A 144,179-nucleotide genomic window follows, 5' to 3' on the forward strand; every position below is an offset into this window, starting at 1 on the left:
ACACCTTTCAAGGATGATATCACATTGGCAATCACTTCTGCCAGCTCTATCAGCACATGTTGGTGTATCCCATCATGGCCCATGGATTTGTGTGCATTGAGTTTGCCAAGATGATCGCTGACCAGACCTTCCTTAAACAAGGGGAAGTCTTCCACTCTCCCAGATTCTCTCTCTTATCTGCTGGGCCTGGGATTCCCAAGGGGCAATCTTAATAGTAAATACTGTAGCAAAGAAAGTGTTCTGTTCTTCCTCTACAACACTAGACATTGACTGACTAGAAATCAGATGCTGTAGAGAGAAACAATATCTTCAAGTGACGGAGCATCCCTTCCCCTCAGTTCTGCAGTGTTATGTCAGCTCAGAAACTCTGCATCAGACCAAGAGCCAAGGGCTACGAAGGTGAATTCTGCTAGGACACCCTAACAATGATCTTTAGCGCTATATCTTCAGCACTGTGGTGTGGATCCTGCATTGGGATCAGACATTCATCATATCTATTATGCTTTCTGTTGTTGTTTGCCCTATGCTGTCTCCTGCTTTCGCAAAACTGTGATCTCCCACAATACAGTCTTAAGGACTAACTAAAGATTTTCATCCTCTCTTGGTCTCCTTACATGGAAAAATGTTCTGGGAAGCCTAGCTTCAATCAAAGTTTTGCCATTGTGTAGGTACCCGTAAGGGGATATAGAGGGCAAATAAGAGAGATTTCAGTTCTAGGCAACTTCACTATTAGAAAGGAGTACTTTAGCATTATTCTACCTGTTTGGCTTATGATTAATGTACGTTCTTCCTGAGAAATTTCCTGTGTATCTTGCTTATGACATCCAAGATCAGATGTCTGATGAAATAGACAGATGACTGACTATTTAAAGAAGACCAGGCAAATCTAAGACTGTTTCCTCTCAGAAGCAGATTTCTAGCCACTGGACCTGCACACCTTTCTCCCTCTTTTATTCAGCAGCTGGTGTACTTATTTTTGTGAATCTTCTGCTAATTTTCTGCAGCGCAACTGTGATTTGCTTGGTAGAAAATGCTGTTTATGACATCTCTGACAGCAGCTTAGGACCAATCTGTTGCTATGAGGTGTGAAATACATCATAGTCTATTACGATTAAATGATTTGGGCATTTTCTTGCAGGGGCAATGTGTGCAGCCAAAAGTGGTTTGGTTTTTTGTTTTTTGTTTTTTTTAGAACCCTCTAGTTGAATTCCTAACCTTTAAATAAGCCACCCCTTGGGAAATCATTGATAACACAGCCACTTGTGTCAAAATTCAGCTGCTTGATCTTTACTGAACTTGATGAGCAAACATTTAAATGATAATTGAATTACTAATTAAATGTTGTGCCTGGACTCCTGGTTCAGAATTGCAAGGGAAAACCAAATTATATAATGGTTCCAGGTCCAGATCTTCATCAGGCTCTGCTGCTACCTACTTCTCTGGTTGTCTTGGTCAATCTTCTTTGATTTGGCTTTACCAGGGCATCACTAGGATTGCACTCACCAGTTTTAATGGGGGCAGGGAATTCTGTTTGTTCTGAGAAAAAAGAAAAAACAAATCTGGGACCTTGTCTTTATTCTGTGCTTTCTTATCATTCTTACCATGCAGTCTTGACACTATTAAACCATGTCTGCATTTATAAGTTCACCTAGTTCTGAAAAACATGTTCTAGCTCCTGGCTATGATCACTATGTTTAGTTTATTATTTGAAGTTCATCTCTATTCCCTTCATTTTTGTTCCTTAAAAATGATTTGCTTCTTCCCACATTTTCCACTCTGTCCTTCTTTATCACTGTTCATGTTCATCTCTGAATTTCCACTCCTTTTCCCTACAGACACACTTATGACATCTGCTAAGGTAGTTATGTCATTAGACCTTATCAAAATGTCTCAAGCTCTTTAGTGAGACACATATAACTCTATTCTCAAATGACAATAAATGACTTTCTCTCAGCTTAGTAGTGTATTGTTGCTACTCTGCACAGGAATCAGAGAAGTAAGAGTCATGCTTGGCACTTCCACAGAGATCTTGGAGAAAGGGAAAAATTTCATCATTATCAGTGATTTGTGTCATGTGCAAAGCAGACTTGATCAATGGGGCCTAAGCAACGTTTATGTGCTTAATGTAGCTTCAATTTTGCTTCCTCTCTTCCTATCCTTTTAGAAACAACAGCGTGCAGCAGATCAATTTCCTTCACTAGGGGAAGTCAGGAAATGCTCCGGGAACAGATCCTAGGGAAGCAGATGGGGTAAGAGTTGATTTGGAGCAATGTCAACTCCATAATGTTTTGGTGCAAGCCTGAAATTGCAACTTCCCTGAGTAATCCCTAGCAGAAGGCAAGTCCAGGCCCCCACAAAAGTATGGACTTAGCACTGCGTTCGGACAGTGGTAGCTGGGCTTCTCCAGCACTGTATGTTGGCCCTGAAGATGCACTTGCTGATGGAATGAGGCTTCCATCTTAATGTCACACAGCAGCTGTTACTGTAGCAAGCGTCTCAGGACATTCAAAGAGTTCAGTCTGGCAAAGCTTGTCAGCCAGGCAGTGACATGAACTCTATATCATACACCCTGAAACGCAGACTCCTTTGAGAGCTAAATAAATATCACTTCTCTGGTAAGGGACATTAACTTCTACTCTGCTTTGAAAAATGTGAATGAGAGGGGTGTGCCTGAGGCCAACAAAAAAGGCTGGGGCAAAGCCAGCAGCGGAATAGAGATGGATGGCCTCCATTGTGGTGTGGAATGCTACTGGGTTCTCCTCCACTTCCAAAGGGGCAAAATAAGAGTTTCTTTGCTATGGGGCAGAAGGATGTTTAAAGGATATTTAGTGGGTTTTGTTGAGAAATAATAATAGTAAAAAATACTGACTCTCCACAGTGGTTTGTCTGGATGGTTCATAAAATGGCAGAGAACTCATACTCAAACTGCCTGACAAAAAATTTCTCTCCAATGAAGCACTGCATCCTTTTAGTTGTGCTTTCGAAACCTCCATTGCCACAACTTGCAAATGTATACAATACATGGTATAGATGGTATAGAGGAGTCATGAAACCAGTCCAAGCAAGAAAGTCCTCGGCAGCCAATTTAAACTTATTCAATTGAGTAAAATCCCATTTTAATTTACTCAGTGAAAATGGATTTTAAAAACATTTAATAATGTTAAAGGGAATTTCTTTTTCAAAGTATGTATCCCAAATTTCCTGCATGAATTCTTCAGGATGCTTTAAAAAAGCTTGATTATGGCAAACTACAGGGTTAGGGCTGAATAAGTGCTTTTTGGATCATGTATTTATTATTTCTGATGATAGATTTAAAAAAAAAATTGTGAAGACTGTGAAGTCTCTTTATTTCAAAATGTACTATAGAACAAGGCCGAAATCATTTATATTTTTCAACCAGAGCTTTACCTTGAAATATGTTTTAGATAATGGAATTTCCTGTTCTGAACTTGACTGATTGTTAACATGGAATGTGACTCAAAAACTGCTTTCCTATGCATGATTTATTTAGGAGAGAGACAGTGTTAACATTAGAACATGCCTGAAGATGCTTGGTCCCATTATAATGAGAAGGCTTGAACACAATGCCGTGAGTGGGGTGGGACTGGAAATAAAATTATGCGTAATTGTATATTTAGTGAACTTGTTCACAGAGATCCCAGAGATCTCCTTTATCGACTGTCATTTTAGCAACAGTAGACGAATAAAAATAGACAACTTTGTACAGCAGATCTTGGTTTGCTGCATTACTTTTCAATGTAAGATTTTAGCTTGCACTTAGAGCCATATAAATGGCACCCAAAGGAAGCTGATAGCTATTTCTCTCACGCTAGTTTCCTCATGCTCTTTTTATGTGTGCTTGTCTGCCCCCTCCTTCCCTCAATTCTTGCTAAAAACAAAGCTAAAGTAAACAAGAATCCGATCAGATACTTGGCTGAAATGTTTTCCTGTACTAAGTATTTAGACATAAATCTAAGACTTTTATAGGGTACTGTGTGTTGGAATAAAAATGCTGCCCAGCTATTGCTTCTGCTGGCAGTATTTGTAGTCTGTACCAAACCTCAGTTTTTGCATGGTGCGAAGTGGAAAATAAATGCTAAGTGTGTCAGCATGTTACCAGCTGTCAAACTGAACTGGAATGTGTTGTTAAGGCAGTTCACTGTAAGAAGCTGCCCTGTCAGCTGGGCCACTGACAGGGCAGGGTGAGTGCTGCGTTTTGCTGTGAAGGACAGCAGACCAGGCTCCTCTGAGCTGATGTGAGCAGAGCAGAGTGGTCACTGAAAGCTTTGCAGCTCACTGCAGTGGTCACAGTCCCTAACGTGACTCTTAGTCACCAGCCACCTCAGAGCCTGCGAGATGGGAGATCAGTTTTGGAAATGCATGTGAGGAGAAGTATTACAATGTTATCACAACACCTAATGCTATCGTGTCATGTCTTGTTGATTCCTCTCACTCCAAGAAAGACATGGAAGCCCTGGAAGATGTCCAGAGAAGGGCAGCAGAGCTGTGGCAGGTCTGGAGCACAAGTCTTCTCGGAAGCAGCTGAGAAAACTGGGATTGTTTAGTCTGGAGAAGAGGAGGCTCAGGGGAGACCTCATTGCCTGCTACAGCTGCCTGAAAGGAGGTGGTGGTGAGGTGAGGGTCAGCCTCTTCTCCCAGGTAACAGCAATAGGATGAGAGTGAGTGGCCTCAAGTTGCACCAGGGGAGGTTCAGGTTGGATGTTAGGAAAACTTTCTTCTCAGAAGGAGTGGTGATGCACTGGCACAGGCTGCCCAGGGAGGTGGTGAAGTCACCATCCCTGGAGGTGTTCAAGAACTGTGTAGATGTGGCACTGAGGGAGATGGTTAGTGGGCATGGTGGGGATGGATGGACTAGATGATCTTAGCAGCCTTTTCCAAACAATGATTCTATGATTCACTGCTTAATACAAAACATCTTAATCTATTGCTCGGGGGGAAGGCTGATATCAGCTGACAGAGCTGGTCTGTGCTATTCTGAGAAGACTATTGTCATCCTAGAAGGTTGCAAAGGGGCAAGGTTGAATCAGCAGTTGGTTCTTTGGAAAAAAAAAATGATGATTTGTGAATGTTTTCTTACATTAGGAGTGCTAGGAGACTGAGATGGCAGCAAGAGAAGAGGCAAGTAAAATGGAAAGGTCTTGAACACCTTTAAGTCCATGCTCTCTTGTTCATGCTCTTTTTAATGAGCAGCAACTAAAATTCCAGCACTTCCTCTGTAAATCCTTTTGATTTCGAAATGAATCACTCTCCACAGGTTTGCTGGGAACTTAGTCTTCTGTGCTTGCTTCACTCCTTTGCTGGTAGCAGTGCTGGTAGACTGGAGCAGCCAGACGTACTCCTACGAGAGCCACCTGCTCTGCTGCGATCCTTGCTTTGCTAAAGCCACCAGCATCTTCATCTGTAGGGTAACTCCCTCATGTCGGACTTGGCTCCTCTCTTAGAAGTGTAACAGTTTGCTGAGCCATTTGGTTAAGCAGCTCTTAGTAGCATTAGGGAAGCTGACACATGCAGCTGGGGAGCAGACAGATGTGTGTTCAAGTGGCATGGCTGTGTGCCCTTTTGTGCAGTTATTTTCTACCTTGCATGGGCTTCTGGGGCATGCACTGTGCAGCTGACAAAGCCCTTGAACATTTAGCATTGCCACAGAAGGTTTAGCAAGGAAAATGTACTAGCCCAAGTCACAGGCTGAAATGAGATACTGTGGGAGAGGTGACTATTATGGTCCAGCACTTATTAAAAACCATTCTGAGACCTGCAAGGTATTGTGCTGTGCTTGTTGGATTTAAGACTGCCAGGCAGCAGCGAAGGTCACTTTGTGCCTTCCTCTTTAAAGCAAATTGCTGCTGTTTCTATTAACAAGGGAGCAGCAGTGCTGGCAAACTCGAGGCAAGTTAACCCCTGCCTCTCATGAGGAGCCGGTCTGATGGATTCCCCTAGGATGTGTGTGCGTGTTGAGAGCTGTATACCATGTAGGTGTCAAGCCCAATCTGAGCTCCCTTGTCATGATGTGTTAGGGCAGCTGTCTGCTATTTGTGTGACAGTGCACATCTTTGCCAATAAACTGCTTTTGCTCTGGGTTGTGCTGTGTCTGCGGGGCTACCGGGAAAGCTGCCAGGGAGAGAGTGACTGCTTGCACTGAGGTGTCTGGGCAGCACCTCTTGTAATCCGTGTTCTGTGTGGCGTATTGATTGGGATTGTGGATGGGCCCTGAGGGATGAACACCAACACCAAGTTCCAGAGCCTGACTTTTTAATCAGCAACAGATTTAGCAGCTGGGAGCAGCTGGGTAATGTCTGCTTAGGAAAAAGCAATTGCACCAGATGAAGCCAAAAACAGTAAGGTGATTATTGCTTTAGCAGCTATACGTAACTAAATGTAGGATAGAAATGCCTATGGCAGAACGGAGAGCACTTTGAAGTAAAGGTGTAGGGTTGGAAAAAGACCAACCCAGAAACAACAGGGAAGGTTATCCTGTAACAAGCTGTGTAGCACTGAGGATTACCCTTCCCTTGGTGAAACCAGGGATCCCAATACAGCTCTGTTCACCTTGACAGTGGTCGTGGTAGGTGACTTTCTACCTGCAAAATAGAAAGCACCACTTACAGGTGTGAAGGATGCTGAGCCGGGTCCAGAGGAAGACTTGAAAGAGTATTCATCTGCCATATTTAAGAAGACAGAAAACTGCAGAAGTTATTCCCAAAGTGCTGTCTGTCTTCTAACTGCTGGCCAGCTCCTTTTGTGAAAAGAGGTAAGAGAATCAGCTCATGTAAATGCGAGTGCTTGCAGATTTCTCTTCTGGGGAAAATGATCTTCTTTCCTCTCTCTCTTTCAGATGTTTAAAATGAGAAAAGCACTACATCAGAGTTGAGAAAAAGGAAAACCGGTCAATGTCACCTTGGTATCTGATGATCAAAGGTATGCTTCCCCTCCCTGGTGCCCTGAGAAGGGCAGCAAATGTTTTCCATGAACAGCACTGAGTTCAGAACTGGGAAGGCCCCTTTGCTCATCGCCTTGCACAGCCTGGGTCCTGCTCCTGGGGACCCTGCTCTTGTGGTCCTGTGTGAGCAGGGGGTGGACCAGATGGCCCAGACTTCCCTTCCAAACCCAACTGTGCCGTGGGTCTGTGCCTGCCTTTGTGGAGCCTGTGAGTGAGCTTTCCACCATAGAAAGCTGGCAGCTTAGCTGATTTTCCTCTGCCGATAAAGAAGTAAGATGTGTCTCTGATTATTCCCTGGGTAGTGACCTGACTGACATATATTCTCTTGTGAAGAACCACAGTGGGCTGCAGCTATTAAGTAGTGGTAATTTACAGAATTCATAGCCAAATTTACAATTCAATTTCTTTCCTTGATTTTAAAGTCTGTGATTTTGTTCTGACTACTGTATTTTAAATGCAGAAAATAATGGAAGCTAAGAGAAAACCTGTTTGTTCTTTACATTCATTTACCATTTTACTGTTTCCACTTTAATGTTCAAAATGTACTGTCTGCTGGCTGGCATTTCCATCATATTGGAGTGCCTGTATTCCTCTCAGGTTTCTAATGAGCCACAAAGTATAGAGAACATAAATGACAAAAAAAGGCTACAGTTTTTAAGGACCAAAATCATATATATTTTAAAGCACTTGCCTAAGGTTATAGCACAACAAAGCAGGGAATGTCTCTTTCTTCTGCAGTTTACTTGGAAACAAGGACAGAATTACCTCTTCTCCCTGGGTGAAATGTACTCTTTGGTACAAAAGCAAAGACCCAGCCACGCACTGTCCTGCACTGCAGAGTCCTTGTGAGTTGTTTTGCAAGAATCCAGCTTTCCTCACTCTTTGCAGGAGTAAACCAAGTAAGGCCAGGACTGTCAGAGAACCAACGAGACAGTAGAAAATGAAGGAACAACCATATTGCGCTCTACAGCTCCCTGAAAAGAGGTTATAGCGAGGTGGGTTTGGCCTCTTCTCCCAGGTAACAGCAATAGAACAAGAGGGAATGGCCTCATGCCCTCCCAGGGGAGGCTCAGGTTGGATATTAGGAAAACTTTCTTCTGAGAAGGAATGGTGAGGCACTGGAGCAGGCTGCCCAGGGAGGTGGTGGAGTCACCTCCCTGGAGGTGTTCAAAAACTGTATGGTCGTGGAACTGAGGGATATGGTTAGTGTGCAGTATTCGTGGTGATGGGTTGGCAGTTGGACTAGATGATCTTAGTGGTCTTTCCAGCCTTAATATGATTCTATGAAATGATGCAACACTGAAAAGCTATTGGAAGTGACTGTTAGGATATTCAGCATGAGGGAACATAATAATAGCATTTTTCTCCCACCTCAGCAGACAGATGGCTGCACTGATGTTGCGATCAGAAATGATGAACAGCATCAGTACTTCTAAGTTCTTAATATACATCACACCTTTTTTATGAATTTTGCCACAACTCTAGGGTGATTTTCTGAGATGAGAATTATTTTCTCCACCTGCGAATTGTACTTTTGTGAGATATTGTATTTAGGAGAAGTTAGGCAAGATGCTGATGGGGTGAGCTGGCACGTTGAGACTGCACAGGTGACAAAAGTGATTTCTGACAAGGAGAGGTGTAAAGGAAAAATAAAAAAGAACAAAGTTCACTTCCTGGTGATTTGAACAGACTGGTGAAACTGCAGCTGTCATCAGGAAAATGCTGCTTCTCAGATACAAATGTACAGGGAACAGAGAACACTGACATGAAAATACCGATGAGAGTCAGTCTCTGAATTAAATTGTTAGGTGTAAATAGGCTTTGCCTGAGTCTTGGCAAAGTGCTGGGAACAGTGTTTTCAGCATGCTTGCATTAAGGTGGCATTTAAAGCCATGTCAAGGACCCATTAAAGAAACTTCTGATTTCACAGGCAGTATACATAGCAGGTGTTGTGTATGTATGTGTACACTTGTATATCTGTATGTATAGATGCATATATATGTGTGTGTGTATGTAGATATTTGGCAAGACCTCTCTGAGAACTATAAAATCAGTTTGTAGAGATGAATGACAAGAAAGGAAATGAAAAGAAATGGCTCTTTTTCTGTTTGGGGAGCTGAGACTGAGAAAAGTGAAACTTAGAATCCCAGAATGCCTTGGGTTGAAAGGGACTTTAAAGATTATCTAGTTCCAACACTTTGCTGTGGGCACATTGCCACCACCCAGCCTGGCCTTGAACACCTCCGGGGATGGAGTATCAAACACTCTGTAAAGGTCCAGAGTAAGCATGATAGAAACTAGGAAATGTATCTTGTCCATTGCCATTGCCTCCTTGTCATGTGTTTTACCAGAAGACGTTATTGGGAAGTTTCAGTGGCATAAGGTTTGTGCAGTTTTCAGGATTTCTTTAAGGCACAGCAGAGTTTCAGTATGATGATGGAACCAAGGCAGCCTGAAGGCTCTTCATATTGTCTGGGCAATACAGACAGAGTTAGTGCATAGATTTGCTCCTTGGGCTCGAACCTCCATTAAGTCAACTCACGTTGAAGTACTAAAAACGTAGAAAAATTGAAACTGGAGGAGGTGAAAATGGTAGAAGATCTGCTGCTACTGGAGCATGAATTAGACCTTTTCCAAAGTAAAGTTGCAAATATTATCAAATGCTAAGTACATCAAAAGTGTTGATCACAGAGATAGTGAACCTCTCTGCTTTGTTGCAGCTCAGATCTGATATTGGGGAATTCCTGATTGTTTCTGTACTTCAGTAGTTGTCTGCAAACTAGTAACAAAGTGATCTAGCTGAGGTGCTTTTGCTGATTTTCAGGCAGGACAGTGCAATGGTAGCAGCTATAGATGTATGTTTTGATATCAAGTAGTGCCATTTGACACAGCCTGGTGGGTTTAGCTTATATTTAAGTAATGTCTCGGGCTGTCATTTCTTAGATGGTTTGATGTCTACATTTAATGTGAAATGTGTTAATCTAATGAGTGGGTAGAGGAAATGAGTTACTATGGGAACAACATCCTTCTGTGACTTGCTGCCCCAGTTGGCTGCTCCATAATCGAAGCATGCAGCAAAATGGAGCAAGGCCACCAGAGAAGATCTTGCATTTCAATCTGAGACAGATCTATTGAGGTCAGGGTTGGGGTATAGATCTCTGAGAGCTGCACTGTGTTTAAGCAAAACGAGAAGAAGATGAGGAGACAGTTGCTATCCAAACAGAACAAGGAAAAGACCCAATAAGTAACAGTTGTCTTGTGGACCTGGGTTTCTTCTCCTGAAGGGCAGAAATGCCTACATGGGCTGCTTGTGACCTCTGGGAATGAACTGTAGGCTGAAAAGCAGCATGTCTTACTGGTATTATGTTTTCTGTCTGTACTTTCCTAAAAAAACACTGCACAAAATAGCACCTGTGGAGTGGTAAGAGATAAATTCTTAATTATTGCTCATCTGATTAAGGGGATCATTTCTATCTGAGTAGAAATGTTTTAATCCTTTCTTGTTTGAATCCTGGCTGGCTTATTGCCTCGGCTAAGCAAAAGGAAAAACATATGGTCATCCTCCCTCCTCTTGTGTTACCAGCTCTCAGCAGCACATGAACATCAGGTGGTTGCTCACCTCAGCTTCAGTACCTACAGCTGAGCAGGAAATTGTTCGTTTTTTCTCACACTTTAATTCCTCACTATGTACTGTGTGCCACCTGGTTTGTCTACTGTCTCAGGAAAAAAGCTGAACAATTTAAGTGTTTATATCAAGCCTTCTAGTATTTGAAGGGAGCTTATAAGCAGGAGACCCAGTAGTGACAGGACAAGGGGGAATGGCTTTAAACTAAAAGAAGGGACATTTACATTAAATGTTAGGAAGAAGTTCTCTACTCAGAGGGGTAGTGAGGCACTGGCACAGGCTGCCCAGAGAAGCTGTGGATGCCCCATCCCTGGAGACACTCAAGGCCAGGTTGGATGGGGCTCTGGGCAGCCTGAGCTGGTAGGTGGCTGCCCTGCCCACTGCAGGGGGTTGGAACTGAGTGGGCTTTAAGGTCCCTTCCAACCCAAATCATTCTATGATCAAATAAGGATCAACATCACTTTTTGATTTTGAAAATTAAAAAAAACATTTTAATTAAAAGTAATAAAAAAAATCAGTGAAATACACACTCAAGATCAATACCCATAATATGAACGACAATCTTAGGTTTGAACAAAACCCTAACATATGCCTACGGATTTCTGAGTTTTTCATTGAAATTGAGAGACCACCTGTTACCACTCTTCCACTTCAACAGTCACAAATTTTTAAAACCTTATTTCTTTTAAAACTGATTCTTGCACTCATTTGTCTCTTGGGAGTCCCTTGATCCCTGTGTAATCCAGTTGATGATCTACTTAAAGAAGCTTCATCACTGATAACCTCCTCCCAGCACTGCCAACTCAGACAGCTGCAGGTCTTCGCTGACCCCCTCTCTTCTCAGCTGCAGTTACCTGGGTAGCATCCCCCATGCTTGCACTCAGGCTGCTGCCCACTCTAACTTTTGTCGCTGGCATCGCACTGCTCAGACTGCTGCTTCTGACCACAGTGCTCTGGTTTAAAACAATTCCAATTTGAGCCTTTCTGATGAAAAAAGTAGCAGGAATTAAAGCCCCCTGTTTTCCCAGTCTGAACATGTGTAACATCATCCCCCTGCCTGCCTTCGGCAACGTTCCTCACCACTTTTGGCGTATTCCCAAGCTCTTCTCCAGAGAGCTTTTCACAGTGCAAAGATGTCAATAGTACAAATAATTAATGTCAAGTGGCTGTCAATAACTTCTAGGTCTAAAAACATAACAAATGTAAACCCCTGTTAATTAATTGCATCCCACCCTGAAAAGTAAACAGTGAGCAAATGGGGATGGGTGTTATGGTGGTAATGACCAGTGATTATTTTTCCCAAGGAAGTGTTGAGAGGCACAGCAACTTCAGCACAGGTAAGTCCTTATGGAGATTCTTTGTCTCCCATCATCTTCTGGAAATGATTTTCTTTTTTTACTACTGAAAATAGAAGCATACAATCATGACATTAAAAAAGAAAAAAAGTATTTATTTTCAATATGAACTACATAGAAAACTACATAGAAATGCAGCAAATGTGAAATTCTGTATTTCAACATTTTTTTGCAAATGGGAGGCTGGAGAAGACAGCTACAAGTTTATATGCAAAAGCTTTAGAAACACTTTGGTTTTGGTATATAAAAAGATAATCTCACAAGAATGAGCAAGGAAGAAGCAAAGACGAGATCTGACTAATATATTACCTTTGGAATAATACCAGTCTGTCTATTCTTCTTTTCTCCCACTTACACAATCTGACCCAAAGCCAGTCATGGCTTCTCTTTCCCCCCAGTTTTCTGTCCGCTACATCAAGAATTCGGTGAGAGTGCAGTGAAAACAAGATCCTTCTTGAGGGCTGATTTTCAGAGCACAGGTGACCATGACCATCAGTGTCCTGCTGTAACAAATAGGGCTCTGTGAGAGAAGGGACAAGCAGCCACCTCTGGTTTTCCCACACACGTTCCCAGTGTTCTACCCTTGAACTTTCTGTCTTCTGCGGCAAAGGGGGATGTAGCAGACTTCCAAGGATGACATTTTCATGGCTAGTGCCACTGTGGGAGGCTGATATCTACAGTTCTTTTTATAGGAAAAAAGGAAAGGAAGAGGAAAAAATATCTGTGAGTGGTTGAGAGTTATTGAGTCTGTTAGGTACCTCTGAGCTGAAGTGAAATTAGCTTTGTTGCAATAAAAATAAGCAAAGTTCTCTAAAGCAAGCTTCTTTATGCTGATAGTGCTGGATATTCTTCTGGCCGGACAGGACAATTTGTGGGACACGACAATTTCTCTCGGATTACTCTGTGGCATCTCTTTGGCTGCTTAGAAATTGAATGGGTCTCCCATCTCTGGTGGAGTAGCAGGGTTATCAAAACATGGTGAGCTGCACTGATTTCTGCAATTATTCATGACTGATTTATCACTTGATTGTAGGAATGCAGTTTAAATAGATTTTTTTCCATCTCCCTTGCTCCCTAATTGATTTTCTTTTTTTTTTTTTTTGGAATGCTGAAGCTTTGACTTCCTCTCATAAAATAGATTAGAGTCATTAAGGCTGTGAGCTGTTTAATCATTCTGCTGCATAATTACTGTTGCTACTGTTGTCTTCTGGTTTACAATGTTTCTTTATTAGCAGCTCTTACTGCCAGAAGGTTTAAACATTTAATAATCTGTCAAGGTGGTCTTTTGCTTGTTTTTTTTTTTTTCTCTTTTTAACTTGAAGACCTTTTTGGCAATATCTTTAAACACCTGGCCAGGTCAGGTGCTTTAATACTCACTTATCTCTGTCTAGTTGGCCTCACATTGCTTTTTTAATTAGCCTTCTTCTGGATAGCCACAGTTACCCATTTATCATATATAAAATGTAAGCAGGTCACATGCAACTATAACAAGCTCTAGGAAATCAGAACCTCCAGACATATTATTGAGATTGATGGCCATAGAGGACACATCAAGCAAGCTTTTATCAATTAGCATAAGCAAAAGTGCCTGACCTAGCATTCATAGTAAATGCAGGCTGTAGTGGTTTCCACCACACAGGGGAATTGAGGTGTCCTGCCAGGCCTTGTCCCAGTCCTGATGTGTCCATTGGCCTCTGGCCATCCTGGAAGGGTAGGGCTGCTGATTGATGGCGTTTTGCAGCAGTGGTGGACAGTGGTCTATTCTGGGGTCCAAGCTGTGAGACGCAGCACTGCCCAGCATGAGAGGAGCACTGAGCCAGCTAGCCCTGTCTCCCACAAGAGACAAGGCTCACCTTGCCAAAGCAGCTACTCCTCACCCAAAGCACCTGCTCAAGCCAGAGCTGTGAGTTAGCTTTTTTGATGTCTGCTAGAGGATCAGAGCCTGGAGAGCATTGGGAAGCACTGGGATAGACGAGTAGTTCACAGCAGATTACTGAAACTGGAGATGTGGCAGTCCATCAGTAGGTACAGGGTTGAGGCAGTGAGTAAACAATCAATTTTCCCTGTCCTTGAGAGAGAGGACAAAATGTAGTGGGATTCCCTAGATTACAAGTAAGAAGTTGTTTCTCAGTGCTAAAAAGATAGGGAAGCCTGGGAACAGATGGCCTAGGGATCTGGTGGCATTTCAGCTGTTGGCAGTCACTGAAGAGTGAGAGAGAAAGACAAGTCTGTCAAAAATGACATAGATACTATGGAGCCTCCCTCCTGGCAAGGCAGCGGGTCAGGCCGCCTCTTAATTCTCTGTCCTGGCTGGCTCTCTCTCTGTGTGGAACTGCAAGCCAGAGGGAACAGAAATGCTGTGATTTGCATGCACTAGTCTCCCCAGAAGCTGAAAACAAAAATGCAGAGCCATTTTTGATGTACACGAGAAGAATGAAATCCTAATGAGGGTAGCAAAGAATTATAACTGAAAAGAATGAAGAGACAAGGATTAGAAGTGGAAAAGAATATACATAATTTTAACTAAAATCTTCTGGACTGGTATCATCTTTGTAATTATGTGTTGGGACAGTGTTTCCTATTATTTTAGAATTCCTTCAGCCATTTGGGGGTAAGCTTTTACATAAATGGAAGTGACTGTCTGCATTTCTTACAGCACTTTGCAAATGCCTTAGTTTATCTTGCCAAAGGAAACTTGCAGATATTAATTCTTGGGTTTTGTCTTGTCTATATGATAATCCAGGCAAGATTTGAACAATTTCAGTACAATAGCCTCCTCTTAGGAAAGCTTTGATTGCACTAAAACATACTCTGATGTGCTAATCTCTTAACCTTCTAGAGTTCATTATTTCGACAGATAAAAATTGAGTTTAAAGTGACCCATAAGGTCTTCTTGCCAAGATATAATCTAGTTAAAATTTTCTCAAATTGAATTACGTGGACTGCATACCATGTATTGATTAAAAAATCTTCTTAATGGAGTCATATAGTAAGACTATTGACATGGGTTTTTTTTTCTCTTTTGATGGACTCAGTTTTTAACAGACACTTCAGCATTTTGTTTTTTAGTGCTGTCACCAGCTTGATAGCTTCTCAGTCGTATAAAGCTTTGACCTCTCTGCCACTTTATTGATTGAAGAAAAACAACTGCAAAGTTAACTAGTCCTGTGCCATTTATGAATATGTTTCTCGTATGACATCGCTGTGAAGAAGCTGAAGGCTACTTTGAATTATGCCCTGAAGGACTGGTGCTATGGCCTTGATTTTAAGACACGTACTTTATGATTTTGAAATAGAAGTTTTGTGTTGATTTCGAATTTCCTTTTTACCATGATTTATAATTCTTAATCTGGTTCTATTTTTCAGACAAGAGCAAAGCCAAACAAGGGAGCAGCTAAGTACATAGAACATATACTTTCAGCTGTTACCCATCGTTTCTGGATTTAGGCAAGTTAAAGTCAAGAACTGTTCTGTGGTGTTGGATAAGAAGAAGGGTCCCAACTCTATTAATGTCTTCTCTGGTCCCATCTATGGCTTTACTCTGCAAAACTCTTTCTGTTCTGGATTTGGGACTTCGACAACTACAGAATCCTGTTGGTCTTTTCATCCCTGTGCTGTTCAGTGGCCTCTACTGGAGGCAGCAGGAAGAACTCTGATGCCTCTTCAATTAATTGCCAAAATATGTGGGAAAAGCAACAAAGAAGATGTGAAGTCTGAAGATCACTGCAGGGAGGATGTGTTGAATCTTACTATAGACCTTGAAGGGAAATCTGAACCTGCTCAGGAATTATGAGCTCTTGAACTCTGACTGATCTCCTCCAGTAGATTTGCTTTTAGAGAATATTGTTTGAGTTGTGATATTGGGTTTTGAATGCTCTGTAGCTCATCTAAAAAAACTGCTCATCTGAGCGGACTGACAAGTAAGGGAATAGATTGCTCTGTGTAAAAGAAAAAAAACAAAACTACACAAAAAAAACCTTTATAATAATATTAATAATCCCAAGATGATTTTCTGAGTGTTGAAAATCCCATACAAAAATCTTTTCTTGTAGGCAAATCCTATTCACTTAAGTGAAACAATAACTTGGTTTCAGAGGAAAAAAAAAGTATTTATATTAAAAAAACATTTGTTCTTTTTTTCAAGATAGTCTTGCAGAGAGCCTGAGGTTAACAGTATTTGTTCAATTCATCGTAATTACTAGAAATGCTTCATCCATTCAGAAGCCTTCGCAATACCCCCAGGACTGCTAAGCTTTAATATAAGCTGTTTTTCTCTTTTATCTCTGTTTTTTCTCTCACATGATTTCCCCTTTTCTTTACTCTAGGTGTCTAGTTTTTGTTGATTTTTTGACTTGGAAAGGTAACAGTAAAGTGATGGTGTTTCAAATCTTTTACCTGAATTTCTAGGGTCCAGTTCTTACACAGAAGTAAGCTATTTATTGATAAAATTATTTTGCAGGTTTTCTAGTGAATCAGCTTAATAAATCAGTAGTTCCTGTTTGATAGAGCATATAAATGATGTTGTGGTATGTGATAATCTTTGGATTTTCCCACTACCCAGCAGAATGCTGGTACCGAGGTGGGAGTGTGGAAATAGAAAAACTGACAGGCCCAGACAAATGAACAATTAAGTTTGTGTACCGAGGTCTGTGGCAAAGTAATAGAATGAGGTGGAATACGTGCCTGGAATATCAAAATTTTACACGCCAGTTTAAAGTGTCCCAGGAGAGGTGTGGGATAGATACCACACGGAAAGTGAGCAATGTTCTCATTACAGCAGATTAGGTTACTTATCAGTAGCCTGAATACAGGAAAATAAGACCAGAACTGTTTGAAAATAAGTGAATATGCATATTTTTCTAAACCAAAATACTGCTTATTTTCGTAGTGTATATTTTGAAATAATGACTGGTCAAAGAGGAGTATCAATGCATTTGAAGGAGCAAAGTGTGAAAGATTTCAGCAGGAAGAAGCTTGATCTCAGGTAAGAGCCTGGCTGGTTGTGCGATAAATCATGTCATACAAGTCACAGGTTCCAAAAGCCACCATTCTCCAGCCACATCTGGAGGATTACAAATGGTGAAATGGCAATGAGAAGTGAAAACATTTGCTTCAATCAGTTATTTAAGTTTCTCCTTTCAGGAAATTGATGTATTCCACGTTGGATACTGCACTGCACCTCCAGTTTAGACAGAAGAGGAGTTGTGTTAGCAAATGCTCAACCAAATGTAAAAACATTGCTAAAGTAATGGACTCCAACAAAGATCCGATTTTACTTTGGGGGTAAGTTAACATGTTTTCTTGTGGATTATTATTATTATTTTTTATTTTTGCTTCTGGATTTTTTTTCAAGCCAATAAACTGCAAACTGGATGATGGAAAGGAAACTGGAATGTAAGTCGTAAATAGCGTTATTGACTAAATACCAGTTGTAGGACCTATACTGCTTATGCATGAGCCAGAAAGCACATCTTGGCTGAACAATTTTATTTCTATTTTCATAGAAGCAGCAGTTTAAAAAAAAAAAATCATTATCACTTGTGTTTGAGCTGATCATGTTTGATTTGGAAGTCACTGGGATGCAATAAACAGGAAACTCCAGGGTGCCATTTTACTAAGACAGTTTTCAGAAAGGAACCACAGTTTCTGCTGCAAAGCACTGTTGATTTACATGGATTTTCTTGACACATGTTTTGGCAAAAAGTATCAGCTTGTGCTTCTTAGCATCAACAAATAATACTTGACTTGCAAACGAGCTCCTTGGCAAGTACCCAGCCACAGGAGGCTTGAAGATTTGACTGAATAAAAAAGACTTCCATTTCACCAATTTGTGAGCTGGCATTGTCCCTGCTGTAGTCATCTGCAGCCACTCTGTGCTCTTTGCTTCTCAGGCTCTTTTTTCTTGGATATTGCAGCTATTCAGCCTGTTATTTTTTACCAAATTCCATGCAATGAAAATTAAACATTTATATTTTCAATTTCCATGTAAATGTCTTAAAAGACTCTCAGACTCATCTGTGCTCTCATGTTTGAGAGTGATCTTTTCTCTGGTGGGATGGTGGCATTTGACCCTCCCTTGATAAGCCCTAGATAATGTTCAGTTTAAAAAAAAAAATAATAGCAACCACCTTTCTTTGTATTTTCCCAGTGCAGCTTTCTTCCTCTTAAATATAATGAACATAAACCCATCTGGAAATAAAATTGTGCACTCGGTTCACTAAAAAAAGTAATTACATTATAATCAAACTGTCACTTTATGAGATAGTGGGAGATGAAATACACCATAAACTGACAAAAGACGAGGATGGCTTTCTCTTTTGAATATCATTCACGGCACAAAGCAGTGTAGAAACTCTGAATGACAAACAGCGTAACCAGGGAAGCTCTTGGAGCTGAGGAAAGGGCCACAGCACAAGGTCCAGAGAGGCAGTTTGACTTTCATGTAATGGAATAAAGGAGCTTTAAAACATATGCAGAGCAATTCATATGTAGGCTACTACTGCCCATAGACTGACAGCCCACCAGTACTGGAACAAAGGATGAGAAACACTCATCTTGATTAGGAAATAAATTGAATGTATGCATCATGCTTCGCATGGATGTCCCATCTCTGTAGCTGTGGTGATTTTTGTTGCAGAGTTATCAGCCTTGGTTTCTTCACCTGAAGCCCTTCTGCCCTACCAAGCTGTCAGCATGTATTCAGCAGCAAAATGGGAAAGTGAATCGAGACAATGTGGACGTGTGGGGGATTGCTTTGTTCTTTGTTCTTGTCCTGCTCATTCTTGGTGCTCTTGCACTGCACATTGCCTTAGTATGAATGGCAACACCTTGGTGTGGAGGGGCATTCCCAGTCCTGCACAGTGAGAAGTTTGAGTAGCCCCTGGTAAGGTGAGAGCATCCAGATGGGAGAGGTTTTTCTCACTTCTCCTGGTCCTTGACATGTGAGCTGCTTTCCTGTTGTGGAGTAAAGTCTTTTGTCCCCACCTGATGCAATTTCTTTGAGATGTGAGTCTGTTCCCCGCTATTCTTTCTCTGCAGCACCTTTATACAGGTGTTCCTGTTAGTGACTCTTGATCTGAAGTTTGAGAGCAAGCTGTTGGTAAACTGGGGGCACAAATGTGTGGGGAGAGGGAAAGAAGCTGGGAATGTGGTTTTGGATGCCATCCTTGCCTTTCCAGAAGGAGTCAGGGAGTCTGCTCTTGTGGATGGTCAGAAGATGGCGTCAGGATAGCCTCTCTTCTGCCAGTAACACGTCAAATAAAGGAGAATTTGTTCTCACAGGGACTTTCATCTGGTAACTGACAAAAGCTTCAGTAATATGATCAGGGCTGAACTTCTTGTTTTTGTCATCTGATTTTGTTTCTGTTCCAGAGATAAATGGTGACATACTGGGAAGACCGTGCTGTGGAAGCGGTGAAGCTGATACCTTTGTTCAGCGTCTTGCTTTTCTCTTTTCATGCTAAGCATACAGCTACAGAGCAGCACGACATGCTGTGCTGTCCGTGCACAGCGTTATCCGCCGTGCAGTGGGTAAGGCACAATGTGTATTCATGCTGCATCTCTGGCAGGGCACTGAGAGCTTCAGAAAAACAGGAGCTGAAGGAGCTCACTGGAGACATTTCAATAGGACAGCTTGCTTTTTCAGATTTTAAGCTGTACTTTAAGTGTAATTAATTTTGTTTTTCTGAGCAAAGCAGAAAGATTTCAGTTCCAAGAAAATGAACATGAAGTGCCATAAAAATAAATAAATAAATAGATGCTTTTCCAAATGCCTATGTAACCATATAGTCTCTGTTTTGACAGAAATAACATCTTTTGTCAGAAACAGCTTTTGACAGTAGCTTCCTCCCCAGATAAACATAACAGTTTTAAAGCTACTGTTTTTTCTGTCACCAAACCTAAGCATAAGCAGCCCCACTTGTGGACTGCCAACAGTGGACTGCTGATATACTGTAAATTGAAGACCTCTCAGCCTTAAAGAATCTCCCTAATTTCATGTTATGCAGCCGTTGCTGGCAATAGGTTTCATCAAAATGACATCACATTCTTTAATTCATGCTCCTGTAGAATGAATTGGACAGTCTCAAATAATGTATTTTACCCTTTTCAGTCAAGATGCATAAGATGTCTTCAGCTTAAAACAAACAAAATATAAAAAATCCAAAAACAACTCATAACCTTCCGTTCTCACAACAGGAGATGTAAGGAGACTCTTCTTGGCTTTGATTGTGCAAACACTGTAGCCAACTGAGCATAACAAGGCCCAGTTGAATTGAAACTGAAGATGTACCTGTCCTAGTACTTCAGATAGATAGTCTGCTTTCCACATCATTGTTCTGCAAAGATGATGGTAGGGAATCTGGTTCTTCTCCATGCCCATCTCTCTGCACACAGACAGAAATATTGTCAAGAGTCCCCACATTGCAGCAGAACCTTGGGTGCTTGGCATTGCCTGAAATTTGTGCTCCTTAATGGATTTGAATCCTTAAGAATGGTGAAGGATTAGTGAGTACTGCTTCTATTCGCTCACTTTGGGTCCCACTGCCTTTCTGGCTTTTTCTGGCCATTCTCAGATTGACCTCAGGTTATAACAGATTCTGGAAAAAAAAAAAAAAAAAAAGCCTTTTAAAAAAATCAAAGCGAGCTCCTCTCCTTTTCTTTTTTTTTTTTTTTTTTTTTTAAAAAGAGAGCACTATCTGATGTGTTTAAAAGCCTTTTTTTAAACTGTTGATACAGCTGGGACTGGAGTTAATTTGTAAAGGCCTGTTTGTGGTGTAGGTTCCACAGGGAAAGCTGAATTGAAGAAGGGATATAATAACCTTCTTTTAGAAAATAAACAAAACCCTTGAAGCTAGTATTGCTTAACCCTAGCATAGAAAGATGCAGGACTTTTTCTTCTCTTTTTGCTAAGCAAAATGAATACAGAGATTATATATTTTTTTAAAGGTAGCAAGCATCTTTGGAAATAGTGCCAAAAAACTGGTAAACTGCCTAAACTAAACATTATTAGAGTCCCACAATCAGCTACATCTTTCTGCTACTGAGTCCTCTTTGCACTCTGAAGATCATAGCGATGATATAATTTAACTCAGCTACATGACACTGTGAGGCTAAATAACACTTCCTACCTGCCTGCAGCAGCTGTTGCCTAGAGAAAATATTGTCTTTCCTTAAAAGTGTTTGGTTTTTTTTTTGCAAGTGGAGTTATGGATGTGTATGAAGGCACAATGCCCCATCTGAACCAGGAGAAATGTTCTATCGCAGTTATGGACAGTTGTAAGTGATGTAGCTGATTCATCTTAGCCACAAAATCAGGCTGCAAGATGGTCCCAGTAGGTTCATGACATTGTCTGTATCTAGGGAGTCTGCACACAAGTTACAAATTCTGGCTTGACTCTGTGAACCTGGTTTTAATTCTTGACAATTATCTAGGTTTCTCTTACATCTTTTCTCTCTCCTGTGATGTTTCCTTTGGTTCCTGTGTTGAGTAAAAGACAGACATTTATTTATGAGCTGATTTGTTGAGATCTATCCAGGATCTGATGATTTTGCCTGGTCCTGAAAGAGTCCTACTACAGGTAAAATGAGCTTTTTATTGTGTCACTGCAAGGGCCAGGACACAAACTATCTGGTGTAGTTTGAGACTGGAGTGTAAGGACTAGACTTGTCCAAAAAGTATGTTTATTTTCTAGTTAGTGGATGCCTCTGCTCAATGAGGCCCACCTTTTGCTGAAGCTGCCATAGGTCCCTGAGCAAAGAAGGTCTAAGCTTTTCTTAGTAACCAGGTCCGAATGCACTAGCTGTTTTGTGTTTTCTTTTGTTTGAAAGCTGAAACTTGCATCCTCATTTCTGAAATGGCTGAGCATTTCTGGCCCTGTGGATCTCCCTTTCCCTCTCAACCTCAATGTCAAGCTGCATGGTATTGGCAGTGTGACCCTAAAACAGTTTCAGTATCTGTTCTCCATACAGGAACCCACATGAGGAGTGATGACGCTGATAACATGCCTTTTTTTTTTTCCTTCTTCATGTATGCTAAGATTGAGGATAATTATTGTCACACTTCTTATAAACCTGTTCTTGTAGCTGATGCGAAACCTTCTAAAAGCAGGTCACGATAACTTGCTTAAGTATGGTAACTTGCTAAAAAGTAATGATGCTGGAAAACAGAACAAACTCATTTAAGGACTCATAGGAAAAGAGAGCTGGCTATTCATATTCTCAGTGTTTTAAATAGAATGGCAGCTCAAACGTGTGCAGTGAATTTTGATTGTGAAGAAAGCAGAGATGGAGGCTTGAGGAATCAGTTTCTGATGTATTAAAAATAAAAATTTGTGAACTGTCTTTTCTCTGCTTGGAAGAAAGAAGCCTTCCATGTGATCCCTGATCTTCAACCAGAGGCGGAAAGACTTGGTTGACCTGAATGAAATAAATCACTGTTCTTAATACTATATTAGCTTGAAACAAGCTCTGAAATCTGAACTCTGTAGGCCTGAGACAGTCAGTAGTTTGCACATGTACAGCTGAGAAGCTGTTGATCTTCTTGCTTATTTTTTCTGCGTTAATTATCCTAATCTTTGTAAAACATGTTATTCCATCATATACTCCATAGATTAAAGCCAGAATTACTAATAAACAGGATTTTTGCTGCCTCATTGTAAAATGCTTGTGGCATCATTAGAAGCAATCTGAGCTCTTTACATTCCTGACCTGTGACTCAAAATGGATGTGTAATTCAGAATAAGCTCAATGGTAAGGACTCTCCTATTTCCACTTAGTGTCTTTGATGAAGAAAGCAAACATCTTCTTTATAATACTTAATAATAAGTTCAGCTGAGAAATAGGCTTAAAAATACAAATTCTTTTGTATAGTTATAAGCTTGTTAGCTTTGTTGGCCAGTACTGGCAATATTTGATTTCTGTATAATATAAATCCTTCGTCACATCACTAGAGCTCTAGCCTCAGAATTAAGTGGAGAGATGATGACAACAACATCTGAGATCTAATTCCTTAATTTTTTAGTACTAAGTCTACTTTTCCAGGCACGTTGGCATATCAGCATTGGACCCTAATTTCCTAGCTAGAAAGTGGCACTTCCCTGAAGTTCATCATGTGCCTTCAGCCCTATTCAGAAGCCTACTCTTTCCCTGTCCTTTCTACAACTGTGATGAAAACTGCCTAGCATAAATTTTCTGTTTCCACAACTGTACCCGATCAAGGTGTGGACATTTGCATTTACAGTCATCTGTTTCAATGCAAAAGCAAGAAATACGCTCAAAATCTGAGACTTATATTTAATTGCTATGTGTTTTGTTTAGATTTCCCCTCCCTTCAGTGCTATTAATTTCTTTGGTATGTCACAGCCTACAGTCTTTCCAAACTGTCTGGTTATTTCAGTGTGTGACATCCATTTGTCACAAGTACAAGTTGTCCCTAAGTAACCTAACAGGTCATTTCAAGCACAGCCTTTCTAAAAGGGTAAATGTGATAAATAGGAAGTTAGAGACAATTTGGGAATCAAAAATAAAACACAGCTTACTCACAGAGACAGAAAATCCTAAGGGAGCTCCTTATGTACAGGATATAAATCTAGCCAGCTGTAGTCATTAAGACACATGGATATCAAGGCTCAGGAGGAGAGATCTGCTAGACCATTAATAACATAGGCAAATTACACCCAGATATGAAACTGCAAGTAGAATCAGAGCTGTGACACTATTTGCACATCATTACCATAACCTTGAAATTGATCTTTCATCCTTTAGCATTCTCAAATCTACTGCAAGTAACATTGCTATGATAACAGTTGAACCATATTTCATGCCAATGCTCTTTGGCAGCCATACTGTGAAGATATCGATGAAAAAAGAGAGATAATTTGATATGGAGCTTTTGTGCACAATAAGTGTTGCTCCAATTGCGTCCAAATGAGAAGTGTATGGCTTGATTTTATAGAATTTGCCAACTCACCTGATGAAAAAAATACAGTATTCTGAAAGAGAGCTTCTTTCCCATGGTCTGCCTAATTAAAAAACTAATTGAAAATCAGTTCTGAATGAGCTTTCTCCCTGCAGACATGATCTTTCCCCACACCTTCTTGAAGAAGTTCTTTTGAAGTATCAGAAATGTAAGCAGAGGTCATGGACTGAGGCTGAGAGCAGTCAGGACTCATTTAAAAGTGTCTCCAGGATACATTTGATAATGAAAACCTGGTCTGAATCAGCATTTATTTGTCCTACCATCAAAAGGGAAACTTACAGAAGCTCATGGACTTCCCATCACTAAGACAGATTTGAGAGTCATTGGAATAGATATGAAGTTTCAGATTACAGAATCACAGAATTGCAGGGGTTGGAAGGGACCTCAAGAGATAATTGAGTTCAACCCCCTGCTAAAGCAGTTCTCTACAGTAGGTCACACAGGTAGGTGTCCAAAGGGGTCTTGAATATCTCCACAGAAGGAGACTCCACAACCTCTCTTTGCAGCCTGTGCCAGAGCTCTATCACCCTTACTGGGAAGAAGTTCTTCCGCATGTTTGTATGGAATTTCCTGTGTTCAAATTTTAGGCTATTGCTCCTTGTCGTGTGGCTATGTGCCACTGAGAAGAGCCTAGCCTCGTCCATTTGCCTCCCACCTCCCTTTATAAACATTAATCAGAACCCCTCTCAGTCTTCTTTTCCCCAGGCAGAACAGTTCCAGGTTACTCAGCCTTTCCTCATACAGGAGATGCCCCAGGCCCTTTTTCATCTTATATCTTCTCATCCACAATAATAAGGATATATCACAAGGACACAACAAATGGATAACTGTGGTGAAAAGCAAGCTGAGGTCATGACAGGTCACTTCCTTAAATCCTCTCCAAGTTAGCAGTCTATTTCTGTTAAGTAATGTACCTCATCATTCCCATTTGCACCTACTTGCAGGTGAACGCCTGTTTCACAGCTGAAAAAGAGATCGACTGGATAGTGGGGCTGGACAAAATATCCTTCTGTGCTAAAATCTATTTTTATTGCCTCTTCTCTATTTCTCATCTGCCAGTTTCACAGGTAGCATTCATACCAGCTCCAGAATGATGCTCACATTATTATTAATTCCCACTTCCACTAAAGCCAGGCAATGGCTTCAAACAGTTCAAAACTACTGTTGGTTTTTTGGTTTGTTTGTTTTCAAACCCAGAGTACCTGTGTTTGAACATGAAATCATGATTTGCAGGTTAACTTGAGCTTGCTATTTGTTAGTTCCCTTATTTAACATCGTTAGACGTACCGTCGTGATGTCTACAGAGAGGACAGATTCGTAACTGTCAATCTGACTTATGCAAATTAGAGGTGGAAAAATGATCTTAGATAATGGGAATGTCATAAATATCTCTGCCTTCTGAAGTGACACATCATCAAAAAGGTCGGGAGTAAGACACAAGGACTGCTCACAGCACCACATTCATCATGAATCTCTTCCCTAATTCCTTTGTGTTGGTCCTGTTGTAGCTTTATAAAAAAACACAGGCAAGAAGAGAGCTGAAAATAGAGATTGGAACAAACCATTAGTTAAATTAATGCTACCACAGGTGCGTAGCAGCAATGGTAATTCTTTTCTGTGCAGTGGTGCTACATTTTCGGATGTGATGTATATTCAGATGCACTTCTCAGTGGAGAAATGAGGCCAATGAGTAATTGTCATGTCAAATAATCAAATAATTGTTTTTCAGCCTGCTGTAGATTACTATTGATGGCAAGAACTGCCAGGAGGCATTCGTACATTGAAAGGATCAGAGCAGTGTGCAAGGACTGCCACAGCAAAGCTGAGATCTGACCCCAGAACAGGGCATAAATGAAGCACCAGAGGGCAAGAGAAAGCAGGGGGCTATGCAAGAGGCCAGCACTGGCTCCAGTCTGTCAGTGTTGTGGATTTCTTTACTTGACTTTTGAGTTAGTTTACTCAGGCTGATGTTTTGAGATCACAATCTGTCCCTCAGGAAAGCCTATGCTGAAAGTTGTGCTGCTCCAACTAATAGGCTATGTGTTCAGGTTTGTTCTCCCAAACATGGTAAAGGTGAAGGCCTCAAGGGCTTGCTTTTTAAAGGAATAATTCTCCCTTAAGGCTACCCTTTAAGAAGGATACAGTTCAGAGGTAAAGAGCCAAGATTCTGGCTACAATTCACAAAAAAAAGAAATAGGAGTCAAAAAAGAACACGTTGATTACGTGCATTTGTAACTTGGAAATGCATCCAGCAAGCAAGTACATTAGCTTTGGATGCCCACAATGCCTACTACAGTCATGCAGTGCTGTAGGGTTATCAGACAGGTATCTTACAGTAAAGATGCATTTCTAATGTTTATGGCACTGACATCGGGTTCTGGACTGAGGAAAAAATATGTGATGATTAAACACAGAAATAGACAAGGTAGATGGGGGTTAATGAGCAAGTTTGTTGCACCTTTGCTTTTGTAGTGAGGTAATTTATTGAACCTTTGTAAACCATTGGAAATCCTAAGATACAGGATGATTGTCTATTATTTTATTCTGATTTTTACTTCATTGGCTTTTTCCCAATCATTAAGCAGCAAGGAGTACTAAGAAAGCATCAAGTAAATTAAAAAATTAAAGCAGTATATGGATGGCAAACAAACCAACAAAAAAAACAGTATTTGAGAAATTATTTTTTTGGGAAAAAATATTGAATGTATTTAACCATAATTGCCAAAAAGCTTTGTTGCATTCATGTTTTTTATTGTATCTTGCCCAGTTAAATTTCATCGTAATCAATAAGTCAGCTCTCATAGTTCTCATCAAGAGATATAACACTGGTAGTTATTAACTTATCTCCATGTCGACAAAATCATTTTAGGAATTTTGAAGTTCACTTTAAGGCTAAAAAAGGTAACTGTGTTTAGCTATACAGGCATCATGGTTTTGTTCCATATCAGTTATTAAATAGGAAAGCAAGGACTGTCTTTGAAAGGAGCTTTTCTGCGGGTGTATAGACAAGGAGCTGATTATGAAGATCTGATGCTTAACATTTAGCAACTGGTTCAATGTCAGTGATGAATGTTAGGTGATGGAGATATTATCTATTAGTAGAAAAAAATAGGAAAGGGTGACGTTCCAGGAAGATTTCCATTTGTGGTTTTGTCATGACATTGTTGATGGTGCCTTGCTATTGAGTATGATTTATTATGTCAAAGATTTATAGATGTCGAAGGTATAGAGGATGTGAAATAGAGTCGCCTTCTTTGAAGTTCTGGTTCAACGAACCTGTTAATTTACATTTCTCAATTCTGTTTTATTATCAAACTGTGATGCTGCTTTCACAATTAGCTCAACTTGTCTGACAGATGAAATATTCTTTTTAGGACAAGACTTGCAGCACATGCATAATCTTTATCTGAGCTAATGAATACACCCAGATCAGCACAGTATGAACAATCCTGCTGTATTCAGTAGTTCCAGACAAGGAGAGGTTGTTTCCTTAACAACAACAAAAAAAGCCCCAAAAAATCTCCTGCAAAATTTCTCATGTGTTTTGCTGTAGCAGTCCAATAATTCTTCTACATCGAGACGGAGCCAGGGTACACCAAAATCCTGGCACCCAAGGAATGAAGGGCATAAGTGCACTGGATGCAGGCACAGCCATGATGCCCAACTACTCCAAAATTATAATTATAGAACAAATTTGAACTTCTTCATCATATCTCACAAATAAATAAGATGCAATAGCTCTTGCCACATGTAACCGTCATTTACAAGCTATATATTTCCATTCTCACTGGTGCCCCAAGAAGGGGTAGATTCTTGCCTCTGAACTTACACATCAGATTCTCCTTTATTTCTGTCATCATTAGCAAAATTAAGCTATTTACATTACCAAACTGAAGCTCAGTATATCCACCCAGAAAATGTTGTTGCTCGCTCAAAATACTATTCTGGTACTATCTGTAAATGATGCAGGCGTTTCCTTCTTAAACTGTGGGTTGAATTTCAATAGGTACTAAATAAAAGCAGCAATATTTTCCAAGATATTAGCTTGTAAACTTAGCATTAACTGCTTTACCTTTCATTTTCTGTTACTTGTCACACTTATACTTCTGTATATTAGGATTTATTTAAAATGGTTGAGTTGGTGAATAAAAACAAATGAAATAGAACTTTTTCTGGCACCAAAAAAAAAAAAAAAAAAAAAAGGAAGAAATTATTGAAACTGTCTTGACAGCTAAAGCATCCAAACTGAAGATGCTTCTTAAAATGTTAATAATCAGTCTGTATCTTTGATCTACAACTTCATGAGGCTGAGGAATAAAAAGCCAAACTAAGGTTAAGGCAGCCTTTGGCAAACGTAAATGAATGTGTAGAAGCCACACAATTCAAATTGACATTTTCTACAAACAAAGGCAACTCTACACTGTTCAATAATTGAAAAATCCCTGTGGCATGAACATACATAATGATGGGCAGCAAAAATACTTCATCTTCCTTGCAGAGCTTGTTGTGTGTTTCATGACCGGAGGTTGCTGAATTATTCATTGCAAGCAGTTCTTATTGTGGATTTGTCTCCTTTTTGCATTCAGAATTCAAGAGATGCTGTAACTCAGTCAGAAGAGGCTGGGATATGAAACTCACCAGGTCATCTTCAGAGTCCAGATATGAAGCACTGAGATGAGAGAATTAGAAGGTCCCTTTGTGGAATCACAAGTGAAGCTTTTAAAATTCTGTTTTTTCCTCTAATTGTTCTTAGTCAGTAGTTAATCATGCACATAGATGTCATACAACTTATTCTTCATCCGATGTGCTACTCAGCTTACTGTTTGAACTTGTTGGTCCCTAGTCTCACACCATATCTGGACACGCACCTCTATTCATGCATCTTCGCATGTTTCGTGATGTGAATCCGCAAAGAGAACTGAACACAAGAAGCTTCACAGTCATAGCTTTTTCCAGCACACCTGTTAATCAGCTTTGGTAATATGAAAGACAAACAGCTATTTCTACCAAGTGCAAATTTGGTTTCATATAACCATTCACTGCCATGGCTGCTCAATTAAGTCACTGAGCTTAGGCAGGCCACAAACAATTTTGCTCAGGACACCAGCCTAGGAGCACAAGTTCCTTGTGGTAAGGAGAAAGTCACAAGAACTCAACTGTAAAAATTTGGACAGTCTTTTGTGTCAATCAAGTTTAATGGGTATCCTGTTCAACTGCTATACAGTCAGTCTATAAAGTGATGAATCATCCACAAACCTGGTTTCTCATGACATTCATCATCTTTGATGAGATACAATTAGATTGTGAACATTTCATGTGTGGATAAGACATTCAGACAGTCAGAGTGTTAGATGGGGAATGGGGGAAGATTCATACTTCTGGTCACGGTGCCAGTAAAGGGCTCAAATATACTCAGCTCTTGCATCTTAATTTCTAAACAAGTGGGCTACAAGGGCTAGATTATTGTTTTATAAAGTGCTGCAAAATTGTAAGCAAAGCACCTGAACTGACTTGAAAGACAGCCCACTCACTGCGTTTTAATTCTTACTAATTCTTTTGCATAATTAATGTTATTTTATTTTTGTTTTCCTAGTAAAAGATTTTTAAAGGGAGTAAAAGCTTTCACCATTAAGCATTACCAATCTCTCTGCAGCATGACTCTTTTAAATTAAAAATGCTCATTTACTTTGACATACTATAGAAAGCAGAATTTTTTGAATACTTTCTAGTTTGTTTTGGGAACTGTATGCTAAATTACATCAATCTGCAATGTACTTCACAGTCCAGATGACTTTTCATGTTATTCTCACTAAAGTTATATAAAGGAATTAAATTTGTTTAAAATCTTTGGTAGTTAAGAAAGAAAACTCTCCATTTTTCCTAATGTTTTTTTTAGAATTTGGTAAGCCTTTTGAGAATTGTTTTGTATTATAAGCAATAAAATCTGGTAATTAAGCAGGGCAAAGGAGGGTAAGCACTAATAAGTCTACCTTCTATAAATTTGAATTACAACGCAAAAAAGATGATTTTCACTAAGAGTTGAGAAGAATGTGTGGCAGAAAGAAGTCTCCAATCTCAGGTACTTTTTTAAGTTGTAAATGTCAAAAATAAGTTCCTTTCAGCTTGTTTACTCCCTGCTGTTCTGCCTAAAATGTTCTGTGCTTGATATTACAGTGCACTAAATATGATGAGTCATGCTATTTTTCCTTGAGACAAAAATCACAGGTAGCTGCACAAGTACATTTATCAGTGATGCGGACAGGTGCAAGATGTAAGGATTCAAGAGAGAAAATCAAATCAGGTATAGGAAAGGGAAAGAGATTTCCACACTTGGGAAGCCAAAGAAGAAAGACTATTTTTTGTCATTAAAAGTTAGAAGGAAATACAGAAGAAGTTTCAAATGAATGTTTGAATAGTCCAAGTAATTTAAAGATGACCAAAGTAATTGAGAAATTCAGCTTTTATTTTAATCTGGAGAAGGAAAATATTGGTACTAGTGTTACTGAAATGTAATATTACATTTCAGAAGTGAATGGTGATTTTCCATTTCATATACTGAAATGTATTTTCATTTGAAACACATTTCAAATGTGTTTCAGTATATGAAAAGGAAAATCACTGTTCACTTCCTTAAGCTCCAGCTTCTCCTAATTTTAAAACCATTCTAGAGGTAGAGTTTTCTTAACAAGAACCAAAATTATTGTTTCCCTCCCCATTTATTAGTGAAGTGGGTAAACAGGAGAGTTTTTCCTTGCTAGGCAGGAAAAAATGGACTTTCCTCAGAGACCAAATCCATCTGGAGTATGAATCCAGTCATAGTGGAGCAAACCTATACCTCTTGCTTGGGCTGGTTATGCCTTTGTGCTGTGAGGAAAACCACCAGAGCACAGCTATGCTCCCGAAATACCTCTCCCCAGCATATTTTTTGTTTTCTCTTCTCACAACCTATGCTACTCCCTGAGTCACAAATGCACACCTTGATCAAGGCACGTGAGGTGGCTTCGTGCAAGTGCTGGAGCAGTACTTCTCTCAGAACAACTTATTCTTGAGGTTTTCTTGACTCAGAACTTTCTCTTCTCATCCATCTCTCATATGCTTGGGGGCTTTCACTGTCCTCAGGGCATCACTGCAGCCACGGACCAGGGTGGACAGAAGGCCCTGGGCCAGCTTCCTGAAGTCAAACAACATGAAAAAACAAACAGGAACCACCCCATCAGAAGAGACAATCTAAGAAAGGGACCTGAAAACAGTGGTGCTCTACATCAATCAGTCCCCCATGTACCGCCTAAATCTTTCACTCAATAGCAAGAAATCAAAGATAAATAAGCAAGGAGCGTAGTCTGTGTACACTAGTGAGCTTAGCAGTTGAAACCACTTCGTAGGGGACCATAAATCCAATAGCCAGCTATGTTTAAAAGAGTAAAAATAGTAAGGTCCATTTGAAATGGCACTGTGTGCCAATACCAGTGACTCTGTATCAGTCAGGAATAGCTTTTGAACACCATAAATCAATCCTTGCTAGAAGGAGAGGAGGTTTGGTCAGAGGATATGAAGCTGCAATAACTCATAAAGGTGCCTGCATTGCATGCACAGGTAGAACATTTCCAGAGAGAAATATCAATATAGTGGAGTCATTATCTAGGCTTTTGTGGTGAAGAAGGGATCTTAAAGAACTCTTTTTGGTCTCCGGGAAGCAGTAAAAGAGAGATCTTGCAGCTTGTGCTGCTAAAGACATATGCTGGTTTTCAGTGCTGCAGTTGATGCTTTCAAGAGAGTTTAATTGCTATAGAGTGGGAAGTTAGCTCTCCCCTCACCGCCATCACTGCTCCACCTAAGAAATGTGAATGAACAGCAAAGAATGTCACTTTCACCACGCTACTCTTGCAGTGTGTGCCAGTACTGTTGCTTGGCACCAAAGGCATTAAACACCATATAATTCATCTTTGTCATTTGATGAGAAGCAGAATGCATTGGAAGCTGCGGTTGCAAATCCCAATGTGAGGACACCCTGCAGGAGACTGTCAGGTCTAGAAGCTGGATTGAAACATTTCCAAAAAGAGCACCACTTGAAGCCATGCAACAAAATGCAATACATCAGTTGGCTTTTCCACCATGTAGTAAAAACTGAAACCTTCACCAAGTAAATCCAGGTTGTAGTGCAGTAGAATGGTACCTCTCTGAAAACAGCTCTTATTCTGATTCAGAGATGAATTAAAGTGATCACCTTTAGGTGACTTACANCAGTAGAATGGTACCTCTCTGAAAACAGCTCTTATTCTGATTCAGAGATGAATTAAAGTGATCACCTTTAGGTGACTTACATTTGGCCAGTATGAAATCAGTTTTTTGGAGATAGATGCATCTCTTATAGAAAGAGGCAAGTTATTGAATTCTCATTGTACAGGAAATACTATTGATCCTTGTGAGAACTCTGAGAGAAATGTCATGAACTGAGAGAGCCCTTGAGACGATATTTACTCTGACCAATCTGCAGGAGTCGTTCATTGAGGGATAGGGTAAAAGAACATTATTGCTTTTCTGTTGTTTATACTGTGCTTTCTTGTGGTGTAAATGAAAAATTCTTGACTTCAAAGCTGTCAGTCTAACGACCCTCACTAGAATGAATGCAGTTTTGATGGAAAATAAGATTTTGTTAAATTGTGCCACAAGGAAAAGGGGAAAATGGGATTTTAAAATGACGCCTTCACAGACATAAGTAAAGCATGTAGCATTTATGAAGTAGAGGGAAATGCAAAAAAAAAAAGTATGCGATTTTTCCTGACAGAAGGATTAAGACACCTGATTAAATTTGTGCAAGAGAGACCTCAGTGTTTTGTTTAAGCAAATGTTAGAAAAAATCCTTACGGGAAATGACTCAGAAAGTGACATTTTGATTGTTGTTTTTTTCTGTGATTAGGAGAAAATTGATCTTCAGAAAAGTGAATTGGAGCTGCAGCTTTCCTGCTGTGGGAGAACCCAGGCTATGTGGGACGTGTTCAGGTCAGCTGCTGAATTTACTCATTACTGAGATTTTTTACATATAGATGAGTACTATTTCAAGTCTTAAAATTCTGACTTTTTGCCACAGCCTGCTTTTATTAACTTTGTAAGGAGCTATGATTCTACTTTAAGGCTTTGAAGTAGAAGCTGATAGTAACAAGCAAGTTTTACGTAGCTCTACATTTTAACTTTCATATATATAAAGCATATACAGAATAAGAAAATGAAGGCAACACCTTTCCTTTTCCAGTACTATTGCATATAAAATGATTGTTTATCAATAAATACACAAAGTACTTTAAAATTATATTATGACCAGTGGGAGCTGAATGAATTTCAATTATGCAGACCAGTAATATTGTGCCATCCATTATATAAATCAAACCTAGGCACAGGCCTGTAAGCTTTTGCTGCCTCACTGATTTTTATTGCCATACAAAATGATAACTCAAAACCATATAGAACAAGGCAAATTAAGAGTCTATTGGGGGGAAAATGCAATTGGAAATGAACATTCTCCTGGAAGCTGCATTCGCAAGTCAAATGTCTTGTGTGATTTTATCTTCCATGCACAATGTGATGGTATTCTTGTGTATATATGGTTAAATTAATTTTCCCTTATCAGCATAAAAATGTAGCTGGCCAAAATAGATTAGAACTGCATAATACGTTGGATCACATTTTATTTAGGTGGAGAAGAGGAATATATTTAATTTCAGACTGCGGTAGTATTGAGTAGAATAAATGATTGAGTTCAAACAAAGCGATCGTGCTTCTCGGGTTTTTTTCTTTTGTTGCATGAATGAAACAATCTCTAAATTCATGACAAGATGATGATTTTCTCAGCTGCAGAACACTGAAAAGAATATAAAGACTTTTCTTTGTGGTCAAACAGAAACTTCTGATCCCACTGGAGCCCAGTCTTTGAAGAATTATTATCTCTTTGCAGAGACATTCAGTTTCTTGGGTGTCAACGGTTTACGGGCGTTTGGCCCGGTTCCATGACTAAGGGGACGGGGGATCCACGGGCCCACACTCCGGGAAAAAGGGAAAAGGGGAAAAGGGTAAGGAGATGGTCCTGAGAGCAAAGAACAGCGGCAACAATCTGAGGAGAAACAAACTAATTTACTAAATAAAATATCGGAATGCAAAACAACACACTATAATACAATATAATTACAATTTAAGCTGATAAATTCAATACAGAGAGAGAGAATGTCCCAAAATCAAGGTAGGCCTTACTTTACTACCGACAATAAGACGGCTAGAGAGCGAGGTGCTGCCAAGACGAGAGACAGCGGAAAAAGGGACGAGGTCTCGTGATCTGCAAGTTTTTATACTGCGAGCTTTTATCTTTTCCCTCCGGCTGGAAAAATGGTAACAGAGGAGAAAAGTACCGTGGGGACTGTAGTAGTCTTTCTCTTCTGAGAACTAGGTACATCCACTGCATGATGTTATGATGTGGAATACCAATAACCGAAAATCACAAAACCATGACATTGGGGTTCAGCCATTTTCTGTGCAGATAGAGGCTAACGTGGGATGATGTAGTCCGTGTCCTGAAGGATTGTTCTGTAAAATAACACATCTTCTAAATGGCTCCAAAATACCCATGACTGCTAATAAAACCCACCGTAAGATAAGCAGTCATACAATCTTAGAATCACAGAATGGTTTGGGTTGGAAGGGACCTTTAAGATCATCTAGTTCCAGCCCCACTGCTATAGGCAGGGACACCTCCCACTAGACCAGGTTGTTCACCCAACCTGTATCTGTGCTTGGGATTGCCCCGACCCAGGTCAATTTCAAATGTCAAGTCAGCTTCAAGGTGAAGTTTTACCATCGCTTTACTATTTACTGCTAAGAGTATATTTCCTTTTTTAGCAGTAGCTTCAGCTCACGCAGTAACTGCTCTGAGCAATCAGTGGCACCAGGCACGTCCCTCTGCTAAGCATGTAAGCAGCCCCTTGGAACACATGAAATGTGAGGCCATTTCCTTGTGAGTTAGAAACAGCAGTAAGAGGAGGCCTCTTTGTTTGGTTGTGCTTTGCTGGTTCTTTGAGATTTTCAAGGGTTTTGTTTGTTGTTTTCCTAATACAATGTTACTTCTCCTTGTCATACAAGTGTTTCTTGAGGTTGGTTAGGGGTTTTTTTGCTGTTTTTTTTTTTTATTATTCTAACCACAATGCTGGGAAGAATCATTCAGCCTTCAGCTATTTTTTATGAAAACTTTTGAAGAAGATACCTAGTGTGTGTGCCTTAATGGCTCTTGTTCATCGCTAGTGATAATAGCATAGCTAATGGTGGTGATTATATTGAAAAATAGTGCTTAGTAAATGAGAATTTGCTGTATGAAATAGTGTTATTGCACTCTTTGTATCTGTTGTAGTTTCCATGGAAATAATAGGAGGCGTTACTTTCAGGGCAACCTGCATATGTGAATGGAGAATAGATTCATTTTTGCTAAATGTTCCAAAGCCGTCTCTGTACGAAACCCCTAATGTCTGTGCTGTCTTGAAAAGGTTGACCTTGTTGATATTCAGGAAGATGAATGTTAAGTGGCTTCAGTGAGAGATTCTGTTGAAATGATAGAGAGAGTAGGTACCACTTCTCCAGAAATTATTAGACTGCATGTATTAAACAACAGAAGAATGTGGCAAAATAAAGCACATAAGCTGAGAATAAGGGAACTTAGGTTTGTCAGCTGTAATTATGTTTATGGAAGTTTTTTGTACTGTATGTTCATAGCTTCTTACACTCAATACCAGAATTCTTTGGTACCCAATTGCGTGTCTGGCTCTTGCTGGCTTCTTCCAAGAATATCAGCTGGTCTTGTGAAAGACATTCCCTTTTTGTGGAGACCTATAGGCCCCCTTTTTCCTAAGGAACAGTTGCACCTCCTATTTGGGCAACCACATGAAATGAGAGGTGCTGAAATAAAGCATAATTAGTAATGTTTCTCCAGTATCACCTGATTACAACAGTAATAGCAATGTATATTGGTAAACTTAGTAAATTAATTCAGATTGAAATAATTTGCAGTAGAAATTATTCAGTTTGAGCTTTGCTATACAAATTGTGTGTTTAAACAGACAAACACTTATGGTTTAGAGCAATAAGGATTTTAAAAGTCATTTTCAATGCATAGTCTCTATATATCAGGGAGAAAAAGTAAGGGAAAAGACTCTTAAAGGCACCAAATATTTTGTTTATAAAAGCAGATTTCATCTCACAAAATAATTCTTGAAGAGAAAAACACTCTTCCCTCTCCCCCTGACCTCAGATGCAAAGGAGAAGAGGCACCTATTGTGGTAAAACATTTCTTGGGAAAAAATTGTGGCTGTCTGTGTTGAAGGAAATGAAAAACCATTAAAAGGATAATAGAATAAAAGCGCAATGAGATGTTCGAAGGATCCATCAATAAAAGGATGGCAAGCAATTGCTAAAGACAGCCCTTTCTAAATGTAGTTTTATTGCCAGAGGATGGAAAATTGAGAGAGAATTTGCAAACAATTGAATTTATGGTAATGGCATATAAGCATATTGTGCCACCAAAGCAAAGCACAGAGAAAATATAAAACACAAAATACACCCATGTCCCATGGAAACGCTTGTGTTCTGTCTATTATTTCCTGGTATTGCAAAATGTAATATCCAGATATTAAAATCAAATATATTGTGAAATGCATTAGCAGCCGTTGACACAGATGACATTCTGCTCTGTGCCTGCTTTAAGGTGAATTGCTGGACCAAAAGTAATGCCAGAGGTGAGTGCCAAGGAGCTTGCTCCTGTGTGCTCAGGGCAGTGTCGTTTAGTTGGCTTCGGTGACATCTGGGCAGCCCTGTGCTGGCTTATGGGTAAATTACCTGGGGATAATTTGAGGCAATTCGGATTTTAAGCCTTTTTAAAATGCACTGTTGCTTGGTCTGTACAGCCAGCAGAGGTGGCTGCTAAACGACAGGCAGGAAGAAAATAATTAACTGATGGGATGGGAGATGGAGCCTGCCAGTAACCAGATAAACCAGAAAGGAGAAGAACAACTACTGCTGCAGGACAGGCACAAATATCTGCTCTGTACGAAGCCCCAGACAAAGGCTGAAAGTATGAAAAACCTGTGGTGAAAAACCACAGGCGTCAGGGAACTAACTGTATGCTTACAGTCAGCCTGCACTCGGCCAGAAGGGCAGCCTTCAGGGAGGGATGGGGAAGGCTTTCCTGTAAGACGTTTCAGTTTTTTTGCATCTGTGGAGAAACTGCTGGCCTGTATTCAAAGAGGATATCTGTGGATGGTTTGGGTTTAGTTTTTACCCCATCTCCCTGCTTCACGGTACCAGCAGCCTGCTGAAGCAGCGTGCCTCCCCTGGGGAGTGTGGGGTCGTGAGGTGCTCCATCTGCTGTCCCATCCCCACTGCTGCCCCCTGTCACTGCCCTCACTGCAGTGCTGCTGCCCGCAACGGGGACAACGCAGCTGCAAAAGCAGTTGGGGATTACTTTTCAGTGTTGTTTAGTTTTTTTGAAGAGTAGTCCCTCCTACTGCCAAGCAGAGCCTGCGAGCAGGTGCTGGTGGGATTGGAGAATGTTGGGTTCAAGTGTTGGCAGAGCTCAGAAAGTACCACTAACACACAGAACTGGCAGAGCTAGGTTATGACCCTGCTAAGTCTGTGGGCCAAACCACTGCCAGTTAAAATACCTCTAAGCCAAGCCTCTGTTATAAAGACTTCAGCGTTAACCTCTTGGTCAGCAGCACAGCATTGTGTCTCTTTCCCTGAAAATGTTTGCTAAACATCTAATTAGCATGTATTACAGTGTTTTTATTATTAATGACTCTACCCATCCTGAAGTATAACATTTCTGATCTATGATGTTTTGTTTGTTTCGCATTGTTTTACCTGAAATACAGTGATTGCTAAATCTCTGGAAAGTCCTTTAGTGAAGGAGGAACAGCAAAATGAGCTCTGCTGAAAGATTTTAACCTATCATTCCAAGAAGTGTAGTTATCTTGGAAGTAAACAAGGATTTAAGCACCTTTGAGACATTTGCCTTTAATTGTGGAGGAATGGCATCACCAGCTGCAAAAAAAGTTAAACCCTCAGAAACACTTTACTTGTTCATTAGCATCTGTTTAGGTGATAATTAGCAGGAGGAGGACTGGAAGGGTGTCAAGGGGCATACAGGATCACCTGGCCTTGGGAGGGCCACAGGGCCTTTCAGAGAGTTCATTTCTTTGAGTTACTGGAGGTCTACAGCACAGTAGCATGATGTTATGGGCAGCATCTGTAGCTTAGCTGAGAGGAGAAAAGTTAAAACCTGGATTTGAAGATAAAGCTGGGAAGCAGTTTGTGAGTGTATTGAGAACTAGAATGGAAGTTGGTCATGTCCTTTCACAGGGCATGATTCTTGGAGTTATGTTCTTTCCCCCATTGTCAGTGTAGGCATCCTGGGAGCTTAATGTGTGTGGTGATGTTGTCTCAGGAGCATAAGTATAACATACAGCGTGGTGAGTTGGAGGAGGTATTTTGATTTTAGTTCAAGATCTGCATTCTCTTTTCCTGCACCACCAGAGCTCTTGTGATAAAAGATGTATACCTACAGAAACAACAATTCTTTTCTAGATAATTTCTTATAATAGGAAAAAACATGGATAGTACTGACTACATTTTCTGGAAAGAGCTATGGTATGGTATATGGATAAAATGTTCACAGCTGTGGCACCTAGCTACTTGTAAATGTTTCAAACATTTTTTGTTAGGAAGCTGGACTTTCCAAGCACTGATTTGCATCCATGGGTGCTGCTTTCTCCCCAGGAGCTGCCTCTCCCACTGCTCACTGCAGCATGGTGGTTGTTCGATGAGTCCTGCCAATGCTGGCCACTGTAAATCACCAACTTTGTGATAATGAGTGCTCAGCAGGCTGTCCTTCCAACTCCTCCCATTCTCCAGTCAGAAATCCTGATCTACTAAGCTGTCTTTAAGCATAAATCTGATTCAGTACTGTATTTGTTGATCCCAGCTCCCTTCATTCAAGTGAAATGGCTGAAAAATAGCAAGCACAACTCTGTACCTGGTAGCGTCCAGCACTGTAGAAATCAGTCTCTGAAGACTGGAGTCAGGCTCTCCTTTTATATAATTTAAATAAGTTCTTTACAGAGGGAACTATGCATTTCCTTGTCAATCACTGCCTTCTGCCAAGTACTCAGCTTTCATTCTCTTCACCATTAGCCCTGTCTTCAATTTATTCTGTATAAATTGAGATGCTGTAATTGGGCTTCTCTGGGTCTGCACAGCCTGTCTTCAAGTACCCCAAGTGTCTTTTCCAGTCTTCAATTACTTCTCTGACAGACTACAGGCATCCTGCCTTTTAGTTTATTAGGCGGTTTCTTATCTCAATTGTAGTCTTAAGAAACTCCATCATTTCAGTTGCACAGCTCTAATAATTAGTTTCTGCTTTTCTGGTCTGGATAGTGCTACCTTAGCTCATATAAAGAAAGTGGAAGAAAGAGCTGTACGGAAGAAACCATTACCTCTGGTAGCACTCACCTGTGTAAGGTGGGCACTCCAGTCATACGCATCAGATGCTGAATCCTGTAAAGCAGGGGTGTTGAGCAAACCAAAAAAAGGTGCTAATTGAGGCTGAGAAGATGAATGAGGTGAGATAGATTACCTTTTCACAAAAAATGCTTATTGTATCTTTCCATTCTCAATCTCTAACAATTATATTTTCATTGGGAAGCTTGATTTGGGATTAGAGATGTACATATGAATCTTAATCGTACGGCAACATGTACAGAACGGACTGCCAGAGTACAAATATTCTGATTTTCATCAGCAATAATAGCTGAAGTTAGAATAAGATTCAGGACTTCTAGATGTTATTTAACCCCTGGAAAAGGAAGCCTGACTTGAATGCACTGAAGCACTATGAACTAGAGATGTCTTAATCAGATATTCCCACTGGTGGGCATTCATAGCTGCAACAAATGTTTATCCAGAATGAATGCAAGGATCACTTTTGGCCTTCAGCTGTCACTACTCCTGGCCAGCCACGTATCACACTGCCGGATCTTGCTGACAAGCCATCTTCTGTGCCTAGAGAGAACATCGGGCTATCATCCATTAGGCTGCACCAAGCTCATCACCACCAGAGCTGGTCCATCTTCTGACCATTCACAGGCAAGCATTTTGGAGCTCTTTTTCTGGAGGCCACCAATCATGTGATAGCTCATATGATGTGATACTCTATGGGCTCTACAGGAACCTGACAAAAGGTTAAATAAGACCCCGTCTGGCATCATTTTAATTACTCACCAATACAGTGCAGGGTGCAGCCTGCCAAGGCTACTGCTCATTTGGCCATGCTTCAATGTTGTTCAGGCAGGAAGAATTTTTAATAAATTATCATCAAGCAGGGAACATGGCTATAATGCTGTGCCATAGCATGGAGAGTTTTACGGCTATTTTCAGTCTTTCTGGGTCACATCTCAGCTTCCTTCCTTTGAACTCTTGTAAGGGAATTCAGTCTATGTACAACGTTAAGGTTTTTTTTTCCCCTTTGACGGAGCCCTGAATACCTTCATTTTTCAAAAAGAGAGGCTGATCCCATAACTCAGATGAGTTAGCTGCCTTATGGGCATGACACATAATAGCAGGAGAAACTGGCCTTTATGTGCTGGGTCTGCGACCCAAAAAGCGTGACTCGCATACTTAGTTTCCATCCTCTTGACAAGTAGCCAGTTTCTGCAGTAAGATGAAATACATTTCCTCTATGTATAGATGCTACCATTTTAAGGTTAAATCTTGAAAAACTCTGGAAGGCATCAGGGAAAGTTCAGATGTTAAAAATGCAGTGGGGTTTTATGGAAGGGGTTTATAAGGATGATGAGCATATTGGCAGAAAAGCTATCAGAGCAATTTCAGCCCAAGTTTTTGGTGCCTGTATTTCAGCTGTAAAAAGTACATGTGTGCCTGAAAGCTTTTTTCAGGACCAGAAAGCTGTGAGCATGAAACTAGCTGAGAGTTACGTGGTTGTGACTTGAAAGGCACAAAATGCTTCCTTTGAACAGTTCTCCATGCAAAGGGCAGGGGTCGTGAGTGCTTGTGGAACCTCCTTGTTTGAGAGAGAGTTTGGGAAATACAGTACGAGAGATGCCATACGCTGTGTTTTATCCTACTCCAAAGCAGGAGCATTAGTGGAGAAATGCAAACTAGGACCTGTATCTAACATGTTTGTGTGGTTGCAGCTTGTCCCTGGTGCTCAGCAAGCAGGGCAGCAGCCACAGTCCATTACCTATATCTGGGTTTACTGCGTTGTACATGAAGTTAATGAGATTTGTCATTTTAAAAAAAAAAAGCAACACATTGACCATCTTTGTTAATAATTGACTTAATGAGGCTCTGACCACCTTATCCCATCCTGGAGAAGTTAATTGAGGGGACTGTGTTTTTAATCTGCTTTGAGAGCCCTAATCTTATGTTCTAGCACTGCCAAGCCACAGATTGATTGATTGATTTTGGTCTCTTGGAGCAAAATAACAACCTCCTGAGACAGACGTTGGCATTTTCCCAAAGACTAACTACTGGCATAAGGAACCAGGAAAAAATACAGGCTCTTTGATGGTGTTCAAATGTGGGTTGCTACACCCCGTTTCTAGAAAATGCAACCTAATAGATGTCAGGCTCATAGGCATGCTGGAGTGCTCCTTGCTAGAGGGTCCACTCAGCTGCATGAGGCAGTGCCTGAGGAGCTGGTCAGGGTGGCATAACAAAATTCTGGTGAGAGAAGGAAAATCCACCCCTACACAGAGAAATTTCCTGGGGAATCACAGGAGAAAAATCTGGAGACATTGTCAAGAGATCTAATCCCACATTTTGTGCCAAAGCAAGATCAATTACACCTAAGCTATTCTTTGGTTAATGTTCTTTTAGATAATGATTTTAAGTGTAAGATAGCTAATGTATTTGTCTGTACAGCACTACCCACAGTTCATTTCAAAACAACTGATTACTTCCCTGCAAAACACTACTTATTTCCAGGGGTATATGATATAGGTACTTTTCTAATCAGGAAAAATGAGAAATGGAACACATTTGTTGCACCCAGTGTTTTTAGACACATGTAGCATCCACATTGGTATCACTGAACATTTATTCTGGCTAAACTGATCTTATCCATAGAGTGTTTCTTTCCCTTTTGGTTTCATACAAAGATTGTTAAGTCCCTCTGCTATTCAAACCACTGAACTATATATGAATTTTCTTTGAACTTACATTTCTTTTATCATACACCTTAGCCTCTTCTGCTTCCTGGGAATTAGTCAGTGCAAAGCAGGAAGGCTGCCAGGGAAGTCCAATATCTGAGGGTGATATGAGATTACAGCCCAAATCTAATAAGGATAGATTAGTTTTATTTCCCATTTAGCCACGAGCATCACTGGTAGAACAACATATTAAATCAGACTTCTAAAATTGTACCTGTGCTCTGAGCAGCTGGCTAGCTGCACTACTCCCTGGCCCCAATACTTTCTCTTGCATCCTGAAAGACCACAGCCAGTGCTTTCCGGAAGCACAGCAAGCCAAATGCATCTCTGAAGTATTCAGTGAAATCATTTAAATAAGCCCAAAATGATTTTGAGCCAACACTCTTGCAAATCTACTATAATCTTTGGGGGCTTCTTTTGCTGGTTTTCTTTTTTGGTATAACTTTGTGGTGGGCTTTTTTTCCTCCTTGTCAAGCTCTTTTCCATAGCACAACATCTGTTAGTGAAATATGCTGCATGAGTCAGTGCAATTTTGAAGGGAGAAAGGATGACTGGTTGCGGCTGGCTTCGTTTGTATGATGCTTGCTGCTCTGGCTGCTGTGCAGCTGAGCGGGGGGGCAGGGAAGTGTCCTCTGGAGAGTCTGATTCACAAGCCAACTTGTTCACTTCTGTAATGAGAGATTTTATTCTTATTTGCAATTAAAATGTCAAATACCGTTAGAGGTATTTGATTTGTCACAGCGCAACTCTCTAGCTTACTGACTTGAAGGAGAGTCGAGCGAGATGCTGATTTTTATAATCCAATTACAGCAGCAAACTGAAATTAATTTATTGAACTCTTTATTTTCTGAGGGGCAGAAGGTGTCTTCAGCCATTTGGAAGACGAGATTTGAGGAACACAAGCAGCTTCCCTTGCCTTCGTGGTGGCTCTGTTTTAGGGATGTATACGCTAAAAGTGTCCAGGTGCTACCCGTTGTCTTGGGCAGTGTCCTTCAGCCCTCTGAGCCACCTCATACTCACTTTAAAAATGGAGGCAATCATGCAGAATAGAGTTTAACTGCTCTGGTAGAGGTCTCAGATGATTTCTTGCCCATTAGCAATGTTGTTCAGCCCAATTGTCAGTGCAGCAGCTAGGCCCAACCTGCTGTCAGAGGTGGAGGAGCAGTGCTTGGGCCCAGCAGTGGGTCAGGAGCTCAGTGCAGGGAGGAGGCACCTCGCACATTGAGGTGAAAGTGTCGCCTGGGGTGGGGGTCCAAGTGACAGGCAAGGTAGAGCTGGTGATTATCAACCTGCTTGCGGCTCATAACCCCAGCTCCAGACAAGGGGACACTTGGGAATGATTTTCAGGATGTAATTCTCCTGTCTTCTTTCCAACTTTAGACAATGAAAGTGCTTTATTAATTGGGATATAGTGTTTTATTGGAACCAGGGGAAGCAGTACAGGCCCCTCCTAGTATTGTATCTAGACGTGACAAATGCAGCTAGAAAACGATTGTTTATTTAACATGGGCCATTACCCTTGCAAACTAACCAACCAAACAGAAACTAGAAATCTCTGTGAATTCACTGCTGGTAGAAACTTTAGGAACTTATATTGAGACAAGTGTTATCTGTTGAAAACGAATATTTTCTCATCTTTTCTTCAGCTGTTTGGCCAAGGAGTGCTCTCAGAGGAGGCTCTTGCGCAGTGCACTTTGTTGTACTGACGAGTCCTCGTAGGCTCCCTAGAGCAGGTTCACATTACGCCTTTGAGCATGGAGTAAACAAAAAAAGGATCCACATCTGAAGGAGCTAAATGTTGCTCTGATTACTGTCTGAAAAACATCATTATGCAAAAATATCCAAGAAGTTTCATGTTCTTTTTTTTCAGCATGTAGCTATTCCTGTGCTGGATTTATCCTATCTAACAGCTGTTAATTCTGTTGAAATGCTCAAAGTGAGAAGCATGCCTGCCCCACGCTGCCCTTGTGAGCTGCACTCACCTCTGAATTGCCTTCTTTCCCTTTTCCAGGTTTCAGCTGAGGCCTCCTGCTTTGTGAGGCTCCAAGCACCCCAGGACTCTAAGGTCAGGCTTCACTGAGATGCAGTCTCTTCTCTGCAGACACAGAATCAACAAGAAAAATAATCTCTGCTTTGCTTTTCTCATTTGTACCATTTCTGAAGGGACATGAAATGAGGATGTTGTTGGCAAATTAACTGGTGATGGATGTAATGGGCGAGAGATGTCACTTCCCTGTGATTGCTTCTGACACGCTGATAACTTGAGAGGTGCTTATAGGGCTACAAAGATATTGCGTGCAAACAAACACACTAACATCTCAAGCTTTCGTAGTATTCTATCAAAAAAGATCCAGGTTATGGTTCTCAATGTCACTGTAACTTGGTCTTTTATTGCTGCAAATTATTTGATTTTTTTGTACATATATATCATGAAAAGGCTGTTTCTCCCCTCAGATTTTCACTGCTACTGTATCTGATGTTCACTTTCACACCTTTAATCTTTTCTGTTTGATGTATTTCTTCAGTGGTGAATTCTATCCAGGCTGCTGTGTTTAGCTCTGGCCAGACGGCTGTGTGTCTGGGAGATGGTATTTGCATACAATAGCACAGAGGAATTTAAATTAATCTGGGAACAAAACCCAGCAGAAGCAGTCTGCACAGGATAATGAGCTATGCAACTCATCTAGGCTCACAGCACTTCTCCTTTCTGAGTGAGTGGTCTGTTGTTTGTCTAAACAACTCCCTCTTTCACATGCATCTCAAGGTAAGGCTCCACAGCAGTGTTTGTGAAAAGCCCTTTCTCAAGAGTTTCAGAGTCCTGTCCTCTCTTGCTGGCATGATTCACAAAAGCTTCTCCAAACATTGTCTCTGAGGACCCTGCCAGAGTGACTAGGAGATGACAGTCCCTCTAGTCTAATACAAGCGGATGTTTCCCAGCACTGACATTGGGGTACTGTTTTCTAACAAATGCCTTTCTAAAGCCATGAGTGCTGTTGCATTTTGTTACACAACCACTTACCCAGTTAGCTTAATTTTATTACAAAATTTGGAGGATAAGATGTACAAGTGAAAAGCCTTTAGTGGTGCTGTGCAAAACTGAGGAAAAGTATGATTTGTCCTGTAGCTGAAAAAGAGAAAGCAACTGGGAAATAAAAGAAAAACAGGGCTGGTCTCATATGTGCCTTCCATATTATTCTGAGAATAATAACTCCATACAGTCTTTAAGTTTTTGGACATGTCTAGCTGGCTCTCACATATTAATTTTCACTGATGTGTAGTTTTAGGGACAATGTGATTTGTGTTTGTTTTGTTGGTTGGTTGTGGGGGTTTTTGTATACGTTTTTACCAGTAACTTGTGCTTTGCACAGTGCGATTTTTAAGTTTACAGTGACTGACCATCATTGATTAGAAATGGCATTAAAGGTCGAGGACCACAGGGAACTGTGGCTGGAATGGCAGAGAAAGTGATGGAACTTGTTTTCTTCCATTTATCCCTAAACTTATGCTCTCTTTCTCTGAAACATAAACTGTAAGTTAGGCCTTCTAGTTAAAAACATTAGTGCCAATTTTTGCAATCCCTTTCAAATATCCAGGCAGTTGTCACAGAAATAGCCAGAGATGAGCACCCGCAGGAACTCAGCCCAAGACTTCCCTGTGATCCTCTTATTTTCACAAAGGGCACCCTATTGCCTTATCTGAAAGGCTCAGTTAAACACCAAACAGTCATGAAGATATTTTCCCACAGACAGCAAGAAGTGAGGGTTTTCTCTATTCCTTGCCTACCCATTCGTTTTGACTCACAGCCTTGGGCAAGGCCATTCAAAAGCAAGTTCCCAGCAGACACAGGGAAGAAAGCAATAATTACCAGCAGAATGAGCAAAAGGCATAATTAAAGAGCTATTGCCTGGTTGGATTTGCCCAAAAATCTGTAGGATGTCACAGCAAATGAAATGTTCATTTCATGCCTGCAGTTCTGCTGGAAGGAGCATCCCCCGAGCCAGTGTAGATCGTGCTGGAGCAGGCAGGTGGCCAGGGCTGGGATCTCCTTGTTTGCCTTCCTCTATCTGAGCTGTCAGGTAGGGAGAAGGGATGAACAGTCTGATCAAGTCTTCAAACATCTTTTGGCCAGAAAAATCACTACTAAGAAGGAGGTGTATACGAGTCTTTGCCATGCTGTTTAAACAACCCAACTGAAACCAGGGCTGTGTTATGTCAAACACAGTGTGCAGAAGTGTGCGTCTAGCCAGGAGAGAGGAGGAGAGGAAGAAGAGGAAACAGAGAAACCACCTCTCCACTGGCTCCTCTCAGTGCCGCATGGAGAATGCCTGCTAGATGCAAAAACAAAACACAATGACAAAGAGGGAGCTTTTGCGCTAAGCGTCAGATGAACCTGGAAGGTTAGCTTGCTCTTTAATGAAATTCTGCTTCAAAGTCTCAGCTTCTTTTTCACAGGGGAGCAGCACTTTCTTTAAGTGATGTTTAGAGGACGCTAGTCTGCAAGGGTAATCATCCTCGCCTCTGGCAGGAAAAGCTCACGCACTCACATTTCTGAGAAGGCTCTCTTTGTGAATAATTGAATTTGTCTCTAGAGCATGAGATTTCTTTTTCCATGGGACTAACTGCAGCTCTGCTTCTTCCTTACGTGCAGCTTACTTTAATTGAGGTAGGAGAAAGGTATTGCGGTCGAGGTTTTTGTGAACGTGACGCATAATTGAGGTGACTGCCACAAAAACAGACATTTATAGTGTTCCAAATGCCTCCTCCAGCAGTGAACGGATCTGCAGAAAATAGTTAGAGGACCCCCCACTGTCACCCTCCTGCCACCCAAAGGAAAAAATTAGTGCCTTATGAGGCAGCAGAAATGCCTGTGAGCAGCACACAGGGCAGCTCTGCACTGCACACAGGGGCACTCAGAGCCCAGTGATTCCCCCAGGCTGACAACTCCTCAGCATCTGCCTGGGATGCTGGTTCCCGCAAGGAGCAGCCAAGTCCAGCCCAAAAGAAAGCACTGTGGTTCATAAATTCCCTAACGGTGTATGCCTCCTACCTGGGCAGAGCTTCTCTCACCATAATTTGTGTTGCTGTGAGCGGAACGCTGGGACCAATTGAGAAAAAAATCCATCAAAATAGGAGGTTCCTTTTTTTTCTTTCTTTCATGTTAAGCTCAGCAATGATGTTGGGTGGCTGGATTCAGACAACTCAATTTGCCAAGGCAGCAGTGTATTTTTAGGATATCATTTGAGGGACAAGGGAACAAATTCTAAGGGGAAGACATAGACATTAAGAAGCTGCTCAGAGATTTATTTGGCTATTGAATACACCCCATGGCACTTGGGCTATCTTGTCAAATCGTGATGCATGTTTCAGATCAGTAAGAAGGCTTATCTGAGATTTTTTTGTCCTGAATGTTACACAAAATGGTACAAATCAGCATGAACTGATCAGCAGGAGAAGCTGAGGTAACTCCACCCATGACTGAAAGTCCATATTCTAGATTCAAGCCCAGTTTTCTTGGACTCTAGTCTCTGAAAATAATATTTGGGTTGTGATCTCCTATCTGAACCAGAAACAAGAGCATATGCCTTTAACATTTTTACTTATTTCTGTGGCTTCCAAATACAATGCTTTGGATATTCTATCCGTCTTCAGCTTCAGGACTTCCTGGTTCTCATGAACACACCTTTCTATGTCAAGTTTCTGTATGACAAGTAGAGATTTTGTCACCTGATCACATTCCCTTTGCAGCAACCCAGACATCCATGACTGCTTTTAGTGCATATCCTTAGGTAGCTGAGTAAAGCAAACAAAAAAGGAAGAGTGCAGCAGCATCTGTCCTCCCAGACACCTGCCAGGAGGCCTCTCGGTACCTGGCCAGCAGTATCAGTAGCAGCTGGTCCAGCTGCAGCACATTAGCTTGATTAAGCACGCTACCAAAAGATCACATATGCAAAAATTAGAGAAGTGGTATTAATGTTGTCAGCATCCGATAGTGTGTAAAATAGGGAAGTGACCAGGGAATGTGCTCTTTCATTTATTTTTTTCCTGAGCTCTGTGTCCTGCATGCTAGAACTACAGAGAGATCCATGGCCAGCACAAGTCAATAAGGAAGCAGAAAACTGCTGGGAAGAAAATTACATGTGATGGCTGGCAGCTTTCAGCAGCATTGCTTGAGTACCAGGAAGGGGTGTCATAAAAAAAGGGGCTGACAAAGGCCCTCAGCACCCTATAAATTCTTTCAGGAAAGAAAAGTCAGGACCTAGCTACTGAGTATCCCAAACCACCAGCCAAACTAAACGAGGTATGGTCAACCATACCACGTGACAGCATCACCTATGGTGTTGGGATCCTCCATTTTGCAGAAATCAATTAGTGCTCTCCTGCACCACGGGAAAATATGGATGTGGAAAACTCTCAGTTCACTTAGATTTGATTTTTTTCAAAGGCAGTGGGAATTAAGTCTGTAAATTGCATATCTGAGCTATTTTGAAATAACCTGAAGGAAATGAGGTGAAGGAAAGAAAAAACAACGTTTTTAAGCTGTGTACCTTATATTCAACCCTAGACCCCTGCCAGGTTTTCAAGGGAGAACTTTACCCAATAAACTGTTTACTCTGATTTCATCTGAAAAGACAGAGGAAAAAATAGTCTTGAACACAGGTTTACAGTATATGTAGTGTTACAGCATTAACGTTTCACAACACACACTAATTCTGTCACTGCAACAGAAAACTGAGGCTTTCACATTTAATGAAGCATTTCTCTGAAGTCAAGCTAACGTGATGAGCGTGACTGCTCTGCCCATCTGCCTGTGTGTATGGCGCTGGCCATTCTGACTTCCTCTTCTGAGAAACTACCAGGAACAGCCCAAGAGAAACTGAGGTATTTAACTGAGCTTCAGAAAGAGAAGTCGGAATGATGGCTCTTCCCCATCTCTTGCTTGCTGTCCGCACCCCGTGTTGCAGGTAAGAGTGGTGGTGGGACACCTGCACTCAGCTCAGAGAGCAGGGGCTGGGGAAGGGTGGTATTTTTGGGCTGAGGGAGAAAACCTTACTAGTGTGTATTTCTCGGGCAAATCCTAACTACTGGCAGTGATCTTCTGTTCTGTGACAACTTTCTAATAACCTTGGTATGTAGCTGATAAGGAGCGAATGGTTTGTGCTGATGAGCAGATTAGTTTATTCAAAATGTCTAGCCTTTTTTCACTAGAATAATCTTTGAGTTGATCTCACTCGTGTTTAGGACAACACGTACTCATCTCCAATTGGAAAAGTCGACCTGTGCTTTCAAAGAGCAAAGAAAAATCTCTTTCTCTCACATATACCTTTATGTGCAGGAAGGAGAAAGTGCTGAAACACTTCAAGGCAAGGATGAGTTGCACAGCTGTAACCCCTCTAGCAGACTCTTCCTCTTCCCCTCCAGCCCTATGGGCCACTTTAAAGCCTTGAGAAACAAGTTTGTCATTGCGAGTAAAACTTTCAGCAAATTAGAGTAAGGAGAACTGCATCACTGTTAGGAGGAGTTTAAACCAAAAGCGGTCTGAGGGAAAAGGGAAAAGCTCACAAGCCCCTCCACCCCAACATGCTGACAATCCTGCAATGCAGGAGCACTTACTGCCATCTAGGAAGCAGAATTTTGCAGGATGAGCTTTTTTTCAAGTAGCAAAGGAGAGAGTGAAGGTTCCTGCATTTGACTGGTATAGTAAAATGAATCTTGGTGTCTGGCATAGGCAGTTTTTATCTTCAAAGTCGGTGAGATAGATTGCATTTAAACTCAGGAAAATATTTCATATGTGTATTCGTAGAAAATAATAAGTTCCCAGATGCAAACTAAATAGAAGTCTCAAGACATACAAATGGGAGAAAGCTCAATGCAATACCATTCATAGAGAAGTAGGACTGCTGTTTTTTCCTGAGAATGAAACCCTTGCTGAAGTCACTCAAAGGTGAAAGTGACCACCATCATCCCCTTAGTGGAGACTAGATGCAAGATGAAATTTAGTAATTTCGTATGGATCCTAAATATTGGCTGATGGACAGTATTTGAGTTGGCAAACTGAAGTTAACATAACTTTGTTATGCACAGAATGAATGGACAGTATTTGAGTTGGCAAACTGAAGTTAACATAAGTTAGAAACCCTTTTGTGTGAGAGAGTTCTACTCTGAATAACTTAAAGTATTAGGCTACTAATAAACAATAAGAAATAAAATATTGATTCCGCAAATTGAACTTTTTCATTTTAATACAAAATATTAAAGTAATTCTTGGTGAGCCTTGTTTACACAGTCCTTTGACCTTATATTACGCCAGTATGAATGTGACAGGTGACACAATGGGTGTCTCTTGCCTGCTAGTCTGATCCCAACATTGCTAATTGGGATTTGCTAATGCAAAACTTTCAGTGAAACCAGTGAGCATTTGTTATACTAAGCTCCTTAGTCCAATGAAGACAGTTTTTTGTGGGTTTTCTCACAGCACTTATCCATTCAGTCTTTAACTTTCTACCTCTTCCCCTCTCTTGGTGGTGAATTGAAAGATAAACAGTTCATGCACAGAGATAAAAAAGAGATGAAAGTTTGCCCTGTCCATCAAGTAGCTTTGTTTTCCACACACTTGTTCCCTTTGAGCTTATTCACACTTCAGCAGCTACATCCCAAACCTCAGCCAGCTCTGCAGGGACGTGCTCTTATTTGTTTCCCTGCCAAAAGGGAGCTGCAGGTGCTCCAAGTGGCTCCCAGCCAAGCTGGGGCAGCATGGGGACATATCAGGACAGCAGCAAACAAGGAGAGGAGGTTTCTTTTGAAAGCCCCTTCATGTCACTGACCCATTACTCCTTTACATGGGACACTGAGGTCTACCAACATGCTTTGTGAAATTAATTCAGGAAGAAGCCATTCGTACTGGGTCTGCTCACACTGACAGTGAAGTGGGCACTGCTGCAGGCCATGCAGGAGCCATTTAACAACACAGAGGTAAAAAAACAGCTTTCTGCTTAAGCAGCACGGGAGTGGGAATGAGTAGTGGGAACTACACAAGGAAGCAGGGACACCGTATTTTTTCTTGCAAAAAGAGCTGGGGATGAGTGGTCCTGGCTTCTGCTTCTTTTGTGTTATTTGAAAGGTTTCTATTTTCACAGAGCTCCCCAGAGTTACGCTGCTCTTCACTGAGCATGACAGCGGCTCCCCACGCCTTCAGCGAGAGCTGATTTGCTCTCCAGGTCCCTCTGCAACCCACACCAGCAGGGATTTGTAGCATCTCTCAGCTCTAAATCTTCTCACTGAAAGCAGGTTTTTGCAGCTGTAGGCATGAGCACACCGCCTTTGGAGTTATCTGGGGCTAAGGCACCAAATCATGACAAAGGCAGTTTAGGAGAAAGTTTGCTTAAACTTTTATTTTGCTGAAAACTCTTACATTTGTTTTTAAGGGCAACTCGGAAACATCATTATACTCACAGAAGTGGTCCACACTTTTCCAGGCACCGATGTGACCCCACTGTGCAACTTCTCCAAACTACAGTACACTTATGTAGTTCAGGCACAGTGGTCCAAGACCAATGGCAACGAGCTGTCCAGGAAAGCTGTCTATCTCCTAAATTTTGGCATCCATTACTTCAAATTTCTTGAGACTTGTTACAACTTTTCTGTGTTTTTCAACACCAAGAAGTGCTACAATAGGGACATTAAAGAGACTTTGTGTTCCCCTGACCCAGACTCCTTGTCTGAATGCAACCAGTGGGTGCTGCACTTGAAAAATATTACCACCTCCCTTAGCAGGTAGTATGAGTGCAGTTTTGCTACTAACCCATATGGGACAAAGGCTGCAAAAATTCAACTTGTCATCAAGGCAGAAGGTAGTGGTTGCAAAATATATGTTTCTTTTTCATAAAAGGGGAAAGAGGAAGGAGTACTGGGATATGAAATCTTTTATTAGTCAGTGGCTTGTTTCAGGTTTGTAAGGCTGCCACTGAATGCTGCTGCTTCTTATGTCTCAGGCTCTCATTAGCTGTTAACCAGTTTGTGATTAGTAAATCTTATTTGTTTGGAGGAATATGAAGTTAGGTTGGAATGCACAAAAGGTGGTCAGATGGACAGTGTCTGCATTTTCATTTTGGAGAAACACGATGAGGAGAAGTCTGGGCAAATGGTTTAAGGTATGGTGGAACCAAAACCATCAGCTTTCCAAAACTTGTGGTGCTGCTGCTATACATGTGCGGCACTGAGAACCAGGAAGAGAAAACACTCTTGTCTGGTTGAGGCTGAGAACTGGACTTTGTGAACAGAACATCATCTAGGACACTCACAGGACCAGAGACTTGGCTTCTTTTGTCAGACAAAAGGAAGCTGGAAAGCAGCATTAAGAAAGCCCTGGGGGAGAATATGAACAGGGGTGAAATTTAAACATCCTTGCAAAGGAGCAAATGGTTTTAAATAGGACATGAATGGATTTGGCTACAAATTAAACAACAGTTGTGTCCAGCTGTGAGGCCAAAGAGTACAAATTGATGAGAAGGTGCAGCTGGGCAGGGATGTTGGCTGAACTGTTGTGTCTGTGCTCAAGAGGGTCTAGATTTGATGACCTCAGAAACTTCTTTCAGGCCCAGGTTTCTGTTAGCAAGTCGAGAAGGATTAAATCGATGCAACAAACCTGGCAAGGTTTCAGTACAGGCATGCAAAGAGAGCATGCTCACCTGCTGCTGCCTGGGGCTGTATCCAGCATACTTTCAAGGGCTGAGAGCATGGCAGGTGCAGGGGATGTTAGAGGTAGCAGAGGGGAGCAGTGCTCATGGGTGCAGTTCTGTTCTTTGTGCAATTTTTCTCCAACTCCTCCCTAATGTAGTAATAGTGATAATCAAGCGTTGATCGTCTTTCCTTGCCCTTGTTTGATACTAGCATGCTTGATGCTGTAACTGTGGTCTACATTTATTAAATATGGGCAGCTGCTGTTCATATCTGCATCACTGTGGATTTTTCAGCCACTGCATTATGTGTTACTGATAACATTTGCTAGAGACAGCTAAAAAAAATCAGTTTGCGATTCACCTCTTGCAGCTTTTCATTTTAAAGTAATCGGAGCTTTTGCAATGAACCTTGTCCACTCAAAAGAAGGCAAAAGACCTTAATGCAGCCTATGAGTGGAATGGAGATGGGCAGTCATTATCAGTGAAGCACAGCTCCCAGCTGTGTCAGAGGAAAGTGAATCCAGGACTTCATCTATTCCATCTCAGTCCATAAGCCGGAACTATCAGGGGAGCAAAGTTCAGGAGCGTCTGTGCAGGCTGCAGCACAGGGCCTGGCCAGAGATGTTAACGTCTGCCAAGGCACTCGCACCACTACATGACCGTACCGCTGCTCTTCCTGCTTAAACGTGGGGGTGCAGACAGATCTGACTTCTGGATCACAGCTGCTCTCTGTTCATGCATCACTTCTGACCTCCCACAAGTGGATTTGAGCCCTGAAGGAATGAGGAGGGTAGGAGGTGCTGAGATACTTTTTATAATATACAACATGGGAAAGAATGAGAGGCTCTACTCCTGGGGGAAGGCAGGTTTGAGAATAAAAAAAGACCACTTAGACTGAAAAATGGAGTTGATCTTAACCTGTCTGACATGCTGAACACCTTACCTGATGCAAAGAAGGTCTGCAGAGAAAAGGAAATAGAGGAGCACAAGACTGATGTGAAGATTTATTGCAGAGGAAAAATTCCTATGAGAAAAATAGAAGCTCAGCTTCAAAAGGAAATGTCTTGGTCTGGCAGTTAAGCAAAGGTTTTTGTGAATTTTGGTAAGGTCATGAATTAGAGTAATGAAATTGCATCTGGAATTGGATGCATGGCTTTCATTTAACAAATATATCTATGGATAGCGGTGGAAAATTACCCTTCTAATTAAAAAAAAAGTCCTGTTCCTTAATCAGAAGACTAGTCAGCATTAGTTCCTGAATCATAATGAGCGCCATGTTTCTGATTTTCCTTCTTAGGCTTTTGTTGTTTTTGTTGTTGCCATGATAAAAGAAGAGCAGCATTACATGAAGGAAGTGCAGTTAAACCAGACTTGAGAAATTCCATGCTTTAAGAACATGACATCAAGAAACTTTTCCAATTATGCTTTGAAATGGATAGTGGTAAGTATAACTATTATTTCATATCAGGTACAAATTACAGAAGAAAATACAGGGTATTTTTGCAGAGAGAAATAGAAATGTTAGATATTACTGTGTCGTGCAGAATCTGTTAAACAAAAGCAATCAGTTGTGTTAGAGAGTGATAATATAGGAAAAGGTTTAGATGTGGTTTTGCAACATAGATACCACAAACAATATCTGTTAACAAAAAACAAAAAGGGAAAATCCTTTCTTAATTGTTTTTAATTTTTCATGAGCACATGTAGAGCAGGTCTGTGGAAAGTACCAAAGAATTTAGCAAACATAACAACTGAAATATTCTTTGCATCAGATTTCTTGGGGATTTTTGCTGTAGTGAAGCTCTAATCTTTTTGAAAAAAAAATACAGTTTCTGTATAGGTTAGTGAGAGATCAGGCTTTTTTGAAATATTAAAAAAAAAAAAAAAGCTGTGAGATTTTTGTGCTCTGTTGATCTCCATGTCACAGGCACACACTGAAGACATGCAAACCCAGTTATCTACCTAGGTTGCTCTGAAAGTAATGCTTCCTATTTATTTCAATGGAGACTACGACAGATACAAAGACCACAGCAATGCTATTTGATAGAGCAAATTCTCAGCTACAAAACACTGTTTTTCAACATAGGCACCACCATTAGCTATTCATTTTTGCCAGCTATATAAAAAAGAGCCTGTGTTACTGTGCTCATAAAAGTCTGCATGACCATCCAGAACGTAGCTTGTCTTTCGTGTCACTGTCACCACTGCTGATACACACCACCCACTGCCCCACTTTGCTCATATCCACTGTTTGATCTCCATAAACATTCAGCAAGCATCAGTGAATGTCAGTGGGTGTAATTTTTTTCAGTGACACACCTTTGATTCATAAGCACTTCCATGTCAGATGCCATTCTGTCAGACTGCCCCTCTGCTGCCATCTGTCACACAGCAACAAAATGTAAGGGAATATTGGTGGGAAGGTTCAGCCTCTGTTGCCATACCACCAACATCTGCCTCTGATGTCATGGGCCAACATAACAATATAGCAGGCATTACTTTTGGAGCAGCCCTTGTAGTTAACCACTTACATAAAAACTATGTTTGAGCACTTTACTGTGAGTCTTAACCTTCTAGCATTAACTTCAGTATAAATATCAGCAAGCAGCATGCTTGAGCTTTGCCCTTAAGTTTCTATCTGTCATCACTGACAAGTTTTAACTGTTGAGGTTTTTCTAAAAGGTGACTTTCAAACACAACAGGTTTCTCAGTCTTCTATGTGAAGTGAATTCTGAATTTTAAAACTCCTAACATATTTGTAGGTAACATTAACACCATTTAGTGCAGCTAGGTCACTCTACAAAATCAAGCAGCTGAGTAAGGAAAAAAACAAACAAACAACAGCACAAAAGGTCAGCACAATAACACACATGGGTCACCAGGAGTCATTCAGAGGACAGTTTGCAAATATGCACCAAGGCATAGCTGTCCAGGATGTGCTACTTACCCCTTTGTCAGGGTGACTGGCACACAGGCAGTTAGAGGACATGACTTGGCTAATTACCACTACTTAAAACTACAAAAGCAAGGACTGTCTTGCAGTTTCTGCTATGTTTCATGAGTAGGAGATGTTCAGCATGACTTTCATAATGCTGCAGTGAGAAAGCTCTTTGTTGCAAGAGCCAGGACTTACAAGACACAGCTATTTACCCTATTGTTTATTGGTAAGTTGATGAACACTATAAGTTTTGAAGTTCTGAGGGATTTCATCATAAAAAGGCAATGCATTTGGGAAAAAAAAGTAGGTGTTGGAAATGTTCATGCACATCCCCTCACTGTTATTCCTCACTATTTTCATGGTGGGAATAGTGTTGATCTACAAAAATAGGAGGGAGTGTTTGGTCTTCACATGTTAGGTGAGATGTTTTATTCACAGGAGGAAAATGGAAAGAGGAACTTAGAACCAAGTAGTCCTCCTGTCCTGAAGTGTATGGGAATGGCAGTGCACTGTATGGATGGAGAGTCTACATAGGTCTGAATAACACTGAAGTTTTTCCCCACCAAAATCATCGATGATGGCAAGAGGTTTTCTCGCCTCATGGTCTACCACCCAGAGAGAATCTGGAAGAGCAGCACCACCATGGGAGTGTTCAGTGAAAGCATTTTGCCAGCTATCCTCTTATTCTTCTAAAAATAATAGTTCTAAATGGTTTTCAAAGAGTATCTTTTGAAATACACTTATATACATATGATTTTTTTAATATGTATTTATTTATACATATAAATACATTCGTACTTTATTTTTTTTCAGCTGCAGCAAGTTAAAATGTTTGTAAATAACTCTGTAGTTCTTTGGAAGAATTTGAGGCCATTCTTGAAATTTCTGGGGTCAAAAATATTCACTCTACTCCATCAAGGGCATATCAACACCACTGGCGTGCAAATTGCCACCAACTCAGCCATATGTATAAGCTTGTGTTGGCACAGTGCAGTTTACAGGTAAGTGCATTGGTCATGAAGATCCTTGTGCTCCAGCTACAAAATAACCATGCTGCCTATAGTTATGAAAGGGCCAACATTTGCTATGCACAGAAAGTGATTTTGGAACTGTTATTGCTGCAAAGTCACATCATTTAGAGGCATGTGATTTATAAATGTTGCCGTAGGCTCTGGCTCTGAAAATGAGTCCCTGCCTAGGACATCTCAAACTGCTCAGGAGTAGCAGGGCCCATGTACTGCAAACATATGGACTGGCATTTCATGCTGGAAGCCTTCCTCAACTTCTTTTTTTTCCTTGTTCCCTTTTTTATGGCTTAGGAATCACTCTGCAACTGCTGAGGCACAACTTGGTAGAAGTAATGCTGCATATGGAAAACAAGGCTGTAATTTCTGCTTATACAGCAGTGGGTCTGAAAAACAAATTTCCAACCCTCCTAAAGTGAAGTGGGTGTCAAACAATGGGACTGTCAACAATACTTTGACTGTAGTTGCTTACTTGAGGAAGCCCATGGCTCAGAGATGGCACAGTAATGCAAGGCTGGCGCTCAGGATGCAAAGGAAGATTCAACAGGGAAAAGCAGAAAAAAATAAAAAATAAGCCTCTGTCTGGGGGCTGTCAGTCATAGATGCAAGAGAAATAAAAATAGAAGTTAATGATCTGAGATTTCGTCTTGGGTTTGCATGATTCAAACATGAGTCTTATAAAAAATCAACAGTTGTCAAACAGCTACAAATGTTACCTGGGTAATCATTCAAGTATACTAAGATATTTGAACTCTCCCTGTCCTCTGCCTCTGCTGATGCTCTTTGCCTTGGTTTGTATATCAGTTAACCAAACTGGTTGCTTTATTTGGCTTATTCTCTGAATTACTGTGTCATGTGTGACTCTCTGTGCATGCACCCCCACCAGCTGATTAGTACAAGAGGGGAGAGATACAAACAGGAGAAAGAAACCACAGCCTTTGCTGTTGGGTTTCTCTAAGCATCCCATGATGCTCCTGGAAACTGCTGGCTGGCCTCTGATAGTGGTGCTGGGCCATCAGCCTCTAGCAGTGCTCTGAGTGCAGGGTTTGGTGGAGCAGCTCTCTGAGAAGTGCTGAGGCAGCCTTCTCAGACCTTGGGCCAACAGAACCCAGATCCTGGAGGAAATGTAGTTGTATGCTCCAAGCCCCTTCATTGAATCTCAGCCCATTCATTAGCAAGGCAGGAGGTGAGGAACAACAAGTGTAGGGACCCCACAGGCTGGGCAGCATGAACATAGCAGAGACAAACCAGGTCTGAGGGACAGCAGTGACACTTCCTCACAGATGGCCTGGATATGACCGAGTGCGCAGTAGAAGGGTGGGGAGTGCAAGTGAGAGTCTCTCAATGAAGTTGAGAGTCTTGATAGGTTGAGTAGAAGATGGTGTTCATCAAATCAAGAGAGCTTTTCTGAAGAGGGTACTTTTGGGCTGAAATGCTTAAAAATATGTCTTTCCTAGAATGGAGCCCTTTTAGGTACAAATTTCTGAGAAAATGTGTGGTCTTTTCAAATCTAACTTTGCCAGACATTGATTTCTTCTTTTTGTAAAGGCTCAGCAACAGAAACTGCTATACTAAATATCAAATTTCCGCTAGACCCAAACCATTGGTAAAGGCAAATGAATGTCAAACAGTTAACAGAGTCTGAGCTGTTAAATGAAAAGGAACTACTTGGTAATTCAGAGCTGTGCTTGAGAGCTGCCTTGCAGAATAGTTACGCAGCAAACATATCTTCTGAAAAAGCAAAGGCTAGCATCCAACACAGAAGTGGAGATACATACCTATTCTCATCAAAACCCCAAAGGAAGAACCGAATTCAATATTATTTAGTCTACCAGCCAACTTTCAGTTCATCTTAGAAAACCCACTTTCACAATATGTTTTCTTACATCTGAAAATATATATCTGTCCTCTGACAGCCTCACTAGCACTTGTACTGTCTTGGAAAGGCAGAAATCTTAAGATGTTCATTTTCTGATAAGGAGAATCCTTCAAACAAAAAGCAGAAAGGAAAGAAAGGAAAAAAAAAAAGTAAATTCCACCCAAAATGTACCCTAAGTCCAGAAAGACACAGGGCCATGATTATTAAATATAGGTGTCCTGGTTTCGGCTGGGACAGAGTTTATATTCTCCACAGCATCTGGTATGATGCTATGTTTTGGCTTTAGGAGAAAAACACTGTTGATAACACACCAGTGTTTTACTTGTTGCTGAGCAGTGCTGTACAGAACCAAGGACGTTCTGGTTTCTCAGCTCTTTATGCTGTCTTGTCAGATAGAGGGGGGGCACAGGGAGCTGGGAGGGGACAGAACCAGGAGAGCTGACGTAAACTGGCTAAAGGGATATTCCATGCCACATGACATCATGTAGAAAAACTATAAAACTGAGGGGTTTGGTCAAGAAGGGCAGCCACTGCATGGAGTCTTGCTGATCTGTGGGTGGTGAGCTACTGCATCATACATAATTTGTTTTGTAAATAGATACACGTAATTATCATTACTATTATTTCTCTCTCCCTTTTCTGTCTTAGTAAATAGTTTTTATCTAAACCCACATGTTCTACTTCTTTTTTTCCCTGATTCTCTCCCCCATTCCACTGGGAGGGGAGGGAGTGGTCAATAGGCTGTGTAGTGTTTAGTTGCCTGCTGGGTTAAACCACACCAATAGGTCAATCCAGGCATAACCAGTCAGTAACACTAGGCAGAAAAGTGGAAATTAGAAGAAGAGGGAGAGAGAATCCTAGGTGGATTGGCTATAAAAATGCCAGTGACGCCTGAATTCATTAATTCAGGGAGGAAAGTAAAAAACTGAGGTGACCCTGTGTGGTTTAACAGGGTTAGAAAAAAAAAATAAAAGCAAATTATATAAATGGTGGAGATTTATGTGAGATTTATGTTGGAAAGAGAAAGAATTGCAGATCTAAGTAATCCGGGGTCTTCACTTGTTTCCAGTCCAGTTTTAAGGCTCAGAAGGGGCCAGAAACATGACTTATTCAAGGCTTTTGAGACATGTAGTTACCACAGTTTCATCAGTTCTTACTTAACACTCAACATAGCTGCAAACCAATGGCTAAAACAGAAATGCCAGCAAAAAAAAAAAAGGCTTATGGTGCCTGATAGCTTGTATCAACACAGTCAGCTGTGCCTGGAACTGAAATGCTGTGCAAACAAAATAAAATAATAAAACACATTTTCCATTTCTTGTGGTCATCAGAAACGTACTGCTTTGATGCAAAGGTGAGGTTTGGGCTCCTTGGCCACACAGGAAATGTCTGTGGTGTGACATTGTCACACAGCTGTCCAGATAACAGAATATGAGAAGTTGGTTACTCACCATCAACAGACATTTAGGGGGACAGCAGGCAATGGCTAAAGCTTTTGCAGATAGTTTTGACTGGCAGACACCTGGAGGAACCAACAGGTGAAACTGATGCCCTGCTGTCAGCTGTGATAGCAGGATGGTTTTAGCTAGCTTTAATAAAGCCACCCAGGCATACTTTGAAAGGTAGAGAGATGCATCACAGATCTTGCGGTAGTAGCTACTGATACATGCTTCCAAACTACTTCCTTGACCTCAAATTGGAGTGCGCAAGGTTTTTATCTTGCCAGGTATGTGGGTGTATGTAGGATTTAATTTGCACTCTTTTTACAAAACAAGGCCATTAAGTCTCATTAGAAGCTGTTACTGTGACCTTCAGTACCCATTTTGTTAATACATTTTTGTTTGCTTTCCAGCTTACCCTGCAATTTCTGCTAGCCTTCAGGAGGGATCAGCTGGCACCTTGCAAATGTTGAGCTTGCACACCAGCTGCAAGTCACTCGGCTACTCTCAGTGACTCACATCCCTTCTGAGCAATTCCAGTCCCTCTAGCAGTACTCTGCTTCTGTGAGCACAAATGAGAGCTAGCTGAGGGATTCTCCATGAGGTGGTCATGTCTGACCTTGCCTTAGACTTGAAGACAGGATGGAGAGGCTGTGAGTGGTCAGTGGTCATGCAGGGGGCTGCAGGTATCTTAAGAGACATTATGGAAATTTTAGAGCTTTAGCAACATGTTCAATTATTATTTTTAGGTTTGGAAGTAGTTATTTACTCAAAGTATATGTGACTTTTGAAACAAAAATGAAATCGTGGAAATCATGATAATTTTGCAAGGGAGTAATATTGCATAGGAAAGGTAAGGAACCAAATACACTGTAGCTAGTCAGCTCCTGAGGAATAAGCAAGAAAGCAAATACAAATCATTTGTGGGTGGTCTATTCCTTGGGCTTGAATTAAACATGGTTTACAGCCAGGTAGTTAGAAAACATCACTTTTTTTTTTCTAAAAGGCAACCATTCCTCTTTTGCAATATCCTTCACATTAGACATGGAAACTACTATGAAATTGTCATGAAATTTATGTTTTATTTTGAGTTTCAAGTAAAAACTTACAACGTTTTAATGGCTATGTTCCAACTGTAGAAAATTTCCAAGGAAATGTTCTCATTACCATTTTGGATTGTAGATAGTGTGAAGAAACAGACAAGCTCAGATAGGTTCACAGGAAACCTCTTGGACCACATTAACCATTTTCGCTGATTATGAAAAATGAGGGTTCTAAACAAAATCTGGGGAAAGAATTAAAATTGATCTCCTTTGGACTTCTCAGACTTTTCTTTTTTGGGCTATGATTATTCACCTCTGTGAAAGATTGCAGCAAAAGGTGAATGGAATGGCCTTTTTGATGCACGCATATCAGCTCCAAAAGCAGAAGACTTAGACTGTGCAAGAAAGATTTAGGTCAGACATTGGGAAAGCCGCCTTCATAGTGAGAACCTGAAAGCACCAGGAGAGACTGAGCAGATCATTTGCCACCATGACTGGGGCTGCAAGGAATAGCATGAATATCACCAATTCTGGTTTTGGGCACGGAGGTGTACTTTGGTGGTCACTGCCAACTGCATTTTCTACTAAAACTTGGCAGTGTTTCATCTCTGACTCTGAGACAAGCATTCAGCATCACAGAAATGAGAATTAACTGAGAGATTCCCCCTGGGACATTCATTTTGGGCAGAAGTTCCTTTGAGTTCTTGCCATGTAGTTCAAGTGGGTGGTGTGCTACTCTGATACAGGCTGGAGCTTTGGGTTGTTCCCAAGTTACCTACAGTGTCAATGAGAAAGTAATGGTCTTGCCAGGCATAAAGTATCATGCTACAAGCACAACACAGCTGGAGTAACCAAATGTCAATGGAGTGACTGGATCTAAGATTAAGGATCCTTATTTAGAGCTGAACACTTATACGTGTGCTTTGGAGACTCTCTTTTATCATCTGCTTCATAACAGCAAAACCTAAATGGGAAGTCTGTTGTACAGTGCTGGCTGTACTTAGCACAAAACATATTTGTAGACCTTAAGACTGACTAGCAAGCTGCTCTTGTTATGATGTTTTGCTTCCCATTGCTTCCATCCAGGCTGAAGCTTTTGATCTATGAACATCCCAAATTAAGAAATTTCTCCTCAGAAAGAGTGTCTGTGGGCAGGCAGAGCCTTGTATTGTCCATATCCATGCATTTTCATACAAGGCATGCTCAGGCAGTTCTGCAAAACCACTGTAATTTTCCTGGTGACCTATTTTCACTTGTGGTGTTGGACATTACAAGCACTTGTCTTCACTGCCCTGTTGAGCACAGCAAGGGGTATTGCTATCATGGGACCAGGTGATAGAAAGTCTTTCAAGAGCGTTTGTCCATTCTTCGCCTCCAAACAAATGTTCATTCCTTTCCTTCTCTTTTCTACACTTTATTTTCAGGCTAAAATCTATTTCAGATGGCAGATTTATATTTTTTCATAGTAAATATCTATAAAAATATCATAAACTAAAAATAGTTGAGCAACAAGAAATTAATGAAGAGAGAAGATGAGAAAGCAATTATGCTATGAGTTCAGTGACTATTTACCAATACGGAGTTTCAGTTGGATAGTTCCAGTCTTCGTACTGAATGATTGACTTCTGCTGCCTGGAATATATCAAACTTGCTTTCAGCTAAAATGTATACCACTTTCTTCAATTGTGGGTGCAAAGGTCTGTACTGCATGAGTAATAGTATGAATGTCTTTGTTTAGAGGGAAAAAGCAATTTCTCTTAGTACCATAAGCTGCTAAGTAAATGTAACTGGGAACATCCAGGCAGCATGAAGATCTCCCACCCTGATAGTGCGTATCTCTTCATCCAGCCTTGGTTTTTAATCTCTCCAGCCCTTTCCTTTTGTTGCTTAAGGAGAAAGCAAAGTGAGTACAAACAGATTTTTGGAGCAATTGATGTGCAACCAAGACTGCTGCATCTAAAGCGTGCAATTTCTTGTGACTTCCAGAAACCCCTTATACATGATGCCCTCTAGAAAGGTATCCAATTTTGTGTATTCAGTGTATCAGTGTGCTAGGTAGCCTTTTTCATGGGATTTGTCTCCTTATCCAACTAATAAAGGTAGGACTTGCATGGTATTCGGGTCTCATTCTTGGCCGAGCACTGTACCCATTACTAGTGCTAGTGTTTATCCATGTGGATGTTTGTCCCTGAGGTACTGAACTGAAGGATGTGGAAGCCCATTATTCAGCCTGTCCCAAAGCAGTGATGGGGATGTCCCTTGGCTTTCCTTCAACGATGTCTCCAATCAGAAATATGGGGAAGAAATGCAATAAAGAGGAAGGAAGCGCTTCCTTGCCAAGCAGAATGGTAAGTAACTAAGTTTGTAGGAGAGGCTCTGTCTATTATGGATGTTGGAGGTCAGCTGTGGCAGACAAGTGAGAAATGCTGGAGGCTAACAATTGGCTTTTACTGCCCCAGAGCCTAACATGAGCTGCATTGTGAGAAAGCATTTCCTGAGCCAAGTATTGTGTGGTACGTGGACCAAGAAAAACTTGACAAAGCAGTCTGGAGGTAATAAAACCCATGAATAGGTCAATGACGTAACCATAGAAATGATTAACAGCAGAAGCATTGGTTGCTAAACCATTCCTGCCAATGGGACCATGTAGGTGTCTGACTGGGTTACCACTTTAGATAGCACCTCAGCCAAGAAACTTTCAGCCATATGAGCTTGCTTTTCAGTAACAGCATTTAGCACCATTCTGATTTATAATTTGAAGTGCAACAAAAGGGGTTTGCAGCTTTGCTTTGTGTGTTTGTTTGTTTCTTTTTTCTTCTCCAGAAATGTCTGTTGAAGAAGATGCACAAGACAGTGAAGGTTTCTATCATCAGATCTGTACTTGATGTTACAAGGGACCCACAAGGCACATATGACATTGTCGTGTGCATGTCTGTTTTCCTTCCTTGGGAACGAAATATAGAGTATTTCATGAGAAGAAACAATTTTTTCCTTTGGTGAGGTTTTTCATAGATAAGACACATCTGAAATGTCAAGAACACTAAACGCATGCATACTCTGTTATTTAAAATACTGAATAAATGGTAGATGTATGGAAGTATTGTACACATTGATCACACAGCTTGAACTTTCTTTCTAGCAGATTTCTTAGTTCAAGTCTCTAAATGAGCCAAGAAACCTGCCAAAAATACCTGAGTAAACTCAACTAGTTAAGAAACTTCTACACAAACAAAAGATGCTTGCTATTGTTAGGCAGTATCTTGCTTCAATTACTATATCCAGAAGTACGCTCACTTAGCTATACAGCACTGGTGAGCTGTTACAACTATGCATTTCTCAGCGAGTAATCCCGCAGTGTGGCTGGCAAGAAGTGCAGAATGACTTCCTTTAGCACCCTCTTGTGCATGCCTCATATTCAGGTGTAAATGCACAGTTAAACCTTTTTTTCTTCTAATGTGTATACTCCTTGTGCATTAACAATATAATTGAACTGCTGGACTCTGAGCAGCCTTTATTGGTACACCAGGTGAAGTGGTAACTACTTGCACCTGTATTCCCTTTTTGGCTGTGGATACACCTATCAGTATGTTTTTCAGCAAAGACTGCATTGAAAGCCAAAGCTCAGTCCTCTTGAAATATAGCTTCAGAGGGAGGGAAGATAAATGATCATTTTTCTCCAAAATGACTCATTTCACACAATTTGCGGTTTAGTAGAAATGTATTCAAATGAGAGAGCCATCAATTAAAGAAGTCTACATTCTTGCCTGTGGGCTATACTAAGATAGCTCCACTCTGTATAAAAATGTTAATGTATTTAGATGTGACAGAAAGGAGGGAAATTACATTAATTTTTGGCTGTGTTCTGTGAAGGTGCTATACTAATGCACAGTAAGACACAAACCCCAAACTAAACTTTCAGCCTTTGTTTAAAAAAAGAAAAAAGCCTCACTTCTTAAAAGAACTACTTTCATCTTTTTCCACCCCTCACAGACAATATATCTAATGAAGCCTCAGCCCGAGCTTTTACCATGATGGCTTCAGAAGGTAGAACAAATTAGAAAACAAAATAACTTGTGTAATGTTAGGGGTGCATCTACAATTTTTTAAAGCTATTAGAGAAATGATCTTGCAATAGTAAGGTATCCTTCTGTTTGCATAGTAAGGTATTCTTCTCTGCTGCCACGACTTCAGAGCAAATACAATGAAGAGATAATCTAGTGATGTAATCCATCATAGCTAAACCCAAACATAACTAAACTGTAGCCTTGAGGAGCACTTTATGTTATTCCTTACACTTTAGCTGGCATTTGAATATAGCTCTTTCAGCACTGAGCTGGTAATTAAAAATAACATCCCTACTAATGGTTCAACATTTTGCTTAAGGAAACAACCAACATCCTCAACATTTCCACCTAATTGAGGAACTGATGGAATGTTTCTTAATTTGGGTAAATTTGGAAAATCTATGCTCTGTCTCCACAAGTTCTTCTTATTCTCAGCTTACTGCAGCTAAATAAAGAGTTTTCCCTACACCTCGGGGGAAGTCCTTTGGAGATGACTCTCCTTGGGTGTCTGGCTTTGCTCTGTACAGGATACAGCTGTGTTCCAGCAGCGTGTTATGTGAGCACATCAGAGAAATGCTGTAGATAAATGGCAAGGAAGGACGTGTGTCTTTCTACATAAGCCTCCTCTTACTTGGGATGTAAATGCTGCTTGGGAAGTACAATATCTCTGCTGTGTTTGGCTGACTGGTGAACAGATCTTGGATTGTAAGGAACCAAATCACTTCTCTCAACTTCCTTGAGGACTCAATGAGCACTTTTCAATGCAGTGTCCTGACATTTCCTGCCAGAGTTGCAGCCTCTGGAATGCCCCAGGGATGGAGCCAGGCAGGTGCCACCACCAGGTCATATATGCTACTTCAACCTGCATGCTGATAAGCCACATCTGTTTGTATGGGTTAAAACCATGTAGCTCACTGCTTCTCTTTGGGTGAGGTACATACTGGAGGTGTCAGGAGCTTCAGACCCTTTAGCCCAAAAACCTTCCCTACAGATTACACAGTCCTGTTACTTCAGCTGCTTCTTGTTTCTTGCCAGACCACCTGGCTGGGTTGTGCACTGAAAGATTACTTGGAAATTAAGTGTGATGCACTCTCTCTCACCTTTAAGCCCTTGAATGATCCTCTTTTTTAAAGAGGAATAAATACACTTTTCACCCTTAGCAAAGGTGTTTGCTTAGATTTGTTATAGACCTTGGAAATTCAGTACTTCTATCAGCTGTCATGACTACCTCAAGTAAGAAAAAATTTTAAAAGCCTTTCTTATTACTCAGTCAATAGGGATATGATCTCTGCTTGACCTGTACTTAAATGCCGTGTACACAGAGCCAGAGGCATACCAGTGAGAGGTCAGCATGCCCTGCACTGGCAGTACCTGTAGTGCTCTTGGATGGGAATTTGTGAGCTGTGAAATCATTTAGGAAGAGAGCTAACACAAATCTTGCTAAAGCTCTGTCACACTAGGACAGCACGTAAAATAGCTTGCTGAATATCAAATGTTGTTCTTATGCTTTTTATAAAATAGAATAGAAACCCTATAAATCTATAAATAAATGTATCCTATTATGATGGAGAGGTGCTTGTGACAGAAAAGAATTTTAAATCCCCATTTTTTTCTTTGACCTGACAGTGGCAAATAATTCCCATTAAATAATTATGGGGTAAGCGCCACTGCTTTACTAGAGGAAACATATGGAAAACCGCATTAAACTATTTTCTGCAGTTGAGAGGAAAAGCCGCAAGAGTCTGCAAGCACCCAAACCTACACAGCTGTGGTGTGCTCCCAGGCCCACTTCTGGATAAGGCCCTGACTAGGCTGAGGAACACCATCAGCATGTACATAATCCACCACACAGCTGTTAAACTGAACTCTGTGCTTAAAAACAGAAACAAAAAATGCCCAGCCAACCCATGTGAAAGGCTCTGCTGTAATAACCTTAACTGCCACTGACCGCCCGCTGAATTTATGGGATGTGTTTTGAGCATTTAACCTGCAACCCTGACAGTGGGCTCCTGCCACAAAGTTCTTGTTTACCCAGTGCTTGCTGCAAGCTCTTTGATCTATACCCATCTAAGGTTTTTTATGATTTATTCATAATATTTTTAAAACACTCCACCAACTAAAATGGATACTGTTTAATCTGTGTTTCTTCAGAGGAGCAGCCTACATCTTCAACCTCTCTAAATTTTACAAGTTGAGCAAGCTTGGCTCCCTCGTCCACTACACAAGGTAACGAATTCAGCCAAAATGATTTCCCTGTTGCTTCATTGTGAACCAAAGGATGAGAATCTCTCAGTCTGGAGACAAACGGCACATGCAAAATGGCAGCACGGGCAGCACAAGGAAGAGGCAATTCAGTATGACAGTTCTGTGCACTGCCTTCGCATCCGTAGCAGTGCAGTGGCCATGGCAAGAGTGAATATAGTCTGCAGTGTCTGTGGCAGCCTTATTCTCTAAACAAAATGGATTGCAACAGGCTGACTTTAGTGAGCCTGTGAGGTATTGAGCATCCTCCTTCACCCACGCAATTCAACCCTGTAAACTTCACTTAAAGAAATACCAATTTTGCTACAGTAATATTTAGCCAGATATGGGTGAGCAATGCAATTGGCATTGTGAGTCACAGTACTGGAGGAAGAAGCCGAGTGAAAGACTTGATTCTGACCCAGCAGAGTGCTGTTTGGGAGCTGAATCCCTTCTTATAAAGCCTGGAGAATGAAGTGGTTATATTTGTGTGCATGTATACATACATAAATACATACAAATATGTGTGTGTGTGTATATATATATGTGTGTATATACATACACATACCACGACATGAACGCAGAATGCAGTGGCACTGAAATTAAATCCAGGTTCTTCTCGGTCTGCCCTCCTCAATTCCTAAAGCAGAGACCTGGCTCCCAGTGAGTCGCTAAGGGGGAAGAATTTTGCCTGTAAATTGCCTAAGACTATAAATATACAATGCGAATAGAGAGGCTCTCTCTCAGTGGGTTGTATATCATCACTGGTTGAGGAGATACAATGTCAAAGTCATAGTGCAAGGCAGAGCTGAGCCATTTCTCTGATATAAATAGCTTAAAGGACAGCTGCCTTTTAAATGCAGAAGCACTTTGCTGACCATGGGTTAGTGCTGCACATCCCTAGCTCATTCTTGGTTCCCATACCAGTGTCACTATGGCCCTCTTGGTCAGACCCTTCGGGCTGCAAATGAGCTTGCGAAGTCCATGCCTGTAAGGAAGGGGCTAGCTTCAGCTCCTGTTATTTTGCAAGATTTTAAATGAAAACCATGAGACAGCTGGGAATTAATACAAGGGAACGATGCACAGAAATAGGTGGGAGGAGAAGGGGAGACAAAACAAAAGATCTTAAATTTGCAGCTTGGTCTCTGAGTCCAGAGATACCCAGGCTAAGTTAATGGTCTATTTCACTTTCTCAGGTTTGTTCAGATAGCAAAATGGTACTTTTCTAAAAATGAGACAGGTGTTAGGAAAGATGGTCTCTTTTTAGTAAATGTGAGATAATCCTCATGGGCAAATAGAAGCCTACTTGCTAACCACCATCTGTCTGTGTTTGATTATCAGATAAATATTCAGCTCTAGAATACTTACTGCTTCAAAGGAAGATTAAAGGAAAATGTTAAATAAGTTGATAGCACCAGACATCGCAGGTGTGAATCCTCTGTACTGACTTCCTCAAAACTTCTCTGTTGGTTGGGAAAACAGTTCCATCCCATTGGAGGGGGTAAAACCCTGTCTAAATTCAGATTATTTATGTATGTTTGTTTATTGCAGTCAATTGATATCACCTTGAAAAGAGACAAAATGCTCACAGTTTTGAGTTTCAGCTGAAAGTCAGCTGAAACCCCAAAAATCCAGGCTCAGTGCTCCAAAGTTAATTCATCCATTTCACTATGCTCCTCTTGCATTTCAAGCTTGTGACAGACCTTTAAAAGCAGACGCAGATTTCTGTGGTGGTGTCTGAGGGAAGCCAAAATTTCAGACAGAAGTTTATTACACATTTGACATCTCTAGGGAAGAAAGAGGCAAAAATGAAGAGCAAGTGATGGGATCCTTAACAGTTATTATTGCAAGTACGTGCGTTTTTCAACAGGAGAGATGATTTCCACCCCAGAGACAAAAAGCTGTACCAGCACCACAGCGTTCAGAGAGGAGACAACAGCATGTGAGTAGATGATGCATCTTCTTTGTCTTATCAGAATGTAGCAGGGGAGTTATGAAGATAATTACAGGCGCTACAAAGTGCAAGTGTGATACAAACTTGGTGTTGGTTTGCACATCTGTGTTAATCAGGAGTCTCTTGCAAAAAGGGCGGTAGCAGGTACATGACTCTATATGGCCCTCAGCTTGTAATGCCTTTGCTAAGCACATGACATCTGCTGTGCTTATGTTCAGTTGCTGCCTGATAGTCATCACATTGCCATCCAAAAATAATTACTAAACATGGAAAAGTTGTGTCCAAGCAGAGACCAAACACTGGGTGGTGTAATCTGTATTAGCATTTTAATGCTCCACAGAAGCATTCCCCTGATGAACTGCACGGAGTTAGCAGACAAAGACTTGAGTCTTCCAATCCATTAAGGATTTGCAGCAGTGAGAGAGAAATGAAAAACATTTGAGTATCATGCTTTTATTAAACGTATTTAATTTAATAATATTAAAACAAGGAGAGTTGCTAGGCAAATGCAGTGAGTATTGAGGGTAGTTTATAGATGAAATAAATTACAGGAGAAGCTAAATAAAATCATGGAGCAGCAATGAAATCATGAGCTAATGTGGGGCTATAAAGGCTGGCTAATAGAGCACTGGAAAACAGCCTCATTAAAGTCTAATGAATGAAAAAAGGTGGGGGTGGACATTTTTTCACAGATCTTTCCCTTCAGAAAACCTCTGTTCAGCAGCAGAATGCCAGAAATTAGCTTCTTTCTTAGCATCTTGGTTTGTGCTTTCAGGACAGGCAGAACCTGTCTGTGTGCTATTGCAATTGTATGGCAGACCTCTTCTGGCTGGAGCACAAATAAAACAGCCACTCTCCTTTTCCTGAATATATTGTTGGCAGCACACTGGTGCTTCTTTACCAGCATATAACCCACAGCCACGCATTTCAGCCAAAACCTTGTGACAGCACCTCATGCTTTATGAGCCTGCTCTTTCAAAGCTTGTTCATTGCAATCTCATTAAAAGAGGGAGGTTCCACTTGCTGCTCCGTTCTCCCTCTTCCCCACAGCCACATCTGCCTGGCAGGCAGCAGAGCCATAGCCCTGGAAGGTCCTCAGCAAGGCGGCTACAACTGAGAACAGTTACAGGGCACGTAAGGCACTGGAGCACTTGCTGAGGCACAGCAATGAGTTTCAGTGTGTCCCCCTGGGGCAACTGAGCTCTTAGAGCAAGGATTACTGCTATTAGTTAAATCCTCTGAGGCTGTAACACAAACCATTATGTAAATAATCATATGTAGCATCCGTTGCCGTGCTGTATAGAGCACTGTGTTATGAGATTTCCATGTCCTTTCTTTTTTTTCTTTTATTCCTTTCCTAAATGACAGGTCTGCCATGCTTATCCCTGTAGAATTTCATACCTGATAAGCAAGGCAAAAAGGAAATTTAAATTGAATTAACATAAAGAACTCTCAGTGAATTTTTAGAGTGCCCTAGAAGTGAATTGATTTTTTTCTGATTGTAATTGAGCATTCATACATGCTTGAGTGCATATATACATATACATATAGTTGGTAGGGGGGGTTTAATGCGTATGTATGAAAATATACACAGATATAGTACATGTATATATGCACATATACACGTGTATTAAAAAATAACCTACTCTCTCTCTATATATATATGTATGTATGTATGTATCAGTGCTTAATCTCAGTCAGAGCCAGCACCTCATGAGAGAGCTAGAGATTTTCCTGGCTCTGTCTACTAACTGTTTTACATCATTTAAACAGTGGGATATATTTTCTTTGATCTATAAACCAGCAATTATACTAAAGATTTTCAGGTATCTCTGTTACCCCATTTGTTGTTTGCATCAGGAAAAAGTGAATGACATAAAATAGCCCCAGCTAAGCCTAATGAAGCAGCCGCATAGTGGCTGTTACAATAATTTAATGGTGTTTCTCCTTTTGTAGAGATTTGAATACTCCACCACCGAATCCCTGCAGAGCCTCAACAACACAGTGCACACCTCTGAGGGTACAACCCCTGAGCACCGTAAGTGCTGTGGCAGTTCTGCAAATACCACATAGTCATCTAGCCACATACTGAAGCTATTGTTTTGGAGGACATGAACACAGGGGTAGCTTGAGAAAGCAGGAACACATCCTTTGGCAGCATTGATCTTAAATGCAGGCAGCTTAGCTGTATTAGGAAAGGGAAAAAATGTCTGTCTATAAAAAGATTAAAGATGATTTTTGTGGTACAGAGATAGTTCTTGATACAGAAGACTGAGGCCTCACTCGTCACAGCAGAAGCAGACTGGGCTGCTGCTAAGCCACTTAGTATCGTCAGCTTTTTCATGAGCATCAAAGAGGCAAAAGGCTTATCGCTATCCCAGACTGCTGTGCAGACTGGTTTGCTGGAACATCTTAATAGATATTTTCTAATATACTTTCTTTCTTCTAATGTTCTTTAATTTGATAGAAGCATATTTCTTTCCATAGCAGTCGGTTGTAGGCCAAAAATGTAAGTGTCCCACCAACTGCACTTTGATACACGGTCTCTGGAATATGATTTCCAGTCCTCAGCAAAGTGAATGATGGTGGCTTCTAAACATAAAATCATAGAATGGCTTGGACATATTATTTGTTCACAAAAGTGAAATAAAATAAATAGAAAAACATATTTTTTTAAAAAGTAAGCTACTAAAAATTCTCTGTGCCAATATCTTTGCAGGTAATGTGTCCTTAAGCATCACAGACCAGTCTGTTTCAGCCACCACATGGAAAAGTTTCTTTACCACCAGTCCACTGGTCAATAGTACTGCTGAGACATGATACAAATCCAAAGCAGTGGGAATGAGGGCTGGGGCTGTGCTGAGACAATGGCAGAATGTGGAGAAACTCAATGGGGAAGAGAGAACATGGCTGGTTTTCTGACAAACCGCTTGTCAGGCTGTGACTAAATCACCTTCTGCTACTGTTGGGTGGCTGAATTCAGCCCACAAACCCAATCAGAACACAAGCTCATGAACTAGGGCAGCGATGTTCAGCATTTATCATGCTAAGCCTGAAAACCTGGCCTTCCTGTATGGGGCTGGGTCTTCTTTGTCCATGGGACTGGGGAGGATCAGCAATCCAAAAGAAGCAGGTCCAAACAACTTCACCTCCAACCAGGTTTGGCTCATCACTGTTTCCTGTGTTCTTTGCAGGTGATGTGAGGAATACAAAAGGCAGTCACTTCCCCTGGCCAATGGTGGTCCTGCTCCTCTTCTGTGGCTTTCTGATATTGTTAGGCATAAGGAAATAGTGTCAGTACCGAAAAGAGATGTAAGAATCAACTTGGGGAACAAAAAGGGTGGAAGGTGTAGTACAGCACAAACTCCAGTCCAGGTGTTTACACTTAAGTATTTTCCTACACACCAGAAAGCTGTGCTACCATTCAACAAGACCTGGACAGACTGGAGAGCTGGGCAGGGAGGAACCTGACAAGGTTTAAGAAGAGCAAGTGCAGAGAGTCTTCCACTTGGGGAAGAATAACTGCATGCATCAGTACAGGTTAGGGGATGACCTGCTGGAGAGGAGCTCTGCAGAGAAGGACATGGGTGTTCTGGTGAACAACAGATTGGCCATGAGCCAGCAGTGTGCCTTCTGGCCAAGAAGGCCAATGGTATCCTGGGGTGCATTAAAAAGAACATGGCCTGTAGGTCAAGGGAGGTGATCCTCCCTCTCTACTCTGCCCTGGTGCGGCCGCGTTTAGAATACTGTGTCCGGTTTGGGGCTCCCCAGTTCAAAGACAGAGATCTTCTAGCAGGGGTCCAGAGGACGGCAACAAACATGATAAAGGACCTGGAGCTTCTCCCGTACGAGGAAAGGCTGAGTAACATGAATCTGTTCAGCCTGAGGAAAAGAAGACTGAGAGGGGATCTGATTAATGTTTATAAATATCTAAAGGGAGGTGGGAGGCAAATGGATGAGGTGAGGCTCTTCTCAGTGGTGCATAGCCATAGGACAAGGAGTAACAGCCTAAAACTTGAACATAGGAGATTCCATACAAACATGTGGAAGAACTTCTTTTGAGTAAGTGTGATGGAGCACTGGCACAGGCTGCACGGAGGGTTTGTGGAGTCTCCTTCTGTAGAGATATTCAAGATCCGTCTGGACGCCTACCTGTGTGACCTATTGTAGGGATCTGCTTTAGCAGGGTGTTGGATTCGATGATCTCTTGAGGTCCCTTCCAACCCCTGCAATTCTGTGATTCTGTGACTGTAATATGAGGATATGCACAGCATGCAAAGCCTTTAAGTACATGGATCACTACTGCCATTTTTTCATGCAGAGGCATGAAGTGAAGAGTGGTCTCAGACATTTCATCCATTCTGTCTCTAAAATAAACCTCAAAAAAAGAGCTGTGGTGCAGCCTCAGTGCATGCTATAGGGTTTGAGGGAAGAATGCAAGTAATTTTTTCCCCTGAGCCTCCCAGTTCTCTCTAATTTTGGATAGTTACTGGAGGACATACTTTAATGAAATTGTACTTCCAGGGTAACAGACTATTTGAGCTGTGGGTAATATATGTGAAAGTAGGCTACCTGATTCTTAATCCCAGTCAGAGAAGCACTGAGTTTGTAATTATTAACAAAGTTTAATTCCCTAGTAAAGCATTCAGAGATCTACTGATGAAAGCAGTATCTAAGAGCCAATTATTTTTAATCTTAATACCATTACTGAAGAGCTTGAAAAATCATGGAGATCACAAATAATTTTCTGTCCCAGAAAATCCTTTAGAAACAGAACATCAAACCCTAAATATCAAAGGTAAAAATTGAATTTATTTTTTTTCACTGATTTGAGACAGGTTCTTACTTTATCTTGGCCTATAAATTGGCAAAAGAAAAAAGTTATGAGTTTTTAAATATGCTTTCAAAGAGCAGTGGGAGCAGAAGACTGCTGAGAGGGTTTTGAATGGTTCACCAGGGCAATGATATTTTTTAAAGCATGGATGAAGTAAAGCTTTGAGGTGGGACCTGAGAAACCCAAATGGACACCAAGAGGTGCACTGGGGCTATAAAACAGAAACAGGGAATTTACAATGTGTGAGGGCTAATGTCAGGTGCTGTTAAACCATTCTATCTGCTTACTGTCCCCTCTATCCTCCTGTGGACACTTTACTACAATCTTTCATATGGCTTTTGTGTTATACTATGTTTTGTCTCTTACATTTCAGTCTGAACAGACCTCCATCTTTCAAGCCACGACCACAGCCCATAAAGTACACCTCCACGGTGGACTCTGATCGGACTGCCCCCTCCTGCCATGAACTGGAAAACCTGTGACATGGCCTGTGCTGCTTGTGTAGCACGCAGAAGACTGACGGTTAAAGACCTCTGTCTTTAAAGCAGTGATTACAGGAGCTGGGTGTTAATGACTCATATTAAAATTCAGAGTGCCTAAATAACATTAACGTTGGAAGCTGAGCACTCCTGAGCACACTGACTTCATCCCGCCTCTCTCTCTATGCATTACACTAACACCATTGTGAGTGTCACAGGGAGATTACATGTGCTTAATTTAAATTGGGTAATCAACTGGGAATTTGCTGTCTTGTTAATGGGAGTAGATTAACACATCATTCCATAAGCCTGCCTTAAGAGTGCTGAAGCTTTCTGTTTTACTAAGTGTATAGAGATGACAGCTGTGCCACATGGACACCGTGATTACATGGAAAACCTTGGCTTAATACAAGCTTTTTGATACCTATATGAGCAACTCTTACAATTAATTTTTTTGTTCTGCAAATATTGACTAATATGAATGAACAGTTTCCTATCTCTGTGAAACCAGCTGAACAACAAAAACTAAAAAAGACACCAATGCACAAATCAGTAGCTTACACCAGAAGGAAATACCTGTCAGCAGGGGGTTGCAGCACAGGATAGCTGAGAGAAGCAGGTGAGCCCAAACAACACCACGCAGGCCCAATGTATGTGCTCAGAAGTAAGACTGAGATGCCTTCGGTGAAGTCACAAGAGTCAGCTTTGGGCTTATTTACAAGTCATTGGTGGACCAGAGACATAAGGGCTGAAACGAACAAGGACCCCGAGAATAACAGAATGTGCCAGTCTTTTTGGAAGAGCCATGCATTTGAAACGATAATTTCTCTTGAGTCTGCTTTATGGAGTACTACATTTATGATATACATGAAAAGGGAAAGGAATATAATCATTTTATTTTTCTTTGTTCTTCATTATCTTTTGTCATTTGCTATCTATCTTTAGCTCCTTCAAGACCTCGTGGGAAGTTTCCCAGGTAGCTCATCCTCGTGGAGGGGACAGACAAGACTGACCCCATTCCTTGCACTGACACTAAAGATCAAATGACTGCTCTGTGGGTTGAGCCAGATCAGCACACTGAATAATCTCAGCTGGGTCAGTGGTTGTGCGATAAACAATGCAGGGTGCAAGAGATACAGCAGGAGCACAGCTTCTGGCAGCAGTGTGTTCTCACATTGACTTCAGCAAGCCAAGAAACTGTCCCTGCAAGCTGGTTTGAAAAATTATTGTTACCACAGTGGTCTTTCTATAATTAAGGCAAATCAACTAAAATTAAATCATGTCAAATTTAAAATTGGTACTCTAATCTAGAAATGGGATTTGCATTACTTACTGCTAAGCACTGGGCACTGAGTACCAGGGCTCAGAGCCTGGAATGTCTTGTGATTTTACATGAATGAATGACTTTACTGGAAAGAACAATCTGTCAGACAATTCTTAAAGTGCTTTGGAGAGTTATTTACCTTATAGTACAAGGAGTTTCATGATCATTGTTAAGGTAATATCTGTGCTCTATAGAAAACACTTTATTTCCTGCAAATTATCCAGAATTTGCGTGCACGCCAGACTACTAATTTGAGCATTTATTGTCTGTATGGGTTTATAGAAGCAAAGCAATTTAACTTTTGTTATACTGTCACTGCAAAAGAAGGATGCTTATGGTTCTTTAAAAAATACATATCTATCTGAGAAAAAGATGGATAGCCATATTCCAAGGGATGTAGAGAGTCTGGACTTCCTTCCTGCCATTTGTTGAGATGACTGTCTGTAGCACACCTGTCAGAGAGAGCTTATTTTATCATCGTAGATATTTTAATCATCTTAATTGCCTGACGGCAGCACTGTCCCTCTGGTATGAGGGTTTGTGGGGTGCCCTTAGGGTTGATCTCCACAGGTATCATAGCCAGATTGAAGCGCCAACAAATCCACCATCAAGGGACGCTGCTACCTGCACACACCTGCTGCCAGCACGTCAATGCAAAGTCGCTCAGGCACCCCAGAGGGTCTGCCCAGAGCCAGCCCAGCCCCACTGTCAGCCCCCCACACACAGAGGGGAGAGAGGGACCCCGAAGCCCCCAGCCAGCCGCAGCCGCACCCCGCCGTGCGGCGCTGCGCCCCCGGCGCCCAGCAGGTGGCGCCCTAGCACCGCAGCCGGCTGCGGGCACGGCCCCGCTGGGCGCCCTGGCCCCGCTCTTAGTGCCTGCACTGAATATAGAACAGTTTTTCTCTCTCTTCGACTTCATATTTTCCTAAGCAGGATAAGCATGTATGCAAAGAGTTGCTCAGGGGCTGGGATTGTGTTCTCAATTCATCCTTTTCAAGGAAAAAGAAACAAAAAAAAAATCCAAAAAAAACCCCTGTCACCAGCTGTCCCAATATGTGAGCCGAAATTGTTCAGCTGGGACATGGGTTCTGTTAGCCCTGGAGGCCTGCAAACTGCCCACCATTGCCGTTTAGGTTATCAGATGGTTGCAGATGGCCATGGGAGTGTGAGATAAAAGCTTTTATGTGAAAGCCAGGTGTTAAAGCAAGGTGTTCAGGTTGGGGTTAGGAACAGGTTCTTCACCAGAGGGAAGCAGCCCACCTTCATATGGACCCAAAGGGTTTTCCCTTGTTCTAGCTGTGCAGAAAGCCTTGTCAAGTGCTCCAGCTTCATTTTAATGTATGTGTTTGTTTTAATAAGCTGTTTATAGGAATTACACTTGCTAACTAGAATAGGGTATTAATTACATTCCATGGTCTTTGATGGATTTCAAGCCATCACTTATCAGAGCAAGCAAACATCAGCAAGATGTGTGTACACAAACTCCACAATAAGCAGCGTATGAAGGAGAAGTTTAGTTTTATTTATTGTTTATGTTAGCGGGTAATGCTTCCTGACTCTGCAATTAACTTCCAGCAATAAGCCAAAGAAAGCTTCTAAAAAGCTCTGCAGGGGAATAATGATTAGTTAATCCCATCTAAGAAGATTTTAATGGAAATAATACAAAATCATATTGTACTTAAAATGATTCCTCAAGGACAAGACAAAGCTCGGGGAAGGCACCACAAATATTATTTGATTTCAGGGAACATCGGATTATGCCTTAGAAACGCCTCTTCCATCTGTTTTCTGGTGTGTGATGTTTCATCCCATGCTTTGAAAAGTACCGGGTTGCCCCAGCACGATTTTCATCAATGGGAAAAACGTAGCTGTTTGCCTGTTGGTTCGGTTCCAAGCAGGAGGACTTCCAAATTAACTCTGGCATTTGACACAGCTTGAAACACCCTCACGCGGTGTACACGAAGCAGTCAATAGCTCGCTGTTGTCAAACAGATGACTCACAGATGCCAGGGCAGGGAGACGAGAGAGAGGCGGATACTGCATCGGTACTGACTGACACCCAGAGTGCCAATGGCAGACAGATAAGTGGAGGAAGACAGTGTTAAAAAAATATGCATTATGTGATAGACATCTAATTCTTTGCAGTGGCCCGAGGAAATACGAAGAGTGCGATCGTAGTCACGGCACTTTTCTGACTCGATATAAAATGGGGAATGAACACCTTTATTTGGTCCACCGCACTTGAAGAAGAGGTATTTTCAGTGCGGCGATGTCTGCAGAGCTGTGTGATTGAGTGTGTCTGATGGTTTTAAATGTTAAATAATTCCATTAGAGTCAGGGTAGAAATGGTAATGAACAGCTTGGAAGAGTCTGAGCGTACTGACATGAAATGTTGAGCAATTAGCTTCTCCCTGTGCGAGTGAGTCCTGCAGTTCTCATCAGTAGCAAAGTGACCTTTAAAACACACGGATGACACAGAAGCTGTTTCAGTAACTATTTTGATCTATTGTCTGCTGATAAATTGCATGAAAGGATTTGGGATTTACATGGCACGGTAGATTTTGGACTAAAATGGAATATTTTGAAAAGCTTTTACTGAAAGCTTTGTAACAGCAGCAGTGCATCTTGTTGAGTTTGGGGACGTGATATTTAGATATTCTTTGTGGGAAGGTCACCGCAGCACTTGATGTTATCAACTTGTTTCCATTTGCTTTAAAGCACCTTGAAAATTCACTGTTCTGGCTTTGAATTCTATGTATGGCACCCCTAAGCCACATGACAAAATGAAAATACATTTGGAATTAGCAAACAGCGAAAAGCATACGCGTATTAGTGCTTAAGTGGCATCAGTTCAATCGGCACATCTAATCTTTTCACTGGGAGGGTTAGGGTGTGGGAGGGTGATTCGAGCTGCTCGACTGCCGTCCGTGACATTGGATTGTGCTCTGAGCCAAGGCACAAGGGAACAGCTGAGCTCTTTCGGTAAATCTATATAAGGCGTGAGGCTGTATAATGAGTGGGGGAATGGAGAGTACAGCTTGAGCCAGGCCATCCTCTCTGCTGTATGTGATGCAGATGTGAGCACTCCAGAAGCATGGAAAAATACAACTTCATACTGACCTCAATACAGAATTTTAAAATGTGGACAGAATGATATTTTTCCTGCCTGCTTAGGCATTCATCTCTGCAGCCACATGCTTGAAATGGAGCTTTTGGACAGTCTTAAGCGATGAGGCCATAGATAATTTGTGGGCTGAGTTTGAGGGGGGAAAAAAAGTACCATTAATGCACTTTAGTTCCCTCCCTGTATTATTAATGTACATTATTGCAGGGTTTGGTACTGGTTACAGAACAAAATTACGGAGTTCTGTGGAGATGGAGAGGTTGGGGTTTTGGAGAAAGGAATGGATATGATATGTTCAGGGTGGATATGAGGAAACATTTCTTCTTAAAAAGCATGGTGAGGCATTGGAATGGGCTGCCTGGGGAAGTGGTGGAATCACCTTCCTTGGAAGCATTCAAGAAAAGGGTCGGTGTGGCACTGAGGGACATGATTTAGTGGTGTGGTGGTGATGGATCGACAGTTGGACTTAGATGATCTTAGTGGTCTTTTCCAACCTTTTCTATGATTCTACGATTCTAACTTGCTCCTCTACAGACTCCCATCTGTCATACACACCCCATCCTCTCCATGTCATTTGAGGAGTGGGAAATGCAGGATGGTTCTGTCAAGAACACCAAGGGTGCTGCATCAGCAGTCAGCCCTCACCCTTCCAGCTTTAGACTACAACTTCAGTTTTTATGGGTTTCCTAACCACTGTGAAGCACTGGCCCTAACACCTAGGTGGGGGAAGATGCACAGCATCTGAGCTGCTCGGCACAGCACAGTGGTGCTGAATACAGGCTCACAGCCTTCTGCTGGTGCACACAGGGCCATTGCGTGTGTGCACAGGCACACACTGAGCAGGCGCACAGCAGCACATTCCCGCACAGTGTGGTGACAGAAGGCCTTGGTGCCTGCAGGAATACACAGCTGGTGCCATCAGCAAGGACAGGCGAGCCAGCTGGCACAGAGAGGTGACATTTCATGTGGCTGCCAACATGGAACCCCCATGTGGTACCACCTGCAGTGAGATGACATTCAGACCTCAGCTGACATGACACAATCTCCAGTTCCAGACTGCACTGTTAATAACCCCTGTTCTCTGACACAGGCAGGCTCTGTGTTGCTTTCATTGGCATGGTGGCATAGAAAGAGAAGAACAGCAGTGATTTCGGTAATTTCACGGGGTTACTTCAGCGCAGAGCAGAGGAGGCTGAGGGGAGGCCTCATGGCAGCCTGTAGCCCCTCACGAGCGGAGCGGAGGGGCAGCGCTGAGCTCTGCTCTCTGGTGACAGCGACAGGGCCCGAGGGAAGGGCATGGAGCTGTGTCAGGGGAGGGGCACCTGGGGGTTCCGGACAGGTTCTGCACCGGAGGGCGGTGGGGCCCTGGAACAGGCTGCCCAGGGCAGTGGGTATGGCCACAGGTGCTGGAGTTAATTAAGTGTTTGTACACAGACATAGGGTTTGGATTTTGGGTGGTTCTGTGTGGAGCCAGGAGTCGGACTCGGTAATCCTTGTAGATACCCTCCAGCCTGGGATATTCTGTGATTCTGTGTTGTGGGTCTGCTGTGGGCACATTTCCTGGGGCTGGGTCTCAAGGAGACATTTAACTTCTCCCTCACAGACAGACAGGCAGTGAGAGCAGGGCACGCCGGGAGACACCTGCAGGTATCACGATACGTGTGCCCTGTCGTGCTGCGAGAGAACGGAGGAACCGCTAGAACGGCACCGTTTGTGCTCCACTTGTGACTTCCCATGACAGCCCCACGTACGCTCCGGCCCAGCCAGACCGCGGCCTCCCACCGCTCGGGGTTTCGGTGCGAGGCCTCTGCCCTCTCGGCCACACCGCAGACCGGGGCGGGGCAGCCAGCGGGGCGGCCAATGATCGCGGGGCGGCTGTGACGGCGGTGGGCCGGGCCGTGCCGTGCCGAGCCGTGCCGGCCGGGCCGCACCTGTTACATAAGGCGGCGGGCGGCCGCTGAGCGCCCCGTCCCCGGCCGCCCCTTGCCGTTGCGGCCCGGCCTGGCAGGGGGCTGCCGGGCGGCGCTGTCAGGCTGCGGGGCGGCAGCGGCACCAGCCGGGGATGAGCCCGCCGGGCGGTAAGGAGGGCGGCCGGAGGCGGCGCCGGGTAGCCATGGCGGACGGCAACGCGGACTGGATGGGCTCGCTGCCGGCGGCGCTGCGCAGCTACCCGCTCTCCAACCTGGCCATCCCAGGTGAGGCGGGGCGGGGAGGGAGGCGGGTGGGCTGGCTGCGGTTTCCGGAGCCAGCGGGGCCCATGGGCCGTCCCCGAGGTGTTGGGGCCGGTCGTGCTAGGGCCTGAAGCAAACCCTTGGTGTGCGGGCAGCCTGGGCGGGCGGTGGGGTTGACCTTCCCTTCCAGGCGGCCGGGGCCATGGAGAGAGTGGCCAGGTGTCCCCGTAGGTGGTGGCCCTCTAGCCTGTTGGGCTGTCTTCCTGGTTGCCTTCCTCCCTTTCGGTCTTACATAGCAGTAGAATGCGTTGAAATGTTTGTCTTCTCCTTTTATTGCTTGCCCTGTTGGGTAAGATGATTGGTATCTTGAGTCAGTTGTCAGTTTAAAGCAGTCTGTCGTTCCCAAATAGTTAATTGCTGGGGTTTGTGTTGCCTGGTGTAGCAGGCCAGTGAGCATGGTGCTACCTAGAAATGCACTGTTAACTTTCGTGTGTTGACCTGTGTTGAGAAGTTTGTGCTCAGGTAACCCACAGTGTTCACATCACGGCTTTGCAGACGTTCTGTAGGTATTTGGGTCAGATCGTTTTGGTGTTGTGCTGTGTGTTCTCCCATTAGGATTTGCTGTGCTTGAGATTGTACAAGTTAGCTTGACCTGTAACAAACACACAGAAGGCCTCTATTGAGAAGTTAGAGCCTTGTTTCTCTGCAAGATGATTTCCATTTGGAATGGGATGTCTGGTCTTGGGATTAAATGTATTAATGCTGATGATAGTCCTAAATAGCCCTTCCTTCAGTTAATCCCTGAACTATGACTTGATGCTTTTGCTCTTCAGAAGCTAACTAGGAATAGCATACTAGGAACCATTTTTTTTCCACCTTTAACTCCCATTTAAGCATAAGTTTTCGAAGATGGAATTCTTAAAGATGCTGTTCAAGTTTAGCTTGTTGTCCGAGAACTTGTGAGTAGGGGCTTATATGAACTCCATCTGTTGCAAGAGAGGAAGAAGGACTGGTAAAGATGCCACTTACAGGATCTTCTTTCTTTGTCAGCTGAGTTTAAGAATAACTAACTCCTAGTTGCTCCTATTGACTCAAAGTTTAAGAAATTGTCAAGCACCATTGCTTTCACTTTCAGATGGATAAACTGACAAACGAGTAAGACAGCAGATACCTCTGAATTTATTTATGAGTACAGCTGAATTGAATCTAAATTAAAAATCTAGTATTAAATCCCAGGAGGGAAGATTTTAGGGGCAACTACTGTGAGCAGGTGGTTCTGATGCTGGCCTCTGGTTGCTAGTGGTAGGCTTCCTGATAGTAGCTTGATTTTTCACCATAGTGCATTAGCTTGTCAAAAACATTTAGGTACATGTCATGTAGAAGGCACAGGGAGATGCTTCCCTACAAACAGAGGGGCTTTCTTTAATCTAGCAGAGATGACCAAATGGCATTTGAAGCATGTAGAGAAGAGGATATGCACTTCCTGTGGAGTACCACAACACCCACTGCTGTATTTCCTGGTGTAGAAGATTGGAACAATTCAAAATGTGGTTTTAAGAGACACTGGCACTTTTTCCCACTTGACAGTAGCAAATGCATGGTTTTTTGTAACTGTGTTCATTTAAACAGTGAGGGGGCACAGAAGGAAACTTCTCTACTTCAATGTTCATATACTGTTTGGGCTGGCTGCAGATTTTGAAACTTGTAGCATGGAGATCATTCTTGGCTTTAGTGAACATCACAGTGTCTTTGTGGCTGTAGAACTTCAGTTTCAAAAGGTTAAGTGATGGGCAGTGGCAATGCATCAAATTTGCAGTGGAGGAGCCAAAATAATGAATTCTTATTTCAGTCATGACATGCTGCTTTTAGAATGAGTAGTGTATTTTTGTGGGTTTTTTGAAGTTTTTAAAACACCTGCACCAACTTTGACTACACTGCATCTTCGCATCTCTCTTCTGCATGTACCTTGGGTAAACTATGAATAAAGTCATAGAATGGTTGGGTCAGAAGGGACGTTAAGATCATCTAGTTCCAACCCTCGTTCTGTAGGCAGGGACACCTCCCACTAGACCATGTTGCTCAAAGCCTGGTCTTGAAAGTCTCCAGGGAGAGGGCATCCACAACCTTGCTGGGCAAGCTCTTCCAGTGTCTCACCACCCTCACAGTAAATAATTTCTTCCTAATATCTAGTGTAAATCTACCCTCTTCCAGTTTAAAACCATTTCCCCTCATCCTGTTGCTACGTGCCCTTATCCGAAGTCCCTCCCCAGCTTTCCTGTAGATCCCCTTCAGAAAATGGAAGGCCACTATGAGGTCTCTTCAGAGCCTTCTCTTCCCTGGTCTAAGAGCCCCAGCTATCTCTCGCTGTCCTCGCAGGGGATTATTCTTTCTTATTTTTAGTTCTAGTCCAGAGATTCTTCTGCTAGAGTGGATTTTTGGTTGTCAGAGCGACCTTTATGGGAGCCAAGGTGATGTTACTGGCAGTATGCAAGGAAAGGGTTATACAAAACAGTTTGCTGTTGGGACATCTGTTTACAGATGCTGAATATCAGTGAAGGCCTGTGGCATCTTCAAGAAATCTGAAAGGTAGGCATCGGCTCAAATGAGAAGCATTTTGATCTGTGTGTAATACCTGTATGAACATACGACAGGTGTGGCTTGATTTTGTCCATTTCCTATGTGTTTGCTTTCACCACTCGAATGATGGAATCAACTGGTTTTTGGCTTTTTTTTCTCCTCCTTCCTCCCAGTCTCTTGTTGTATGCAGGAGTAGGGGTGCAGTGCTACTGGTGCCACTGGTGCAGTCAACGCCCTAAAACTTGTTTTAGCTCTAAATGAAGTCACTAATCAAAACTCTAAAATGATTGTTTTTGGACTTTTACCTTACCTGGAGAAATTTAGTATTTAAAGATAAAAATATTTTTATTTTTAAGAAGTGCAATTTATTTGCAGGATGGGACTATTCCAAATGAAATAATTGCTAATATGCACAAAAAAAAAAAAAACCTCACTTAGGATTAAGTTGGTCTACCACATCGCAAATGGTACAATTTAAGTTACTCACTTGTGTGAAGCAAGGGTGTTTGGGTAGCATTCTTTACCTCGTGTAAACAGTTCTGCTTTTGGAGCTGTGTGTTTTCATCGACTTTAAAGGTAGCTGTGATCTCTGGGATTCCTTTTTAACCAAAGCTACTCAGTTTCCCTGAATGTGTTGTGAAATGTGCTACCTGAGGAGAGAGGAAGTCATTATTTTCTGTTTGCCCAATTCTAAGAAGCAACTGATAACAAGTAGTGCTCAAGATGGGCATTCTGTTGGGTGCAGCCATCTAGTGCTTACATGCTGATTTAATTCTGAACCCAAAATAGAGGGACACTTCAAAAAAAAAAAATTAGTGTCATCTACAAAAGCTTGGGTATGATCAGTTCTAATATTTGGGCTTTTCTGGGAAAAACTGGGGACTAAATTCTAAACCAGCTCAGTGCCATCTAAGGAAAATTGTCGAGTTTTCATGTGTGGTGTAGTGAGGAAAGAAGTCTTGCAGTGAAAAATTGAAAAATGTCAAGTAACTGATATGTCATCCAATTGTTTGTGTACAGTATTTTTGACAAAATTAACTGTCATTAAACTGTGACCTTATGTGAAGCTCTAGAGAATTTTTTTCTAATTATGTTCTGGACTAATCCTCTTTGAATGCAAGTTTAAAATGAGCTCTTGAACATGCGTTATGAATGTGACCCTTAGCAGGGTAATGCATAGTGTTGTGCATGTATAGCATTTAGTTTAATTTCAAGCTATTTTGCCTTAAGCAATTTTATGGAACTGCACAATTCTGACACTTGCTTCTTTCCTTACCCATCTCTTGACCTATACGTTTTCAGAAGGTGGGGGAAAGGGAGAGGTTTGAGAAAGAAGGGGACAGACTCTTTAGCAGGGTCTGCTGTGTTAGGACAAGGGGAAATGGCTTCAAACTAAAAGAGAGGAGATTTAGATTGGATATAAGGGAGAAGGTTGGTTTTTTGTTTTGTTTTTTTTTACAATAAGGGTCGTGAGGGACTGGAACAGGTTGCCTGAGAGGTGGTTGATGCCCCATCCTTGGAGACCTTCTGGATATGAATGTGATGATCTAAAAAGTGACAAACGTGTTTTCCCTTGGCTTTTGGTAGTATTGTATTTACTTAATTCAGTGTGGCTTATTCCATCTTTGAATTATAAAGAGCTGTGATACACAAAGTACACATGCCTGCATTTTTTTATCAGGCTGTGTGTCTGGATTGATTCCCCATTTAGGATGGCTAGCTGAGAATTTTTTTTCCCCTCAATTCTGTTTTTCTTTCTCCTATAGAGGAAATTTACGATCAATTAGTTAGGGATTTACTGGTACATGGGAAAGTAGGAAAGCCCTTTCTTGCAGGAGCACCAAGAATTATTGTAGGTGCTTCTTTTTAATCCAGCTAAGCCACCCGAATGCCTCTTGTCCCCTTCTTTCATTCCTCCACTCCTTCCATCTCTCATCCCCTTAAAATAAATAAAGGGCAAATTTTGGCCCATACCTGTTCATCCAAGGGTGAATGAGTGCCTTCAGCAAGCCAACTTAATGGAAAATTTCTCTGACGGTGATGGTTTGGGGGAAACTTTTTTTGGAGAAGTAGTTCCTGCCAGAGATGCTTCTCTAGACCACTGTTCATGTGGTCAGACAAACCCCAGGTTAAGTGCTGGAGCACGCGCTATCCTGAGAGGATGAGAAGAATAATGTGATCTGTCATGGTGCTGCCCACTCAGCCAGGAAAGAAGAACAGGACAAATGGCTGTCTCTAAAAAACACCTGGTGCTGGGGGAAAATTAAACTTAGGTGAGGATGAGCTTGAATCCCAACTAATTTTAGCTGAAGTGTTTGGAGAAGAGAGCTTACAAAAAAAATGGAATGAAGTTTTTTTACTTTAGCACTTTGAATTGCGGTATTAAAGTCAATTCACAGTGATGTTTGTCCTAGATTGTAAGATCTCTTTTTCAACATTGAAAGAAAAGCTGTGTTGTTGGTTTAACTTGCTATGTTTAAGACTGATTTGAAGCACTAAAAGTTTAAATTATTCAGATATGAGTACATAGAGAAGTGTAGATAATGCTAGGCAGGATGTGCTGCCGGAGTGGGGTTTGTGAGCAGTCTGCCCCTTGGGAGAGAAATGGAGCAGCTCTGTCGTAATTGCTTCTGACAGGGCACAGAGCTTTTTTGTCATGGCGCAGGGATCCCGGCTGGTATATTAGCACTTCCTGTGAATGTATGTGATAGCGTAGCTAGGGTGTCATCTCAAAGCAATGCAGAGCAATTAAGACATGGCTCAGTTCCTGTCTGCACCAGGTTGACTGACTGGTGGAGAATTGCCCATAGGATGCTGGGCTGTAGGTAGCTAGAGCTGAGAGCTGAATTTCAAATTTCCAGGAACATTTTGTTAGCGTTAAAAAAAAAAAAACCTTGGCTCAAACGTGGCTGCAATGTAACTACATTGGAAAGCTGAAACAGTTGAAATGTCTTTGCCTGTTTTTCAATGATATCTGGGGAGAGATGTGTCCTTGGCCTCCTAAAACAGATAAGGTTCATCTGCTGCTCCATGTTACTGCTCTAGTGAAGCTGCTTGATTCTCCCTACCGCGTGCAGTTTCTTAATTAACTATCTTTGTAACTTCCAATTGAATAAATTTCCATAGTTTGTTCATGAGCATGTCAGTAGCACTGTGGCTGAAGCTTTTGTTACTATGTGTCCCTGTTTCCACCTCCTGATAAGATTGCCCAAAACCCTGACAGAGAAACCTAATGGTTTTGAACTGACTGATCCAAGTCCTACAAAATGATCAACCCTGGAAAACAGAGCTTCAGGCAGACTGTGCTGGGCAGGTGGGGTGTCCCTGAACTGGTGGGATCTCACGTGGCTGCTGCCACCTCTTGAGCTGTGGGCTCCAGCCACCTTTGCTGTCCTGAGTGGTTAGCGAAAGTCCTGTGGGCACCTTGTGTTTAGCAGGCCAAACTGAACTCAAGTGCTCACAGGTGATGAAGCAGCAGCCTTGTCCATCTGAAAGCTGGCCACTAGCATCTTAGGAGATGGTGATGTTCTTTCCCCTTTGATGTCTCAACCCTGAGGCAAGTGGCTGAACTTGCTAATGCAGCAGTCATCTTGTTGCTGTGTTCCTGGGCTTGTGTGCAATGTGGACGTGTCTCCTGTGAGGAAAAGCAGTGGCAGACTAATGTGTTATTGTGTTTGAGGCAGTCTCGCACAGACTTCTGTCTTTCTCTCCTTACATCATTTGTTCCTCCCTAACTCTGCCTTGCATCCCAAAAGGGCTGGGGGGAAGTCACAGAAATCCTCTGGCAGGGAGAGGAAGTTTTCCTAAGAGGATTTGATCTCCACTAGGCTCTCTCCTCTCTAATGAAACTGTATTAATAATACCAACAGAATTCTTTTAGAATTGTAGTTAAATATTAATGTGTTTATCTAAATAGTTTTAGGTTAATAATTTTCAATAGGATGCTTGTTATTCCTGTCTCCATTCCTTTGGCTAGGCAAATGAAAATGAACTATTCAATTTGTTTTTCATTAGTGAAGAGCTTTTAAGAAGTTAATCTTTTGATTAGAAAATCTGGATTGTTAATGACCTGAATCCTGAGGACTTCTAGGCTCTGTGAGGCACTTCTGTTTATCCTATTTTCCCTCAATTCTGGCGCATGTAGGACATTTGGTTTAGAAGAAGGCATGTGGGCTTTAATTTGCTAGCGTTTGCATCCCTTGTTCTTGGAACTTGGTTGCTATCCTAAGTGTCTTGGCTATGTAATGTTTGCTACTCTGTTATCTGTGGTGCTCTGTAATGTATGGGGAATGCACTTCATATGGTGAGCAAAGCTTGCTCTAAGAAGTCTTGGTGTCAACTACAGCTACGGCGATTCTTTGTCCATAAATGACCCTTTAATGCCTTTAATGGATTGGTACAAGTATGTTGACTTCACCTCTCAAGAATGTTTAACATTACACGAGGGGTTTTCTATCATTTTTTTCCATCATGTTAGTATTTATTTAATGTGGAGATCAAAACAAATTACTCTGATTCAGTTAAACTCAATGACTATGTGCTCTCCTGCCGTTCTGCTTTCTTGGCTAGCCAGGTTTTTGCAGGAGGTGTCTTTACCTGCTGCATCTGACTAGTCCTCAGCCTTGCAACCAGAGAAACTACTAATGCAACTGTAAGCATGCTTGTATTTAAAAACAAGCTTGTCTTGCTTTCAAGTAATTGGCAGCATGCGAGTAGCATGTTGTCTGGTGGAAGATATTTGCATGTTGTGTGCCATATTCATACTTATAACATCCCTTGAAGGTAAATTTGCAAGCTGTGGGTTTGTAAGGTGGCACTGATTCCTTTCCACTGCATCTGTACATGGAGAAAGTAGTGGTGTGGAAACAAAAGAAGATCATGCAAAGAGATACAGCCGGTAATTGTTGAAATTCAAGGCTTAATAACATTCTGTTGATAAATGTCATTGAATTACTCTGTGTGTTAATTAGGCTATCTGTGACCAAGTAGCATGACAAATAGAGACAGTGGAAAGTTAAGACTTTGCTGCAGATGTGCTGATAAAAGGCTGCTTTCTAACAATTAGCACAAACACTGCAGCAAAAAAAGCCATCCCCAACGCTGAAATACAATCTATTTAACATACAAATTAAATTGAGTAGCAATCTATTTACATACAATTAACTTGGGAAATTAGTGTAATGAGAATAAAAAGGGGTTTAAAGATATGAATAAAAGTTAATCCGCAGTTGCACTTGCTAGGGTAAAATTAAGTGAGCTATCCATCATTTTAGCAATTCAATATCTGAGATACTTTTAATACTTCAACCTTCCCATCTTTGTAAGATGAAAAAAATGAAACTAAAACAGAGCAGCTGTCATCTCTTACTCTGTAAGAGCTGCCAGCAGTTTTTTTTTAAATGTACAGACTCTTTCATACTTAAGCTTCCTTCTGTATGGTATGCCTTTGGTTTCTGGAAGGTGTGAGCGCAGCATTGGTACTATGTCACTGCAACCCTTCCTGAGCTGCTGCAATCTGAATGTTTATCCATTGTCACATGCAGTGATTCCTCTTGAGTCACATCAGTGTGCAGCACGTGCAAGAATATGAAGAATATGCCCTTGAGGTAACTTGGAGTAGGGGATCTAGCCTCTTTCCCCTAAAGGACAACGGTAGACAAGTTTCTTGGCTCTGCTGTGCCTCCTGACTTCTCAATTTAAGACTGAGGTTGCTCACAATCGACAGGTATAAGGAATAGGTTTATTGAATCAATAACGGTGTAATTGATATTTAAGATTTTTAGAATCATCTGAAATGTTTTGCTGATGTGACTTTTTTTTTGCTCTGATCAGTGACTGCCATCCCCTTTGGTGATACTATATCATATTATAGTGTCTGTGTATTTTCATATATACTTGTATTAGGTTGTAGTTGAGAATGTAGCTAGCAGCTCTCACGCTGAGCTCCCAGCAAAATGCAGCTGGTGTGCTCCTTGTGTCTGGTGTAAGCTCTTGCCTTTGCCTTTGAGACTGTATAGCATTGGTGTTATTCATTATGCTTTTTCAAAAAATAATAATGCTCAATCAGGAACCAGGCTGGCTCATGCCATGGCTAGAGAGTGGCTAGGTCTTCCATGGGGTTCAGGCGTAGAGAGGAGTGCAAGGGATTAATTTGACATCATGCAATCAGCTTAAGATGTAGTTTAACATCACAGCTAAGCTATATTAAGAGTCAGTGGCTGAGCTGGTAACATAACACAATGATCTTAAGTCAGAGAAGGGCTTGGTGGATGATGTGAATCCTTACCTACCTTTTAGCTCTCATCCCAGCATTCTCAGTAATGTTGCTTCAGGTTTCTCGTTGATTTTATTTCCTTCTTACTGAAGTAAAAGTGTTCAGACATGGCCTGGGTACTTCTCACAGTAGGTGGCTGGCCTTCTGTAAATGGCATTGAGGAATCTGGCTGCATTCCTGCTGTGTCTTCCCGTCCTCTGTACAGATGATACTACCCTGTGCTGTAAGGGAGGTAGTCCTCTGTTGAAACAGAGAGCTTGTTTTTCAGATGCTCTAAGTTCAGATTCTGCTTGTTTCTATCTTGCTTCTGAGATTCTTCAGCTGATGCAGTACAGGATTTTTAAGTATCTTCTCTAGCTAGAAGCATTGTAACGCAGTTTAATTTCCTTAAATAGCTGCCCTGTGGAGGAGACAAGTTCTTACAGTATGTGTTGAAAAAGCTGCGCTATGCATTTGGCTTTTTTCTAATTGTTTTCTACAGCTCTAAATAGAACTTGTTCTGCAGTACTGCAAGGAGAAATTTGCTTTTTGTACCTCTCCATTTGCCTTAAATGTGGCCATTTGCAATGCAAGGAAGCTTCTGTAGCTGTGAAATATATTATCAGACTTAAGAAAACAAACTGTTTCTTGGCTTAGATTCGCTTAGGCAACTCCTTAAAAGTTGACAACAACGTATTTGATGCCAGATAAAATTGTCATTCTGTTCATTCCGAAGTCAAGTATCAGTGTCACTGTGTGAGAGGCCATCGCAGCAAGTGACTTCTCTAGACAGAGTTCTTTGCACTATCTTGATTATAATAAAAAGAAAATGGTTCTTATGGCTTTATTCTAACAGAGACCTAAAGGAAGAAATTAGAGTGAATAGATAACTTAAAATAAGAAAAGAAAAAATAATTACCAAGTGACTTACTGAGAGGCAGAAGACTATTCCCTTGCAAATGAAGTCTGCTTTATAAATATTGTAGAGGATTGAAAGGCTCATTGTGCTGTACAGGGAGGTGTGTGAAACTTCAACGCTTGTGAATTGCGGCTTCCTTTTATGAGCAAGGCTTTGTATGGCACCTTCTGAAATGTCTTCATTACACATTTGATCCTGTATTAGTGATGCAGTATTTGTTCTGGGTTACATATTTGGGGGTGGAAGAAGCACTCCCAAACTGACAGCTACTTCTTGATTTGGTTTATTGTGACAGCTTTTAAAAACAGCTTTTTGTTACTTGTCACTTGTTTTTTCCCCATGACTGAAGGGAAAGCCACATAAGAGGCATGCTTTTACAAGGACTGGGAAGGACAGAGGAGGAGTTGATCAGGAATTATTTAAGTATTCTTTTATGTACCCTGGAAACAACATTTTACAGTTCCTTTTCAGAACTTTCAAACTAGTTGAAATTCATGCAAAGAGGAGTACATTTAAGCATGTTGTGAACTAGTGCTTGGTCTTTCCTTCCGTCTGGATTAAAAAATCCTGACAAGGTAATCCAGTTGAGATCATAATCTTATTTACAGCTCTGACCTTGCGTGGCAAGAAATGCATGAGCTTTCAGGTGAGCACTTGTACACAAATAAAAGGCTTGGATAAAGGGGGGCTATGGACTCAACTGTTGTCTTAATCTAAAACTCCCAACTAGGGTTTCTGTAAAGAGCTGTAGAGTGAGGTAGAGAAGGAAATTGTGGAAAAACTAAGCCATAGGAGTAAGGAGAAGGAAACGGCCATACAGGAAAGGAAGAGACAGATGCAGGCAGCAAGGTGTGGTGTGACTGCAGCCGTCAGCTGGAGGAAGAGCTTCTTGTGCTTGAGCAGAGGATGAAGATGCCTTCCCTGCACTTCACCAGTGGGCTTGCAGGATACAGGTGGGGTTTGTCTCCATGGAAAAGCTGCTGTCCTGAAGATAAAAAGGAAAGCAGAGATGTTTAGAGTTTCTGTAATATTTTCTAGATAGAGTTTCACAGAGAAGTCATGCCTGGACCAGTTGCAGCTTGTTGGCTAGAATGCAGGTGACTATTGTAAATAGTTAGAAATGCCCTGAAATCCTCAGCCTATGGTAGATCAGCATCTGCCCATCGTTAGCTTTTGACTGTCCCAATAATGAAGGAACAGATATACTGCTCAGTGATGGTCCTTCACTGACTTGACTCAGCTAGGGATATTTCTTTATCTTGCAAGCTCTTATTTTGGAGGGGTTTGTCACTTCTCAGTTTTTTTTTAATTGCATATTGAATTTTGGTGTTTTTTTTTCTGGTAAGCAAAAAATTCTTATTGCAGCTGCAATTTCTTTGCCAAGGTGCATGTTAGTTCAAAGAGCGTGTGCTGATAGTTTTGACTGTGGGCCTTCCTTTTGATGAATTCTATATTTGTTGTATCTGAGGCCACTGGAAGTCACTGCCAGGTTGAAGAGAAATTGATGAGCTTGTTCAGCAGTATCTGAAGACCAGTTTAAGATGAGACTCCAGCTTGATTGAAAGAAAATCTCAGGCTTAACTGGTGTTACCTTGAACTCAATTGTTCTACCTCTGAGTTCAGCCAGTCTTCAGCCACTCTCCAAACTACAGATCAGTTATTTACAGTTTTGGAGCTAAAGTGAAGCATTCTAGTGAAGCACATGCACGTTAACATCCTTCTGTCTATCACATGAATGAAGAATCTCTTCCAGAAGCTTTGAAGTAGGTCATGATTGGATTTACCAGGTACAATGAAAATTAAATCTGTGATTTTCCTTCAGTGAAATTGGAGTCCCATCTTAAACCACTGATACATTAGGCTCTAGGGAAGCTTTGGGGGTAGCTTGACAGCTTATAGATGGAGAAGGGAGTTTGGATGGAAGTTTTCCTTTACCACTGGTGTTTGCCTTATGGTTATAATTTTTGTAGTGCTTTGATATTCACACGAGAACACAGTTCAAACTCAGTGAACTGTACATTGTTTTTGTACAGTTCAGGAAAAAGGGAAAATAAAGTATAAAAGCATCATCTGAAAGAGGAAGAGTTCTCTTCTGTGGCCCTGGTGTGCATGTATGGCCTTTTTTACTTTACAAGGGTGCATGCGCTGATTTGAGTCCAAGTTCTTTGAAAACTAACTATTCTTGGTTTTATTTTCCAGGATCACATGATTCTTTCAGCTACTGGGTTGATGAGAAATCTCCTGTGGGACCAGACCAAGCCACAGCCATCAAACGGTTGGCCAAAATTTCTCTAGTTAAAAAGATTATGAAGAAATGGTCAGTAACTCAAAACCTGACTTTCAAAGAGCAGTTGGAAGGTGGGATCCGCTATTTTGATCTTCGTGTATCTTCCAAGCCTGGGGAAATAGGACAGGAGATTTACTTCATACATGGATTGTTTGGCATCAAAGTATGGGATGGACTAATGGAGATTAACACCTTTCTTGAGCAACACCCCAAAGAAGTCGTCTTCTTGGATTTCAATCACTTCTATGCCATGGATGACAGCCATCACTTCTTCTTGATCAACAGGATTCGCTCGGCATTTGGATCTAAACTTTGTTCCGTAGAGTGTGTAGAATACGTGACGCTACAGTACATGTGGGAAAAGGAGCATCAGGTGGGGGAAGGATCCAAATTTTTTTTCACACTCAAAAGATTCAGATTTAAATAGATAATCTGGGTAGGATTCATTCTGAGGTATTGGCCCAGGGGCAACAATGATGGCTGACAAGCTTGCTGGGGACTCCTTAAATAACTATGATAGTATGCTTAGGGCCCTGCACTCCTTACCTTACCTGTTTTCTTTTCTGAGAGAGCATGTTGTGCTATCTACTGAGGATATAATAGTGTCATTTTTTGGTGTATTTAAAGTACATAAGGTTCATCATGACTAAGGGAGGCTCTGGAACTTCTAGCTGCTTTACAGCCATCCACATCAATAGGGGCAGGACTAAATGCCTCTTGTCTGCAGACTGAGAGAACAGGATTTCAGTGACTGCATGTAATTCTTAAACTACAAGTTAGGTGAAATTTTGAGGAATTCCTCTGAACTGGTGCTATTAGTGCTTTGCCTTGCAGGTCTACTGGGCTCCAAAAAAGAATCATTTGTAAGATTGGTTTTCAACAGTGTCGTATCTTTGTGCTACCCTCTTACAGAGAGCCACCTTACAAGGCATAAAATACTGATTTCTGATTTAGAGAAGGTTTTGCTGAAAACAAGACTGACTTTAACAAGGTTTCACTCTCAATGTTATTAAAATACTGGATAGCCCAAAGTGTTTTAGCCATTTAACAAAAGTTACATAGAAGATGTCAAGATAGCTAAAATCCTTAACTTCAGTGGTTATATTCTCTGACAGTGCTCTGAAATGCTTTTTAAGCAGAGTGCTTAGAACTGACATTTCACTGTGCTGCTGGCCATTCTTTCATTTTTAAACTGATGACCCTTAAAGCCTAAAGCAATCCTGTCCTCACAGCTAATATAAACGATCTCCATCCCTTGTTAGTAAATTTATTGACGGTTGTGACTCAGGAGTAATTTCTTTGCTCTTTCACTGCTGTGCTAGCTTCAGGAGTAATGCATAAACCAGTACTCCATCCTGTTTATAAATAGAATAGTTAATAATTATTTATCTTCTCTTTTTTTCTTGTTTCTGTTAGGTACTTATTTTCTACCACTACCCCTTGTATAGAGAATTTCCCTTTCTATGGCCAGGGAATAAAATGCCAGCACCATGGGCTAATACGACCAACGTGCATAAGCTCTTGCAGTTCCTGGAGACCACTCTTGAGGAACGAAGTCGTTATGGGACTTTCCATGTTTCTCAAGCAATTCTCACTCCTCGAGTGAAAACTATTGCACGACATCTAATCCGTGGTCTGAAGAACACACTTGTTCATAGGTAAGGACTTGTCTTGATTTCTCAGTTCGTTGCTTAAAATCTTTCATGTTGAAATGACACTGGGTAAGCAAGAAACTTTCAGGCAAACATTACAGTAAGACTTGCTGACTGACCTTTTAGGAAGCATGCAACTCTACTTCATTACTGCTGTGGGTTGAGATATTTGCAGTCATTAAAAATCAATAATTATTGAAAATAGAGAAGTAAAAGGGTATATATTGTAAGCATATGTATGTTTTCTGGTAATTGGAGTTCTTGGAGTGTGATCCCACAAAACATGAGTTTGTTTGCCAAAAATCACCAAAATTCTAACAGTCCTGGTAGAACCCAGTCTCCTGGCTTATTGTTTGCCTATTTTGATGTCACTAACAGATTGTCTTGCTATAATGATATTAAATTCTAAATAAATTTGTGAATGGTGTGCACAGCTGCCTTAATTGGCTCTGTGACTCTCATTGTGATGATCTCCACAACTGTTCTTAATGTTAAGCAGTGAGATAAGCACACACATCTATAGCAGCTGGTTTGTGTTTACTTCTTGGGAGAATCATTAGTCATATTATTATTATTATAAGAGTATGACTTTGAATCAAAAGTCAATGTAACTTATTTTCTTTAAAAGCCTTTCTAAAAAGAGCAAGTGCTGTAGTTCAGCAATCACAGAAGTTGCCCATAGAAATACGGACATTCCAGGTAAAGTGTAAATCGTGTGAATTTATGGCTTCCTTCCTGTTTAGAGATATGAGTCAAGTAAGAGATAGTTAAATGCAAAACATGTTTGAAAACATGGTCGGGTATCCTCTTTGGGCTTGCTCTTTGCCTTTATCGGTGTGTGATCAACATCAAACACTAGATGGTGCTCAGGTGCTTTAGGACTGGTGCTTACTGTCACAAGTTGCAGGAATGTAAATATGCATGGTTGGTAGGGATACTTAACAGAGAGCACAGATCTAACTTATACCTCTGTAGAGTATATTTTATGTACTCTTGTCTTGTGGTTAAAGTTAGCAAGATGACACTGAATTTCTGTTTTCAAACTAGTAAAGAGTAATTTTAAAAAAATGGAATAAAGAAGCAGTTTTGTTTCAAGTAATGTCTGGCAGAAACCTGGGTTTTTAGCCACTGAGAGGCTGGAAACCCTGCTCAGCTTCCTCCTGCCCCATCCTATCATGAGCAAAAACCTGTCTGAAAAAAACCTAAAATAGAGGCCACTGTTTGCAAAGCATGATGGCTCCTGTGCACTTATACATGCTAGCTGATTTGTATGCACAAATCTCTGCAGTTATGTCTGCTTTCTCATATGGAAATTTTGCCCTGAGCATGAATATTTAAGTGTTCTGGAGCTCTTGTTAGAGGAGAAATGTACAGCGTTCACACTCAGCTGACTAAAGTCTGTGTCTCCTCTTGGTACGAACACCACCTACTCTTTTACTTCTCCCTCTTGTTCTTGACAAGTTTCTTTTTCTGGAGCAAGAGCTGTGGAAGATCTTTGTGGTTTTTTTTCCTCCCTGTCCTTTCGGCTAATCTGTGTGCCTGCTATCTTCTCATTGAATAGATGCATACTGTGGTGCTAATTAAAATAATTCTAATGCATTTAGTGATTTTTTTTCTCTGTGCTGAAAACTGAGATTTGCATACTGAAGTACAAAGAAATTTGTGCAGACTCCTGGCTGGCTGGCTGTCCAGGAAATGACTGAAACTTCTCCCCACTGTAGAGCTGAGACAATTCCTGGCACACCTCGTTGTTCTCTTGTTACAGCAATGTATGGTGGGATGCTTAGCCCTCACAGCACTGAGGGCGGGATCCAGCCTGGGCTTCCCTCCACCAATTGCTCTGGGTGGCTGTAGGGTGTTTGATAGAAGCACCATGTGTGCCATCCACAACTGCTTCATCCTGGCTGCCCTAAGGCAGAGGTGGGCACAGGGGCATCTTGTGCCAGATGCAGCTTTGCTCTGCCCCTCTGAGATGCTAAGCTTTTGGTTCGACATGTACTTGTTCAAAGCTGAACCAGGATCAAAACCATTGTGATGCAGCATTTCATCCTGAAGCACAATCTTACAGATGAAAATTGATTATTTTTTTTGTTTACCGATTTCATTTTGTATACCTATTAGCTCGGATTGATGACTGACCAATGTTCCTGTTTGACCACTAACAACTGCTTGCTATGTTAAGCACTCTTCTTTTCATGTGGGTTGCAATTTTGGGTGGCAGCTGTGACCTGATCACAGATGAGAACATAATTTGCAAGCACCTTGTATTGGAAATAAGCAGAGTGCCTATAGAGAAGTGTCATCTTAAATGTTTGTTTTTCTTTCTTTTTTCTTTAGGAACCTGCCCATGATTTTGAACTGGGTGAAAGCACAGAAACCAGGTGTTATGGGTGTTAACATAATTACATCTGACTTTGTGGAGCTGGTTGATTTTGCTGCTACAGTTATTGCACTGAATGACCTTCTTCTAGAAGAGGATGGTTCTTCAAGTAAATCCTGAATGCTGTGTCCCACTTGTACTCCTCAGTGAAGATCTTTCAATCATGCTAAATGCTTTTTTTTAAGTGAAACCTACTGTAATCAGTTAATTTAAAACAAAGTTTTCTAGAGGAAATGTGGTTTTAAAAAATCATATACAGGAGGTTTTTTCTCCCAGGGCTCTGTGGATCTGAGTGGAACACAGAGTACCGGCTGAGTGCTGCTGCATGTTTTTTTGTGGCAACATGTTTGACTAAGTTATGCACACATCTGCTGCAGCACACAGTGTTGTCTGCCTGCCAACAAGAGGCTGGCCTCTGAAGTAGATGTACCCGGTTACTGTACGTATCTCCTTGGTGACTAGACTCACCATGTTTGTGTTCATCCTGCTTTTTTTCAACTCAAGGACTCAAATCAAGGATCATCGCTGATCCCTTTGTAGCAGTTTTACCATTGCAGCCAAGACTTTTTTGTTCTTTGGCCACCTCAGGCATATCTGATCTCAGCTGGATGCTGCTCTTGTATTCGTCACACTGTTTTAGATGCTACCTCTGACTTAATTGGGGAGGGGAAAAATAAAACAACTGACACCCCTGTTGTTCAGGGAGAAGCAGTTGCTGCACTCTTGAATATCTTAAATATCCTTTGGGCCCAAGATGCAAAGACATGGCACACACTGTCTCTTTGGCATCCAAGCTCTCCTAAACTCCTAACTAAAATATTTTACTTCAGTTCTTTATTGTGACCATGATTTAACGTGTCTTTCTTCTGACATTAATTTGGAGAATATTCCTGTCCTTAAATTATCGGTATTGTAACTCACAATTCTGAATTCTTGTTGTGAGACAACTAAAACAAAAACCAGCAACCTTTCTTTGATGTGCTGGTCACTTTTTCTCATCCATCAAGATCTGTGAGGAAAATCTCTCACCCAGATAGTCCTTCTATGGAAGGAGGCGGGCTAAGTGGGAATTTGCTTGGTATTCAAAACAGTACTGATAGGGACTGCTCAGAACTGAGATATTGGATCTGAGTTTTACAGAGTGACAGTGAATTCCAAAACTGGACTCAAATGTTATGCTTGCAGTCAGAGCTCCCACAGTTATGTAGGAGGAATTTCCTCAGCTTTTACCCACTTGTGACAAAGTAAGCTGTATTCACAAGGGCTAGCAGGCATTGGTGCTGAGTGTAGTCAGGGTCATTTTTGTGTTGATGCACAACAAATGTGACCATGTGCTTGAGCCAATGAAGTCACATGTTGATACTTCTGAGCACTTAATTGATGAGCTGACAGTGGCCTCGTGGTCTGCTTATCTTGGGTTAAAAAAGCAACATTGCTGAGCAGATACTCCTCGATTGTCTTCTGAAACCGGCTGCTGGTGCACTAATTATTCAGTGGTTATTAACTTGTATTAATCTATTCATAAGAGAATGAATCATCTCTACGGGTATTTATTACTTATCTTATTCTGTGTATGTCATTGTGATGTGACAGCACAGGAAAAATTCCAAACCATTTTGTTTGTTTGTCACAACTTTGAACTCAGGACTTTTATCTAAAGGTTTGCCAGCCTTCCACATGAGCCTTGGACAAGTTCTGAGCAGACTGTGATCTGATTTATCTTATCTGCTTGTTGCATGGTTTTTGCTTGAGTTCTTTGCATTTCTTTTAAACTGAATTAAGCTGAATCTTTTTTTCCCTTGGGAGGTGGGGAGGTTCTGTCTTTCAGTCTGTCTTTCCTCCTGTTGAGCTTCAGTGAGGCAGGGGCAAGTAAATAAAGCAATCCTGGGGAAATAAAGCTCAACTTTCTAGTTTAAAATTTAGTTTGACAACTCCAGCAGCAGATTTTTATTGCTGTTTTCTTGTTGGTTAAACTCCTAGAACTTGTTCTGATCAGTGCTATTTTGTTTGCGCTGTTATTTAAAATACCCGTTTTTCTTCAGCTGAGTCTTGTTAACGTACCTTTAGCATGGCCAAAACCAGAACTCCATAATAGTATTAAATGTACAGATTCTGTTTCAGTGGTCTTCTAGCTACAAATTATCTTAGAGCAGGAAAACTTAGATTGGATGCTGATGAAGCAGAAATAAAACAATACATTTGCAGGGTTTCCTGCAGAGCTAGAAGACGAGAAGGTGAAATAGGTATGATGCTGGAATTTGACCCTTAATATGTTTTGTACTGTATATATCTACCTCAAAAGAGATTTATTCAGGCATATCTAATATTTATTTTGTGTGTGCAGAGTAATGGCTGTGTTCTTAGTCCTTTTGTTCTATTTATTTGAATAGAGATGTGATGATTGCAACTCAGGGTTTTGGTTAGGAATTTTTGAGTACAAACTCGAGTTTTTTTTTTTACTTATTTGCTGTTGGCTCTAGCCTCTTGAAATAGGACAGAAGAGTGCTAGGTATTAGGGGTGTTGTTAGCAGAGGGACAAGAAATGCTAAATAGCTTTAGGATTAATTATGAAGTATGAGGAGAAACTCTTCTGTAAACCTGGCCCCTCTGAAGAGGCTCATCTTGTTTCAGGGCAGTGCTTGGTGTTCTGCCTCTGTGAGGAACCTGACTTCCTTAGTAGGAAGCTGGCAACTGTCAGGTACAATCGCTTGCTGCGGGATATCTCCTGGAGATGCTCTGAGCAGTGTTAGTACTGATGTGTAGAACTGATTTTAGGGTATTTCCAAACTGTCCTGAGCAACAAGAACTGTCTTTCACCTGTTAAATATCATAGCCCACAACAAAACTGCTCATGTGATGGGCTCATTCCTCTCAGCCCCACAGCATATCCAGATTCCCTTACACACTGAAAATAAGCTTCTCTGTGACTTGTGTTTGAACTGCGGACTCTTATTTTCCAGTAGAATAGAAATGACAAGGAAGAGGTGACCTGGGCAGGAAATGAGGGTGAGGGAAGTAGGGCGGTAGGCTGCATCCAGATCCCATGCTTGAGGTGTGGCAGTGCTTAGTCAGGTTTCTGGCAGCAGTGGCGAGCAGGTCTGGTGGGTGCTGGCGGTGGGCACTGCTCATACATACTGAGAAGCTCAGCTGAGTCTTGCTCTGAGTGGGCTGCAGCTGGGTCAGGTGTGAAACAGCAAGCGGGCAGCAAGGCCTTGTGCGTGCGAGCTTGAGGGTAATGAAGACTGGCATTAGTGCAGGAGAAGGCTAAGGGATCTGTGTGGATGATGCAGACCTGCATCTGTTGAGCATGGTCATAGCTTTACTTGCATCTTCCCAAAGCAATTGGATTCACTTTTAAACAGTTTAGGTGGAAAACTCCCTGAGGAATTGAGGACTTGGTCATTTTGTAGATGCTGGGAGAGAAGAAGTCCATAAACTAATAGCTGCTTGAGGCAAAGTACTTGAAATGTGTGTTCTTGAGTAATTATTTATATGGCTTGTTATTACAGATTCTGTTTACTTTTTTTGCTGTTTCATGGCTGTCACTTCTATTCCTTGTGTGCAGATGCTGAATGCTGGGCACACTGGTGGTGTGCCTGTGCTCCTGGCACTGAGTGCTGCCATGTACAACCCTCAAGCACACCTGAGGTTCACAGACCTCTGCCCGCATCCTGGTAGGGAGCAGCAGGGAGATGAGCATCAGGAACATAGGAGTTGTAGTGTCTTACCATGTGCTTGTAAGTGAAAGTTAAGAATTGTAACTAACAAGATTTTCAGACTATTGATCTCTTAGCTCCTTTTTTTTTTATTTGGTGAGGGGGAACTGTGGTCCAATTTAACAATCATGGAGCTGAGAGTTGTAGTTTTTTGTTTGCTTATTTTTTTCTTGTTTTTCTGGTGTTTTTTTTTTTTAATTGGAGAACAAAAGGCAAATTCCCATTGTCCAAGTTTCTTTCAGGTGCTTTGCTGTGATGGTGAAAATCCCTTATCAGCACCATCTCCAGTGGGGTGTTTCAAGGGTGTGGTGGTCAGTGGCACATATTGGACTGGGGTAGCCGTCTCCTTATAATCAATGTTTCTACTAAACTGATGTTTTAGGGAAGGAAGGAACAACTGAGAAAAATGGGATCTTCTGCTTCTGACACCTATTTTTCTGTTGTTTTGATACTAAAATAATATGTTGGTGTTCAGGAGGCACTCATGCTATAATGATCAAGTTTTTAGAGCAGGGACTTTAGTTCAAAGTAGGGTGTTTGCCAAGGTATTTATCTATTGTTCTGATCTGGCTAAGCCTTGGAAATATTTTCCTTGTGTACCTGTCTCAGATGTCAGAGTTCATTCTTGCATAATTAGCAGTTCTAGTTCTAGAATTTTTTCTAATAAACATGGGTCATGGAGATACTGATTTAAAGTAGATTAAACATGACAGTGAGTTGACAGGGCATATGTGACTTGAGGATTACTTGAATATAAAATATTTATTAGTGTTCATATGCACTTTCAGGTAGACTTGAGCATATTATTCCTCATCCCTAAAACACTTCTGTGAGAGGACCACTTCTTGGGACAAAAGTTAGGCTGAATTTGTGGTGGTTGCTTTGAGTGCAGGAAAATTGTCCCGTGTTGAAGACCAGAACTAACCCAAAACTTAATTCAAAATTCATGCCATATCAAGATGTAGTCCTTTTAGCAGCGAAAAAGATTTTTTTTTGCTCTTCTAGGTGTCTGAAGGAAATTCTTCCACTGTCTGGTAGCCAGAGCATATACTGATGAAATAGTGGAAATCTGCTGGGTGCTGATGTTTCCAAGAATCCCAGTTCAGTTTGCTGACATAAGGCGCTATGGTAAAAGTTGAGTGTATTTGAACTGGCCTCCATTTATTAGTTATTTTACAAATAACAGTTCTTGGCTTAAGAAATCAGTGATTTTGTCAAAGCGCACAAATCATGCTCAGTTAGTTTTATTTGAATACAGATTTGAAAAGTTGTTCTGCAGTAGTGAAATGCTGCACCTGCTGTCACTGGGAGGTGTAAGTGCAGTGCGGGGCTTGCACCTTTCCTGAGGCAAAAGAATATGGGCGCTGGTCAGAGACCTTGCATAGGGCTCCTACGCAGCAGAGCACGCTGAGATCTGTTTTAACTTGAGCTGGTAGAACAGCCCAAGCAAATACCAAAGAGTGAATAGATTTTAAGCTAAGGATGTACATGTTGGGCTAATGTGGGTAAGAATGTAGCGTTCTACTTGGTCATAGGTAGATACACGACAATCTCACTAGCACTTCGGTTTAGATTGTTAAACCAGTCTCTATTTTACGTTTTTCAAAAAGTCAGGCCCTCTGGATGTCAGTCTCACTGAAGAAGTATGTACATGTAAACATTTTACTTTTTCCTACAAGTCTTTAATCTTGTAAACAAGCTCAAGCTCTTAATTGTAAGGCCTGGAATAGTACTGTCAGTTTAGTAGTTTGCTGAATCAAATTATGTTTCGTATTTCTAAATATTTACATATTGTGTTGTTCAGTGATACAGTGCTGCTCTTACTCTTTATAGACCTGTGATAATTTACTGTCTGTACCTCTCAAATTCACCTGTAATGTATTCTCAATTCTTAGGAAAAAAAGTACATTTATATCAAAGTAATTTTGATTCTTTAATTTTGCTCAATGTCAAATGTATTTTGTAATTGAATTTCTTGTGTTTATTCCCTTGATGGGAGGGGCAAAGGGAGCCAGACGAAGAAGAGTTAATTACTTGCAATTCATATGTTGTGCAATTTCTCTTCTTTCTTTTGGCCATTCATACTTTTATCAATTGGTGCAATTCAGTCTTATGGTACCAGGATGCCTCACTTGAACTGCAGATAAACTTGGGGTTGACATCTGTTTGTTTCTGCTTTATTCTGCATCTATATTGTTGGGGTTTTTAATCCTGAAAATAAAAATATCATGTGAGATAATCCCACTGTGTCTTCTGTGCTGTTGACTGATAAATGAAAATTGCATTGCGTCAGTTGCATTGATTGGGCTTGCTTCCTTTTTTCTAATGCAGGATGGTATCACTGAGAGAATCTATAAGCTCAAGGCTTTTTGAGGTGCCACATCTTGCTGCGCTCATGCTCCCTAGACAACAGACCTAGAATGTGCTTGGTTTTAGGCTGTGCTGAGAGCTTTTCAAAGTAGTGCAAATAGATTTGGAAACTGTATGCTTGCACCTGTATGCATGAACGGGTGCATCTCTGCCTGAACAAACAGGTAAAAGCATGCTATTACATGGGTCAAGTTTTGTTATGAAAGGCAGACAGATACCTTTGTGCAGCATCTATTGCCATAATACAGGTGATGAAGGTCCATGGTAACATTCTATTAGAAAATTAAATACTGATAATGATTCCCAAAGCCTGGGTGAATGTTGGTACTGGTAACCCAGTGGGATTAATGGGACTTGTCTTTAGGGTTACTTTTAGCTTGCTTGTTTCAAGAATGGGGGGAGGAGGGTGTGGGTGACACCAATTCCTCTTTGGATGGTTGACTGGTAGCTAGTAAGTACTATGTTTGTGGATCCTAAAATCCTGGAGGTAGACATCAAGAGTTCAGGGCTGTTCCTACCTATAGTCTTACACCTTGTAGTATGTGGTCATGAGCCAGACAAGATTAACAGCGACTCAAGTTTAATAACCTGTCTGAAATGTGCTATAGGAACAGGGTGTCCTACTTGGACTCTAAAGAATATTGGTAATTTGTTTTTAAATAAATTCAAGACAGGTTAACTAGCTTGCTGTGTGGCTTTTTTTTAAACTCTAGATATTGTTTTCCCATGTTAAGAGTCACGTGTCTCAGATGGGACTTTAAGTGCAAGATAGAGTATGGTTTCATCACACTGCTTCCCTACTGGATTTCATAGCTCTTAGTGTCCATGCTTCAGTCTAGTGCTGTGCAGAAGCACTGCACAAAAGCATCTGGGTGCCTGCATAAAGTAGACACCTTTTGCAGAGCATATAGTGAGACTACAGAAACTAGTCACATGTTCTGTGACAAATTTATGCATTCCTTTCATGCAAAGTTTTGCTGTTGCCATAAACCTGTGAGTAGCGATCTAATCGGAATCATTCCTGAGCTGCACATGGCTGAATATTTGCCCCTTAGGAGATGCTGCTGAAATTAAAGGCAAATTCTGGCAGCGGACAAACTCTGTCTTGCTGTCTAAAGGGAAGCCAGCACGTAAACACCCTCAGGCACTGATGCTTTGAGGTGTAGCAAGGTGGTAGTTGCATTCAGTGGAAAGTATGGGACACTGTTGTTGCACACTGTCACTCTGCAATAGTGGCAGGCATTTTGGCTTCAGGATGACCCTCTGGAAGAGTCCTGGTGACTCAGGAGATACTGAACAAGTGACTTTTCATGGAAATGCTTGTGAATTTTACTGAAATGGCTTAAAATCTTGACCGGTGCCTGCAAAGCACAGATGGTATCTCTTGCTTGGCTTTAGAAGGGTAATTTATGTTTAATCTTAAACTGAGTATTGTACATATCTTTGGCATTTTCATCTATGTTACGATCACGATGATATTTTGATCCTGTTTGTGGAGGTGTGCCTGTGGCGGCTGAGTAGAGTGGCAAGCAGTAGACTGAGACATGCCCCTGCCCCCCCCAGCTCCCTGCTGCAGGCAGCACCTTGGCTTTTGACATCTCTTTGCAACTCTAAAACCAAGTCTTCTTGGGTCAAACGTGTCTGTAGTACAGAAGAAACTGAGAACTGAGTTGTTTCTTAACGTGTTTCTTCTTGCAAATATGCTTTAAGAAAAGGGAAATAAAAGACTGCCTGAGGGGATGTTCTTCCCTGCATCAAAGTCATCTGGCAGCCTGGGTGGAGAAAAACATACCTTGTTTGTTTGGTGAGGTCTGTGTAAATGAGAATTAAAGATGAGGAAGATATTTTCCTTGATCTTTCTGCTACTGAGTGTTCACTTTTCAGTATTAGGAACTGAGCAAAGGGTTGGGTTTTGGTATTCCTGCATTGTCTTCCAGCTTGAAATTAGCCTGAAAATAACAAGTGAAGGAAAGAGTAAGCATCCTCAGGGAAAGAGTGGAGCAGTGGAAAGGGAGGAGGAAACAAATACTGAATGGCACGTGGCAGAAATTGTGTTGCAGTTTTGCCTTTGAAACAGAAAATGACTTTTTTTTGTTTGGGGGTTTCTTCACAACAAATTATTACATGAAGTCCATCCTTTGAGTCACATCCAGCCCAAAGTTCATCTGATAAGTTAAACACAGTGTCTTGATTACAAAAGTGCTGAACTTGACTACACTGGCAGCAAATAAAATAGAACATGCCAGGCATTTCTTCAGAGAGAAATAACAATCGCTAGTATTTCAGCTCACATATCTCATGCTAGAGCTTTTCCTATCATTTTGCATTTTGTAGAGGAGTCATGATTTGAACTTCATAGAGTTAAAAACAACCATCTTCTCCTGTGAGATAGCAGTTACGGCTCAAAAAAAATGCACTTTGGTCATTGTCAAATCTAAAACCAAGAAAACGTGTGCATCACAAAGATAATCCTCTTCTGGCCCTCCATAAATCTGTCTTGAAAAGTACCCCTTGGTAACAGGGTTGTCTGAAGATAAACGATGCAAGCTGTCTCACCATGCTGCTGCTTTTGTTGCACACCACAGACATGTTTATAGAGTGATGAACTGGTGTTTCTCAAGACTGTTTTTCCCCTGTGCTGGATATGTTCAGTGTGTAGCCATGCACAGTGCTGACAATCACACTCGAAACCAGACAAACATTTCCAGGCTGTAAGTTTCAAGACAAACCCAAAATTCAGTGTAGAGTTGTTGAACTGATAACTTCACAAAAAGAGAACAAGGCTGCTGCAACAGTAGTTTACTCATGCAAATGTTAACATAACTTTGAGGATCTTGATGTCTCCAAACAGTTAATCATTTGTTTTTAAAGTACTGCATCTGGAAAGAGATTTGGTGATGCCATCTGGATTTTCTGCACAAGGAGGATTGTGTTCTTAGACGGTTGTTTGACTGCTATCTCTTGGAAAAAATTGCTGAAAGACCACTGAAAATGTGCTTGTTTGTGGTAATAAGCTAGATAATTATAATCTTTCCTTTTTGCCTTTATTGCCAAGAGCGAGGTCTTCTGAGTAGTTTAATTTCCCTTCTGCATTTAGTTCCTTCCTCCTGTCTTGGGGCTAGGTTGTTCCCTTTCCAGGGCTGACGAATAATGCAGGCAGTGTTAACAATAAACACCAGGGAACTCAAGATTATGGCTATAGTGAAATTCTGCTTACCCAGGAGTGAAATGAGATTGAACAGTGATCTTGTTCTCTGCCATATCACTATACTGCGGATTTCAGAGCAGAAAAGGCTATAGAAGCTGTTGCAGCAATGACTTTAGCAGAGAGTGAGAAACAAGTTGGAAATCCAGCCTCCAGAGGACACTGGAGCTTCCACTAAAAATGCATGCTTTGTAGATGGCAAGCAAGCAGTCAACTTGAAATTCTCATTTTCCTGCCCCACTGGATGTGAGTGCTTGCATTTTGGAAAAGCTGAAATTGAAAATGCTTTTTACCATTCTTATGCTCACAGAAACAATGCTGAGTAGATGTGTATATACTTCTGTTCCTCAGCTCACAAGGAGCATTGGCCAGGAGGTGCAGAGGCTCCCCAGCGAGGTGTGCCAGCTCTCTACCACCTGCCCTTTTGTTGTTAGAGAGTCGGTTGCCCTGCCCTCTTCCCAGGGTCTTGCTTTCCTTGGGTCCATATCATTCTAATGGTATATGTAGACCTAAGATGCCTGTAGAATCAACAGGTGGAGACTTACTTCATGGATGTCTTCAAGCCTTGCTAAAATCATGAAAAAAAATTGATAGTGGTAAATAAATAAATTGTGTTATCATCCTTAGAAAAAAATATGAGTACCTTCCAGTATGCTGAAAATTACAGTTGTGATCTTTATACCTGCCCAGATCGCAAAGCATTCGTTAAAGCCTGACAATGCTCCTACTATGGTACCAAGGGCTGCTAATATATAGACCTGCATACACTCTGCGTTGAGCAGACTGAAACCAAGCTCTCTCGTATGAACACAAATTGACTTCTGCTAAGTGTGGTGGGTATATGTGCTACGCTGCTCCTCCTGCAGATGTGAGACACACCTCCCTAGGGAATGCTGACCCCCAGGTCACAGGCTCCAGCATATATGCCAAGATACCATCTCTAACATTTCAGCGTGCCACATGTGATCCTCCTCCTCTTAAAGAATCCTATGTGTGACAGGGCAGGAGAGGGAACAAATAGATAGTCTCTTGTACTAGGAATCTCAAATCTCTTATCATCTTTCCCTTTTGTTCCTGTCTTGCTGGATTCCCATTGGTCAGGACATGTCTACCCTGCCCAGTGAGTCTCATTACTAATGCTGGTGCTGTTGTTTTCCTAGCTCAGAGATAGCTGGCACATATAGTTGTATTCTGTAAGAGAATTTAATTAGATTAGGTATGGCTTTCTGGCTTCAGGTTGAGACAGTGTTCAGACTGACTTTTTTTTTCCGGAGCTGATTAGTCTAGGACAAGTGTTGAAAGCTGCCTTTGAATTTCAAAAGCACTTAACCATTATACAGTTATTAGCATTGGCAAAATGCCACCAAATGGAATGCAGTCTAGGTCCAGTGAGGTGATAGAGGTGTTCTTAGTTTGTTGGGGTTTTTTATTGACTTGATGAGCAACCACAGAAGGGCACCTAACTGTCAACATTTTTCCCTCCTGATCAGCTGGCAGCCGGAAATACTGGCGCTGCGTTTGAGGGAAATGTGAGCTTTTTCCTGTGTTCTTCTATTTTGATGGCACTAAATTCAGCATAGAAGGGTGTTTGTGATGTAAAGGAGAATTCAGAAAATGCAAAGAATTCTCACGTATCTTTTTCTTCCTGTTATTAAGTGCCTAAGAGTGAGAAGCCCAAAGCAGCCTTTCCAGACCTGTATTCAGAATGTAATTACTCCAGGATGCATTTCATGGTTGTTTTGCTATTTGGGGAGGGAGTATCCACCCCTACGGGGGATTTTTGGACTCCTGTTACCATCCTGCTGGATGATGGACTTGCTGATGTTTGTAAAGCTCCATTTGTTGTCTTATCTCTTGGCTGTTCTGTGTCAACACACCTTCAGCTGACCTGCTCTCTAGAGCATTTTTAAACATTACAGGCATACTAAACGAAACAATCTCCCTTTAGAATGGGATTGCAGCACTTCCACTAACCAGTCTGGCACCAGGAGCAGCGGATAGATGAAAGTGATGGCTTTTGAGAAGGTCTAAACCAGTAAGGAGAGAGCAGGGAAAAGTGAAGTGTGGAACCATGTAAGCCTTATGTTCTGGTGGGATAGGTAAGTAAGGGACTACCTGTGGGCAGGGCTTTTTAATGTGGGCATTAGAGCTTTAGGAGTGCTGTGGGAGCACGTGGAAAGGGTCTGAAATTAAACCACTGCATTGCATTTGCCTCGCTGAAGGAGAAGGTCACTAGAGACGGTTAATAAAGCTCTGGCTGCTGAGCTCACCAAACATTCTTCCAGTTCAATGGCCTATGCAGAATGATGTGTTTAGTCAATGTTTAATTCCTAAGCAACAAATGGGGATTGTCCTAGTGGAAGGCACTTGTGGTGTTGACTGAAGCAGAGGAGGCCAAGGATTCAAAAGGTCATGTGGGGAAGATCCCTTCTGCAGCCTCCAAGCTTTCTCCTCTAGATTGGGTTCCTTCACAGCAGGAGAAAATGGGAAGAAACAAGAAAAACAGAAATAAAAAGTGTTGCAGGAGAGGCAGACTTCTGGCTGACAGCGTGAGGGGAAGGTGCTGCAGCCATGTGGGAGGCGGCAGCTGTGAGGAGGATGAGGGCTGCCTGTGCGGCCAGGGCCTGGTGAGGAGATGCAGGGAGAGCTGCCCACAGCGCCCTCACAGAGCAGGGGACACCAGGGGCTAGACAGAGCTATTTCCAGTGTTGGGGGGTAGACTGTTAGTGAGACTGGGCATGTGTAATACAGACCAGAGTTCTACTTCAGGTGTAGAAGATTAAGGCAAGACTGAGTAGATCATCTCTGATCTCCCAATATTATACTGCAGCTGTTTCTTGGAGGGGAGGGCATGGCAGCAGGGCTACGGGAGGGCCTACCTGTGGGCAGGGCCCGTGGCTCCTCACATCCCAGAGACTGATTGAGTGGGGACCAGGAATACATTTTCGTCTGTGTAATTTCCATCGGCAAAAATAGATCTGGTATGAAATTACTGATCTGTGTTTCAGTTGTGGTAGGTTTTTAGTTTTTACTGTTCGTTTGTTGTTTTTTCCTGATGAATTTGCTCTCGTAAACAAGTAAGGCAGCTTTGTGAAGGTCATCATTTGTTCAGTCTTTGCTTTATTACTGTTCTTTGAAATTTCACACTGCTTACCTTCAGAATGAGGAATATAAAGTGGCACGTCCTATGAGCCAGCATTACTTTGCTCAGTGTATCAGCAGGACCGAGCTGTTCCAGCAGCCAGAGAGCACATTCCAAAGCAATTAGAACAGCTTCGTGAGTATATACTGCTCAGCAGTTGATAAAAAATGCATTTCAGATGTCTTCGTAAAACAGATTCAGGTGACCAGCAAAGAACTACTCTCTGTAATCTTTGCAGTTGAATGTGAAAGCACTTGTTTTGATTTCAACACCTTTGCTTTAAAATTGCCGCAAATTGCAAGTAGCTGTTAATTTGACGTGTTAGAATAGCCTGCGACAGAAGTCTTAAGAAAGAAAAGGTGATGATCACAGATTCCCCACTCCTGTCTGGTTCCCCAGCGTTACTGCTCTCAGAGCATAACTACACATGCAGCTCATTTGGTGCTTGGCTCAGCTGAGAGGATGAAAACTTCTGGGGAGGAGAAATGAGTGGGGGCTGGAAACCATAAAAGGAGGATTTCCTCTGCCTATAAACTGGCATGTACATGACTGCAATTCATCTGGGAAGCTCAGCAAATTAAAGCATACCTATCTGATGCTCAAAAGGAGCATTGCTGCAAGCCCCAGTCCTGCTTCCCAAGCTTCTTTGACTATCAGTCCTCTCTAGTCTTCAGCTTTTCCAGAGGTTGTCCCTTGTCACTGAGCTGTGAATTCCCAACCCCACAACTGTGTTTTCTTCTCCAGGCCATCTCCCAGTTCCAATAGCTCTTTGTATCCCCCCTGGCTGTGAGAACACCTGACCCACTGTATTCTTTGGGTATGAACTTAAGAAGTTAGCAATTATTTTCTCCAAGTCCAAAGCAAAGATCTCTTTTCCAGAAATGTGCTTTCAGAAATAAAATAAAACTGTCTTTAGATGTTATTTTTTTTTCCTTTTTCTCTCCCCATTTCTCTGGTTTTCTTTCTTTCCTATACTTGATGTCTTCTGGCTAGTTTTCTTACTTTCTCTGGTTTGATTCCTTTCTCCATGCTGCTTCTTTGTGAAGGACAGATAGAAAATTACCCAGGGATATTTTTTTCTCCAAGCAGTTTTATTTCTGGAGGATTTTACTGTGATGAACTGCACAAGGTGGAAGGCTACCTGGGACACCCACCAAAAATATATGTGCAAATGTGAAGATGAAAGAGAGAAGCACAGTCCTGTGACCAAGGCTGAGAGCTGAACTCAAGAGCAATAGAAAGCAGAGATAGGCCTAGAGCAATGCCAGCTGAAATTCAGCCTGGACTCTGCGTTCAGCCAAAGCCCAAGTCTGCTTGCTCTGACTGGGTAACTTAAGACGTGCACTTGGACACTGCAGTTCAGGCTCTTGCCAAGCACACAGAGCATTATCCTGCCTGAATGTGAGGGAGAAGTCTTCACAGCTTGTCCAGCTACAACCCAAGCCTCTGTCACATAAGCACGCCCTTAACTTTAAGCTTGTGCGTAGCCCTAGTCCCAGATGGCATATGAAAATGTATCCCCATTCTCCTTCATCCTGATGTAGAGAAGTTTATAGGAAATGTTTTAGGCATAAAATTTCCTTTTGTTCTGCACTGCACTATGGTATCCAAGCACACAGACATGAAATGTACACAAAGATCTATTTAATTTCATTTGCTCTAGCAAGCAGAAGTAGGACAAGTATTGGTGCTTTGTTTTTCTTGTTCAGTTCTGATGTGGTTTTCCTTAGGGGGCTGTATGTGATGTGGTAGTGGGAGAAATGCAAGTGAAAGAACTGGCCTTGGCAGTTTCCTGCGGACATCCAGTGGGACTGCTGCTGGCACATACCTGACGAGGTTCCAGATGCGTTTGACTATAGGAGGATGCTTCTGCTGCCTCTTGCCCAAATGCTTTCCCTGCCTTGCTCCCCCTTCAAGCTTGCTTCCAGTACAGCAGCTCATGATTGCACCTGGTGAAGCCTGGTTCTGCTTGAGGCCTTGACCACTGCTGTGCTTGGGCCCTGGATCATGACATGATATCCAGAGATGTACAACCCACTTTCCCACTCATTGGCTCTGAACCAGAAGTCTATATATAGAATTTGTTTCCACATCGCTGTTTTTTTTTTTCCCCCCAAAATCTTCAATTAGACTAAGTAGTGAAACAGCTGTTGATTATTAACAGGAGGCCCTATTTATAGTATGGCCGTCTTCCTCAGCTTGACTTGATTTTAAAAACAAACATTTCCAAAACGTGAAAAGGCTGTAGCTAAAGCTTTCTAATACTTTTGGGAGCCTCAGTACATGAGAAGTATCTTGGGTTTGGTATGCAAGTAACGTAAACTTCAAATTTACCAAAATTATCAGCTAAATTTTATTCCACACAAGTTCCTCTATATCAGAGGTAAAAGTTAAAATTTTACCCAGCTGATTTGAAGAGCTTCAGGACTCTCTCAGAGGACCTTGCTCAGTTTCAGTACTTCATGAAAAAAGCAAGAGGAAGCTTCTATAGTTTTAAATTTAGTTTCAAGCTGTAGCTAGAAACTCCATAGCATCTCCTTGCTTTGGTTCAGGTGGAGAGCTGCCTGGCTACGAGACAGCTGATTTGGATGTAGCTGTCAGGCCTCCCCATGGAGCCCTGCTCTTTGCAGGTCTCCTGTCAAGGCTGGCCAGGGGTAGGTAACCCATAGTTTCTATGGTTTTTCTGAGCTCAAACTTCCTATGGGTCTGGGCAGTACACCACCCTGTGGCTCTCATAGGCTATTAGGTAAGGATGCAACAGGCCAAGGGAAATCTCCCAGAAGCAGGGAGAAGGTCTCCAGGTAGCTGGTCCCTGTGGCCACTGGGACCTGTCTTGCCATGCCAAAGTCAGCTTGGAAGGACTGATCCTGAGAGCACTGTAGCCTACGTCAGCTCTAGGAGCTTAGTTATATTTTTAAAATAATGGGTTGGTTGGATGGGGGGATTTCTGTGTTTCTGCCTCCCTGATCTTGTGCTGAGTGGAGCAGAGTTGAAGTCTGCTGCAAAGTTAGCCCTGAGCCCTCAGCTCCCAGAATGACGCTCAGGCTCGTGTCTGCATGAAAATCATTATAGCAGTCTTCAAATTGAGGGCTGTGTTTTGGCTGAGTAAAACATCAAAATTCAAGGAGTGTTCAGATTGAGACCTTTCACTGTTTTCATGCTTCTGACTATGAAAAAGCCTTAGATTCTTATGCTTCTTATACCTATTAGTTTTCAGCCCAACCCAAAGCTCTTGCATTAGTGCAACTGACAGAAGTCAAGCAAGTGGGACCGTGTGATATGCAGTATAATTTGCCTGTAGAGGAAGATACTTCCTAATTCTTCTTGCACTGACTTATGCAAAATTCATGAGTTGGGACAAGTGTTTTCTCTTCTGCCTATTAATCATTTGGAGTCTGGATGGTCCTGCTGTGCCAATGTGCCTGCACGTGGCCCAGAGTAAGGCACCAGTCTTGACTTCAGGAACAGCACTGTATGATGAAGACTGCAGGTTTGAAGTCTGAACCCTGTGGCTCAGGAAAAACCTGACCTATGCCCCTGTTCTCTTGTGTGCAATGTGGCAAAAGGTATGTTCTTCTCACTTTTTAGCTTCTCGACTTTGCACTTTGCTAAAGTTCCGTTTTAACTATTTCATGGGAGAGGTAAAGAGAACATTTAAAGCTGTTCTTTCACCTTTAATTTGGGCAAAGCGAACTGAGAGCTGCTCATACGACAATGCTGGAATGGATTAGCTTGCACACTAACAGCTTTGGTTGCTAATATGCTGTAGAACATGTACTTTAGGACATGAAAAACTGCTTCTTTTCCCTAATGGCCTTCAACTGTATGGATACACGGTATTTCCTTGATATCTGCATGAGACCAGCAAGCAGTGTACCAAGATAACTCTGATGGTATGGTACTTCTACAAAAATTAGCAGTCAGCTAATTTCTCAGGGAAGCCAAGAGAAGCTTCTCAGTAGCAGAATGTCCACAGTGCCTAATCACATCCGCTAATCCCTCAATAAGTAAGAACGAATAGCAAAAACTCATTTTTTTTTCTGATGTCACCTTCGTCTTGTTGAGAAATTTGTGCTTCTTTCACCCCCTTAAATGATGATTTGACCACATGTTCATTGTCTCCTCAGTGATTTTTCTTGCACTTATTGTTTATGAAGCAGAGTAACTCTGGTGTGTGTAATTCTATTAGAACGGTATGTTGCCGCTTGCTTTTCCCATGTCCCAGATTCTTGTGGTTTTAATGCACATTCATAAGGTAGATTTTGATCTCTGGGTTCCCATGAAACAGCCACATACTTCTTGGACATAGGAAGACATGAGATATTGAGAGAGTGCTAGAGGATAAAAGGTAATGTGCTTGTGGTTAAAGAGGCACAGAGGAAAATTGAGTCAGAGTTCCTCCTTAGGAAATCTTTGCAAAAGAGGTGTTTCAGTGCAATCAAAATATTCATCCTGCCCTTCCTTCCAAAAGTGGCTAACAGTTTAGCTCATTAGAGAGACTGTTCCAGCTACTCGTTCACAGAAAAGTTGTGGAGCTCAACAGCAATGGGCTCAAATTAAAAGCCTCAGGGAAATTTGTAATGCACAGCCTGATGGTTTCCCTCTCGTGCGCATTTCAGAGCAGTGCTTGCTTCTAATCTGGAGAATATCCTTTCAGTACCTTTTGGCAAATCACACCACTTTAATTTCAGGTGAAGCTCTAATACTCTTTTCTTTTTTCCTTAGTATCACTTCCAGCTTCTTCCAGCCTTGGTCTCCAAACCACTTCATCTCCTTAAAGCTCACTTGTATTCTAAAATATTTGTGGGAAGTTAGTTATTCAGGGAGAAGTAATAAAAAGAAGGCCTTGCGGCATTGTCTGATGTTTAACAGAAGGTTAAAAAGTCCTAAAAATCTCTCCTCAAAGCTGTGGGCAATTTCAGGCCAGGTTTGCATTTTTTAAATTCTTACTTTACCTTATTTGGCCATGCAAAATGGGATCCAGAGGTCCCCGGGGACCTGGCTGCACGGCGATGGGGCTTTGTTCAGATGAAAGTATGTGCTTTTTTCCTTCGGAGACACATTGCTAAATATGGGCTGTGTTAATAACAAACAAGGCTGCTTTCTGGCAGAGGTTCAGCTCCCCAACGTCCCTCAAGTTAAGAAGGCAAATTCACAGCAGCCCTTCAGCATCAAGCTCTGCACCTTTGACAACAACTGCCTTGAAAGCTGGGGGTAGCGAGGGGATACGCTGATGCTGACGTTGGTGAAACATGCTTTGATTTCATGGAGACATTTGTGTGCAAGATAGGAAGGCTTATAAGAAACAAAGACTTAAAATTACACGAAGCAGGCCAGAGAATTACAGTTGAATATTTTTTGTGAGCAGAGCCAGTGTGTTGCCTTTGTGTTTTTTGTTTGTTTGTTCATTTGTTTGGGGTGTTTTTCCTGTGAACAACTACACTCCGCCTGAGAAATACAAGCCAGCAAAACATAAGGTAGCCAAATAATATGCGTAGCTTTAGGGAATAAATATTGACTTAGCATCTGGTATTGGTTAAGTGTTACAATTGAGGTGTGTCCTTATAAAGAAGAAGGGTCAGATTGCAAAACCTCTTCCAGCTCACCTTTTAATTTCACATTCACAGGAGCTGTAACTGAAATAGTTTTCAAGCTGAAATCGTTGATGGGCACTGTTGACATTTACCACAACCGAGGGGGAGAGCATAAAGGGGACAGTAATAAAGAAGCATAAACTTATGAAAGCATGTGTTATATAAAATATTAACTGTATAAGCAGAGTTTTAATCTAACAGCAACATCTGGGACTTTTTAAAATGCTCCATTGCTCTGATCGATAAATGCATGATGGTGGATCCATCGTTATTTTGAGGGATCAAGCTCGAGACCTTGTTTGTCACCAGTGGCAAAAGCATCCTTCAGCCGTGGCCTGAGTTGCACTGGAATTGGCAAAAAGCTTTGCTGTGAGCTCTGCTAGAGTTAGGAAAAAGTTGTGGACAGTGAAACAGCTTCTACTGGTGGGTGCTGCTGATGTGATGGCATAAGCTGCATCCCCATTCTAGAGTTCAGATCAACAGAGTTAGCTTCTCAGAAACAGTTACAGGCCCAAATCTATATAGATGTGTGTCTCAGGCTCTCCTCTCACAGAAGAAATTTAGGAAAAACCAGCAAAACGCTGGCTTAGACTCTTCTATTGAGCGTGACTTCAAGTGACTCATCAAGAAAAGGCTGAGACAGCAGGTCCCAATGAGATGTTGGTTAGGAACACATTGCATCTCCAGCTTGGTTGCTTCACAAGCTTACTATGCAGTTGATGAAAAGATGAATAGTCAAAAATGCTGTTCAGATATGCTGAAAACTTAAGGCGGCCTCATGAGCTTGAAGGCGTGGTGATGACACAGTGCATCTAGATGCAGCTGCATCATGAGTAGAAGCAGATGGGGATCAATTGCACAATGGCTACAGCCCTGACCTGATATCTACTCTTGGGGTAGTCATTTTAAACTTACCACTCTCCTAAAATGTTGATACATTATCTGCTGGATTGTATGCATTTTCAAGCAGTGGTGGCTGAATTATGTTTTTTGTGAGAAGAGTCTCACAGAAAAGGATCTTACTGAAAAATAACTTTCACATGAAAATGGAAAACTCTTCCTGGACAGTTATTTTGGAGTTTTCTCTCTCTCTCTCTACAAAATATTTTCCATGAAAAGAGGATAAATATTCTTAAAGTTAATGAGATATGCCCTCAGACTTCCTGTGAACACCTGTGCTTTGTGATGGGATGAAGGAGAAGGATGTTGGTTCCCAGGAGCACTGTGTGGATTAAAGTCTTGACAGTGCTTTGAACATGTGGGCTATTACAAAACCTCTGTGTTATTTTTGATGTAAATGACATTTTTAGCCTTTTTGTAAATGTTTTGAAAGCCAGAGTGCAAAGATCTCAAAAAAAAAGAAAAAAAAGCCAAATATTGTCACTCTTACTGTAATGTACTTGAGTGCCCAAAGGTAGCACATGTTTACTGTTTTTCAGTGCCCAGCTTTGTACCCGGATAGTAGTGGTGTTGATCGGAGTGATGGAGTTGCAGATGGTTTAGGACTGTCTAAGGTTCTGCCCAAGGCTTCCCAGGCTTCACTCCAGGATTAAAGTCTTTGTTCTGGAAGTTGTGGTGTAACTTCTTCAGCCCTGGTGATGCTTTTATACCACCTTTGTGTGATGATGAGCTGATATTAGCAGAAGGTGACTGCTGAGGACTGATTTCCCTTGACCTATGACAGTTGTTATAACATGAAATGTGTGATTTGTTCAGGAGCTTGCTCAGGATTGAGGTCTGGAGGTGGCTGGAGAAGGGTTGAGTGAAAGACTGAGAGCTCAGTATTATCAGTGTCCTCATACTGCGTCGACATACGGAGTTACTGCATCCAGATGTGGAGCCCTCAGTACAGGAGAGACATGGATCTGTTGGAGTGCATCCAGAGGAGTGCCACAAAAATGATCCAAGGGATGGAACAATTCTGCTGTGAGGACAGGCTGAGAGAGCTGGGGCTGATCAGCCTGGAGAAGAGAAGGCTCAGGGGAGACCTGATAGTGGCCACTCAGTATCTAAAGGGGGCTATAAGAAGGAAAGGGACAGACTCTCTAGCAGAGTCTGTTGTGATAGGACAAGGGGAAATGGTTTCAAACTAAAGGACGGAAGATTTGGTTTGGATATAAGGAAGTTTTTTTACAGTAAGGGTCGTGAGGCACAGGAACAGGTTGCCCAGTGAGGTGGTGGATGCCCCATTCCTGAAGACTCTCAAGATGAGGCTGGATGGGACTCTGAGCAACCTGGCTTAACTGTAGGTGTCCCTGTTCACTGCAGGGGAGTTGGACTGGATGGCCTTTAAGGGTTCCTTCCAACTCAAACGATTCTATGAAAAAAGTGGTTGTTTTGCTCCCTGTGGCCAGTACCCAAGACCAGTGACTGTGACTACTTCTTTTGCACCATGCCTAAAGACAAGCTGTAAGATTTTCTTTAGCTGCATCTTCTCATGTGATCTGAGACTGTCAAAAAACAATATACCTGTGCAGATGTGGGGAAGCAGCAGCCTAATGGTGCTTCACAGGGCAAAGACCTGGGCAGCATTTGGTCCGTTCCTCTAGCTTGGGCACAGAGTGCCACAGAAATGGAGATGCTTCTACAGCCCCTAAGGGCTTGTTAGTGAGCTTCAGCCAACACAGTTAGCAGATTTTTGCAATACTAATGTTATCGCTGTGTGCACTGTCTCTGTTGTTTTTTTTTTTCTCCAAGCAGCACCCACGCGTTCTGCAAGGCCTTCTCCTCCATGCCGGCTGGCTGTGCCCACGTGCCGAGGAACACTGGGACAGGGCTGGGATTCGTGCCTGGCATGCTTGTTGCATGCCAGCAAACCCACTCCCAGCGCCCGTCTGCCTAGAGGAGGCCCCAAGGGCCCTCACAGCCTTTGATAAGTTAATTAAGGGTGACCTGTGTGTCTGTAGGGTGGAATGCCGCCTCCCATCGAGCCTCTGACCTGTGCTGAGGAGCTGCCTGTGGCGCGTTGTTTTGTGGGTGGATGGCATTAAGTGTTTGTGCAGCATCTGAGGTTGAATTATGCTCCTTTGCAATACTGAAACTGCTCTCTTGCCTGTTTTAAGATATTAATTAGCACAGTGCACTGAAACCGGGCACATAGGTTCATCAGGCAGCCACATAGCCCCCTCAATGCCAGCAGTTTGTGTGAGTAATTGCACTGCTGCTAATTACAAGGTAGTCATTGTTTATAACCTCTGTTACCCTTCCTCTTGGGAAGATGGGCATGGCTCCATCTCCCCGAGGTAACCGGAGACAACGTGTCTTGGCGCTGATGGTTGGCCACATCAGCCAAAGTGTGGCACTGGAGGGGAACATCCAAGCATCGGCCAAGCTCCTGTTCTTCAGATACTCCTGACTGAGGGCAGGACAGGGAGGAGCAGGCTGCCGTGTGGGGAGTCCTGCAGGAGAAGGAGGCTGAGGGAATGGGGTCTTGTCCAGCATTTTAAAAACAATGACAGCAACAAATCTGGTTATTCTGTGGTGAAGTAGAACATGAATTCCAAGCGGAATAGTTATTGTGAAACAGCCTCCTGGATGAATGAGTGTTAGAGTCTTGAATTAAGGAATTATTGTTTTCAGGAAATGAGAAGAAAGAAGGGAAGCATGCTTTTCCTTTGGAAACAATAATGTGGGATTTGGGCTGTCAGATAGTGGCTGTGCTGATGCAGGCACAATAGCCATCTGCCAGAGCATGCTGACAGCTTAAGGTTGAAATCCCAACACTCCCAGCAAGCACCCACACCCCTGTCTGAGGTAGAGCTGGCAGCCATGGGTATGACCCCCTCCCCAAGAGAAAGATTTCACTGGTGTTACTGCTGGGGACAGTTGAGTAAGTTTTGATGAAAATTTACCCAATTCAAAACACTTGCTGTTAAATCATGAGTCTGGGGAATGATAAATTGTAGTCATTAATTTCCTCTGTTTGATTTTAGCTGAAAAAAAAATATCATAATGTCTCAGTTTGAAATAAAACACCTTACCAAATCAGCCATGTTATAGGAGGGCATTGTTTCATTTGATTTCTTGGAGAGTATATTTAAAGCAAACTGTATTTGATACTTTAAGACACATTCGAAAGCGAAGAAAGTTTTTTGAGACAGTATTTCCCTTCATTGAAATCAGCAATTTGCTTCTAAGGAAGATGCTTTATCACTCTTAACATAAAACTGGGAGCTTTTCAGCCTTTCATTCTTGCGAAGACTGAATTATTTTTAAACATCAGAATGTTTTCCAAGAACAGAAACTGGTTCTTGGCTGACTTATCTACATTAAAGAATTTAATCCAAACATTGACCTAACTGCTAGAGCCTTCAGAACGCTAGTCTTTTAATTTTCATTTGGACTAGCCTCTAAGCTTGAGCTTGAATTCCCAGCAAGGAGAAATGTGCAGCGTGGGCAAGGTGCGTGGGCTCCAAACCCCCTGCCCGTGTTGGTAACCAAAAAGAAGTGAACACAAGTTGATGTTTGTCAGTGCAGTGTAACTGTACTTAACACTTGTCTGCTACAGATAGCCTGTGCATCCAGCAGCATCACTCTCTTAGGCCTGGTCGACTGATCAACAGGGTAGGCACAAAAGAGAGGACGAGGGAAGGAGGTGGCTGTCAGGGCTGCCTCATGGAAATGCCACCCACAGGAGGCCCTGCGGGTCTGTGACCGCCTTTTCTGCTCTTCTCTGAACGATGACGTGTAGACTGGGTTGATAGCTAAATTATCGTTATTACTTCAAGGTACCTGTGCACAGACCAGGCACAGCTGTTGTTTCAGGCTTCGTGCACATTGTCCCTTTGAAATCAGAGGGAGCATCATTCTGGACAGAGAGCTGAACCTCAGGGGAACAATGCAAGCATTTGCTAGAGGTGTTGCTGGGGAAGAGGGAAGGTTGCAAACAGAACTTTCCTGAGTAGCTTCCTGCAACATCAGGGAACATACATACATGTTATCATTTTAATGGACACCACTTTGTCTACTAGACATGCCCATTCTCCTCTGAAGCAGGAGAACAAGGAGGCTGCTCTGTTATTGCTATAGTTATCTCAGAGGATTCCAGGGTTGGGCAGAATAACAAGATGAAAAGACTCAAAAATTTGTTTTTGATAGGAAATGAGTGAGCAAGAAAGCAGGGAGTAGAAATGAGAAATCCCTGTCCCATGTACCTTGCCTCAGAAGGAGTCGGCAGCAGCCCCCTCCCCAGCAGCTGGGCCAGGGGCCTCTAGCAGACTGGAAAATGGTTACAGGCAGAGTGTTAAGCATAATACAGGGCCTGGGAAAGGGCATATTTCTCACCGGGTCCAGAGAACTATTTCCCTCTGTCTATTCTTGTCTTGCATAAAAATTCTAAATTGGCACCAGCCTGTAGCTAGTTGCAGCCGATGTTGCATATTTCACATGTACCAGCCTTTTGTAAATATGACCTAGAGCAGTTGGATCTGAAATTTAGCCTTAACTTTCAAATGGGAAGGATGGATTATAAGCCTTAATCTAAAAGGAAATATTTTAGCCGTTATTTTTGAACGTTTTGGCACTGCAAAGCGCTGCAAATCAAGCACGGAGTCCTACATTGTACCTAGAAATAGAAAGTCTAATAACAATGAACTTAAAAGGTAAGCTAGCAGCATCAAGAGGGTTAACACAAGTGTAAAATAACGTGATTTCCTAAGGAAATAGGTTGTTTGATCAGGCCTGCTATTGTGCCTTTTCTGCCTGAAAACTTTTTGCATCTGATGTCCAACATCAGTTAAGCATAATAGATGGAGAAAGGTACTCAACAAAATTAAGTTCTGACAAGGTTTGTGAGAGCAGAGAGCCAGCAGCAGGGCGGAGAAGTCATTGCTGTCCCCCAGAGAGTGCTTAGAGGTGATTGCAATCTTCATAGGCGCCAGAGAATCCAGGCAGGGAGAAGCCTTGTGCACACCGCTGCTGCAGGAAAGCTGCTATGGGAGCCTGCTGTCCCTCTTGCTGCCTTTGTGAGCCCCACCGCCTCAGGAAACACTCCCAGCATAATGGAGAAGTCTCTGCGTAGTGACAATGGAGCACAGGCTATATGTGAAAAGTTGTAGAGATGCCATGGGGCTTTGTGAAGTAAACAGAAAGAAGAAATTGAGTGGAAAAGAATGAAAAGAAGCAATGAAAGGTAAATAAAAAGAAACAATTCTAACACAAGTAGCTCTATGTGTGTAATCAGCATTGATTGCTCTCCCTGCCTCCCTTGTGTCCACGGCTGGTGCTCCATATGGTTCCCCATCTTGTTAGGAGCAAGATGGAACCAGTTGCTTCCTCCTTTGTCCTGGAGGCATGCCCTTCTCTTTGAGTGTATTTACAGAAAATATTTAGACAGGGAGGTTGTAGCTGGTGGGTTGCTCACATGGCAATGTACAGAGCAGAACCCTGGTTTGTGGGAGAGCAGAGGTGCAAGGGCATGGAATGCTGCAGCAATGGTGATGGGCATTGCTAAACTGGATCTCCATGCAAGCCCAGGGGTATTACATACCCAAAGTACTACCAGGTAAGATCAGTTGCTTTTTATATAAACATATTGTTAAATAAACAATGTTAATAGTCATTTTGTGGCCCATGTTCTAGGGAAGAGGTTGTGTTTAAGACTACCTCTGTAAATGTGTAGAAAATGAGAAGGAGGAAGGGAAAAAAGAGAATGCATCTTTGACAGTGTTGCGTTTCACAGATATGAATGGAAACATTTCTGCATGTTCCTCCTAGTACAGCCTTCCCAGTGTTAAGATGGTGGAGGGGTTTGCTGGACCAGTAGAGAAGAGGTATAGGCTCTCAAGTACCTCACTGTAGCACTCAGTCCCACAGCAGACATTTCAATTTGCCATGAGGGTCAGCTGTGTTTGCCTTCAGGTGCTATGGGTAGCTGCAGAGTTTCAGTGGGAGGGTAAGTCTTTGGGAGGGGCAGAAATTAATGCTTGTAGTGGTTTGTATGGCATAGGTTCAGTGCTGGATGATGAGGCTGGTGCTGGTACTTCTCTTTCCTCATGGATGATCTAAGCCTGACCTTCCCCAAGCAGGGGAGAAACCTGCTCCAAAGAGTCCCTTAGCCTCCAATGTGTCCTACTCTGTGTGAGGCTGGGATGTGGCAATGCTGGGACACTGCTCAGCAAGAGGGAAATTAGCATCCCATGTTGTGATGGATGAATTATGAAATGACGTGAAGCCTATTCTTAAGCAAGCAGAGCTTACACATGCCTGATGATAAGCAAAACAGGAATAATTTGCTGTGGCAGAAAATCCTACTAAAGCAGCAGTATGATGTTAATGAAAGTTTTGCTGATGACAATTTTCATTCTGGAAAAGCTGTGTTCTCTTAAAAGATCCCCATAAAGACCAAGTTACTGCTTTACGGTTCATTTCCTATATTGTGGGAATGGTGTGCTAGCCATATTATTTTATGGAGTAATTCATAACAGTGTTAAATTTTTGGCTTTAGCAGAATAATAAGATTTATGAAACACAGAGTTTTATAATGGAAAAAAAATGACAGGGAATCGTATTAGGCAGATTTTACATCTATTGAAAGTGATTGTGGTGTTCTGGAGGTTTTCATTGTGGTGAGGTGCCTCTCTTGACTTCTAGCTCTGAATGTCTTTGAAAGCAAGGATCATTGCTTTTCACACAAATCAAATGACCATGCTCACTTTGGTCTTCAATAAGAAAGATCCACTAATGAGTGTTAATGAGGAATAATCCTATTACGCTTGAGAATGAACGGTTTCTCCAACACCATATGACTGTAGAAGAAAATGATGCAACCGTGAGCAGTAAAACAGAGCTTTACTGCAAAGGGATTTAATTTAGCAGTTTTAGAAACCTAGGCTTCATGTTTCTCTGAGAGAGTGAGATGATGGATTTTCTGTGTGTGTGGAGTATCCACTTTAGATCCAGACTTCTCAGATCTCTGGTTTCATTGTGCTGTTGCATCTCCTCGGAAATAAATGGGGAATAAAACTGAACATGTGTAGGCCATGTTGATCATTGACAGTATGAGCTAATGTTTTTCAAATTAAGCTACATAGTATTTCTGTCACTGTTCCCTTCCTGTTTTTGTTTGGATTGTGGCTTTGCTGAAACTCATTGCACCCTAGGCCTTTGCATTTTTGGGTGCAGTTCTTCTTTTTCCCTTCCTTCTGCAAGGCACAGCAAGAGAAGTAATATTTGTGATCCATCTAGCTCAGGCCTCAAGCCTGGCCTAGCAGTGTGAAGTATAGTAGGACCCGGTCTTGCAATACTGCCCATGAGGCAGGCTAGTCCCAGGCTCACTCCATAGGGCTGGCCTCAGTTCCCGGTCAGGGTGAGCTTGGTTGTCACCCAGCAGCCCTTGGTCTGGGGAAAAGAGCTTTTGGTTGATGTTGCAGGAAATCAAACCTCTGTCATTCTCTTGAAGAACAGTGTGGGTGGGGCCTTTTATTTGCAGGGGGGAAGGACAAGCTGAGCAGTGGCTAACCTGATTTGCTTTAGAGAGCACTTGGTTTAGATGAGAGGATCAGGTTTTGGAAGAGAGGGCTGCATCTTGAGAGAGACAACAGGAGGCACTTGTCACTACCCTTCCACCTGGTAAACCCACACTTGCTGAAGATATCTTAATGAACCTGTTTCCAGCATTTTGACTGTTTCTTTTAAATGCCAGAGTAGTTCACATCAGCTTTTAGAACATGGTAGAACGAACGTAAACATATGTCCTTTCTTAAGCAAAACTTAACCAAATGTTTGTATTACCTTGCTTGGTAATTGTAGGGAAGTACTGTGTAATATAACTGCAGAGCAGAAAAGTGCTCTTCATCTAGTCATTCAAACAACACCCAAACGACAGAATGCACTGGATCAACAAGAGACTGGTCATTATTTCCTCTGACTACTTGGATGGTGGAATAGCAAGTTCTGGTGAAATGTATTCAATAAAGGGAAACTCGGGTGGAGGGTGGGGATCAGGAACTTTGGGTAACAAAATTCTGATTCAAAAAGACTTTCAGAAACTGGAAAGAATGACCTGAAAATAGAATGTGGTCCTGGGAAGAGAAATATGAATTCCTGCATTGCAACACACAGCTGGTTATAAGGCAGGAAACACGTGGCTAGGCTGCAGTTCTACAGAAAGAGATCTGAGAATGACACTGGCTGAGGCCATGAATTATAGTGAAAAAGTCAGTTATTCCATATTGTTACAGAGGTGACAGGACATATAGCGTGATCCTGCTCCATGTGGAGATGATAGTGGCACTTCCTTGGCAAGACCAACTGGGAGACCTTGCAATAATTAAGGAGAAAGAACAGGGCCCTAGAACCATGAAACCCAAATGGGGTTTGTAATTTTGGGAAGATAAGGCTGAGGGAAGTGTAAACTTTCAAACAGATAAATTGTTTGCAAAGACAAACGATAATCTGTTTTCTGGTGGAAATTATTACTATTGTTTTTTTTCTGTGAGGAAGAGGGGCTGGAGCAGGCAACTGGCGGAATCTTCACTCCAGCCACACAGATCACATCCATCAGGACATACATAGGCGTAACCAATCCTGCCTGGGGGCACGGTTATGTGTCATGAATCTGTGAGATCCCATTCAGTCTTGTGATTCTGCAATCCAGTGGTGGTAGTTGGGAGAAAAGCCCTAGCCTGTGGTGATGCAACATTTTGGCCAGTGCTTTCTTCAGCTTTTCTTCAACCCTGTGTTTTAATCCCTGAACATGGACACCTTCTCTTTGCCCTACCTACTGGTTGCCATAAATTATACAGCAAGTCCTTTCAGGCAGGGGCTGTGTTTACCTGCCTGTTTATCTAGCATCTACAGGGCTCTAGTCTTGACTGGAGCTTCAAGCATAAGCAATACCTATTGTCAGAACAGATTATTCACCTCAGAGCGATCTGAAGTCATTTGGTTATGAAAGGCTCCCCAGAATATGAGGGCTTGCTGTGGCCCAGAAATGTTGGCATGAAAATCGATTACATGGAAGGAGTTATGTGGCAAACTCACAGCTCTTTCTTGTGCAGACAGCGTGCGATGTCCTGGAGCTTGTGCCTATTGTGTGAAATAGATGTGCAGTCCTCCTAAAGCGAACAAAAACTTCAGCCATGTGAAAGAGGACTGAAGGAGGCAGCTTGCAAGAAGGGGAGGTTACGCTGGAGTTGGTGACGTGGGAGGAAAAGTATAATAATGATGGCAGACAAACAAGATGCAGTGCCTGAAGAGATGCAACTCTGACATATGCTCTGCTGCTTGAGCGCTGGATAGGCAAAGCACTGGAGAATGCACAGCTACGTGTCTCCATAGAACTAGTCTGCCAAAATCTTGCTTTCTGGGCTGGTGGGGAGAAGCTGTGCCTAATTATTCATTCCATCTGCCACATTTCCAAGTGCTTTGCTGTTGCTACTGCTGCATTGTGGCAGCAGCTGAGGGTGCAGCATCTCGTGGAGGGCAGTCAAGGCCTTGCGGCCCATGGTTACATTCTCCTCTAACACAGTCAGAGTTATAGAGGAGGTCCCCAGCTGTTTAATTTGTGCTGTCTCAGGGCTGTTGAGGATGGCCACCTGGGCAGTCAGACTGCAGGGGGCCCAGGGAGAAGTTTTCTTAAAACAGAGTTTGGGATTTCCATAAGAATACCTTTTTAATTTAAGATGTGTGTTTGTTTTTTGTTTGTTTTTTTTTTTAAAAAAAGAGCAAAATGAAAGCAAAACAAAATATGGGGCTAAATGTCCTAATGGGACTGTGTTGAATCTTATTCTGAAATGGTAACACTGCCTCAAAGGCTAAATGCAGGAGAATACCTCTGAAGATGATCAAAGCCACTCTTCCAGCGCACTCTAACAAGCACAGCAAGGGAATTTCCTGGCAATGTACTATTATTATGTGAAAGTGCAACATGTTAAGTATCTACAAAGTATGCTCAGCTCGGAGCAACAAAGCTGTCTTCCTGATCTGTGCTCTGCACTAGGGAATGAATGGAATAAAGGAGCAAGGAGAAGATGTGCATGTCCAGCATTTACGCCTCCCCCAGTGGCAGCCAACCGATTCTTGAGACTGTAGCAAAGAATCCCCTGAAAGTGAGCTCTGAGAGCATGTGATAGCTCTATACGCAACGAGAGACAAAGTTTCTTTCTTAATCCATGCGGTGATCGGTTTTAAGCATGAAGCATGAAATGTGATTACCCGTGTCCTGTGTTTGAGTTAGGGGGCTGTAAGGAAAGGCTCAGTGCTTCAGCTTGCATGAGGGAGGGGAAAACGGGCACCGCGAGCTGCTACTGCACGTCTCTGTGCAGCAGACACACTTATATGCTGAAATTTGAGCATGATGAAATAAAAGTACTAAAATTCTGTTAGCTGGAGAGCTGCTGACGATGAATGAGCCCGCATTTACAGCTTAATTCTTTATTTTTTTAATTTTTATATTACCTTTTTTATCCACCCGCTCCTCTAACCACAGCTATCCATCCATGGTGAGAGGGCCAGCTGGTTACGTTGTGAGGGGAGACTTTCATGCTGCAGTCTGTTGCATCTTCTTTAGCACTGCTCTGACTGCTGTAGCAGCAGTGATGAGGAAAGAATCCGTCCCTTTCTGCCAGCCCTAGAACAGAGTTGGGGACGCCTTATGGTATTGCTCTGAACTGATAAATAGGTATCAAATATGCTCAAAATAGAAATAGCTTACCAGATCCTAGTGCTTCTATATTTCACAAGATGTCTAAGTGAATACACTACAGGCAAGCCTACAGGACTACAGAAAATAGTATCAGCAGAGGCTTCAGTTTGCAGAACATTCCCTTGGAGTGCCTTCTCCTACCCTGTCCTCAAAGCCCTAAAAGTTTACAGTGACAATTAGAGAATCTGGCGTGCTTTGCTCTTGCTCTAACACTGGTATTTTTCATGACACTTTGGAGTTGGGTGGTGATTCTTTTGAGTCTATGCTGCCATTTGAGCCGCTAGCTTTACAGAGAATTCACTGGTATTCACTGAATTTTGAGTGTTTCAAGTTAAAATGTGTACGTAGAAACAGCTTGCAACTAACAGTTGTTGTCACTGAAATACAAAGTAGAAATTTACTTCTTCACTTGCATTTGCTTCTTCAATTGCATTTGCTTTCTAGACTTTTTTCCGGGTTCTCTGACCAGTTTTGGGAGCTTTCTAGACTGAAAAGAATCACTTTCTGGCTCTGGAAGCAGCTGAGTGAAATGCTTTGGTTTTAACAATATGTTTTAATCTTAGTCTACTGGCATTGTATCAGTGCCTTTAGATAGACAAATCCCACAAACACAAATATTCATAGCTCTGTTTGCTGTAACTGGCTACTTGCAAGCACTTGACTTCATCTGTAGTTGCTTGGGCTTGAACATGTAGGAATATTCAGGAGATCTTGATGGTTGGTATCAAGAAAATAAGCCCATTTGGATAGCTAAGCTTGGAAGATAGACTTAAAAAATCCATACAGTAAAAAATAAACAACAACAAACCCTTAGCTTTAGTCTGGTGGACTGCTATTTCACCACTGCTTTGTCTGAGGACAGAATGTTGTTCTGCACCCACTTATAAAATGCTATACAACAAACACAGTAAAGTTGATACCTGTCATTACTATTATTCATTCCCTGAGACTTGCCCCTGACCTTTACAAATAAACCTACTTTTCCCTTTTCACTGTTCACTTTGCACGCGCTATTGTGTAGGGTATTGGCAAGCTACCTACAAAGAGATTCCATTCTGGTTGCATATTGTCCTTTCCTATCCCATTACTCGGGCATTAATATATTTTTACATGTTGCATAATGAGCCCATGCACTGAGATGTTTCAAGGCTTCTTTCCAGCATGCCGTGTCCTTGAGGAACTTCTGGAGGGATGCTGGAGAGCTGTCGTCACCTTGGGCGAGTCTCGTAGCTGAGCGCAGGGATTTCCACACTGGTTAGGCACTATTTAAGGGGTCCATTATTTATTAAAAAATAATAGTTTTAGAATTGCTTATTATAATTATCAATTTACTAGTTATTTTTTAATTATAAAATAAGCAAGGAATAAGAGACGAATGACATAGTTTGAGCTACAAATCTCTCATGACTTAAGTTAAAGTTTAAAGCTCTATTTTGACTTTCATCTATACCAAGTGCTCTTCTGCTATTGATACTAATACATGCAAAAAAAACCAGACATGAATACAAGAAACTCTTTAATGTGAAGTATCCATCTTATCTTGTTTCAGACTAGGTATTTCAAGTGTGTCATCACCTTTAACAGTTCAATATGGCAGAGGGCTTGTTTCTCATCAGGAAACTTTGCAGCCCGTCTGACTTCAGATAATAAATCTCTTTGTGGCATAAAATGTTTTCCTATGGAAAGGCTAGTTATTAACTTTTGCCTTCATAGAATTTTTAATAATATGCTGCATACAAGAGATATCTGTGGTTCGGATGGGGAAAAGATGAGAAGAAATGCAGCAATTCATATTTACATATTAGGCAATGTGTCTGGATGAGCGAGGATGTGACAGAATTAATTATGCAAGGCTGCAGAGACAGCTTAAAAATCGAGCATACAAATATGGACTTATCTTTTGATGCTACCGGTGCTGGCCACCACAGATGATTCCAGTTATGAAGCCGGCCCTGCTTGGTTAGTTCATTATTTCAAATTAGCTCTAATTTCCTTCAGACGTATGTGGCATTAGTCATTTTTATCTGATATACTTAGTTTACTTAATTTTTTTTATTATTATTTACTATTCTTTTTCTTTATTCTTTTCCCCATTACATGACTGAAACGCTCGGGAGAGAACATTAGGGCAAGAAAAAAAATGGGGCATTCCAAGTTTAATGATCCTGTTGATATTAGTCAATGTTTTAGGAGCCACAAATGCTCTTATGAATAGTTGGCAGTCTCCAAACATTTCCAAATAATTAATATTCTGATTTGATAAATGAATACAAACTAAGATATGGGGTTTAAATTCTTTTTTTTTTTATGTTGCACTTTATTTTTAGCTTTCTTCTCTGTTCCCATCCTGCTCTGGTTGATGAAACTGCAGCTAGCCAAAAGCATTTGTGTTCATCACGGGCTATCATTTTACACAGGATGTTACAGGCCTTTGGGTTCCTGGGCAGGGAGTTCTTTTGCTGCTTTGCTGTGCACTGTGATGGCACTGGCAGTTGCCCATATGGATCTTAACCCTGTTGGCCAGTGTGTAAAGCACAGGTGCTTCCAGGCAGCTCTTACACCTGCCGTCAGCAAGCACCACCTTCCCAAACCTACCTTGCCTCTTCCCGCTGGACCTCCGCCTGCCCTCCCCATCTCTGAACTCTTCATCACTGACATTAGATCTTTACATCTTTGCTGATGCAGGGTTCCCAAAATCAGTGTATTTCAGTACTGCCAATGGTAGCAGCAGCTCTGGGCTCTGCGCTTTACGCAAAAGCAGAAAGTGATGCTTGTCTGCTCAGGCAGTGTTTTGGCAACATCTGATGCGTGCAACTTGTCTGGGAAACCCTAATTAAGACCATTCAAGTCTGACAGCATTGCTCTTCTGTGGCTGGAGTTGAAGAGACATCAGATCTAGCCCTAGAGCCTCAGCTGTAAGCACTTCCTCTTGATGCCAGAACTCAAATATTCTCTGCTTTTCCTGAGCCCTGGAAAAAAAAGTTAAGAAACAAGTGACATCTGTCTTGCACATCCCTTCCTGGCATGCTAGCAGTGGATCTAATCAACAGCAAAGGAGATATTAAGAGTGAAATAGACAACAAAGAATCACAGGTTCAAGCCTTTGCAAGAATTTTAACTGTAGCTTCTTGGGATTTTTGTTTCATACCTTTGTGTGGCTTCTGAAGTTCAGGGTTAATTATTTAAAATGCAAGCTGAACAGGATATAGAATTGTAAGTCCTTCAGTAGCCTTTGGAAATCGAAAGTGACATTTATGTTAGGTCCACTAACCTGAGGAGGAACATACAGCTTTACAATATCAGGCAATAAAATGATATTCTACCCTAGCTGAGACCTCTTTTCATCTGTGTACAGCTTTTCATGATGTTTTGGAAGTGTCTGATGTACAAGAGCACAGTAACTCTCCTATTGTGTCTCAGCTGTAGAGAAATGGCTCCATCTCGGAATGGTCCATGCAGATGGATTGCTATACTTGAGGGGCAAATGTTTAATTAGGCAATTAGGAGTAGCAACTTCATTCCCCACTACTTGAATGCAACAGTGTGCAGCTGAATGTATTGCTTATTTGCTCCTGGATGTACTTTTCAAATGCTTCTTGAACAGCACTCACTGAGTGACCTTTCCTCATATAAGAAAAACAGCTCTGATTACACAGCCACTGCTCTCTGCATTTCCATGCTGAATACATCTCAGACTCATTTCTCCTTTCAAGCCTGTGTATAGAGTAGTCATCAATACAAGGTACTTAGCAATTACCCCAGCTTGTTTCAGGGAAGGCTATTAAGCATGTGACTCTTCTTCTTGTAAAGCGATGCTTTGTTTTAATGGATCGTTTTGCAAACAAATTATGATGATCCGTTGAACACATGAGTTGAAATGCCACTCTTTAGAGCTGGAATATTGCTGCAGCCATGGGTGGTAAATTGGGAAAAAGAATACATTGATAGTATCCATCTTTCTATGATGGCATATGATATGGTTGTGAAGAAAGTATTGGCAGAGGGGAAAAAATTGATCTTGCAACCCTCACAGAGTAACTGGTACTCAGAAGTTATTACATCGCTGTCTGAGTTTTTCCAGTGTCATCAGTTTTGATAATTATGTGTGTGCTTGTCTGTAATAAGCAGTAAAGTTTACCTAAAAGAGAGCGTGTGTTTTTGGCAAGGCACTACATCTGCTTGGAAAGGATTATTTGCTGACTCATTTGGCATAGGAATGTGGTGATTTTATGTTGATAGATAGAATCTGAGGATGTTTTCTGAGATGACTCGATTTGTGAACCAGAGTAAGTAGAGTGGAGGGAATGTTGTATTTGTCATCTTTTAATAAAGAAAGATTAAGAGAAGAGTGAGGACGGACTCAGAAATGCCTGAATTTGTGCTAGTACTTCAAGGAATTGAAGTCTAAGTCTAAGTCTAGCTTAGGCTTCTCTGGTGCCAATTAAAAATTTAGTTCCCCAGTGTTTACAAGCCAGAAACCTGGCTTTGCCTGGTACCTCCCAGCCTTTAGGTATGTCTGCTTCCATGCTGATTAACATATATATTATGCATGTAAATATATTGAAACTAGATGATCTTAAAGGTCCCTTCAAACCCAAACCATTCTATGATTCTCTTCCATGATTCTTCTCTTGAGAAGGCAGTTCAGAGCAGGAGTATCACTTCAGAGAAGGACTCGTCCGTTTCTTTTATGTCAGAAGGGATGGGTAATGTCTCAGTGGCACAGTCACTGTAGTGATGGTTATAGTTTCTTAGCACCCACCAATCCCATGGGGCTCATATGTAGGGGTTCAGGCCATTGCTGGCCCTGGCAATCTATCCCACAAGCAGGCAGTGGATGAGGCCTGGAGCCACCTCCTTCTTTCATTTCCCCCTGGGAATTAAGTTATTTTGGACTGAACTTGGCCTGTCCCCTGTGGTGTGGGCTGTTTGTACGTGCATGTAACAGCTCAGGAAGGAAGCAAGAAGGATTATCATGACACAGTTCCCAGAAACTACATTGTTCCTTCTCCAAAGTTTTATTGGGATCATAGATTGCTTATATATCCACGATGTGAAAAGCTAAGGGGGCACATGTGGAGAACAGTACCCCAAGGAACCTCCTGCGGTAGATCCCCAAGTAAGCGCAACAATTCAGTCCTTCCCTTGGCAATGAGAACAGCTGTTCAAAACTTAGGGCTTTGTCACCTTAACCTGCACATGGATCACGAGTGACTCACAATGCAGACCCTGCTGCAGGCTCAGGCTGAGAATGCAGTGGCACTGCTTTTTGAAGGGACTTGCTGGTGTTGGCTTCCTAGTTTTCAGACACCATGAAGGGGCTGGGTTTTAAGAGGAGAGTACTCAGTGCAGTCCGAAAACATTCTGAGGTGCTCTGTGTTAAATATGCAGAATCAGAGATCCAAATCCACAGTTATTTTAGAACATGTTGACTGGAATATTTCAGGCTGAATTATTCATGTTTTAATTTCTGGGAATAATTCCGGTGACATCACCACTTACATAGAAGTTGTTGGTCTTTGAATTCCATTACTGTCACTGTGGCTGCTGAAGCAATGGGAGCATTATAATGCTTTCAGTTCTTACAATACGCAGAAAATCTCATCCTTTTTGAAACCCTTCTTTTCTCTGGCTGAACTGAGCAAAAATTCTAGCCTTTGCTTTTGTTTTGTATATCAAAATTAGAAGTTTGACTGAATGGTGATTTTATGCAGTCTTTTTCTGCAAAAAAAAAAAAAAAATTCTGGATTGCTCTTTCCATACTACAGACCAAAAACTAAGTAAAGTGTATCAAGACTTTCAAATATTAGCTTTTGCAGATGTGACAGTTGAGAAACAGATGTTCAAAGAAAAGATTTTTGGCTTTATACCAAGATGTCAAAGACATTTAGGACAAATTAAAGTAAATTTTGTTAATTGCCAAAAACTGAACTGAATAAAAAAACATTTTGTGAAGAGAGAGAAGATTATTCTGACTCCCTTCCATTGCACTGATGATAAGGTCTGAGTTTCAAATCTAGACTGGTACAGATCCATAATAATTCCTAAATCAATTTCCAGATCGTATTTACACTGTTTTTCAGGCATGTTTTAATTGATACTGGTTATTACTGATATTTTCTGAAATTTTATAACAAGTGAAAACCTATGGTTAAAAGTTATGTGGATACACATTGTGAACTAGATTTGCTTGAACAGCCCAGCTGTAGGCATGGAGCATTAGAAACACTAACCAATGCAAAGGAAGATGTTAAATTGAATTGGTAATGGTGAAGTCTCATTTTTTACTAATATCTAAAAGGTTAAATAGTAAACCTGCTTTGCTTTTATAGATTAATAAAAGGAAAAAAAAGGCAAATAGGCAAAAGACTGGATGTTTCTTCTATTACAATCCTTCCAATGTTTTCTAGACAATGGGTGTTGTTTTGTGCCAAATAAGCCTCTGACTGCACATATTGTCACTTTACCAAATTATCTCAGACCCGGCAGATATATTCTGATCTCATGTTTGGAGATGAACGGTAACATCTGGCACTCACCTAAACCACATGGGGTATCAACTCTTGTAAACTGAATGTAACTTGTCCCTGTTAACTTTTCTCCATGGCAGAACACCTGCATGGTCTTCGGCCCTTTTCTGAGTGGCCAGCACAGCTATGTGCTGGACATGTGCTGGGCCTATTTGTCTGAGTGGTTCCTGTTTAGAAAAAAAATAATGTTTGAGCTCCGTGCTCTTTTGAATTTGGCCTAAAAGAGATTGTTGAATTTGATCTGAATTTGTGGTTTTAGTTCTCACAAACCTGTGAATTTTTGTGAATAACCGAGTTGTTATTTTACACTAATGATCAGTATTAGCAGTAGAAATGAGTAAGGAAGAATTTCCTTTGTGCAGCAGATTTCATGAAGTAAGATTTTTAATAACTTAACCCGTGCTCCAGGGTTAAAATATTAACTATGGTGCAAAATACAAATGACAGAAATAGGAAGGTGAAGAAATGGATATATGGTATTTATTGTTTAATAAATGCATAAAATATAACAATTGTGACTAATACAAGAAAGAATGAAATCAAGAATTGGAAGGAAAAAAGACACAAGATTAGATTTTAAATATTAGCTTAAGTGAATGTTAAAGAAATATTGAATTTTTTAAATGCAAATCCTGTCTCCTATCTAACTTCCCAAAAAATCAAGGGGACAAATGCAACATTGAAACACTACGTTGCAAGGCAGGACATCAAGAGCTCCAGCTCAGGAGTCCCCCAGCTACATTTCTCAAACAATAGAGCTATATGTCTACCTTGGCATGGGCACTTCTAAGATGGAAAACACAGCATAGACTAACATCTTCTAAAAAAAGAAATCTACTTGTGCAGAAGAAATGACAGTACTGAGTAAAGAAAAAAGATAGGGAAAAGCTTTTATTGGACAATGAAGGTCATCACACCTTGTTTCAAAATCACAGCACCTCTGTGGTTTTGTGTTTCGACCTCTTCTCGTGGTGCCAAGTTTGAGATTGTGCCCAGTGGAGAACTGATGAGAGCCTGAGTTCCTATGAGCATTCTTGCATTTGGCAGAGAGGCTCTTCTGCTTGCTGTTTGCTGCAGCAAAAAGAACAAAAAGAATTTGGTGAAGCTGGGGATTTGATGAAGCTGGGATCTGGAAGCAAGCACTTACAGGACTTATGCTGGTCACTGGTTGTTGTAAAGCCAAAACATGCTACTTAAACTTGAGCATATGCACACTGTGAATTAAATACAATTACCATGCAAAACTCTGAGGCATGAGGAAGAAATATATTTTGGTCTTCCTTATTGAGGTCTAGATAACTATTTGCAGCAAGAACAGAGAGCCTGGTATCTTGTAGGGTGAAGTCTAAGACATGCTGGTGGTTTTAATTTTGGTATAATTTTGCCTGGGAACAACACATAATAATATGTTTATAATGTAGTGATTCACAATGGCTTTCAGAGGAGGAAATGCACATTTACTTGAATGTGTATCTTGCCTTGTGGACAGATGGCTGGCTTTTTTGGGTGACTCAAGTGACAACATCTTTTTTAGGACACGTTGAGCAAAGGATGCTCTATTTTTCCATTATTACTGCTTCACTAATATGTGTTACTGCTGAGTCTGATTAAAAACATAAAAAAGTAGATGAATCTAGAACAGGTCATGGTGAGAGAGGAAACCAAATAACTGACAAGTCAATGTTTAACATAATCTTAGACTTACAGCCTATGGCACCCGGTCTTTCAGTGAAGCTGTACTAGTCTCCCTGAACCCTACAGGCTTGAGAACTTCTGGAAATATTTCCTGTTTTGGTGCCGTTTGAGTGCCTGCAATTCATGATTAGGTTTCCAGCCCATTTTGTCCATGGTCGTGTTTTGGAGAAATCTGAGAATAAAAAACAAATTCCTCATCTTTTGCTTTCCATTTGAAATGTTTTTACAGAAACCAAAGGAGTCTGCTGGACTTTTTCGAGAGATCAAATAGGATAGCATGAAAAAATAACATGTTTTTAGCATTTGTTTGTTTACAGTAGATAAAGATGACAGATTACTTGATTTCATTTGGAAGACTCTTTCCATTAGAGCCACCCTTGTTTCAGTGTGTACTTTACGCATATGCAGCAATTTAAGGTGTGACATTCACTCATTTAAAGTATGTGGTTTGCTTTCAGGCTGCACAAAAATTACAGCTTCTTGCAGATTTTTCTTTCTTAACAGCTTTTAATCTGGATCTTCTCAGAGTCTTCCACCTGGGCTGTCTGTTTCTTCTCTTAATATTCAGTGCACTTTTCACTCCATTTGCCTTACTGTCTTATGCAGACCCTAAAACACGCGCTGTTCTTAATGACCTTGGGCAGTAGTGTATGCCTTGTTTTTTTCCCAACCCCCAGCCAGGAAGCAGAAAAACAGGGTGTGCAAAAAACAGGCAGGAAAGTAGCTTTAAGTATCTTGATGGCTGTAAGATCTTTTATTTAAAAAACAAACAAACAAACAAACAAAAAAAAAAGAAGCCAGCAACCCAACACGCTTTTCTTGGACACTCTCCAAATTGTGGCTTTGTAAAATGTTAATTTTAGAGTCTCTGTCCCCATGTAGAAGTGAAGCTTCTAATAACACAAGCAGGACTTCCTTTCTCTCTTTCCTCCCACCACAAAGAGATATACAAATAGCATTTTTCCTGCAGAATAAATAACTTCACCAAAATAGATATATAACTCCACTGTAAAACTCAGTCTGTTTATAGCTGAAATCCAATTGTTATTTTGCAGCTGGTCTCTGCATCGTATGCTGAATCTTACAGAAGGTTGTTAGCTTATCTGAGATCTTAATTTTTAGCACATTAGTTCCTTTTGAATGAGAAATCAGCCTTATTCCTGACGTTTCTCAGTAGGCATTTCTGCAAGCAGTAGGTACAGTGAAGTTCATTAAAATAGCTGGGGTAGATTAAGGGTCTGCAGGCTGCTCGCAAGTGTGTTCACCTGAGCAGCCACTGCACAAAAAGCAACAGCTGGAGGCAGGGATGGATGCAGCTTGGCAGTGATGGCGTGTGTCCTGCTAGAAGCCTCTGCTGCTTCCCCGACCCTGCAGAGCAAAGGAAGCAATTGAAACTGGGGTGAGCCAGAGGGTGGAAATCATGTCAGACAGGAGAGACCTGTATGGCACTTGTCCACGGTGTAACAGCCGTGAGGCACTTGTTCCCAGGCTGCATCTTGTGTGGAGGTCATTAGTCACGTGCTTGGAAATGGCACCCATAAGGAGTATCGATAGCTCAGTGCTAGACTTCCTTGTTGGCTTATTACTTGCCTCATTTGAAACAGGTAGCTTAAGCCTATAAAGTGATGTTTGTGTTGCTTGGTCCTATTTTGCTGCAGACAAAGAGAAAGGTTTGGCCAAACAGGGACAGTCTCTGGAGCACTCCCGCGCTATATATGGAGCCGGGGCCTTGAAGGGTTGAGATGACACAAACCAAGTCATAGAATCATAGAATATCTTGGGTTGGAAGGGACCTCAAAGATCATCTAGTTCCAACCCCCAAGTATGGGAAGGGGTGCCACTCACCACATCCCACTGCTCAGAGCCTCACCCCCTGGCCTTGAATGCCTCCAGTGATGGGGCATCCATAGCTTCTCCACTTCTCTCCACACTACATACACTCCGTGTACTGTCCATTACTCCTGCCTACTAAGCTATACTGCTCTGCTTTCTGCTTTTTTGAAGTGAAGAAGGGAGAGGGAAGAGTAAAAAGGAAGATTTTTGCAGGACATTTTGTGGGTGCATTTAGGACAGAGCTAGTATCTTCATAATAAGCTGTAATTTCCAAACTATAGGTCATGGTCGTAAGATGTTTGTGATTTTTGGAGCTGATGTTACTTGCCTAGAAGCACTAATCAGAAATGTATTTATGAAGGGGAAATTTGGGGAAGCAGCCTTCTCTTTTTTTGCCAAAGCCAATCTTAGATTTTGACCACAAGAAAGCAAAGTGTGGAGAGAAGTGGAAAATTATGTTGCTGTTCCAGTTCAGGTCTTGTTGTCAGAATATGCAAGACCTAACAAGATTAGAGCAGTTTTGCCCTTTAATTTAAACAGATGCATGTTGGAGTCACTAGCAGATTTACATCACAGCTCTGGTTCAACACTGAGTCATGGGATTATTTCATTCTGCTGTATTCTTTTTTGATGAACCACTTTGCTCCTTGTTTTGTGAGGGAGGGTTAAGCAGTAATTCCTCAATGAAATATTTCTCCCTTGTTGAAACTTGAACGGGATATTTTCCAGAAACTCGGCTCAGAAACCACCCTTAACATACCAGCTCTGCCAGAAATGCCTTACCAGGAAAGCAGATTGCCCAGGGGGTGGTAGCGTTAATAAAATGGGCAAGGGGGACTTTGAACAGAGCACCTCACTCACATGTGCTGAGGAGCTGGCCCAGAACATCTGCAAAGAACCAGCCATCTGCATGGTTCCAGGCTGCAGCTGCTGCAGCATCATAACGAGGCACTAAATTGGAGCTCAGAAATGAGAAGGGACTAACTCGGTGCACGAGGGAGCCACGAGCTAGCTAAGGGATGTAATGAGGTTTTTAATTCAACAGCCTCCTTGAGACCTGTAAGATTTTCCTGTAACTCTAAGCTTCTAATGAAGAAAAACGTTTCTGCTGGGATGAAAAACAGAAGGTACAGTTACAACGAGGCTTGATTGTGCTTGCTAATGCAAATGGTGAATGGATATTTTTTTCAAATCAGTGTTCTTAAATCGGAGTATATTTAAAATGTCAGAAGGAAAAAAAAGAATATCTTCGCCTGGTACTGATTTTCCTCGTATGTTTTACCTATGTTTAAATCTGTTTTGCTTTCTCTCCGAGAAATTTGATCTTCCCCAAAGTGTAGACTGTGTAGCTATAGGAGCAACACTGCATTGCTCTTGGAAAAATCTGCATGCCATTGTGCTTAGATTTCCTTGCTTTTGCGTCTGAGCCGAGCCCCTGACAATTGAAAATATTTAAAGAAGGAAAACTAAACCCTAATGAATGTGAAAGGCATTTGCACAAAAATACAAGCCGTCTTCCTTCTGTCTTAATAGAAATACCTTAAAAGGACTGCATAGGCTATACCAATAAATGCAACTACTCTATGTGCGCCAATTTTTGAAAGTCTTTGTTTCTATTTTTGTCTCCTTACTCCTTATCCAAATAAAGATCTGTAAGTAAGTACAATTTCTGTCTGTGCCTAAGCTCAGCAGCTCTGTGGTCACATCTTCATATCATTTTTCCTGTGAACTTTCAGTTCCTCCTCCTTTACTTGGAACAAAATCAAGCACTCTGTTAATGGCCAGGACTCTTCAGCAGGAAGTCCGTACCACATCTCATCTGGGCCTGCACAGGCAATAGGTGAAATGCTATCAGGTGGAACTGCGATGAATAACTTTAAAGTCACTTTCCTATAATAGAAACTTAGTTTAAGAGCAGAAGTAGTGCTTGTCTGCTTCACTGCTTTCCAAGACCTGTTTTCACCATGTAAAGTCAATTGGCTGTAAGCTATGGACCCAGCTTGGCTTCAAAGAGTGCCTGGCTCCTCATTCACAAACTAAATGCTCTAGAGAGCTGCCAAATTGGGGAGATTATTCTGTCTCATTTTCTGGCAAGCTGCGACTGCGTGTATCGCTTCATTTATATGCTAATTGAGGCCAAGCCTCCAAAGAGGCTCCATACAATATCAGTGTGACTTGGCTCCCTCTCTATGATTATTCTGCCTTCCAGCAGCTTCAGTGAGTGCTCTGAGCCGGAGAACGTTTGCTGCATCTTCATCTATGAAGTCCCGAATCCTAGCCCCAGCTTTCTGAATGTGATGGTGAGACTAGAGGAGTGTGGGTCCCTCGTGTGAACGACCACCGTGGGGCTGTGAAGGTGAGCTCAAACCATTTGTTGATGAGGACTCTCCCTCTGCTCTCTCTGGCTTGAAGGAGATGTTGTTTCTCAGGTCAGCCAGTGTAAGAAGAGATTGCGGAAGGCATGGATACTTCCAGGGACGATGTGTTGACAAGGTAGAACAGCCAGTTCTGTTGCCTCCTCTCTTCTGCCGGCTCATATATGATCATAAAGCAAAAGTTCTCTCTACTCTATTCTGCCTATTTTTAAAGCACAGTAAGGATCCATGCATTCAGTCATTCATTGAGGAGCACTGTGTTATTGAAAGAGCAGGTACCAATATTGTGGTGGTTTTATGCTGGCTCAGCTCCACCACACTGCTATCACTCTCCTAACCTTTTGAGGCTGCATTAGCTTTTCATTTAATTGTTTAGTATTTGATAAACTTCACAAGCCAAGGATGACGTTTCCAGTAAATGGGACGCTTGCCACAAGCTGAATTCACTGGAGGTTTCACGAAAGGCTACTGAACATAGAGTGGGAAATGCATGTGTTTGTGGTACAAAATCTTTGAGCCTTTTCAGAGGGAAGTATTAGTACCTCTTGCTTAAATCAGAGAGGTGATATTGGCTCACAAGTGTATTTTACCAGGGATCCAGAGCTCCAAGGATCAGAGTTCTGTGCTAAATTCTGAAATTTCCATGTGATATCATTTCCTTCCTTTTTTGAACTTTCTCCGAGAAACACATCAAGGTGTATTTTAAAAAGCCTTGTTAAAAGAGAACTGAGCACTTGAAAGTTAGAAAATTCCCAGCTAGCAGTCACCTGCACACACCCTTTGCAGAGCTGCAGTACAGCACATGCCATTACAGACAACAGCAGCACCAGTGTGGGTGCATGGAATTGCTAAATGTCTAACTCTTCAATAGCCAGTGTTTGTACTGGATTTCACAGTCCTGGTCCAGGTAACCAAAGAGGGGGTTCATAGTCTACTGGGGAGCGCAGATGGCCAAGGAAAGAGTGTTAACACAAATGTGTCAAAAGTTCCTGTGTTCTCATGTGTCAAGTGCATGCTCACGACTTTGGAATAAGGAATGATTTGAAATCAGGACTCATGGCTTGGACTCAGGCAGCTATGTTATCTCTGTACATGGGAAGTGTGTTGTTCTTGTCTGAGCTGTGGCCACGCCTACTTCTCATACAGGGTGCGAGGGATATCAGAATCAGTTCAGCGCGGACCATGTCCCTGCCTCAGGCAGTTCAAATTTAGGCTGCATGTGCAAGGTAATTTGCTTACCTAGGGTGTGATCTGGCACAGAGACACTCCCCGCCTCACCTATTGATGTGGAGTCATGATCCAGCCAGTGAAGGAAGGAAGACTCATTAAGCCACGGGGAGACAAAGCAAGAGGGAGCACGACTGTTTTGCTTGATGATGAAGCAATTTCCTGGGGTGGACCAGGTGTGGGATCCGGTACTTCCCAGAAGCACTTAAGCATTTTTGCAATCTGCTCATCACTCACCAGAGAAACCTTCCATGGGATTTCCAAAGCCTGCCTGTGCATTGAATTCCCTTTGTTACTGTGAACCGTTTATTTGAATCTCTCCTGAGCAACGTACTGCCTCAGGGTTATGACCTGTTGGCTGACAAAAATAGGTGCCAGGTGAGGTTCCTGCCAGGGCATGACCGCCAGGCTGAAGAATACTACAGCACTTGTGAAAGGACGCGGCTCGTTTATTTCCATGACACACTGTTCTTTTGTGTGCTGTATGCAGCAGGTCTTGGCAAGCACTGCTCATGCAAGTCTCTATTTTACATGGAAAAGCTCCAAAGTTGATAAATTTCCTGTATAAGATAAAGGACATCTCTGTTCTAGGCCAGGATGCTTTTGCTAGCATCCTGTTGCTATTCGGGCTGCAGTTCTATTGCTGCTGGAGTACGACACTTGTTCCTTAGCAGATCCGGAGGCTTTGAAATTTGTTTATTCTATGCTGGAATGAAAGGAGAGCTCTTTGTAATCTTACTGATTTTTACATACACATTTTTCTTGTCAACTCAATTGCCGTGATGTCCTCTTTTGGACTCTCAACAGGATGTTTAAATTTGTGAAAATGTATTTTGTGGTATCAAACACTGCCTTGATGCAGGATGCATCCCATTTTACAGTGGTAGTTCTGCACAACTTAGAGGTTTCAACTCCAGACCTTCTCGGATGGACAGAGCAGGAACTTGAACACAGGTGTCCCACGGCCAAGAGCTCTCTCGATAGGGTAAATAGCTTCCATTCATTGCCAAAAATGCTGATTTTGACTGAAAGGTAAAAGCTTATTTTTTTCCAAAATATTCCAGCTATGCTGCCAGCTGGCCACACTGAGGCTAGCTGACAATGCCAGTTACTTTTGAAATGTGTAGAATTGTGTTTCACAAAGTTATGCACCTACAGACAGGGAAAGCTTTTGCAGCAAAAAGAAAATCCCACTGGTAGATTACACTGGAGAAGTATCTGGGGAGAGGAGAGTGATTTAAAGAGGAAGAGTGGAAGGGATGGTTTTCCTGTAGGGCTTAGACACTACCTTTATCAAGGTAAAGGAGGTGGCACACATAAATAGGGGCTTCCTTACTACAAGAAGATGGAAGAAAAAGCTCTGCAGTTTCAGAAGTTTTATGGCAGCATATTTGTGTGTCTGAGAAAACTTGAGTTGTTGACAGTGGTTAGTGTCCTGCTGAGCACTTCTGAGGGCTGTAATTGCAATGGCTTGTCTGGGTACAGAAAATGCATGTGTTGTGATGCTGGCAGTTGTGTGAAGACTTGCTGAAGGTAGTGGGTGTAACAACCACGCTTCATTTTATTTGCAAAGTGCAATTAAGTTTCATGGAATAGATAGCTGAAACAATAGGAGCCACCACCCCAAAACTGAGGGTACGTGCGAAGCTGTTCAAAAATCCGTGTTGTGTGGGTGGAGGGTTTGATAACATGCTGAAGTAAGGTGCAGATGGCTGAACGTAGTTCATGTGGGAGAGAAACCAGAAAGACATCACAGCAGACGCATAGAGAAGACATCAAGAAAGTCCCAGCAAAATAAAAATACTTGCTGTTTAACTGAATAAAAGCCATCAGTGTCTTCAGGAATCCAGCAACCTGGAGCTCAGGGCAAGCAAACAAGGTTCTACCTTCCCCGGTGTTCTCACTGATACAAGGAAATGGATGTTTATGGAGTTGCACTGAAATCAAAAGGTTTTGTTTCAAAAAAAAATAACAGGACCACATTCCACCATCTGTCCATCTGCCTGGGAGAAATGATGCAGAAATATCAGGCGACTGCTCAGCCCAGCATATGGAAATACTCAGACAGATCTCCATTACTGCAGTGTGAAAGAAGCAGGGATCTCTGCTTCCAGCTCTAGATAAGAGAATCTGTTATAGGGAATGCAACTTCAGATTTCAGGGCAGAAAATATAAATGGAAATCAATGTCAAGGGAAAAGCTGAGTCAAAATGAAATACAAACCTGGCCCACCTAGCCTACTGGTGCTTTCCATGTAGCATTATTTACCGGATACAGAGCTGAATTTGGCAAAGCGAGACATGCACTTAAATTTGGAGGCTTGCCTTTTCTCTTGATTGCGCGGTCAGCTTGACCACCATTCACCTTTACACATCTTTCTGATTACTACAGTGTCTCACATGCTTTCTCTTGTATGAGCTTTACTTACTTATTCACTATTCACCTATCTTGCCACCTTCTTTTAGTTGATTCATATTTTATGCACAGTGTTAGCTTTGTTGACTAGATCTGTCATGTGAATGACTTTTCTGTCTTTGAAGAAAGGTTATCTTATGGCTTTGTTTGAAAAAATCTCTTAGGCTTGAATTTAAAAGATTGCTAATATTCTGAATTTGGGTTACAACTGAGACAAAGTTCAAGAATACCAAAGCAGCACCTGCCACATATAGTTCCTCTGTCTTTAAAGTGTCAGCAGGCTCCATCTAATTTCCTGTACAACCAAGCCTGACTTTTATTAAAGCGCCGTCCCAGTCTGACTTGCATTAGTTCCATGAATGATGGCCAAGCGTTGATTTAGATACCTCTTACACTTAAATTGCACTAAATGCAAAGCAAATGGGCTTAAGGCAAAACTGAATCCATGCTGTACATCATTCTATTGCATCCTTCAGAACCTCAGCTAGCTTTCTGATGAAGCACCAGCCAGAGTTCTGTCTTTTCAGAGCTTTCATAGAATAGCTTGGTTTGGAAGGGACCCCGAGGATCATCAGGTTCCAACCCCCCTGCCACAGGCAGGGCCACCAACTTCCAGATCTGCTACTAGATCAGGTTGCCCAGGGCCCCATCCAACCCAGTCTTGAACACCTCCAGGGATGGAGCATCCACAGCCTCTCTGGACAGCCTGTTCCAGCACCTCACCGCTCCCTCTGTATAGAATTTCCCTCTGACATCCAATCTAAACCTTCCCTCCTTGAGCTTAAAACCATTCCCCCTTGTCCTATCCTTTCCAGCTTGCATTACCCAGAGTCAAACTTCTAGACTTTTGTCAGCCAAAATTAGTTTATGTGTAATAAAGAAGCTCTTAGTAAGCTTTCAAAGTGAGAATATATCAAAGGCAATTCTTTATTTCACACAAAAAAGTGAACAGTGCAAGATACCACAAGGATGCATGAAATAAACCACTTGGGTCATCCAATGCAG

At 41.7% G+C, this 144,179-nt stretch overlaps 1 protein-coding gene and 1 long non-coding RNA gene across 3 annotated transcripts; both read left to right on the top strand.

Moving 5' to 3' along the window:
- On the top strand, window positions 4,815–66,684 carry LOC110400819. The gene is made up of 14 exons (XR_002440095.1): window positions 4,815–6,769; window positions 6,854–6,936; window positions 7,847–7,953; window positions 15,305–15,858; window positions 16,827–16,922; window positions 17,081–17,221; window positions 19,310–19,468; window positions 32,833–32,915; window positions 54,143–54,286; window positions 56,597–56,784; window positions 57,103–60,413; window positions 60,540–60,812; window positions 63,363–63,517; window positions 63,993–66,684. It is a non-coding gene; the product is annotated as an uncharacterized LOC110400819 (long non-coding RNA).
- On the top strand, window positions 80,642–103,385 carry PLCXD2 (phosphatidylinositol specific phospholipase C X domain containing 2). Of its 2 annotated transcripts, none has more exons than XM_021401086.1 (4): window positions 80,642–81,384; window positions 93,309–93,769; window positions 94,915–95,054; window positions 97,386–103,385. In XM_021401086.1, exons 1-4 carry the CDS (start codon window positions 81,252–81,254, stop codon window positions 97,546–97,548), a joined length of 897 nt encoding a protein of 298 aa, XP_021256761.1. In that variant the 5' UTR covers window positions 80,642–81,251; the 3' UTR covers window positions 97,549–103,385. The 2 variants fall into 2 exon arrangements, with proteins under 2 accessions (XP_021256761.1, XP_021256750.1); XM_021401075.1 differs by having other exon boundaries at window positions 80,711–81,384; window positions 94,813–95,054.

Source organism: Numida meleagris, chromosome 1, assembly GCF_002078875.1.
Source record: "Numida meleagris isolate 19003 breed g44 Domestic line chromosome 1, NumMel1.0, whole genome shotgun sequence".
Lineage (NCBI taxonomy): Eukaryota > Metazoa > Chordata > Aves > Galliformes > Numididae > Numida > Numida meleagris.

Excerpts from the sequence above, each read along its gene's own strand:
- PLCXD2 (XM_021401075.1), top strand. The coding sequence starts at position 81,252 with ATGAGCCCGCCGGGCGGTAAGGAGGGCGGCCGGAGGCGGCGCCGGGTA. Across the intron at positions 81,385-93,308 it reads CTCCAACCTGGCCATCCCAG|GATCACATGATTCTTTCAGC; the intron begins GTGAGGCGGGGC and ends TTTATTTTCCAG. Across the intron at positions 95,055-97,385 it reads AAGAACACACTTGTTCATAG|GAACCTGCCCATGATTTTGA; the intron begins GTAAGGACTTGT and ends TTTTTTCTTTAG.